Below are 135,499 nucleotides of genomic sequence, written 5' to 3' on the forward strand. Positions count from 1 at the left end.
CATCAGAGTTCATCCTCCTATAACAATTAAAATATTCTCAAGCATGATCAACGGTTAATTACGGCACCGGCCGGAGTACCGGGAGCAGTTTGGAAGAACAAAAAGACGCGGAGACTGTTCTAAATTGTCATCCCAAACTAACTCAAAGTTTATTCTTTGTGCAGCAGTTTTTATAGGCAGAAGGGTTTGTGTGTCAACAAGTTTCAAGTTACAACCATATAAGGAAGTTCCCCCTAGCTCTGAAAGGGGCCTTCTATAATCTCAACATACCTTTGAAAGGTCCGTTAAACACTAGACAGTTAGAATCCTTTAGTGATATAAGTTTGCACATGGTAGAATACTGCATGTAGTTATTTGCATTAGGAAATGTTTAACCATGTATACCCAGAGGCACATAATCAATTGTGTGTGATCCTTAGCAGGCTGCAAGCCTGGTGTGCACTCCAGGAATGCACCCCCACGTCCTGGGAGCATGAGAGCTTGCACCCCGTCCTATTGTTCCACGGCAGGATCAAGCAGCTATGCCTGTTCCAGTTTAAGTGCCTTCTTTACATATAGATGAACTGTTGGATTTTCCAGACCAGCAGGCCAAGGGAAGTCGCCCATGGGGTCACAGCAAGAGGAGATGAGGTTCAAACAAAGGGCATTGCAGAAACAGGGTCCTTTGTATAACATCATCAAAAACAATATCCTGTAAATGCTACCATGGTATCAAAATATCACAACAGAAACATATTTGGTGATGCTTCATCATCTGCTTTGTGTTTGTGTGCGAGCCCCGTCAAAAGCCTGTGCATTATGCTGGCAGCGTCCAAGATGCAGCTTCTGGTTTTTTTTCTGCATTAACATCTCGGGTTGCATTTCATTTTCTTAGTACTTATTTTAATATCTTTAGTTTTTTGTATTTCGGTCTTACTGTAATTTACCTGCTGTGGGCTCAGAGTTATTTTCCCTGATTTTATTTCATATAAACGTGTTTTTCAACCAAACGGTGAGGACTTACCTTCTTCCTTCAACTTCAGAATAGTTGCATGAAGTATACAGGGCAGGAGGTGACGGGCCAGGTCTGCAGGTTTCTGCATCGCCATGTAGTGCAGAACCTAAAGACAAACCCCCAAAAAGTTTAGTCTTCCTGGCTTCTGTTTTCTTTTTGCTCTTTCAGATCAACAGAATATTTTTGCACAGCCAACAGGCTGCCTCTGAAGAAGACTCCAGATAAACGGTGACCTTTCTCTATGATGGTTATTCACAGAGGGACCGGTCATACCCAGATCTTTAAATCTGTCATAAGACTATCAGTGAGCATTATTTTTAACTTTCTCTTTTTGGATAAACAATGTCTTTAAAAGACAGGCAACATTTTCAGTGATGGTGCAAACTGGAGCTCCGAGCTCTGCTTTCATATGTGCAGGAAGAACATGCAAACGCTTGGCAGGGACCTGCCCGGGTCCTAACCCCAGTTACTGTTTGTCCCTTTCCCATAAAGCCGACCGGATCATTAATAGAAGCTGGTTTAAAGTTGTTCTTCATTTAACACCATCACACCACAGAGAGCTGCTGTGTGTCAGTTAAACATCGTGTGTGACAGCATCAGATCCTTTTTCATCAACATGTGAAAATGCTTCAACATGTCTGTGAGCACAGATCTGTGTTAAACTGACTTCTCCAACATACATGAGCCAAAACGGTCCCATGGCAGAAGCTGATCCTGAAAATCAGCAGAAACATTCATGAAAACACTTTGTGATCCACTTAGTAAACACGTTTGGCTTAAAAACACGCATGCGGCAAAACGAACGACCTGCTTCAGACCTTCTCGGCCTCCTTGGTGTCATCAAAAAGTATTTTTTTGCGTCGTGCAGGTGTGACCCTGGCAGTCTCCCAAGCCTCCACCCACATGTTGCCTGGGATCTTCATCCTGGGACTGAGTGTCCCCGTCACCATCGTGTTGCCCTTCTCATCGACCACTTCCTCTTCTACGTAATCCCGAGGTGAATACCAGCGTACAAAATCCTCCAGGACACAGCCGGGGTTGACTGCCTGTGGACAGAGACACAAACTCGTACTTTAAATGAAGTAATGTGTAAATATATTCACTGACACCTCATGCTGGCACTGACGACTGTAACAGGGCCCACTCACGACACCACTGCATTCATGGACCCAAGCACACCAGGTTGTCACTGAACATAAAATGTCATTTAGGCATCAAAACGATTTCCTTCTGTTCAGGACTGGAAGTAAATACGTGTGATCTGGCAACAAAAATGTTTTACTTTTTTGTGTAAGAGTAAATCTGAAAATCTATGAATAACAAATCAATTGTATTTTAGTTTTAAAACCAGTTCAGACTGAATAAAGAGCTCGTCCACACTGGATCAGAAACATAGAGACATGGTGGGAATAACCAACACTGTAGATTCAGGGCAGCTGCAGCATGACTTACACTGTGTGCTGGTCATTATCACTGCATTACTGCCTCAGGTCTGCAGGTCTCTGCAAAGACAAGGTTCAAATAACCTCTGAAGATGATTTATAAAACTGCAATGAGCTGTTTGAAAACTGATGACCACGTGATCGTCTGGTGATCAGAGGTTTCTGCACTCACGTAGCTTCTCCCAGCATGACTGCATCCATCATGCCACACGTGTCAGTGACAGAGTCACAGCTTTCCACAGCGTAGGCTGATCAACAGTCCTCTTATTTCACACTAGTTTACTTGTAATAGCCTACATGACATTTTTTATTAATTCATTAATATCCCATTCATTAACTGCACAGAGAAGACGTCGTTTTCTTTAAGCTAACAGTATTATTAAAGTTCTTCATGACTGGGCCCTGTTACGAGTTCAAAATTGGGGATGGAGACAAGAGAAAAAACCACAATAACAACACTGGTCCGGCCGAGTTAAGTCAAACGATGATTTTAATAGTCACACGCGTGGGAGATGGACACTGTATGCAGACAGCCTCAGATCTCAAAATGGTGGAGCATTGATCAAACTCTTATAGCCTCTGGTGCCCCCACCTTATCATAAAAGCCTAAACATTCACATGCTTTTCTCTCACATGGCGCCTAAGCTACGACCTTGGCTCCCCGTTTATCTGCTCCTGCTGAGATGGGGCAGAAAACTCCAGCATGTTCCGTTCTCTTCTAATCAGACAAATAAGGCGATGACTTTCTGCAAACAGTATTTCTTATAACATCATAAAACAATATCATTCATCCAGAATAAATCAGCAGTCTAATGTAATACAAATCAGTTTAACTAATGCAATAGTTATCAGCTTCTTCTAATTCAGGAGAATAATGCCAACTAAGACTACATAATAATTCACAATCTTTAATTAGGGGTATAACATGGCATAAAATAATATTATAATCTAACACTCCCCCTGATGAGCTCGTTAGAATAATGAGCTCACCAACACCCTGTAATCCAGTGTGTCCGGGTTCATCTCTTCTCACTCCCGAGGTCCTTTGTCCCCCTGATGGGCGAACCATATGTGAGAGGACCTCTGTGTTTGCGCAGTTCAGATGTAAGAAAAACTATTATTCCAACAGTAGCAGGTACAGATGACACTCCCCAGTCCTCCCACAGCTTTATTTGGTGCTACCTTATACCCTTCAGACGTATTCAGACTAGAACCTCTGTCCAAGGAGCTTTTAGCCTTTATTTTATTGCTGCAGCTACCAGTGTCTTCCAGTTGGGTGATCCTCTGCTCTTCTTTCTTCAACCTCAGGGGTTAGACAACCCTTCAGTCGTGGCACAGATCAGGGGATTATTCTGCCCCGATTTCAAACAACGATCTGTGTATCCTCGGGTCCTGTGTCTCCTGTATATCCTCCAGAAAAAGGAACAGGAACGCGTCCCCCTTTTTCCCCAAGAGCCTCTCGAACCTCGTTGGTCTGGTGTTCCTGGATTTCCGCCAACCCCTTCATGGTTATTGCTGTGTTTATGGGATCCATCCTTTTGAGGTGACTAGCTGGAGCCCAAACGCCATGACACTTGGACCCAGTTAGTGTCTCGGCAGTCACTGTGTCTGTCTCTGCTGCGAAGGATCCTCGCATCTCTGTGACCTCGTCTGGTGTCTGTTCCTTTCTCTGTAAGAGACAGAAAACCAAAACACCTCTCTTCCTAACCCTAATAATCTAATGTTGTTATCTACTGACCTTCTAGTGATTCAGATTTGGTTTAGAATATTCAGAATGTCCCAGGGACTTATTCTAATCATATCCTATGTGTGTGTAAGCGTGTTTGCATTTAGCCCTCTGCACTCAAGGCATTTCCTACACTTTATCAGTCCGGACCATCACGCCGAACGAAGCTTATGACCTTCAAAAGGCCGAGTGCCAACTCATTATAAGCACATTTGCAAGGTGTGTCTGAAAATTATTAAAACCACTCATATTGAGAAAAGACATCAAAAAAGAAATTAGCCATTTTTAACTCTCACATTTGCCCCCCAAAAATCATGTGTTTGCTTCCACCTACTGTCCCTTATGGAGACACAATATTGCAGCTACAAGGTCTCCCAGGTTGTTAAGTTGATCTGCGTGTAACGCTCTGACTCAAGTATATAATCTTAAAAGAATGTCGTTTAATTAACTACCACTACTTAAAACTTAACTTAAAGATATAATTGAATAAAAGATCACAAAGAATAACATGATATCAGTGTTATGTAAGCGCGTGCGGCCTTCTATGCTCGAAGTCACTCCACGCCATAGATCAGCCAAACATCGCGTTGACTGTAGCTTTTAACCCTTATTAACTTGAGCACAACTCTATAATGAGCAACAAACTGCAATATGTCTGAAAATGATCATGGTTACACCTGCAATAGAAGATCATATGATTATCCTGACACCTGTGAATATACGATTAAGAATAGAAGATTAACCTGCGGTTATAACAATCACTGGAACACAAATGTTAGTACAATGTCAAAAGCTTCAATAAATGTTTAATGCAATGCTTGTTATATGATTCTGATGCAATAATAATGCTGATGCTAAAATAACAGTAGAACACCCCCTTTATCCCGTTTAACTTGACACATAAACGTTTATAAATGCCTCTTTTAAATTTTATTTCCCCTGTTTTCCCCTCACTGACCACAGCAGGGGAAACTTAGTTTTGAATCAACCATGAATCCAGCTCACCGGATTCATCCCTGAGCCCCACCGTCACTGGGGTCTGACAGGGTGGCGCTGCATACTCTTCCTTTAATGTCACTATTTTCAACCTGTTAATTAGAGTGCTTAACCATGAAGTAAACTACGTCCACAACAAGTCAATACAGCTGTAAAGGTGGCCAATTATCAATCTATTACCAATCAATAACAACAGATAGCTTATGTTTTATGCATGCTTTCAGTCAACCACTCACCCAGAGGATCTCCAATCCCAGAAAATTCCTTCTCCTCATTTAATGAGTCTGTCCTCCTTCCATGCCCTGGTAACTGGTCCACCCAGAGCCATATGATCTCGAAATATACGTACAACAAGCCAAACCACACCTTGGTCACACCAACCCTTTTCCGCCCTGAAGATGTTCAACGCCATCTTAGTCTGGACTGTCAAAGGTAACTTTAACGCTGACTGTTCCGACAATCCATTTTATAACGTTTCCTGGTCAGATTTGCCAATCTCTGCACCAGGGTTTTAATTGTTTTGCAATGTTCATTAGTTTTTATTTTTATTTAGTTTCGACTCCAGATTTTCAATTTTATACCAGTTGTAATTAGTTTTTACCAATTCTTTGCTAGTTTAGTCTAGTTTTTTTTTTCTGAAAATCGTTAGTTTTCAGCTTAGTTCTGATTAGCACCAGTTATAGTTTTAGTAGTGTCTTGCAAAAATTAAGTGTAACCAAATCCCAGTTCCATCATATCAGTCATGCTCTTCTGCTTATCCTTGGGTATTGAGACTATTAACTCTTGCAGCACCGGGTGCGCCTAATTTTGGTTCAAGTGAATTGATAAACTTTTTGAAGGCGATTGACTCACACAGTTATTTAGATGTCCCAGTCCTGTTGTCTTGGGATGCATCACGCTGCCTTACCTGGTGTTAGCTGTTTTCTGGGGATGCGGGTTGAGTGGGGGAGCTCTTCAAGGAGGGGGAGTGTGCTCCCCCTGATGAGCTCTTCAAGATAAGCTAAGTTAACCTTCTTGTGTGAGCTTTTCAAGTGCACTTCAAGGTGCACTTCAACCCCCTGATGACCCAGTACTTCATTTTTGCGCACTGTAGTACACATTTAGTTTTTGCTTGTAGCTCTCATACTCTACTTGCCACTCATCTAAGTCCTGATGTTTCTTAAACAGGACAACAGTACCTTTAAAATTATATCACATGTGTGGGGGTGTGGCCTTGCCAATTGTTTTTCAAAATGGCTGGCATGCCCACAAGCACATTTTCTGGAAGAAAGAAAGGTAAGCTTGATATTTACATTTAAAATGTTTTGTTAAACTCAGATTTTTATTAATTTTCAAAAATAAACATCTAGTAAATAATTTGAGGGGTCTTTAAGAATTAAGCTTATTTAGTTTCACAGAGGAAATGACTAATTTATTACTGTGTACTCTAGTGCACGTCAGGACTTTGTACTTATATTTATTTCACTTTTTCCTAGTAAACAACTCTTTAACAAAGGCGGAGAGAATTCTTAACAGAATAATTGAGCGAGATTCAGACATAGATTCTTCAGAAGATGAGAGTCATGTGAGCCAGATAGGAGAGGGTGAGAACCCAGGAGGAGCCACACAAAGATTATCGAGATGCAGTGGCAGATGTAATAGAGAAAAACACAGGGCCACCTGAAATCTGTCGTCCTATCTGGTCCAAAACCAACATGTAGGAGAATCTGGAATTTTTGATTTTGAGTTAAAAATAAAATATGGGTAAAATGCAGAAATGTTTTCCAGTAAAGTAAAAAATAAGAGTTGCATTTATAGCTGAATCCATGACACCTAATTGTTTCTACAAGATCACGTCGTTGCTAAAAGTTATCAGTGATCTCAATGTGCGAAAATAACTCACAGTATCTTGGCTGAGAAACCTGGGACAAACATGTGAACAAGACCTGAATAATACCAGTAATGAAGAGTTCTCTCCAAAAGTCAAGAAAAGGAAGCCCCAATCAGATGAGAGTGTAGCAAAATATGGTTCACTCCACTTGCCTGAAATGGTTAACAGTCCAAGGCATTTCAGTTGTAGAATGGTTGGGTGCAACAGTAAAACATATGTGAGATGTGGGAAGTGCCAAATGTTCCTTTGTGTCTCCAAATAAAAAATCACAGTACTTCCTCAGATATCATAAATGAATTGACTTTTGTGAAATAGAAAGCCCAGTGCAATAACTTGTTCCTGAACCAATGGCTTACAGCTAGTGAAGTGTCAGTGACTACTAAGTTGATCCCTGATCTACATTTTTATGATATTGTTATATAAATACGTTTTAATATCCTGCTTACAAAAATTTCAGTGGAGCTTTTAATTTTCTTAAATAGCTCTTGAATGTTATTAGTTTCACATTCATGATCAATGAACTCCCCTTGTGCACTGTAGTGCACATGTTGTAAAATTTAAATAAAATTAGTTAAAAACAATTTTGTTTTTGTAATGTGTTTTTTTTACCGTCCCAACACTTGATTTATCTTAAAGAAAAAAGAAAAAGAAAAAATGAAAATACTTTTCCTTTTTTTTTCTTCTTTCCCTGGGCCTCAGGAGGACATTGTGTCTCTTTCCACTACAAGCCACTTGCTATATCTAAAAAACAGTCATATTCAAAGTAATCCCAAATTGGACTCTGGAGCTTTCTCCTGACTTTTCCTGACATGATTCTGCGCGTGGACGGAGCAGCAACACAGACGACTCAACTAACGTACTGCCTTGACTTCTATTGCAGGGCACGCGCACATCAATGAAACTAAACACATTTTGCTATAAATCCAGTCAATTTTAGTTAGTTTTGTGAACATTCATTACAGTTTTAGTTAGTTTTCCTTTTTTGTTTTGATTTTATTTCCGTTAACGCAAATGTTTTTTCACTTGTAGTTTTCGTTATTTCATTTTTTTTCTTTAATAATAATAACCTTGCTCTGCACACTGGAATAAACATAATCAACATGATCCACATTTTACTGCGTGTCAATGCACCATCTTATCGATTCAAGTGCTCCATCCTTATGTGGTGTGTGACATTATGTTTATCTAAACCTCCACTCTGTCTCTAAATGTTTGAAGAATTTTTCAAGTTCGGGGACACATTTTAAGAATTTGACCATAAGTGAAAGTTATGGCGTTATCACCCCCTTTGGGGCTTACCTTTCCCAGTTTTGATGATATTCCTCCCCATTCTCTATTCTTTGCAAGTACTCCTTTTAGGTGGTGAGAAACTGTTGGTGTGGTCAAGTGGGTGCTGTAAAAACAAAAGCTCAGGACAGAACAGTCACCAGTCATGTACTTCATACGAAATTAGCATATATCGAACTTTATATTGATCCCCTGAGTGTAATGGTACATTTGAATTTGAATTTCTCAAAGTTAAACAGAATATTTTTCTTTATCTTGCTCTTGTTCTTGTGCAGCACCACCCCTCAGCACATGCCCCTGTCGGTTCTATCTTACTTTTAAATTGCTGACTATTTCAAGAAAGCACCCAAAAGGCGGGGACCAGTGTTTATCATTACATATCTCCATTTTGAGTGTGGCAAGTCTATCATTCCCCTGTTATTCATAGACCTCAATGGAGGGGTTTTTTTTTTTGTTTTTTTTTACCTCTATAAAAGTTGATTGACTCTTTACAGTGGCCCGCCATGGTTAATAATAACATGCTCAGTCATGAGTGGAATCAAACCTTTTCTTCACTTTAGCAACCAAAGGGTTAAGTCTGCAGTTCACACTCCTGTGAAGCTACAGCATTAGCCCCCTTAGTCTCTGTCAACCCTCTGTCCTTGCAAAAACAAAACAAAGCAAGACAAAACATCCACCCTTCTTTTACAGGCTGGGTGAATTGTCTGTGGACATCTACTAATCCTAAAGTCAGTACCGTTTTTGTCTCAGTACCAAGTCAGTTAAAACTTTTAGTCGTCAGTCCGTCACAGTCCAGTCACATGCATACATCCACACACATTCATACCAGATATTGCTGATAATGGAGTCTCACGCGTAACCTATTCGAGGCTCCATCACCAGCAAGATGACGTCATCATTTTAAAGGAAACAGTTCCTTGTTTGTTTTTTCCTTCTTTGGACTGGATTGACTCGCTGCAATCCTTTTAAGCTCAGGACTTCTCATTCGATCAGTGTCCCATATAAGTGAATTTCTCCCAAGCCCATTATAATCATGGAGAAAAATACTTTGCGACTGTTTTCAGTAAGAATATTTTATAGCGCTTTAAAGTTCAATCTCTCAGGCCTGGATTAAAGAGCTGATTTGTTAAATCAGGAACTCACAAAATACCAAAATATCACCACCGGTGGATCACACCTCTCTGATGTTCTTATCTCAGTGCACTGTAACAAAAGCAAAAACAAACGTAAACAATAAAATACTCATATAGTAACAAATACTGGGGCCCATTGCAAACATGTCCAAGCATAAAACCATCCTTCTCTCTCTTAGAGAAAGAGAACAATCCAAACCTCACTGATAGAATCAACCTAGTGTCAAACAAAACCCAAAGATCAACCAAAACTTCACCAGAAAGTTTTTCTCCCTCCCGGGACAATATTGTGTAAGCATACAGGTACCGTAACTCCTTTTTGCACTGACAAAAACATGTTGGATTGACTTAATTCAATAGTGGACACTGGTTGCACACAAATGCTTTGCTTTGGCAGAAACGTAAACAACTGAGTCAAATCAACACAACCTTTTCATATTCTCTCCAAAATAAAACTCACCCCGTTAATTCATCATTTTCACTCTGTACCACTGCTCCTTATCAGGCTGTGTGAAGCACAGTAAACAATTCAGTGGAGGCCTTAAGCCATAAACAGACATCACGCACAGACATTGTTTTCACAACCCAACTGCTTTAGACCTTGTCCCCTAAATCTACACAAATGCCCTCTGGGTGGCATGAAATGCATTTAACCAATAAACAATCAATGGGTTCTTGTTGTTGTAACCGACTCCGTATTTGGATGTTTGTGTGCAGCTTTTGTTAGGAAAGCATTCTTCAAATTCAAATTCAAATTCAAATTCAAATTTTATTTGTCACGTACACAGTCATACACAGTACGATATGTAGTGAAATGCTTGGACAACTGCTCGTGACCTAAAGAGAACAAAAAAGGAAAAGGCTATGAATAAGATAGGAAATAAATATGAAAAATTAAAAAGGGTAAATTTAACTAGGAAGGAATAAAATATAAATTAAGGTTAAAAATGAAATAACTGTACAACACAAATTAGAATGAAGGGTAAATTTAACTGGGAAGAATAAGATAAAGATAAATATATAAATTAAAGTTGAAAATAAAATAACTGTACAACAAAATACACAATACACAATATAGAACTATATAAGAATGTATGAAGAAATCTAAATATAAATAAATATATACACAATAACAGCAGCTGTACAAGTATTAACCGGAAATGAAGAATATAGTGACCAGTGTTGTGCAAAACCAAAGTCCAGTTCATTGCATCAGCGTGTGTGTGTGTATCACTCTTCATTGCACAAGCTTGTGAATGTGTGTGTCATTTCTCAGTGAATTGAATCAGCATTTCGATTTGTGCACGTGTGTGTGTGTCATTTCTCACTCAATCAACGAGTGCATATGTGTGTTTCACTTCATTCTGAGTCAGTGCATGTGGATGTGTGTGTTTGTGTGGGTGTTTGTGTTCATCACTTTCCTGTTCTGGTGTTCTGGGTAAACCACGGCCTGAAGCGTGCCCTGGGGTCCTGCCCTCCTCCTTTTCAGTCCGTTTGCATCCGTTTGTGCTGCTGCTCAAAGTTCTGTCCATACTGGTTCTGGCCCCAATTGAGGCAGTGCTTTTCTCCAGTGTCCTGCATCTTCTCCTTGTTCCGCTCCTCCTTAACTTGACCCTTTTGCTTCTGTAGCTCCTTCAGGGCTTGCTCCTGCTGTTGGAGCTTTTTCGTCAGGTTTTTGCGACCTCCTGCTCCAGCAAGCTCCGGCCTGATTTCAAGTCCTGTGTCTGGGACTCCAAGCCTGATGGGTTCGATTATCAGCCAGCTCCTTCTGAGCCATGCTCAGTTCCTGCTCTGATGCCTTGAGCTCTTACTGAGGGCAGAAACCTCAGAGTCTTTTCCGTACAAGTCAGATTGAAGTCCATTGATGTTTCCCTTGCTTTGCTCCACGGCCTTCTACAGCTCTGCTGTTCGGCTCTTCTCAGAGGTCAGCTCCTGGCCAAGCCCCGACACCTGTGCCTTCAGCTTATTTTCTCCTGGTGCTTTTGTTCATTCCGAGGTGCCTCCTGACCTCAGTTACTCCTCCTGTCTCTGGCACGCCCTTTTTGCTGCCCGATCATCCGTGTTGGTCCGTCACTGTCCTGCACAGTTTTAATGCAGAGTTGTTAAGGTCAGCATTGTCTTGCTCGGCCTCACTTTTCCTCCGGGCTTAATGGGCGTCTCGTCACAGCTCTGTCAGCTGAAGCTGTCTGGAAATCTCCCCCGTGTAGTGAAACGGGCCTTGGATTTAACGCTCTCCGTCTCCGCTGCATGAGATCGTTTTCCTGCAGCACTGTTGACATTTTCAGGTTGTTGTTGTGGGTCCAGCTGCTGTAGCATTTGGTCAGGGTCACATTAAGGAAGAAGACATTAGAGGTTACTTTGGGCAGTCACAACAAAATGAGATTTCAAAGTAAGAGCCTTGCAATCCCCAACAGATTGAAAACAAAGAAAGAAAGAAACTTACCTGACATGGATCTCCTTGTGACAAATCCAACATGTGGAAGAGGAAGCCGAGTTCACAAGCCAAACAAAACTCCTTGTGGCACAAATGATTCTGAACAAGGCAGCGAACTGGCAGTATAACACCTAAGATGCAAACATAAAAGACCCATGGAACATTTGACAAATTGTCTCATATTAAAAATTAAATGTACACATTGTGAATCTTCAGCTTCTTACCTGGATCATGCAGTTACAGTAGGCGTTGGGAATCTGCGGCTCCAGGCCAGCAAACAACGTCCTGTTGTAATGTTTGAAGTCAAAATCTTCCCGTCCACGTTTAGAGTATTTAATTGTCACCTGAAGCACAACAAACACATCTTCGTCACATGTTTGGGAAATCAAAGCTTGTAGCAACACTCTAGAAATTGTTACATATCATATTTAACTGTATCTCTATGAACACCAGGGTGAAACATAACAAGTCCAACCTTTCTGTACTTTTCGGGAACAGTGTGAAGGAGCGGCTCTTCATCACTCTCTGTTAGAGATTCAGGGATGTGGTTGTAATAACCAGGTGACTCTTCTTTATTTGCAGGGACCTGCAAACAACAAACAGGAAAAAAAAACTTAAAATACACCACGTGGAGATGGGTTTAACTTTTTTTGTAAATTTATTACAATATTGTAAAAATTACAGTTTAAAAGAGCAACAAGTTTTTTTACATACCTGGTTACAGGGGCAGGCGGAAGGATTCTCCACAAAACTGTTGAAGCCAACAGTTTCAATAGTTTGTGGGATTTCTGGGTCCATCCCAGAAGCCCACCTGTTGAAAAGAAACATGTTTTAGATCGGTGGACAAGGAAGAGAAAGACGAGAGAAGTTGGGAAGAGGCTCCACAAAGGAGATGGAAAGAAAATAGATGGAACAGAGAGAAAAGACACTAAAATTAACTGGATCACCTGCCAGGGGAAAAACATGCAAGAAGAGAACAACAAAGCAGGGAAACTACAGCAACAACCAACATAACCGTACATTACAGTGAATGCAAGACCGACAAGTTCAGCTCAGTTTTGATGTTCCATAACTGATCAGAATTATTCCTGATGAGCAGAAACAGAGAGACAGAGAGGGAGCGCAACCTTTCGATCATTATTATTTCGATACCTCTCTCATATTCAAAACATCAATGAAAGAATATCTGATTGGGACCTGATTGAAAAGCTGAGTAAAATGAGAAATGTATAAACAATTTGTTTCATTGTGCATATGGATGAAATATAATGTAGATAAATGGGACAAAGGTTGAACTGAATGTTAACATTCATCAGATCACAGCTCAGGTTGTGTCAAACCAGCAAGTAAAAACATTTTTGAGACACTAGAGGATGTTACCCTTCAGAGGTCCTAAATGTACTAAATGTAATTGATAAATATAAGTTATTAGCCAGTAAATGACTTGGCAATGTTCATGTAATACAAATTTATGTATTATATTTTTCCTGGAGGGCAACAAGTTGGCAGCTGCAGTGTAAGTCAGACTGTGAAATAAAAGATCAAAGAAGACTTAAACAGTATTTAAATATTCAGGCTTTTTCAACATTTAGACAAATTGTGTTTGAAACTCAAACTAATCTGCTGCACACTTTCTCTAACTCTGCTGTCACAAGGACAGATACAGGAAGTCGCTCAAACCACATGAAACTAATCTTTATAGTATTTGTTTTATTTTACTCCAGAAGCAAAAGATGTTTTCCAAAAATGGGACAAACTGTTGTTTAATTTTATGGTTGGTGTGGTCCTGAGAGTCGTTGAGCTTGTCTTTGTTTTTTAGGGTCACAGGTTTCAAGCTGGTATCAAGGTGTGAATCAGAAGGGTTAAATGAGCCCCGCCTGGTCTCCAACAACCCTGCCCCATAAAAGACTTTTTCTTTTGTTTCGGCCCAAATCATGTCTGTGGATCTTTTCTTTGTTAGTAACACTAAACATGTTAAAAGCTGAATTAAGGCTACACAGGGTTTATTTCCTCGCCCGATGAGTTAAATTCTTTACTAAAAAAGTTAAAAAGCTTAAATTTTCATGTTCTATTGCTGTGACACAGGTGAGTGGGTCAAACATGAAACAGGAAGTTGACCCAGAAAAGCACAGGCTGAGGAAAATGACTTAAGTGTCTTTATTGTAAGATCATAAACTTGTTATAACTAGTTTGTTGAATAAACTGATGGAAACAGGAACATGATGAAATCAATAAAAGTGCTCATTTTTGTGTTTTTGAATGTTGGTTGTCATTTATTTTATTCACACAAATGCAGTTTGGATAAGTGCTGATGGTCCTTTGTTAATTAAAACCAAACAATCACCATTCCAAGGTTAATCAATACCACTGAAACAGATAACAGACAATAGCTGAAACTATCTTTAATCAACAGTCAACTATTAGCTTCAATTAAACTGACTCAACCAATGAGAGCATCAAATTTGGATTATATGGTTTCAGCTAGGACTAAACCAAAAGTTGTATTTTTCATTAAGTGGATGAGAAAATAAAGCCTGTAAAGTTTAAAACTTTAATTTCATTTAATCAATGTTGAACTCTGAGATTAATCCAGTCAATTTTTATTTTAATATCTATATGGATCCATTTCCACAACTTTTTGATCACCACTTCAGAACAACAACTACCTGGATACACAGGATCAAGACTGAACTCTGACATTAATCCAGTGAATTTTAACAACAGTCACGCTAAAGGACCATTTAATTGATTAAATCATGGTTAGTTTGTTACAATATGTGTAACATAACTGTTGTCCAACATGCAGCAAATTTGTTGGAGAAGCTCAGAAGAATCAAACTCAACATCTGGTGCATCTCGGACACCAAGGAATTTGGTGCTTTTGACGACCTGTTGACGACGGCTGTTAATCAAGGTGTGGATTAAGCGTGCTAAACGAGGTCCTCCCAGTCTGATCAAACTCATTATCTTGGTGCAATTCAGAAACAATACGCTCAGGCAAAAACTGGGTCGACCCCCCTCTGACACCTTAATGTGGGCTTAATGATGATATGATGCCCACGTCTCCTAAAGAATTCACACCTGTATTCATGTAAACTCAGCCGCACTCACCTTGATTCAGACCCTGAAACCTGTGAGCCTAACGTTTAATGCAGGAACAGTCAACGACTCTTAGGACCGCCTTGAATCCCAGTGGAGGTTAAATACGTGGCTCTATCCATCAGACTTTAGATCTGGACTCCAGTTTTCTGCATTTCAAGAGATTGGGATTAAACCTGCAAGTACTACTATTTACAGAAGTTCCAGTTCCTCTGCAGGCTGATTTAGCTGAAGAAGATTTTTGAAGCTCTCAGCACAAGATTAGGTGAATACTGGGCCAACCATCACAGGACTATGAACTCTCTTCACTGGACTCCTCACTGGTCTCCTCAGTGGACTCCTGGGGGACTGGAGCCCTCCATGAACTCATATCTGAATCCAAACCTCCACCAAGACGTGGGAGTGTACACACAGGAGCTGGCTGTGACCGTTCCTGAGCCTGTGCACGTAAGGAAGGGGATTTTTTCTGAGCTGCACAGTAAAGTTTCAGAAGCTGGCATCCCCGTCACTGCAACACATTTTGACCTGCAGCGGGAAATGCTCTGGATGGGAAACTACACGGTAAGAGCCAAAATGATGCTTCAGCAGAGTTTGTTTCTTCTACATTCACCTTAAACGTTGCACTCTGTAATAATATTTGTGCCCTTCTCTTAGGGTCATGTAAAATCCTTCCTTGGACCTACGATGGCACACTACTCTTCTTTCCAAGTGCACGCAACTGATGCCATCAGACACATACAGAGTTTGGAAACAGGCGTGCTGTTCCTTTCTGAGTGCAACCTCAGATGTTACACTCGTGGAGGCCTCGTCATGTTTGATTATCGGTAAGTGTTACATTGACTGTTGATGAGCTGAAGCTGTGAAATTATTCCTTATGTTATTGAATTAATGGCCATTTTTGGTGCTTTGCAGGATGGAAGAAGGAGCTGATATGCACAGTCTCCTCATGACTGATAACATGCTGCTCATGGGGGGATTACAAAACTATGTGGTTGAAATTGACATGAACACACTTCAAGAAACTCAAAAAGTAAGACACCAGGCTTATGTTTATCAAAATCCACAACTATCTATGCTTACACCACTGGCACATCATACAACTGACTTCACAGCGAGTGTCTGACTGTCTGCTGTCTTGATTGTCCTTTCAGTTCACAGTGGAGGCACCTGGAGTGACAATAATGCGTCAGACCAATCGTTTCTTCGTCTTTGGGCATCCTTCTGGCAAAGTAAGTATCCCCTGATTGGATCAGTTTGATGAGGTTTGGTTTATATCTCTCTAACACTGACCCTCTGCTGATAACAGGTGACCCTTCGAGACTTGCGCACATTTAGGACACAAAAGTTTGACGCATTTCCTGGCGGCCTGTCACACTTTGATGTTCATGGAAACCTTTTGGCTGTGAGTGGGTTCTCCAGCCGAGGGCTGAATGAACGTTTCCTGATGGTGTATGACCTCCGCATGATGCGAGCTGCAACCCCCCTTTGGGTGCATGTGGATCCATTCTTTGTGCGCTTCCTTCCTACCTACACGTCACGGCTCGCAATCATCTCACAGACAGGTATGAAGCTGGCTTCAGGATTCTTTAGTCCAGTTTTCTGTAGCATAGTCTTACTATGTTTGGCCAATAAATGTGACACACAAAATCTTTGTGTGATTTGTGGCTTTGCTATAACTGCCTGCATTCTGTGTCTTTTTCCAGGTGAGTGTCAGTTCTGTGAGCCCACTGGCCTCGCCAACATGGCGGATATTTTCCACGTCAACACAAACGGCCACTTTCTCACAAGTTTTGAGGTCTCATCCAGCAAACAAGCCTTAGCCTTTGGAGATTCGGGGGGGTGTGTGCGTCTCTGGTCCGATACTCGGGACGTTATGTTTAACGTCTACTCCAGAGAGCCCTGCGTTGTGGATGCACAGCCTCAGCTGGCCTGGAATCATAACCTGCAGCCCTGCTCTCCCATCCCCACTGCCCAGGCTACACCCAGCTCAAGGTAACACAATCACTAACGAGACTGAAGAGTTTGCATTAGAGCGTTCATACATATTGTTTTCAGATTCAATAAAAGTTTGTAAGATAATGTCGAGTCTTCCCCAGTTGATATAAATGGTTAGAGTCTCACGTAGTTCCCATTAAAGGTTTCCATCTAAAACATGTTTCTTTTTAACAGGTGGGCTCCTGGGATGGACCCAGAAATCCCACAAACTATTGAAACTGTTGGCTTCAACAGTTATGTGGAAAATCCTTCTGCCTGCCCCTGTAACCAGGTATGTAAAAAAAAACTTGTTTCTCTTTTAAACTGTCATTTTTACAATATTGTAATAAATTTACAAAAAAAAGTTAAACCCATCTCCACGTGGTGTATTTTAAGTTTTTTTTTCCTGTTTGTTGTTTGCAGGTCCCTGCAAATAAAGAAGGGTCACCTGGTTATTACAACCACATCCCTGAATCTCCAACAGAGAGTGATGAAGAGCCGCTCCTTCACATTGTTCCCGAAAAGTACAGAAAGGTTGGACTTGCTACGTTTCACCCTGGTGTTCATAGAGATACAGTTAAATATGACATGTAACAATTTCTAGAGTGTTGCTACAAGCTTTGATTTCCCAAACATGTGACGAAGATGTGTTTGTTGTGCTTCAGGTGACAATTAAATACTCTAAACGTGGACGGGAAGATTTTGACTTCAAACATTACAACAGGACGTTGTTTGCTGGCCTGGAGCCGCAGATTCCCAACGCCTACTGTAACTGCATGATCCAGGTAAGAAGCTGAAGATTCACAATGTGTACATTTAATTTTTAATATGAGACAATTTGTCAAATGTTCCATGGGTCTTTTATGTTTGCATCTTAGGTGTTATACTTCCTGGAGCCAGTTCGCTGCCTTGTTCAGAATCATTTGTGCCACAAGGAGTTTTGTTTGGCTTGTGAACTCGGCTTCCTCTTCCACATGTTGGATTTGTCACAAGGAGATCCATGTCAGGTAAGTTTCTTTCTTTCTTTGTTTTCAATCTGTTGGGGATTGCAAGGCTCTTACTTTGAAATCTCATTTTGTTGTGACTGCCCAAAGTAACCTCTAATGTCTTCTTCCTTAAGGCCAGCAACTTCCTCAGAGCACTTCGAAACGTCCCTGAAGCCAAAGAGATGGGCCTGATCCTCTCAAACTGTGAGGAGACGACAGGAACAGTCGAGCTAGGTCGCTTAATCCAGAGATGGAATCACTTCATCCTCTACCAGCTCTTCCAGGAGACACAGGAGCAGGAGGATCCACGGGCCTACAGGACGACCAGGAGCAGGTAAAACACATCGTTGTTGACCTGCATTCTTACTGGACACTGTCCCAGTCTTATCATTATGTTTGTTTATAAATGCAGAGTTTTCCTTCTGGTTTCTGAAACTGTGATTTGTGTTTGTGTTGCAGTTCTCTGGGCTCCCCTGGCGACTCTGTCATTAGAGAGCTGTTTTGTTCTGAAGTTGAGAACCGCAGCCCGTGTCTCTGTGGCATAGAAACAGTCTACTCCTCCCTCATGTTGCTGTTCAACATGCATTACCCTGACTCTCAAGGTGAGTCTGAGAGCACTGAGAGCATGGATATCTGTGACTGTGAATTACTCTGTCTTTGAAACTTGAACTATTAATGATTACATAATGGTTTGAATTAATTTAGTTTTTGAATGAGCAGAGGGAAATATCTGCTTGATTTGATGTATACACTGATATTCATTGTACTTTGACACTTCAGGAGAAAGAATAAAGGAGCACGACTTTGCTGAGATCCTGAAGAAAAGCATCTGCCTGCAGCAGAGATCTCACACATGGTGTGGAAACTGTGACAAGTATCACAGTGAGTTACAGCTTTCATTCACTCATAATGACAATTCATTTATGGTTGATTGTTACCTGTTGTGCAGGGTAATCATTTCTTTGTGTTACACTGTAGGTGCAGACACGCAACATTCGACGTCTCCCAGATGTTTTGGTGATAAACTGTGAGGTGAACAGCAGCAAAGAGGCTGAATTCTGGAAGGTTCAGGCCGAGGTAAGCCACTGATTCACCGTGTTTAAATACAGTTAAAAGAAACAAAGAAACTGATTTATCTGTTCATTATTTACATGATTGCCCATGTTTCTGTTTTTATAGTACACCTTCAACAAATCCATGCAGAAGACAGATCAGGATCAGCGTCACGTGTGGATCCCCGCCACTCTCAAGATGTCCCTCAGCAAAAGTCAGAGACTGGAGATCAGCAGCTGGCCTGAGGGCGAGGAGGTGAGGACTTTAGATTTTCAGCTGATCTTTGCACTTGAAGAAATAATTGAGTAACTTTTCATCACCAAGTTAAAATTTCACTTCAAGATTAAAACCATATTTCCAGGAGCAATATTTTTAAAACATTATTACACTAATCTGTAGATATTGAACTATAGGTTGGTTTTAGTGTTTTTGTTTCTGTAACACATGAATTTTGTGAAATGAAAAAGTTTATCTTACAATTATTTGCACTTTCTATTACTAGTTAAGTGCTGCTGAACAGGCGGAGGGAGCTTCTCTGTATGACTTGGTGGCCACGGTGCCGCACATCCTGGACGCTGGCGCGGGTGGTAATCTGGTCGCACACATCAAAGTGGGTGAGACCTACCATCAAAGAAAAGAGGTGAGCGACGCTTAGATAAGAAAAGTTTGACATCTGCTGACTACAAAAAGTTTCATTTTTAACATTCAAAATGATTTTATTATTTCAGGGAGTCTCTCGCCAGCAGTGGTACCTCTTCAATGACTTCCTCATTGAGCCGATTGAGCAGGTAAGGATCCTAGATAAGATTCCTGCTTGTTTATTCATGCTAACTTTAATGTGTGCAGTCATTTAAAAATGTTTCTCCTTTTGTTTTCAGACTGAGGCTGCACAGTTTGATGTGAACTGGAAAGTGCCAGCCATCCTGTGTTACGCCAAGAGAAACTACCACACCAAATACGACCTCCGCAGTGAGTGTCAGCACAATCAGTCTGAAGTCAAATCTGACTTATATCGGACTGAGAAGCAGAGCAAGACAGACGCCACTTTCATCCCACTCACAGTCAGTGAGATGCCGCAGGCTGGTGACCTGGTGGGGCTGGACGCTGAGTTTGTAAAGCTCAGTGAGGTAAGTCTGGCTATGATACCATCATTTATTATAATATAGGATCAAAAACAATTTTAAATATTCCTAGTACATATTTTCAGTAGTTCAGCTAATCTGACTCAAGTATTTAAAACAAATTTGACCCCTGAATGTGTGCGTTTGCAGGAGGAAGCAGTGCTGCATAGCGACGGCACCAAATCGACCATCACGCCCAGTCAGATGTCTGTGGCCAGGATCACCTGTGTGAGGGGTCAGGGGCCCAACGAGGGGGTCCCCTTCATCGATGACTACATCTCCACTCAGGAGCAGGTGAGAAGCTGCAGAGAGAAAAGACCACGATGACCTAAAAGAATGAATATATAATGTTTCAAGGATCCACCCGCTAACTTGTCAATTTGTTCTTCCAGGTGGTTGACTATTTGACAAAATACTCTGGAATCGAACCTGGAGACCTGGATGCCACAGTATCCTCTAAGCACGTGACCACGCTGAAGTCGACCTACCTGAAGCTACGCTTCCTCATCGATGCAGGAGTTCGCTTCGTCGGCCACGGCCTGCAGAATGACTTTCGTGTCATTAATTTAGTGGTACGTTATTTCATCAGTTTTAAATTTCAAATTAGTTCATATCGTTTAAAGATGTGATTTTTTTTTATAGATGTGCTTTGATTTTAATGTTTTTTATTTTCTGTTTCTTAAGGTTCCCAAAGATCAAGTTATCGACACCGTGCACCTCTTCCGATTGCCCTACAAGAGGATGATTTCTCTGAAATTCCTTGCTTGGTATTTTCTTGGTAAGTTAGTAGAAACAAAAAAAACAAAATCAAATCCAAATAATCCAAATATGAGTCTGTAATCGAATTAAATCACATTATTACAGCGAGAGGGATTAGGATCCAAATATGTAAACTGGATAATCCGCTCATGTTACCGAAGTCAGTATAGTTCATGATGTTTTAGTTGTCATCAAACTCATCTTGGAATTAAATCTGAACAACAAAGTATTTAGAGGCTTTTTTGAGTTCATGCACTAAAGCGTACGTGTTAATTCCTCATATCCACACTGTAATCTGAAGCTGAACACTTTCATTTTAATCATTCCTGACCTTTTTTTCATGTCCACAGGCCTCAACATCCAGGGAGAAACCCACGACAGCACGGAGGACTCATGCACGGCCCTGAAGCTTTACAGGAAGTACCTGGAGCTGTATCAGGAAGGAGGGAATCATTACGTGACGAAAGTGCTCTACGAAGTCTACGACAAAGGCTTCCAGCTGAACTGGAAAGTCCCGGATTCGGACATGAGATAGTCCGTCTGAGTGGACTGAATGCACTCTCCTTCCATCCACGGGTGCTGCTGTGCTTCCCTCTGTGATGGGACTGTGAGCAACACCATGACCTGAGGATGCTCGGGCTGCTTATTTTGTATCATATTTTATAGTTATTTGCTTTGAGTCAGTGACTCAGTTGTTTTTATCATATCTAAATATAAGCTTTTTATTTCAGAGAGGTTTAGGGGGGGAAAGTGATCATTCAAAATATGAATTTGAAGCATTTTGTTTTTGTTTTAAAGGAAAAAGTCAAACTTGTTGCATGTAAATGAAGTCATCCTGAGCACTGTAAAATGTTTGTTGTTTGATACCAGGAAGTGGAGAATGTGCACGAATCCATGAAAATCTTGATTAAAACAGATTCCAACCACAATGAATTTAGTTTGTTTTTTTTCACCAGATTCTGTGAAATCTGTTGCACTGTTCATTTTCCAGCTAACTTTTTGCAGCTTTCTCAGAATTCAGATCAACGTTCAATTTTTCAAAAGCTGTTATTTCTCTTCTATAAATGACACATTTAGCAAGTTTGAAAAAATTGTCCTCAATATTTCACCTCGACATCTTTAAAATGCTCTAACTGGTAAGGACTGTGCTTCAAGTGCAGCATTTACAGCCACCACCAAAAGTAGTAACTATACTTTAATAGATGTGCTTCATTTAATAAAGCTTTAAGTCACATTTGAATGATTTTTTGATATAATGGTGCCCTCTGCTGGATAATATGCACACTCTTACCGCTCACTCTTACAGTTGTTTTTAAAGGTTTATGTCATTATTTTCATTGTTTTTCGGCTTGTTTTGTTTTGGGAACCATAAAATGAAATTGTTTGAACTCCTTGTCTGGTCTTACCAACAACTCTACAAGTAAAACTAAACATACAGTTAGTAATGATCCAGGAGATATGTTAAAAAACTACACAACACAGTTATTTCAATGTTCCACGAAAGAATGTGTAAATCTACACAGAGTATAGTAATCCTGTTCAGCTGGATATGTGGAGGTCAGGGATGAATGTGTTGTGTAGTCTCAATAATATTAAAGCAATAGTGTGATCACAATACTGATAACTGGGAAGCTTAAAAACGAGCTATTACAGTCTCAGAAATATTGTAATATCGACAATAATACTAAAATAAATCAGTACGAATATTGTTGTCAATATGTGGCGAGTAAGACAGTCAAGGCCTTTGAACCAGTTCAAGGCTCCGAAATCAACAGATTCTGTGAGAGAGAGGAAGCATTTTTTCAGGGGTATAAAAGTCCAAAGAAAGCCGTAACCTTTTCCGTGCCAGAGTATTGTTTAAACTTAAAAGTCAGTCAGAAGTCACCAAACACTCAGGACTCTTCAGAAGATCGTGAAGTAGACTTATAACACTACGAATGGCTGGTGTGAAGCTGATATCCAGGTCCAGATTTAGTAAGTAGAAATTTCCTTGGGGTGATGCACAGTGCGCTAATTCATGTGATTCATATACGAAGATGTAAATATTTAATTTCAACAATTCCCAGCCAAACGCAGCGCAAAGCAGCGGCTTACACATGAGCACATCCGCATCCACAGCAACAACCAACATAACCACAAGTAACAGTAAATAATAAATATTGAATGTTACTGAGCAGCACACAAGTCCGACAACACACACCTGTGTGCGTGTAGATCCATATATTCACAAGGGTTCTCCGTGTAACTGTCTAATAGTAGGTGTGGGGAGCCCTGCCCCCCAGGACATGAAGCAGGAATGGAGGAGATCAAGGCCCCAGACATCTACAAGCCCCCCAGAGCACGAGAGCAGTGTAGCAAAGTAACTGCGCGAATTGCTCGTTATTTTCTGCAGGCTGTGTGAGGCTGTGTCTTACTGGAGTCTGACACCGACAAGGTCACACTAACAGCTGCATTTTGATATTTGAATATCGTGGTTATGTTTTGACTGAGAGAAGAAAAAAAAACGAAGTAGAAGAAAATCGCTCCAATTTCAATTATGGGTCGATCTGTGTGAGGATATTAAAAAAGAAAAGTTCATCTCAGTTTTGCTGTTCCATAAAAGATCAGTATTATTTCTGAAGAGCAGAAATGGAGAGACAGAGAGGGAGCACAACATTTTGATCCCAACCCTCATATTTACCTATTAACAATTAAAGAATGCCTAATTGGGACCTGACTGAAAAGATGATTAAAATGAGAAATGGACCCTTTCATTCAAAGCAGGACACAAATGTGTTCAGTTAGTCACAGCTAAACATAAAAGTACAATAACAAAAATATGAGCAAAGATTGATGCTTGACTTTAATGGCAACTTTGACAATTAATTCTCATGGATTTCTGTCAATTTGCAAATTATATGTACTATGTATAAAATTTGTCTGTTTAATAAAAACAATTTGTTTTATTGTGCATATCTATGAAATATAATGTGGATAAATGGGACAAAGGTTGAACTGAATCTTAACATTTATCAGATCACAGGTGAGGCTGTGTTAAAGCAGCAAGGAAAACATTTTTTGAGACACTAGAGGATGTTGAATTTCAGAGGTCCTAAATATGCATTATTTAAAGGTCTTAAAGGTCTTCTGAGTTTTTGCTTTTTGGTTGTGCAAACAAACTAAATACAGGTATGTCTGTGAAGGTTCTCAGTCATCCAGGTCATCGTAGTCAAAGGAGCTTGCAAAGAAAAGCGTCTGGACTTCTTTAAGTTACTTGAAGACTGTGATGGCTGCACTTACAGCCACACAGTGGTAATACCCACCATGTTAGTGTAGAGGCTTATAAGTAACATTGCATTCACATTTCTTTCTTTAAATATAGGAATTTATTTACAGGACAATAAATAACTGGTTTTGGTTTAGTTAATTAATATATCCACATAACGCTGCATTCTAAAATAAGTGCACACATTTTAGTTTACACTGTTATGTATGATTAATCTTTTGTTTTCTGAGTTACCTTAGTTGCAGCTGTTCCAGTCCCTTGATTAAGGAGCCAAGAGGTGGAAAAGGGGCAGAGCGAGCTTTAAAGGAAGGCTACAAATTGGTTCACGCCATAACTCAGGACCATGGGGGGGGAATTGGAGTTCATTATGTTTGGTTTAGTTAGGTTTTGTGTGTTTTACCCCTTTTCCTGTTTTTGTGGGCTGATCAGCCACTATTTAAGTTTCCCCTTTGTCTCATTAAGTTAGGTCAGTTTGTTTGAGTTATCAGTTGTGTTGTTAACTTTGAGTAGAGTTTTGTTAGTTTGACCTCTTTTTATGGGCCCAAGATTTTGATTCTTTTTGCATGAGTTAACCAATTATGTTTTTTGGGTTAAATAAAAAATCATTTTTTGGACTTTAACCTGTGCCTAAGTTTCCTTCACTGCTCGGTCCATCACAAAGACGTTGTAGCCGGTGTATCAGAAAAACTCAGGAGAGTTTTCTCCAAGCATGACATCCTGGTGCATTTCAGACCCAGCAACACGCTCAGACAAAAACTGGTTCACCCGAAAGACAAAACGCCAAAACATATGAGTGTACAATGTGGTGTATGCTGTACAGTGCAACGAGGAATGCCGAGACCTCTTCATTGGAGAGACCAAACAGCCACTTCACAAGCGCATGGCACAACATAGAAGAGCCACCTCCACAGGACAAGACTCAGCAGTCCATCTGCATCTTAAGGATAAAGGACACTCTTTCGAGGATGCCAATGTTCACAGTTTGGACAGAGAGGACAGATGGTTTGAAAGAGGAGTGAAAGAAGCCATCTATGTCCACTGTGAGCGACCATCTTTGAACAGAGGCGGGGGTTTACGACACCAACTCTCTGCCATCTATAATCCAGTTTTGAGATCCCTTCCCAGATGCGTTAACGCCCACTCACATCCTTTTTTATTTATTTATTTATTTTTTGTCCCGTTTGGATCTATAGCCATCAGAATTGTTGTCTTAAGGCCAAGAAAGATGCCAAGCAGATTTATTTTACCAAGTGGATCATCATGGCCTTGCCATATTGGTCCATTTGATTGACCTTTATTATAATTATGAATTTATTTTATTTTCAGTTGCTACAAAAGGGACAGACATGACTGGGGGATAGGACAGGGAGAAAGAATGAAAGAAAGAGAGGGAGAGAAAGAAAACCAAAGGGGAGAAGAGACGGGGGGAAGAAAGAAAAAAAAAACCAAACAAACAAAAAAAAAAACACCTGGGTCACCTGTATGGAGAAAAAAAACAGAAGAGAAAGCAAACAACAAAGAGCAACATAATAAAAAAAAGCACCATCACAATAAACTAGCTAGCAGTAGATATCAGTACTTACTAAATAATAAATGATAATGTGCAGCACGCAAGATAGAAAGCGCACAATGTGCTTTGAGGCAGCAGCCAAGAAAGCTGTAGTCCACGTCTGTGAATATCCAACACCCACTCACATCCTGGGCCATCTGATCTCAGGAATTCGCATGATAAGGTGGGGCCAGGTAGTTTAGCTCACTGCGATAGTACGCTGGCAAGTAGTGCATCGAGGTGAACGTCGCGAGTTCGAGGCCTCGCCTTCCCACAACAAAGTTTCACAATGAACTCACCCGAAACTCTGGCTGATTGGGACCCACACCCAGTTTCACACCTTGGCTCAGGCATTTAGAGGATCATCAGGGGGTCCTTTTGTCCCTCTGTGGGGGGTTAGTCCCACTAGGTTTATATCTGGGACTCTCCACCATTTGACCTTAGAACTGAAGAAGCTTCTCGGATGAGAGGTGAAACGTCTTCAAGCAACTTAAAGAAGTCCAGACGTTTTTCTTTGCAAGCTCCTTTGACTAAATACAGGTATGTTACTTTTCCTGGAGGGCAGCCATTTTTAAAAACAAGATGGCAGCTGAAGTGTAAGTCAGACTGTGTCAGACCTTCGTCCCGTAATGATTCTCTCCTTCCTGAAACAGTTCCAGGAACTTCCTGTAAAGCTTCAGGGCCGTGCATGAGTCCTCCGTGCTGTCCTGGGTTTCTCCCTGGATGTTGAGGCCTGTGGACATGAAAAAGAATGATCAGAAATTATTCTCCTTTCTTTCTCTCTCAGTCTATCTTCCACAAGCTCTTCTGGAAGCTTTGCTGATTTCAAATAACCCTTATCTTCACCTTACACTCTCTTGTTCGTGAGCATGGAAGAGCCTTTGCCTGCCCTGGATCAATTGTTTGGTCTTTTTCACTTATTTTCCTAACTTAGTAGAGTTGAAATGCCTGCTCAACGAGAGAAAGGTAAGATGACATTTTTCTTGCAGACATGCTTGTGGCTCAAGAAAAAATGAGTATCTGTGTTGCATCATTTAGACATATAATGCTTATGAAACTACACATTGTGAATTCAAGAGGGAAATTTGTGTCACACGCTGAAGAGTATTTCATGGTTCTCATGGAGTGGTCACTTTTATCATGAAAGGCAAATGAAACTATGCGGAGAGCAGCATCTGATGAAGGCAGTAGATTCCATGTTGGTTGGTGGAGAAAGATCCTGAAAGACGTCCACTGTTAAAAATAAGCATAAGTGGAGAGACCTGAGTATGGTTTTCATCTAAAGCTAGTCCACCTTCCAGAGGTCGTCTAACTTCCAGGATTATTAATGGTAAACCAAATCAACAGTCAAGTATCTTTTGTCATTAAGTGTATTTTAAATGAAATTCAGCTTTCTGTTGGCTAAACAGCATATAGTACAATTCAGCACCTGGAAACACAACACTTACCAAAGAATCAGTACAGTGGTAGCTTAAGTCAAAGTGAGCCTGCTCAGCACATCTGTGAAACATCCAGCAAAAATCAGCAGCACAATCACATTCAGCCAAAGAAATATGTCTAGTATCTCGTGAACATGGTGGCAGAGTCTTTTTGGTGGCTGCCACTAATCTTTAGGATAACCTCCCCGATTAACATAACAGGTGTCTGATCATTTTAAGACTCTGTTAGAAATCAGTTTACTCTGACTGGCTTTCAGCTTTAGCTGTTTCAGCTGTTTTATTGAGTGTTATGTTTTTATTGTGTATTTCTGTGCATGTTTGTTGATATAGTGATCATAAATGTACATTTTTTTTATAGCCTGTACAGCAGGTATTTTAAATGAGCTTAAAAAATAACCCTAGTCTTGACTTCTCACTGAGTAACAAAGGCTTCCCCTTAGAGTTGTTTTTCCTGAGCAGTAAAACCTGGGCTGTAAAGAAAACATGGCAGGGAAAAAGAAAAGTGTCTGACTGCTGTCAAATGCTTTGCAAAAAGTTTTATTATGACAAGTTTTATTCAGTTTAATCAGCAGCTGGATTGAAAACGTTATATTTGCTTGTAGGAGCTGCACTGAGATCAGAATAAACGCTGAATTTGTCTGTGTTGATGTGGTTTGGTCTTAGATTTTTCTTTCTAAGTTTTAAGAGGCGCTGATCTTGACTATTAAAATAATGCAAGAAGCTCTTTTTAGATACTGTTTTATTATATAATTTAATTTATGGTTGATTTTCACATTTGCTTCATTTAAAATGTAAGTGATTCTCTTGCTTCAGACGTTATATCGGTAACAATAATAGATCGTATTAAAGATGGATGTGTTTTAGGTTTTTAATAGTGAAGCTGACACAGAAGTGTCTTAAAGCTGCATTCTTTCTTATGCTACCAAGGGGCAATACCTGGCTGAAAGATTTGTTGTCCTGTCTGAAGTTGTTTGTTTGATGTTGTTTGAAGTTTCCAGATCCAGATGCTCCTTCAGTCCCCACAGTCAAAGCAACTGAGGCACCTCTGAGAGTTAAAAACGGTCTTTCAATGTGCAGCTGTTCTCAGAGGTGTTACAATAAGGACTTCACCAAGTTCAGTGGAGTTAGAAGTTCACATGAATTTAGCAAGTTAGTTTCAACCTAAATATGATAAACCATGTTCTAACTAAAATGTACAGCTCTACCCTCATCATACGACAGGGAGAAGACACCAAAAACCAATATCACTCACTCATGAAAGGGAACAGCCATGGAATTTATCCATCAGGGTCAACTTTATTTAGCATCAGTAGGAATTTGAATAATGGAGGAACCTTCATTTGATTTTAATGTTATTGAAACACAAAAACTCCCAGGGCTTATGTGGCTGGTAAATTAGCCAACTAAATTAGCTAACTATAAAATTATAGCTTGCAAAAATGATTGCTAGCTAAACCATATCCTTTTATTCTCTTAACTTGTGTTTTATGCAGTCACCAACACATTGAAAAAACACAAAAGTCTCCTTTCTGCAACGTTACAAGCTGTCAGGAGAGATATGTTGAATTTTAACATCCTCCTGGATGTCCAGCAGTTGGTTGTCCTGTCAACCGCAGCATAAACAATGTGGCCGAGAGAGGAAGCAGGAAAGAAAAAAAAAAAAAAAAAAAAGGAAAGAAAAAACCCCACGTTGCATGTGACAACTTAGTTCAAGCTATGCTGCTTCTTCACAATACGGTTATCTTCAGAGAAGGGGAGATAGGAGAATTCACCTGTGTGAATTCTCATGTGTGTTTTGAATGTTGATGAGGTAGCAAATCTTTTCTCACAGGTGCTACAAGAATACGGCTTTTCACCTGTGTGAATTCTCATGTGTCTTTTGAATGTTGATGAGGAAGCAAATCTTTTCTCACAGGTGCTACAAGAATACGGCTTCTCACCTGTGTGAATTCTCATGTGTCTTTTGAATGTTGATGAGGAAGCAAATCTTTTCTCACAGGTGCTACAAGAATGCGGCTTTTCACCTGTGTGAATTCTCATGTGTGTTTTGAATGTTGATGAGGTAGCAAATCTTTTCTCACAGGTGCTACAAGAATACAGCTTTTCACCTGTGTGAATTCTCATGTGTCTTTTGAATGTTGATGAGGAAGCAAATCTTTTCTCACAGGTGCTACAAGAATACGGCTTCTCACCTGTGTGAATTCTCATGTGTCTTTTGAATGTTGATGAGGAAGCAAATCTTTTCTCACAGGTGCTACAAGAATATGGCTTCTCACCTGTGTGAATTCTCGTGTGTGTTTTGAATGTTGATAAGTCAGCAAAACTTTTCCCACAGGTTGCGATCGTGGCTCAAGAGTTGGGCGTTCGCCTTGTAATCGGAAGGTTGCCGGTTCGAGCCCCGGCTTGGACAGTCTCGGTCGTTGTGTCCTTGGGCAAGACACTTCACCCGTTGCCTACTGGTGGTGGTCAGAGGGCCCGGTGGCGCCAGTGTCCGGCAGCCTCGCCTCTGTCAGTGCGCCCCAGGGTGGCTGTGGCTACAATGTAGCTTGCCATCACCAGTGTGTGAATGTGTGTGTGAATGGGTGGATGACTGGATATGTAAAGCGCTTTGGGGTCCTTAGGGACTAGTAAAGCGCTATATAAATACAGGCCATTTACCATTTACAAGAATACGGTTTCTCACCTGTGTGAATTCTCTTGTGTTTTTTCAATGTTGATAAGTCAGCAAATCTTTTCCCACAGGTGCTACAGGAATACGGCTTCTCACCTGTGTGAATTCTCGTGTGTGTTTTGACCTTTGATAAGGTAGCAAATCTTTTCCCACAGGTACTACAAGGGTACGGCTTCTCACCTGTGTGAACTCTGTGTGTTTTGAATGTTGATAAGGTAGCAAATCTTTTCCCACAGGTACTACAAGGGTACGGCTTGTCACCTGTGTGACTTTTCGTGTGTTTTTTGACTTCTAATGAAGTAGCAAATGTTTTCCCACAGGTGCCACAAGAATACGGCTTCTCACCTTTGTGAATTCTCTTGTGTTTTTTGAATGTTGATAAGTCAGCAAATCTTTTCCCACAGGTGCTACAGGAATACGGCTTTTCACCTGTGTGAACTCTTAGATGTGTAATCATATTGTATTCATCCTGTAAAGTTTTTCCACACACTTCACATTGTACAGACTTGTTCTTTGTGTCCGTTCTACTTTTACTCGATGACACAGGAAGGTTGTCTACTCTTTGACTGTGACGTCTCTCATTCAGCTCTGTATTTCTAGTAGTTCCTGAGACCACATGCTGACTTTTTTCATTATCTCGGGTCTCTGCTTCAGGAGAGCTGTGAGAAAGGAGCTGCTCACTGTTTGGTTCTGGTTTACTGTAGGCACTTTCCTCATAAGCGGGTGTCACCATGAAGGTATCAGCCTCCTGCTTCAGCCCAAGCTGCTCTCCCTTCTGACTGCTGCCAAGTTCCTCCTTTTCCTCTTTAATCTGTGGATTCTCTGGTTTCTCCTGGTTCAGACTGGAGTTCCTCTCCTGGTTACAGACCTGCTGGTCTGTAAGAACCTCCTCTTCCTCAAAAGCATGCTGCTGTAGGGCATCTGAATGCACAAAGGGGAAAAGATGATAGTAAAACAAACATTTGAGAAAATATTTACTGGTCTGAACCATTAGCAGGTCTCTACATAGTGAGCCTGTTGCTCACATATACCACTAAAATTAAAGTCTACAAACGTGACAAATTATTTGGGCACTGATGCAAATGTTTAGTTCTGACACTCTTATTAGCAAATTTCAAAGTTCAGCTTCTTATGTCTTTGATATATAAAATAAATAGATGTTGTTTTTTGTTAAATGAATGTGGATGTCTGAATTGGCCGCAGTTACAAGAAGGCATGCTGGGGAAGAGCTCTCTTACACAGTAGTAAACGTTTTGGCTGTGCTTGAAATGCCATGAAAACACTCTTCTTGTCTAACAAATTTAACTTTAGAAACTCTGAATTCCATATTTTCCAAAACAGAATAGAAATATTTATTCATATTACCCAGACCTGTAAACTGTTCAAATTTACCATTTCCATGCTGCAGAGGAAACATAATTCTTTAACTTAAACTGATAACAGAACAAAATGAAACTTGTGTTGTTGACTTTGTGTCTCTGTGTAGATTTTGTCTGACCAGTGAGTGGAAATTTGAAACCCAGATGTTTCACGTCTTTCATTCTGGTGAATTTTTACGTACTAATTTTCACCGTTTTGCACAGGTTAATGGTGGAAATGTGTTTAAATAAAGAACAGAAAATCAGGCTGAAGAGATTCATTCATGTTGCTTATTACTTTTTGACCTTCAATTCTCTGACAGTTCATCAGTCTGTCGGAGGGTCAACACAGAAACACAGACAACTATTCACACTCATATTCACACCTATGAGCAATTTAAAATCACCAACTAACCTAACCCGGCTGTTCGTATGTCTCTGGATAGTGAACAAGGGGAGAACATGCAAACTCCACACAGAAAGGCTTGGCTACTTGGTAGAGTCAAACTCAGGACCTTGTTGCTGTGAGGCAACAGTGCTAACCACTGGTCCACTGAGCTGTCTGTGAGTTATATTCACTTTTATTAAATCAACATAGTTTTACATACCTATTCTGTGTAACTTTATCACAGGTTTCCAGATGGTCTCCAGCAGTCTGAGCTGCTTTTTATCAGTCCAGACAATAATGCCTTCAGCCTCCCGCTTCAGCCCAAGCTGCTCTCCCTTCTGACTGCTGCCAAGTTTGTCCTTTTCCTCTTTAATCTGCGGAGTCTCTGGGTCCTCTTGGTCCAGACTGGAGTTCCTCTCCTGGTTACAGACCTGCTGCTCATCCAGATCCTCCTCTTCCTTACAGTCATGTTGTTTTGGGAGGTCTTGAGGAATAAAGAAACACAAGAACAATAATCACTATTGTGTGATACAAAAACTATATATTTTTTATATTTAGTGATTGTTACGGCCCTAGCAGGGCCTCCTCCTGAAGGTGCCTGTGTGGGAGTGTCCTTCAATCGCTTCTGCTTGAGGTGCCACCTTTCCCTTTTACACAGCTGACTCTCATCAGTAATTAAAGGTATTTAACCCCAGGGAAAGGTGAGCTCTGGGCCAGAGTGCCATGTGAGTGGTTACAGCTAGTGAGCTGAGAGTTTGTGGTGTTTGCCGCTAGTGAGCTGTGTTATTGTGGTTTGCAGCTAGTGAGCTGCGTGTCTGTGTTTGCAGCTAGTGAGCTGCTCTTTCTTTTTGGCTTATGTTTTACTTTATTGACCAACGCCTGAGTTTTGTTTGTTTTCTTAAATGGTGATAGCGGCTCTTTTAGTTGAGCTACTTTAATAAAACTGTTTAATTTAACCCGTTTGCCTCCTTAACTCTTTTTCCTCACCCGGACACTTTTTGTTACTTCCCCCTCACCACCTAGACCCCTCAGGGGAACATAACAGTGATATAAAAACTAATATTTTTAAAAGCATGAATCAAAAACCAAGAAATGGTGATCAGCCTATCATATGACCCATTACAAGCCCCACGCACACGCACGCTCAGGGAAATAGTTGTGCACACTCACAGCAAGGATCCTCACTGTGAGCAAAGACACAAAGTTCACCAAACTAAAATGCAATGTGACCACCATGAAAACATCAGTGTGTGTAAGGAAGAGGACTCCCTTACTGTATTTATTTATATTGTATTGTCTGTATAGCACTTTAGAGCACACCTTTCACTTTATTAAAAGCACCTTATCAAGCAATTTATGAGCATTGCACTTTAAGCATGGATTTGCACACAAGAAGTTTAAATATTTGTTGACTATTTATTGGGAATTTTAGGGTCAGTTGGTGGCCTTGTTTCAGATCCTGCACAGCTGTTCCTCGTCAAGGAATGTGGTGGTTGTCTGTCAGGTAGTGATGGCCCGCTTGAAGCTGACGCTCCGGAGCGTGTGTCGAAAAAAACAACACACTGGTTCAGAAGCACTGTGTCGAGGCTTGCTTCGTTTGGCAAAAGTCACATGACCAGTGACGTCCGAAGCTTCATTACGCACGTAACTGCTTCGGTACCTGATTCAAACAGATATAAGGAAGTGAATCATCCACGGGATTCGTGGAGTGTGTTGATGGTGACAGATAGCGACGAGGTGATCATTCCACTGACAGATATGGAGCCAGCGAGGAAGAGAGGACGTTCTGGCGTGTGGGAATATTTTGAGTTGATTTTGCTCAATTCATTTTATCTGCCGAAGTGAAAAACTTGAAATGTCCAAAATCATGTTTTCATAATGTAAATATCATTACAGCATATGACTTTAGGAACACTTCCATGTGAATTAAAGCTGATGAAGACTACAAAAATGTATTTGACACTATACGTACATGACATTGCTACAGTTTAGAAAATCATTTTGTTTATTGTTTTTAGGTGATAGTCTGCAGGACCCAGGAATACCTGCATATCTACCAACTTGCAGTGTAGTTCCTGCACTCCACAGCCTCTTCTGTTCCATGCAAGTGGATTTTCTCCAGGGCAGGAGAAACTATTTCTAAGAAAAGAAACAGACTCAGCCAGCGCACAGTAACACTAATCCTCTTGTTAACTGTAAATAACAAAAGGGCTACCTTACATTGATCATGTTTTTACTTTGCAAGTTCTTGATTAGGGGTGGGTTTTGATTATCGCCTTTCTGATTACAATCCATGCTAAATTGAATAAAGTGATATTGATTCATTAAAATCCCGTGTCGATTTGTAAATTAACGTTATTATGCCTGAAACGCCAGCATCTCAGGTTAAACCTCACAACATGTCGTCAAACACCATGCAGCTAAAACAGTAACTGGGAGCAGGTTTACGGATTCTGCATACAAACGTGAACACAGAGCGCGGACCCGACGCGTCAGAGTCAGATTTTGATGTGTCGGCGGGTCCGCGCTGTGTTTGCCTCTTTTTTTTTCGCTGGCTTCTGCAGCTGCAGGTTTCATAACTCTCTGTTTACATCTCTAATTGAGTCTCACATGTGTCAGCTTTCTTTTAATAGATACGAAATTATGGATATATACTGTTAAATGATCAGACTTGTAATATTTCTGACTGAGGCAAAACTTTCCAGATTCCAATCAAATTGAATCGGATCCTGTATCGAATCAAAATGATTCTACAAATCAGTGACGATGCAGCCCTACTCAGCTTCCTAAGCATTTTCCCTTTCCAGTTCACAATCAATCCCACCCCTAGGTCAAAAATATGTATAGGACAATTGGCCTAATCTAATATTTTGTATGAACCTGTCCAGCTGTCCAGTGATTAAACGACAAGTAGATGGAGGCAGGACTTCACAGCAGGGGCATACTCCATAATGTGCTGTGCATTATCATATGTATATTATATATATTGCTCACTTATTGTATTTACCAACATCAAGGAGTTATGAGCAAAGAAAGGCCACCATAGTGCATGTTTAAATAGGGAAAGTTTATTGATCAAAATGTATTACGCAAATACGCATTACATTTTTTTCAGCCCCCCAATCGAGAAAACAAAACCAATTACATGTTCAAAGCAACGGAACGGTGGCCCAATATCAGAGAGAACTCCACTCTTGAGTGAGCAGTGATAATTGAGCAGTCCGTTTTATTTTGCAGATTCAAGCTGCTCTTCAAAATTTTCACCACCAGATGTCACCGGAGAGGACTGTGTTGAAAAGCTTCGAGTAATGAACCGTTTTTCAATACAAGCTTCAGTGCTTCGGAAAGCTTCATTTGGCCATCACTACTGTCAGGAGAGAAGAATGGTGATTGAGATTGTGATTAAGGTTTACCAATAAGGAAAACTAAGGCAAATGTGTGTGTGAAATCTAGGGATAAAAGTGGTGCAAATAAGTGTTTGTAAGTTAATGATTACTCACCTTTCTTGCCTGTGTCCTCTTCAAGGTGTTTGGGCAAATGTTTCCCCTGGGGTCCAGACACCATTTAAAGGTTCCGGGAGAGACCATTGGTAAAGAGAGTGTGGTGAATCTTTTTGTGCTTGGGTTTCTGGGTTTTTATAATATTGGGTTTGGGGTAACATTAAAGTGTGAAATATTTATTAATATGTAAATGTGAAAATGTATTTATGTATTTATTTATTCTTATTGATATATTGTGTACTGTGGTGGAAGGTTGGGATTTAAGAATTGACCTGAGAGTGGAATAATGGTTAAGTCTGTGACAGCTGAACATATTTAAGGCTGCCAGTTGTCATTAGAGGGTGGATTTTTTTTTGTGCTGTGCAGAAGCTCGACAAGTTAATTGTTGTAAGGAGAGCCATATAGCAAATAAATACTTTGTTCCACTACGCTTGCCTTGGTCTGTCTCACTGTGTTTCCAGCCGCTAAGGGCTGCCCTGTTACAGTGTGTAAAATCCTTTTTTAAATGAAACTTCACTTCAACTTCAGAGAAGGCTGTTAACAACTTGTTAAATGTGTATTCCGCTGACATCTAACTATATTTTACTGCACAATCTCAGTGTTTACAGATGATCTAAAACACTAATGCCTGATGTACTCAACATTGGAATCTGTTAGAGAAAAAATTTAAATAAATAAATGAATTAAAATGTATTAAAACCTAACCTATCAGTGACCATCGACCTGCACCAGTTCAACATAGTCCATCACTGAACATTGAACTACAGCACTGATAAATTCAATTTATTTATTTATATAGCGCCAAATCACAACAACAGTCACCTCAAGGCACTTTATATTGTACAGTGGATTCTACAATAACAAATACAGAGAAAAACCCAACAATCATATGACCCCCTTTGAGTGAGCACTTTGGCGACAGTAGGAAGGAAAAACTCCCTTTTAACAGGAAGAAACCGCCGGCAGAACCAGGCTCAGGGAGGGGCCGGGCCATCTGCTGCGACCGATTGGGATGAGCAAAGGATACCCAGTTTAACATATTCTAGTAAAGCTAATCATACTGAAGAATCTCAGCTTCAACAGCACATTGTTAAAAACATGTCCATACCTATGATGTGTGAGTTTCTGTCAGGTTTCCGGTTGATATCCTGTCTGCGTAGACGGTTGATCTCCTCCTCATACTGGATGATGGTTTTTTGAACCTCTGAGAAGATTTCTTCATAAACAGCAGTTAGTCTCTCCTTGATGAACTCTCTCAGATACTGTACTGAACTCATTGCTGCTTCAACTGAGACTGGGCGGATCAATACAAGCATCAATAGAAGTGACACAGATGTTAATATTGGTATCAGATCCACACTAACTTGACGGGATCAATACTTTAGCTTCTGTCTCTTCTCTAGGTTCAGTCCGCTTCTTCAGCAGCAGCTATGTCTGCAAACGCACTGCTCCACTACCACAGTAGTGCTGTCCTCCTCCCTTCTTCTTTGGGGGTTGATGGCGTTTGACATATCAGCTTACAGATGCATTTATCCCACCTTCTGGACTGGAGTGTGAACAGGAGAATAGCAGGGAAGACAATTATATTCTTTCATCAGTCTTATAATTCAATACTACAATTTTCCATTTACGCCTAGATTTCTGGGTTTAATGTTTTCCATAACACGTTGTATGCCTGTATTAAAGAAGACAGCTATCATCATTTCCTTATTTGTTTGAGCTTTCCTGATTTCTGATTCCAAACATAATAAACTATCCATCATCCCTTTCTTTATGAAACCCATTCTGATCCCCAGAGAAGAGACTGTTAGTATCTAAAAATCAGGTTAATCTGTTTTCTTTTAGAAGTTGAGAAAGAAATTAATAGATTACCCACAAACTGAACATGGACAGGATTTACTACAGTAGTTGAAAAATCCACTGGAAAAGGCACACATGAGATTATAGGTTTCACCTCTCGTTCGCTCTTTCCCTCCGTGCTCTGTTTGTGCGCAGGCTCACACTGCACTCACCCTCCCCCGAGCTAAACATCCAATCACTGTTAGTATGCAAATGACCCTGCGTCAGGTTTCTCATTAGGCAGGGCTTTAGGGGTTATTTATTTGAATTAGACTAGCCAATCAAGATAAATTTTATGTTGTTGGTTGTAAAGATCTTGATGGACATTTGATTTTATTTTTTATTCTAGTTTTCAGTTTTATTTTTCAAGCTTTGCTGAATTTCCTTTTTTTTTTTTTTAAACTTGGTGTTAAGGCCCCTGGTCTCGGAGGAAGTGGCCGGCCATCCTGTAAAGAAATCCAAGCGTGCCAGGACTCACAGACGATTGGCTGGCTGGGGACCCGTGCCTGCCCACTTGCATGTAGATTTTAATGTGCCAGTCCTCAAGACCATTGACTGCCTGGGGATTTGTGGTGCTCCAGGGACCAATGAAGCGACTAACTGTGTTCATTGTGGCAACAAAAGCCTGAGGATCCTTCACTCAGGGGAAGACTATGTTTTTGGACTGAGCAGGCAAGTTGTCCCTCTTGCCTCTGTCCTTGACCCCGCTTGCCTAACTCAGGTTAAGCGTGGGAGTTCTGCATGAGTAGCCTTGAGATGTGTTTCTGCCTGAGTGGCTAGTTTTCATTTGTATTTGAATGTGTGAGAGTTCTTTTGTGTTGTTTAATTAGTGATTCGCTGTAAGCTACACTAACAGTTTTCAGTTCTGTGTTTGTAATAAACCCTTTTCTTATATTGACCTCCCTTGTGATGGGCTCGTTTATGTTACCTTCCATGGCCCCAAGCCGGGTCGTAACACTTGGCCTAACCTTGTTAGTTTTGTTAATATTGGCATTGTGTTTGTGACACCGGAGCGGAAAGGCTGATTATGTTTCCAAGATGGTTTGTGTTTTTTAAAAGGAAGGAAACCTTCCTCAAAGCGGGCAGAGCAGTGGAGCCGCCGAGGGAAAAGCACACGATACAAAAACTGTAGAATTAAAAATATAATTTATTATGTTTAAATAGTTAAAAATATAAAATGAATTAAAACAACCTTGGCCAAGGGAAGACACAATAAAAATCAATAACACACAACATTAAAAGTCCAGTGGAATCCACCACGGCCTAAAAGTCACAGAAAACTAAGAGGTCCAGCGTAGTATTAAAAGAGGGAAACCCAGCGGAGTCCTCGCCTTCCTCCCCGCATTCCACGTCCTGGTGCACTGAAGAAAGGGAGGGAGCGGCAGTCACTATTCCTTTGGCAGTTTACTTTATAAAAAGGATAAGTCAAAGACTTACCCGGGTGGGCAGAGCTCTCAACTCCGCCCGCCACTTCCTCAAACTGCAATCGGCACCGCGGTCTCACTGCTTCTGTTCTCCCGCAGTGCACGAGCTGGCTCTTGTCGTTATTGCCACCAGACTGCCGCTACGCGTCCCTAGTCGCTGGTCATCTGCCTTTTTTTCCTCTGATCGTTTCCCCTTTCCAGTCGCTGGTAATCTCTCTTCCCAGTCGCTGGTCGTCTGCTCCATCTGATCATCTCTACTCTCTGATCGTCTCTCGCTCTCCCCTCTGATCGTCTGTGTCTTTCCTCTGTCTGTCTCGCATTCTCCGTGTTACATTTTTGTTGAACACCGGCTCCAAACCTCTTATGTGTCCTTGAGCACTCTGTAAATTACCTTTTCTTTTCTCTCAGGTGTGTCCAATTAGTAAAAACGGGGGAAAAGGCGGAGTCTCTCCAGGACAATTTGCCGGCAACTAAAAACATGCAAACTAAATAAAACACTGCACAAAATACATGCAATATAAAAAATAAATATATACACTTCACATAAAAATACAGCACAGCAAAACAACGTCCGTCTTCCCTGGATGACATCCTAATCTCCCAACATGCTTATTTATTGGTGTTGTTGCTGAATCTGGTTCCACTCACCAAACGACGGCCATTCTGGATTTTATGATCACTTGAAATCCCTCCTCCCGTTATCTTATTTCACCTCTACATCATCTCTCCCGCCATCTACTTCTGCTCTCCTTTCACTTCCGTCACATCACTTTCCCGCCTGCTGTCCAGTCACAGCCTAACCGGCCAACCGCGCCCCTCCCCCTCCACTCCTGCTCTGCTGTGAGTTGTTGTTGTGTGGCCAAGAGACTAAACAGACGCCTTTGTTTGTTTGTTTTTGGTTTACAAAACTTATAGAGACAGTGTAAACAGGTCCGTACAACAAACCTGCGACATTACCCACAAACTGAAAGGTTAAGAAATACACTTTATTAACCTTGTTATTGATACAGTATTTATTACAGGTGCTCCATGCATTCTCCTGCTGTATATCATTAAGCAGGGCTGCCCGTTTGTCACCTATTCTGTTCGTAATTATTTTTATGGACAGAATTTCTGGGCGTAGCCAAGTGGCGGAAGACTTTCACTTGGGTGGTCTCAAAATCTCATCTCTGCTTTTCGTAGTTGATGTGGTTCTTTGGCTTCGTCGAGTGATGGCCTCTGGCTCGCACTGGAACGGTTCGCAGCCGAGTGTGAAGCGGTGGGAATGAGAATCAGCACCAAATCTGAGGCCATGATCCTCAACAGGTGGTGTGCCAAAAAGTGATTGTCTGCCAGAAAGTTGCTTATAAAGCTGCAGCGCCCAGATTACGCACGTTGACAGCTACTTCCGTGCGACTGATTATGAAAAAACAACAACATTTATGCATTTGTTATTAGACACAGGTATGCAGTTATGAAACTTTAACGTTTCTTGTAACCGAATTATGACGCTTGTCAGAAGTTTGCTTTCAGTGTGTAGCGCAGTCACGAATAACTACACGCATGAAATAATTAATGCCTACAGGTTTAGTATATATACTCTCGTTTATTATATTTGTTTTAGTATTTTATATTTCATATGCATTCATTTTGTTTTCTTTGTTCTTTTTAAACATACTGTAAGAAGTTTGTAAGAATAAATCATTCCCATTGCCATACACGGGAGGTAACTCTAAAGGTGGTGGAAATTACGGCGGCTGGCTCGAGTACATAATGTCAGTGGCACAGGAAGGGCGACAGTATTGAGTGACCTCAAAGTGATGCGCCGAAAAGGATGCCAGTTGCCGTTAAGCACCGAAGAAGAAGGGGGGAAAAACACTCGAGTTGGTATGAAGGAGCAAAAATGTCGCGATTAAGAAATATTTTTTCTTATTCTAAATTGAAAGAAAACATGTCCAAAAGAACTCAAAGACAGAGAAAACTTTCCGGAAGCTATATAGAAGGGTAAAATGGCCTGGGTGTAGGACCAAGTTCGTCTAGAGCCTCTAAACAAGAGTAATTCACTTTTTTTTAAATAAAAAAATGGCAACTTTGCTAAAGCTAAGTTTCGTCTTTGTGTTAATTATCTTTTTAATTATATTATAATTTAAAATTATTGTTTTTGATTGTCAAAAAGACTTCTGAATTATCAGTTGGTTTCTTTTTACTCAGTTCAACAAACTTCACTATTATTCATTAAAGTTCTGCATTCTACATTTATAAAATAACTTTTATCCTCAAAGTATGCAAGGTTTTATTGTTATTAATTATTATTTGGGGGGCGGGCGGGGGCTGAAAAACGCAACACTTTTGTACAAACACAAACACTGCAAGAAATCTACAGTGAGGGGAAAAAGTTTGACTGGAAGAACCTAACGCTAGAGTTGTAGAAATATCTTGGACTTCTACTATACATGGCTGTCATACGGCTACAGATATTTTGCTATGTATAACGTTAGTGTTTCTGAAAATCCTAAAAAAATCTATTTATTAACAAAATAAACTAAAAATAGACTTTATTATATTTTATAGTTTTAAAATTGGATAACAACTGACTTGAACATAATATGAAAAAATGTGTTTTCACCATGGGAACACTGGGAACATTGATTGCTTTAATAAAGTTATCTATATTTTTATTTTCGTACTTTCCATTTGTATTTAGATGGGGCGATGCATGGCAGATTCTCTGATGTTTCTCTGTTTCTACCTGTACTGATGCTAGCACGACTAAAACTAGCCAAGCAGCATTAAATATGTGAAGCAAGGCAGAAGGATATACTCATAAAATGAACAGAATCATGAGAATATAACACCACAACACTGCAAATGTAACAAAAATATGTCAGTATCAACTGGTATGTTATTTAAAATCTATATGAACACTCAACAGCTTATGCTCCGCGGCTGTTGAGTGACCCCTCATCTGGGACTCTCCTCAGCTCTTTCTGGGATAGTGGTGCTGCAGCCCCTCTTTTAGTCTTCCTTGGTCTCTTGTGTTCTGAGGGCCTCTGGATGTCTGGAGTTTTGATCTCCTCCATACCTGCTTCATGCCCTGGTGGACGGGGCTGTGGCCCCCCCACACCCTCTAACAGATCATTACATGGAACCTTTTAAATACAAGCGCGCTCATGCTCACAGGTGTACACACGGGTGCTCATACACACAAACTACACCCTTTTTGGCTCCTACCTTAAAGCACACTGTGCGCTGTCGATCTTACGTGCTGCACAGTAATGTTTAACATTTAGTATTTACTGTTATATTCCCATAGATCATCGTGATGTTGTTTATTCTATTGCTCTAGTCTTCTTCTGCTTCTTTTCTTTTTTCTTTCTCAACAGGTGATCCAGGAAAAGAAAAAGAGAAAAAAAAGGACACAAAGACAAAGGTGATGAAGCAGATTTTCATTGTCTTTTCTCTCTATCTCTTTTCTCCTTTTTCTTTCCCTCTCCTTCTGTTAACTTTCTTCTGAACTTTTCTTTTTGTTTTTCTTTCCCGTCCACGAGTCTGGCCTGATTACAATAACTTAGAATAAAAATAAGTAATAAAGATCAAATAAACTATGACAATCAAGTGGACCAGTATAGCAAAAGGCCCACTTGGGAAAGTAAATCTGTTGGGCATTTTTCTTGGCCTTCAGACAATAATTCTGATTGCTACAGTGCCAGACAGGACACACACACACACACACACACACACACACACAAAGACTATGACATTAGAGGTTTTGTGCTTTGAAGTGATTGGTTACATGTCAATGGAACAGCCTTTGAGCTTTAAGTTATCTCATGTGATGCCATCACAAGCTTTTCTTTTGATGTGTGTTGATTGGAAGTATTGCAAAATAGTTGATTATATAATTATATAATTATAAAATAATAATTGTCCAGAAATAGGCTTTTAAAGGCTTTTATTTTTTTTAGTATATGCTGAATTAACAGTATAAGAGCCTCTCTACCAGAGTATCACTAAAATATAAAGCAAAATAAAACGTTTAAAGGAAAACATGAGGTTTAATAAATGCTTAGGGTTCCCCCCCCCAATTGAATGCTTTCTTTTAATGACATCGTTAACATTTCTCAACAAAAACACATGAAAGTATCACTGATAATTCAACAATAAAATCGCTTCATGTTGTGGCCATCACACAGTGTTTTCCAAAGTGATTCACGAGCTGAAAGTGCGCAGATTTAACGTATATAATCCTTTGTTAGGTTTATTATTTTCATTTCACACGTAAAACACATTTATAGATTCATCCACCACTCCACTATGGAACGCCAGGACTGCCATAATGAATTAATTAAATACACCATTAAATAATTAATTAAATGTGTCAATAATTAATTAAAATTGGAATTAATTAATTAAATAAATAGTTATGACACATGTAATTAATTAATTATTGACACATTTAATTAATTATTTATGTATTTCACATTTTAATTAATTATTGACACATTTAATTAATTAATTATTGACACATTTAATTAATTATTTAATGATATATTTATTTATTTCATTTTGGCAGTCCTGGCGCCTGGCTCTCATCATGAAATAATTTTATCTGTCAGCCTCACCCATCAAACTCAGGGGGCGGGGTTAACGCTGATCGAGTCAAAACCATTGCTTTGGCCTGGTGGCCATTGTTTCTAGCACACAACAACCGGCATGTGGAAGCTAACAGAACTGAGCTTTGAAAAACCCTGTTTGTGTGTTACCAAATACCGTTTTAATATTTTTTTAGCCGAGAATGTAGTGGTTTAATCTTCATGTGTCTGGTCGGTTTGTCAAGATACAGCCTCTTTGCAAAAGTGTTTCGATGATTTCGGAGATGTCTGCCCAGTCTCACGGCAAAGCGTGGGATAGACCCGCTCGCCTCACAAGCAATCCCACCGACAAAGCGCAGGCCCCGGTACACAGCTGTAGTAACCCCCGCTGACTTCTTTTACTGAGGTTATATTTATCGATGTTTTATTTCCTGATGTTCTTATGTGTCCTACGTGTTTCAGTCGCCAATTCTGAATTATAACTAACATTAAAAACATGTTTAAGGAGGAGAGAGAGCAAATAAATCTGTTTAACATCTGATCTTTGGGTTTTTGTTCAGTAATCAGCGTGACCTGTGTATAAACACATAAAAGAGATAACGTTGGTGTTTCCGTCATGTAGTAACTGCTGGCTTTAACTGTACAAAGGTTGTTCGACACTATGAAACACATACAGACTTCATGATGTTCGGCTAATATTTTTATTGTGAATATTAATCATGCTGACCTCGCTCTGTACACCACGCAGCGAGGTCAGCATATCCACGATATCCTCAGCTCCATGAGTTAACACAAAGTTTCCCAGCTGACTATCTAACTGCCAACTATTCCAGAGACGTGAAAATATACAGCATAAAGAAAAGTGTAAGAGACTCGGCAGCAGATTAGAATAACAGTTATACATTTAATAAATCACCAAATGAATCCAAGAAACAAGCAAACCTGTTCCGACAATTTGAATTTGTATTCCCTCAGCTGCAGACTCGCTGCTGTTTAAATGTTTGAAAAGGAAGATTAGATATAAAAAACGTCAAACATAGACTCAGTCTGCCTTCACATTTGATATGAGGCCAGCACGTATAGTGGCCTCAGCAGGCTATTACTGAAATACACGTGCTATATCATAAACTATGATATAAATAGGGAGGTCCTATTAACATGTTTAGTTTTAAAGGACACCTTCCTGCCTTTAGTCTCATTCATGAGCAGTATTAGTTTTCTTCTAACATCCAGAAGTCTGCACAATGTGTTTCATAGTTTGTAACAAGCCTTTGACAGGTAAACATAACATGACCGAAAAAGCAAAAAAAAAGAAAAAAAAAAGAGAGAGAGTGTTGACATAAGAAGAGAAAATTCTCTCAATTATGGAGACAGACAAATGGTTCATTTATGTTTGATGTGTGTTTATTCCTCCCTAAATATCGTCGGTGAAGTTCGCCATGCATGTCAGATTTTCCTGCGCATTTTTATCCCTCTGCCAACAGAGAGAGAAAAAAAATCACATTCTAACAGACAGCTGGTGCTTAGAATACAGTTGAATAACTATTAAAAAACAGATGATATTTAGATGATAGTTCAGTCTAACACATGTGCCAGTGAACCATTAAACGTCTGTGAAACTATGCAGTTATGAAACGTAACTTTAACCTCAGCCAAACCGATTTGCTCAGTTGTAAATAAAACAGCGAAGTAAACGTGACCCGACAGACAGAACCTGAGTGAATGAAGTCCAGCGTTTAACCACTGAGAGCTAAAACTCAGCTGAGGTTTGAAAGCTGTGTGCCGGTGATTGGACATCAGCCGCTGATAAAGCTGTTCGCCTATAAAGTGTTCTGTAAGGAAACGAGCTCCAGCAGCTCTGCGCTCGGGGAAAACACTATATTTACTTATCTTGTGCAGAAAAATGCGCTGACATTGCGTTATATCGAGCACCGGCTGCCCAGTTAAACTGTGACTATCACCAGGTAACTAGGCGTGTTTCTTGAATTAGCAGCAGGTGTTAAACAGCTGACAGATGAGGAGGAGGATGCATGCAGGTAAACTGAGGGTCTGTTGAGCTGATCGCTGGTTTCGTGAGAAAAATGTCAGCTCGTTCTTTATGTTACAGAAGCACAGAGACACAAGACCAGGCGGAAAGATACGATCGTTCGGTGAAAATGAGAATCTGCGAATGCAACATGTGGAACACGGAGAGTGGAATATGTAAACAAACCGGTTAACGTAACCCCCTCGGTGCACTCTGCATGCTAACTGTTAGCAGAGCTAGTGAAATCTCTGAAAACATCTGAGCACTTTTGCAAACATGTTCTATGTTGACAACCTGACCAGACATACGTCGCGACATTCGCGGCTAAAACACTGTTAAAAGTGTAGCTGGTGACAGAAAAACGGGGTATTTTAAAACTACACCACCACCATTGCTGCTTGTGATTTGATCTGCATTCTGGGATAACTGGCTGCCCCAAGTCTACACAAGCAATCGATTTTCTAGGATCGACCTGTTTTGACTTACTTTGCACGGCAACCAATCAAATGTTAGAGAAGCTGCATGGGCAGCGTTAACCCCGCCCCCTGAGTTTGATGGGTGAGGCTGACAGATAAAATTATTTCATGACGAGAGCCAGGCGTCAGGACTGCCAAAATGAAATAAATAAATATATCATTAAATAATTAATTAAATGTGTCAATAATTAATTAAAATGTGAAATACATAAATAATTAATTAAATGTGTCAATAATTAATTAATTACATGTGTCAATAATTAATTAAAATGTGAAATACATAAATAATTAATTAAATGTGTCAATAATTAATTAATTACATGTGTCATAACTATTTATTTAATTAATTAATTCCAATTTTAATTAATTATTGCCACATTTAATTAATTATTTAATGGTGTATTTAATTAATTCATTATGGCAGTCCTGGCGTTCCATACTCCACCACTGTTAGTTTTGGATGCGCTCGGCTCCAACCAATCAGACCAATTTATGCAGACGGCGCACTAATCCCGTAACTGCACACTACCCATAATCCTCAAACGCCGTTGCTATGGAAATGAAGATAACAACAGCTTGGTGCTACCCGTTATTCCTTTATTTACTCTAAAATAATAACCAGCGATAATACGAAAATAAACTGGCCCAGTGTTTAATTATGTAATTACAAATTGCAAATTTTATTTTTTTATTTTATTTTTTACAAATTGCAATATTTATCTACAGCGCGCCTTTAGTGACATGTCAACAGATCTTAAGCAAGGCGATTGGATGGTTTTTACTGCAATGCATCTTGGGAGTCGTAGTAAATGTATCTTTCAACTCACGGTCCTGCAGCGAATCTTTCGACTCGACACGAGGCAGATCCTAGCTAAGTAAGTTGTAATAAACTGTGGGTAATTTGCATGTTAAACTGATATTAAACTTGAAATGTTTTCACAGAGCAGTCTGTGTACCAAGAGAACTACTTCTGCAAAAGTTTATTTAATTTTTTTGGTGATGTATTCTCATGTGTAAGACACTTGCTTGGCCACCCAGCTAATGTTAGTGCTGCTCGATTTTAGCAATGTATCTTTTCTGTAATCAATTCAGTTTTTTTTAACCCTATTCACGTAATTAACTCAATATTAACGACTTTAATCTCGTAATTGATTTTTTTTTCTAAATATGGTGTAATACTGCCTCGTAATATAAGTTATTTCTTTGGTCATAAATTATTTTTGTAATCATTTCACCAAAACAGACCTGAAATAATCCCTACATGTTCCATTTTCATTTGCAGAAATGACAAAGCCAAAAACCAAACCATGCCCTTCCTGTCAGGCTCCAAACACCTGCAACAGGAAGACATGCAGTGGATGTCTGGGCAGCCTGAACGTAAAGGAGGGATTGAAAAAAAACAAGAACAGTTTAAAAACAGTAACTGGGCTGCCTCTGTTAAAAACAACAGAAATGCGAGCAGGGTGGTTAATTCAGCCCAGTTGTCAGTAAGTTTAAAAGTTCTGATCTAATAAGTGGTTGGTCTGCTAGACAATTCTTTATTAATCACAGTTGTCAATGTTTTCTTGTATATCATGAAGTAAGAAACTAACAAGGCATGTATATACGCATAAAATATTAATTTATAAAAGAGCATAAATAAAAAAGTTATTCACATCAGAATAACATCATCACACTAAAGACATCAAACTAGAAAAAACTTGTTAAAAACTATGAGGAGACGACAGGAACAGTCAAGCTAGGTCGCTTAATCCAGAGATGGAATCACTTCATCCTCTACCAGCTCTTCCAGGAGACACAGGAGCAGGAGGATCCACGGGCCTACAGGACGACCAGGAGTAGGTAAAACACATCGTTGTTGACCTGCATTCTTACTGGACACTGTCCCAGTCTTATCATTATGTTTGTTTATAAATGCAGAGTTTTCCTTCTGGTTTCTGAAACTGATTTGTGTTTGTGTTGCAGTTCTCTGGGCTCCCCTGGCGACTCTGTCATTAGAGAGCTGTTTTGTTCTGAAGTTGAGAACCGCAGCCCGTGTCTCTGTGGCATAGAAACAGTCTACTCCTCCCTCGTGTTGCTGTTCAACATGCATTACCCTGACTCTCAAGGTGAGTCTGAGAGCACTGAGAGCATGGATATCTGTGACTGTGAATTACTCTGTCTTTGAAACTTGAACTATTAATGATTACATAATGGTTTGAATTAATTTAGTTTTTGAATGAGCAGAGGGAAATATCTGCTTGATTTGATGTATACACTGATATTCATTGTACTTTGACACTTCAGGAGAAAGAATAAAGGAGCACGACTTTGCTGAGATCCTGAAGAAAAGCATCTGCCTGCAGCAGAGATCTCACACATGGTGTGGAAACTGTGACAAGTATCAGCCCACAGTGAGTTACAGCTTTCATTCACTCATAATGACAATTCATTTATGGTTGATTGTTACCTGTTGTGCAGGGTAATCATTTCTTTGTGTTACACTGTAGGTGCAGACACGCAACATTCGACGTCTCCCAGATGTTTTGGTGATAAACTGTGAGGTGAACAGCAGCAAAGAGGCCGAATTCTGGAAGGTTCAGGCCGAGGTAAGCCACTGATTCACTGTGTTTAAATACAGTTAAAAGAAAGTAATGATTTATCTGTTCATTATTTACATGATTGCCCATGTTTCTGTTTTTATAGTACACCTTCAACAAATCCATGCAGAAGACAGATCAGGATCAGCGTCACGTGTGGATCCCCGCCACTCTCAAGATGTCCCTCAGCAAAAGTCAGAGACTGGAGATCAGCAGCTGGCCTGAGGGCGAGGAGGTGAGGACTTTAGATTTTCAGCTGATCTTTGCACTTGAAGAAATAACTGAGTAACTTTTCATTACTGAGTTAAAATTTCACTTCAAAATTAAATCCATATTTCCAGGAGCAATATTTTTAAAACATTATTACACTAATCTGTAGATATTGAACTATAGGTTGGTTTTAGTGTTTTTGTTTCTGTAACACATGAATTTCTCAACTTTTGTGAAATGAAAAAGTTTATCTTACAATTATTTGCACTTTCTGTTACTAGTTAAGTGCTGCTGAACAGGCGGAGGGAGCTTCTCTGTATGACTTGGTGGCCACGGTGCCGCACATCCTGGACGCTGGCGCGGGTGGTAATCTGGTCGCACACATCAAAGTGGGTGAGACCTACCATCAAAGAAAAGAGGTGAGCGACGCTTAGATAAGAAAAGTTTGACATCTGCTGACTACAAAAAGTTTCATTTTTAACATTCAAAATGATTTTATTATTTCAGGGAGTCTCTCGCCAGCAGTGGTACCTCTTCAATGACTTCCTCATTGAGCCGATTGAGCAGGTAAGGATCCTAGATAAGATTCCTGCTTGTTTATTCATGCTAACTTTAATGTGTGCAGTCATTTAAAAATGTTTTTCCTTTTGTTTTCAGACTGAGGCTGCACAGTTTGATGTGAGCTGGAAAGTGCCAGCCATCCTGTGTTACGCCAAGAGAAACTACCACACCAAATACGACCTCCGCAGTGAGTGTCAGCACAATCAGTCTGAAGTCAAATCCGACTTATATCGGACTCAGAAGCAGAGCAAGACAGACGCCACTTTCATCCCACTCACAGTCAGTGAGATGCCGCAGGCTGGTGACCTGGTGGGGCTGGACGCTGAGTTTGTAAAGCTCAGTGAGGTAAGTCTGGCTATGATACCATCATTAATTATAATATAGGATCAAAAACAATTTTAAATATTCCTAATACATATTTTCAGTAGTTCAGCTAATCTGACTCAAGTATTTAAAACAAATTTGACCCCTGAATGTGTGCGTTTGCAGGAGGAAGCAGTGCTGCATAGCGACGGCACCAAATCGACCATCACGCCCAGTCAGATGTCTGTGGCCAGGATCACCTGTGTAAGGGGTCAGGGACCCAACGAGGGGGTCCCCTTCATCGATGACTACATCTCCACTCAGGAGCAGGTGAGAAGCTGCAGAGAGAAAAGACCACGATGACCTAAAAGAATGAATATATAATGTTTCAAGGATCCACCCGCTAACTTGTCAATTTGTTCTTCCAGGTGGTCGACTATTTGACAAAATACTCTGGAATCGAACCTGGAGACCTGGATGCCACAGTATCCTCTAAGCACGTGACCACGCTGAAGTCGACCTACCTGAAGCTACGCTTCCTCATCAATGCAGGAGTTCGCTTCGTCGGCCACGGCCTGCAGAATGACTTTCGTGTCATTAATTTAGTGGTACGTTATTTCATCTGTTATATATTTCAAATTAGTTCATATAGTTTAGAGATGTTTTTTTATAGATGTGCTTTGATTTTAATGTTTTTTATTTTCTGTTTCTTAAGGTTCCCAAAGATCAAGTTATCGACACGAAATTCCTTGCTTGGTATTTTCTTGGTAAGTTAGTAGAAATAAAAAAAACAAAAATCTAATCCAAATATGAGTCTGTAATCGAATTAAATCACATTATTACAGTGAGAGGGATTAGGATTTAAATATGTAAACTGGATAATCCGCTCATATTACTGTCAGTATTAAGTTAAGTATTCAGTATTAAGTCAGTATAGTTCATGATGTTTTAGTTGTCATCAAACTCATCTTGGAATTAAATCTGAACAACAAAGTATTTATAGGCTTTTTTGAGTTCATGCACTAAAGCGTACGTGTTAATTCCTCATATCCACACTGTAATCTGAAGCTGAACACTTTCATTTTAATCATTCCTGACCTTTTTTTTCATGTCCACAGGCCTCAACATCCAGGGAGAAACCCACGACAGCATGGAGGACTCATGCACGGCCCTGAAGCTTTACAGGAAGTACCTGGAGCTGTATCAGGAAGGAGGGAATCATTACGTGACGAAGGTGCTCTATGAAGTCTACGACAAAGGCTTCCAGTTGAACTGGAAAGTCCCTGATTCGGACATGAGATAGTCCGTCTGAGTGGACTGAATGCACTCTCCTTCCATCCACGGGTGCTGCTGTGCTTCCCTCTGTGATGGGACTGTGAGCAACACCATGACCTGAAGATGCTCGGGCTGCTTATTTTGTATCATATTTTATAGTTATTTGCTTTGAGTCAGTGACTCAGTTGTTTTTTTCCATATCTAAATGCTTTTTATATCAGAGAGGTTTACAGGGGGGAAAGTGATCATTCAGAATATGAATTTGAACCTTTTTTTTTTTCTTTAAAAGAAAAAAACAAAATTGTTGCATGTAAATGAAGTCATCCTGAGCACTGTGTTACAATCCAATGTTGTCAGTGTTTTGTTTAGGCGTGACTGTTATGTGTTTCCTGCTTTACTTTGAAGGTCTGTCTTATCTCAGTGTGTTCAGTTTACGCTTCCTTGTCTCGTCAGTTCTGATTTGCCCCAGCTGTGTTTCCCTCCTGTTGTCCATTCCCTGATAGCTCCCTCTATGTATTTAAGCCCTATATTTCAGTTTGTCATTGTTGCTGTTGTGGTTAGCACGGTGGCACGGTGGTTAGCACTGTTGCCGCACAGCAAGAAGGTCCTGAGTTCAATTCCACCATCAGGCCGGGTCTTTCTGTGTGGAGTTTGCATGTTTTCCCTGTGTCTGCGTGGGTTCCCTCCGGGTACTCCGGTTTCCTCCCACCGTCCAAAGACTTGCAGTTTGTGGGGATAGGTTAATCGGATAATCCAAATTGCCACTAGGTGTGAATGTGAGTATGAATGGTTGTCTGTCCTTGTGTGTTAGCCCTGCGACAGACTGGCGACCTGTCCAGGGTGTACCCTGCCTCTCGCCCTATGACAGCTGGGATTGGCTCCAGCACCCCCCGCGACCCTGAAAAGGATAAGCGGTAGCGAATGGATGGATGGATTGTTGCGATCTCCCCCTGTGTTGTAAATAGTTTGTTGTATATAGATGTAAATAGTTGTCGATACTTTGTCTTACTTGGTAGCTGTAGGGGTGAGAAGCCATTTTTCTTTGGGAACCTTTTCTCCTGTTTTTGGTTAGGGAGGCAGGTAAGACACCTGTAATTTTCGTTTGGGGTTTTCTGTGAAGGTAAGCCAGCTGCATTTCATTTCTAGAGTTTTTGTTTGTTGTTTTGGCCATGCTCACCCTGACGCCTGCTACCTTTTGGGACTTGATAAATTGACAGGCTGTTGTGAAATCCGTGGTAGCTGTTTTTTGTTGGTTCGTCTTCCTTGAGAGCAGGGAGTGTGGGGGCATTTCTCCTTATTTTTATTTTTCTTCTGTTGCACGCCAGTTTTCCCTGGGCTGGGGTGTAACAACTGTAAAATGTTTGTTGTTTGATACCAGGAAGTGGAGAATGTGCATGAATCCATGCAAATCTTGATTAAAACAGATTCCAACCACAATGAATTTAGTTTGTTTGTTTCACCAGCTTCTGTGAAATCTGTTGCACTGTTCATTTTACAGCTGGATTTTTATTTTTATTTTTTTAGGTTTCTCAGAATTCAGATCGATTTTTAATTTTTCAAAAGCTGTTATTTCTCTTCTATAAATGACACATGTAACATTTTTTGGGGAAAAAAATGTCCTCAATATTTCACCTCGAGCTCTTTAAAAAGCCCTAACTGGTAAGGACTGTGCTTCAAGTGCAGCATTTACAGCCACCACCTTTGAAAAGTAGTAACTATACTTTAATAGATGTGTTTAATTTAACCCTGTCAAGGCAGGCGTTGCAGATTTGCAACAAGTAAAAGCTAAACAACCTGATTACCCCACATACATATTTTATGAGTTTTTTTTTTTCCCCTCAGAAGTACCACTGGAGGTATTCTTTTGTACATTAGCAACAAAAACTTAATTTGAGCCTGAGAGGGTTAATAAATCTTTAAGTCACATTTGAACGATTTTTTGATATAATGGTGCCCTCTGCTGGATGATCTGCATACTCTTACCGTTTCCACACAGTTGTTTTTAAAGGTTTATGTCATTATTTTCATTGTTTTTTTTGTTTTTGGCTTGTTTTGTTTTGGGAACCATAAAATTTTTCGAGCTCCTTGTCTGGTCTTACAACAACTCTACAAGTAAAACCAAACATACAGTTAGTAATGATCCAGGAGATATGTTAAAAATCTACACAACACAATGGATTTCGATGTTCCACGAAAGAATTTGTAAATCTACACAGTATAGTAATCCTGTTCAGCTGGATATGAGGAGGTCAGGGATGAATGTGTTGTGTAGTCTCAATAATGTTAAAGCAATAGTGTGATCACAAAACTGATAACTGGGAGGCTTAAAAACGAGCTCTCAGAAATATTGTAACATCGAGTAAGTAAATGCATGTATTTGGAAACATATACTTCTAAAAATACTTTTATTGCACCATGTTCATTCACTCATGAGCTGCTGTAACATGAATCAAATGGCTGAATTTCCAACTCAGCATGCAGTCAAGTTCTATAGTATTGCTAATGACCTACTAGGTGTGTTACGCGTCGGGAGTGAGAACGGGTTGTGCAACAGGGACACATGGAAAAGTTGCAGGACGGCGGCCCTCGAGGACTGGAGTTTGAGACCCCTGCCGTATGGTGTTCATGCAGTTATCTACCCCACAGTGACAGCATGTCTGACTGCCTGTTCAGCATATGTAAAAATATATGATGAGTTTAAGCATGTGATGACAAACATGGTGTTTGTCATCACATGTCACATACATCTGGATGATCATTTGGAATAAACAAGAAACTAAAAACTTGTTGCTTCATCTTTTACCGTTATTATCATTATTATTATTATTATTGATCTTATTTTACATTTTTCATTGTTAGGCATTAGGTTTTTTTTTTTTTCCTTCCAACTTCTTTTCCTCTTCCATGTTACTGTGTCAGCTTGTCAGCATCTATTTGGGGTTGGGAGCGGAACAGAAAGTAAGGAAATCCAAAGTGCCATTTAAACCAGGAGAGGTTCTTTTTCAGAAGAAGGGATTAATTCAAAAGAAATGAATTTACACAGGTGTTGTCGAGTTTGGCGGGCCACTCAAGCGGCCCTACTACGCACAAAAGAGAACAACAAACGCATCGCAGATCGGCACCGGACCCGTTCCCTGTGCAACTGTGACTGAGCAAGAAGAGTGGTGGAGAAAAGAGGAGCTGTTTGTGTGTGGAAACCCCCTCCCCTGGACTCCGGTCCCTTTCACTCCTGGACCCTGGAACCCTGGCCCTTTCCCCCAAACACCTTTGTATATATATTGCACTGTGGCAGATCACTGTAAATAAATTCACTCTTGTTCGAAAGGAGTTTGTGGTCTGCGCTTGAGTCTGTCCCTCTACTCCTCTTCAGTTCGCCTCAACATAAGCTCATCATATTCTATGATTTACTCTCAGGTGTTTGACGAGGTTAATGGTGCTGTCACAACACCTCACTGTCTTGCCACATGTATCGCAAACCGCGTCTTAGCTGTTTGTGGAGGTAAAATACATCCACACATGACTCCGTTTATGCTCAGCCATTGCTGTGAGTGTGCATGCCAGAGGCTGCTACACATTTATCCAGCCGTATTTCACAAATGACAAAGGCGTAAGAGGAAGTAGTTCCTTCCAATTTAGACGATCCGAATGATATAGTTTATTTCCACTGTTCCTGTTAATGAAACACTACAAATTTACCCCAAAGTACTAAAATATCGATATTTTAATATGAAAATTGATTCTAGAACATAAATTACTGGTATCGGAAGAATCGATATTTCAATATCGATCCGCACACCACTATTAGGAACTTCGTCTGTGTGTCATTCCAATTCAGGTTTTTATTATTTTATTTTATTTTATTTATTTATTTATTTATTTATTTATTTGTTTTAGGAATTTGGATTTTAGGATACTTCAAACAAATCTGCCAGATTAACAGGGTGTGTGAAGCTGGAGTTTGACACAAGATTGGTATTTTTAAAAGATTTAAATCACCAAATTCTGAATAAAAGTTTAACAAATTCAGGACATAATTAGTAATAGAAAGTAATAGAAAGCTAGTTGTATACATTATTAATCAGGATCAAAATTAAGGCATGTCAAAGCTATCCAAAAACATACCACATTAAATGCACAAAAGGCGCACAGAAAGCATACTTAGTTAATCTTTGAGTAGCCAGTAAAGATTATGAAGGTGCTAATTAGAATAACAGTTATCTGTTCTGCAAATAAAAAAATAAATATGGGTAAAATTAACATGAGTATGAGAAATTTCAGCATTAAGATCTACCTAATGTGCAACAGTTCCCTGACATCTGTTTCATCTTTACAACACATGGCTACTTCACAAAATGCACAAAATAAAAGATTACCAGAAATTATTGAATTACAAATGAATGAAATTGTTACAGCTCAATTAACAGTTTTCATGTGGATCTTTGTGGGACTGTGTGCCATGATACATACTGACACAGAATGAAACGGCAAGATTTTGAGTAGATGTCCCCAACACAAAAACGTTTTTTTAAACAAAGGTAGTTTGTATTTCTGTGTATATTGCAAGTACAATGTTTTACTTATGTTTACATCAGACATCAAATCTATTCACTCTTTAGAATATAAGAACACTCAACTCTTTTCTTTAAAAACATCTATAGATTGATAAAAATCTATTAGTATAACTACAAATCTATGCTCTGTGCTGTGTTGATAATCATGCATGCAAATCAAAATCAAAGATGAAAACGATGACATAAATTTTTTTAAAGTTTGATTACAATTCCAAAATTTATTATGCCATTCAAAAATATTTTGGTGATCACACATATTTTTCTTTATTTGTTTTCCTTAAAAACCAAGCCAAATTCTTCTGGGATTAAATATTATATAAGCTATTAATAAAAACACAACAGATTAACTCACTGATACTATGGAAAAAAGGAACAAAGAAAAGCCTGACTTCTTGTTGGTTATCTGAATAACCACAGATTTCTGCATTCATTATGTGTTGCTAGCTGAATGTAAATCACTGGATGCACTGGATGTCATGTTGTAGCCATCTAAAAAAAACAGAGCAGTATAGTTAATCTGTGGCAAAAAATAATACACAGTAGACACTGAAGTAAGAAGTAAAATAATTGTATGAATAAATAAAATTAAAAAAATTAATTTGTGTTAATGTGCAACCCATCCAATTGTTTTCTGTGTTGGACTGCCTGATTAAGGTACAAGCACACCTAACAACACACAGCTTTTCCTGCATCTTTATGTTAATTTTTTAATTGTTATTTACCTCTTCCACGTCTCCAGTTCCTTAAAAATCGAAGTCCACTTGACGATGAGTTTCCAGCACTTGTGCTCTAAAATACAATACAAAAAACAAATCATGCAATATTTGAAAAAACAAAACAAAACAAAAAACAAGTTGGCTGAGATCCAAAAATAAGGAAAGAAAAAAGGAACACGAAAACTGTTCTTACCCCTGTCCCACTTCTGGACGGTCGTGCATATGATGATATTGCTGACCGCACCTGGTAAGTGAAATCTCAAATGTTACACTACAATGGAAGTTGCACAAGTTAGCTGTAAAAGTAAATTAATTCATGATGCCCAGCCAAACACTAAAAGGAATCTTTTTGTAAGTCTATGGTGATGTTTATCTTGCTTTTTTGTGTGCTTGTGTGGGATACGAACACATACATATAACTGTTATTTATTGAAGTGTGGGCCCACCTGCTGTTTGCTACTTTCACCATCAAGTCTGAATTAGTCATTTATATGGATTTACAGAGAAACCATGAAATGGCACTAAAAGGCAGAAGTTTGACTTGACAAGAGGATTTTAGTGTAGTATTATTACAATTCATATTCCTTTGTCAGTAAAGGTTTGTAGACATTAAGCACTTTGTTGGTTAAACCAAATTATATCATTTAACATTAATTTAAAGTAATTCAACAATAAGCACTTATTCATTAACTTGACTTAAAATTGAGCTGTACATACCTTACCATCCAGCAGTGTTCCAAACATCAAAATAAAGAAGCCCTTTTTTAAAAGACAGAGTAATGTCCGTTATCAAGGATTCAGTGATTAAAGATTCTGCTATTATGGTATAAAAAGGTAAAAAGTTTATTTGTACCGGTAGCGAATTGAAGAGTGCGAATGCAATATTGATTCCTATGTCTCTTGGATGCACCAGAAGTCCAGCTCCCAAACCCCAAGTTATTCCAAAAAATGGTGTAAGCACAGCCAAGCTCTTGACAATAACCAGTAAAACGCTCTTTTCACCTGCTTGTGCAGCAGTTGTTCCAACCCTTCTCCTTATAATTTTGTACAAAACCACAACCAGGATAATGAGATTTATCAGCACTATTGAAAGTGCAGGAATCACAAACGCCAGTAGAGCTTTGGACTCATCCCAGTTGAGCCAGCAGATTACATTTTCTCTGATATATTTGTTGTCTGGTGCAGTTGCAGCTATAGTTACTGTTGCTATGATTAGAGGAGCTCCGTAGCCTAGAGAAAATCCAATGGCCAGCATAGATGCTTTAGACAAACCCCCACCAAAGACATTAGTTGTACGGTAGAGCAGCAACAAAGCTGAGGCAAACATCCAGAAGAACAGAGCTAGGTAGAACAAATGGATAAAAAAGGTAGTTGCAGTGCATGCTGAGTGGTTTTTATGATTTGCATCTGAAATGGCTGCTCCAATTATAAACCAAATATCTGCAATCAGGAGGGACACAGCAATGTTAACTATGGAAACATGACGCAGGTAAGAGGTTTCATTCGTTCTTATTTTTCTCCATATGAGGCCTTCAATGATGAGACATATGACCAAGGAACCCATGGAAATGCCAACTCCGATGTAGGTTATATAGTCCAAAATTGGGCTAATTGGACTGTTTGGTGACATCAGGATAGAGAATGAGGTCAGGTGGTTGCAGTTGCAGGTGACAGTTCCAGTTTCATTTGTATTTACCACTTCACAGCCCTCATCGTCCCATCCTCCGAGACCATTAAGGAGACTGAAGTTCCAGAAGACACATTTTGGATCTCTCAGTGTATCATTTAAAATATCAAATGTCAAAGAGATATTATTGATTTGGCCACTGGACTGAACAAGTACAACCCTGCCACCGATGACCTTAATCGATGAATTGTCTATTTCTCTTGCAGGGAGTACATTATTCAGCGAGGCAAATGTTATCACTGTGATTGACTTATTTTTACCCTCATTCTGTGGTATTTCTATCACCACTGAAGAATTAAAATCACCAATGATAGGGTTTGTGTATATAGTTCTGTTCAAGATGATAAAAGGCGTGTCAATACCAGAATTATTGAAACTGGCAAGGTGTTTTGTTATTATTTCAAGAGACTGCAATAATGATGAACTAACACCGTCAGGGTTAGAGATGCTATACGAGATACTTTCATTGTTTTTGTTCAGAAAGTTCCATGAGTCCCTTGCCTGATCTGTGGTGAGAACACCTGCAGTTATCAGGATATCCTACAGTAAAAAAAAAGTATTAGATTGAATAAACAAATACAAAATTTAAAAAAAGCATGTATTATTTAGAATACTCAAACTTCAGTAAACTAGCATGTACCTTCATTGAGTTTTCATTGATTGAGATACTGAATAATTCTGTTCTGTTGGCTACATTTCTGAGGATTTGAACAACAGCATCAATATTTTTAGGTGAGTTAACCACTTGCTCAGAATTCCCATTAGTAACATTGCTGAGCTGTTGCAAAAATGCTGGCAGTGTAGTGGCAGTCAAGACCTGCAAGAGTTGAAGAGAAAAAGTATTTAGTTTCACAATTTAACTCAATGTTTAAGTTAGAATGACAAACTTGGGCTTCCTATTTACTAATTCCTATCTCAAAGGTTTTTGTTTGTAGAAATCCTCACAGAATCTGGCTTACGTTTACTACAGTCTTTTAACCTTAATCTGCCTGCAGTTATAAACCGAACAGTGAATACCGTGTAGTGATGCGCGAATCATGAACAAATCGTTCAATACTCGAGAATCACTTTACTGACTCATGAATCATGATTCACAAGCCCAACTGACTCACTGACTCATCCCTGTTGCTGTTAGCAGCAATGTATCTAGCTTATAATTAAAATTGTGGAGAAAAACACAACATCCAGTATCGTAACAAAAAAACTTCTGCTCTGAACTGGAAGAAAAAACCCTGAGTAGAAGCTCACATCAAGAAAATAGCTCCTCGGTTCACAGTAGCATCGCTCTGCCTAAGCGAATCACTTAGGACTCGCTCACCCCCTCCCTCCTGGCTCACAGCTTCTTCTTCTTCTTGGTTGGCAACCAATGTTAAGGCGCATTACCGCCCCCTGGCTCACAGCTCAGTGGACATTTAGATGAGAAAATATATATTTAACACATTTAAGGAAAATACTAATAAAATAAAATAAAATAAAATAAATGTTTATTAAGCAACTTTGATAGGAAATTGCTTAATTTTAGAAATGTTTTTGCTCTTTTTTGCTCTATAAAATTGTTGTTTTCTTTTAGAATCATTCATCTTAGCAGTAGGATTTACATGAAAAGGGAAACAAATTAAGTTTGATTGAAAATGTACATTGTTTGCACTCTCTGGTCAACTGACACAGTGAATCAAATGACTAAAAAACCGATTCACTTTGGTAAGTGACTCATTAAAACTCGATTCAGTAAAAAGAATCGAATTTACCATCGCTAATACCGTGTTTCATTTGTGCTTTCCATGTCTTCTGATCACAAATTGTAAATAGTGCTGTAGTGGCAAAACAAAGAAACACTACTTACTTACTTTGTGGTTATTTATTGAAAAAGTGTTTTTTTGTGCATACTTTATAAACTTAAACTACCTGCTTACTTTGTGGTTATTTATTTGACAAGTTTTATTTTTATTAAATGGGTGACAAGTTTATTTTGTATTAACAGTTTGTCTGTCATCACAAATTGTATTAACAGTTTGTCTGTCATCACAAATGGTATAAAACTGTAAAACATGTATTGCACAAAGTTAAAGGGCTTGATAAGCATTGACTCATTGCAGCTTACTTTAATTTCTGTTGTGCGGGGTTTTTTGGTGTACTGGTTATCCTTTTTTATCTTTTTTTTTCTTTTTAACTTTCTGAGGTTTGTACTATGAAGCAGAACTTTGTCTTATCCGGGTAACTTTGGGGTGAACCAGGGTTTTCTGTAGTGATGGGATTTCCGGCTCCTTTTAGAGAACCGGCTCTTTCAGCTCCCAAAACTCGAAAAGCACATACAAACTCCAAAGCACGTACAATTTAGGGGCATCTATTTGTACTTGTGGACAATATAAATTGGTTACTTTAAATTAGGGAATATTACATTTCCTACATTTTGTATTTGTATTTTACTTATTCTCAGACTATTAAACAACATCAAGGTTCCAGCTGAAAGAATAATAACTAAAACTGCGTTATGCAAATTTAAACATTTATTTAACTCTTTTTTTTCACCATTGGCACAGCACCTGCCCCAGCTCTGATGCTTTAGGAAGGAAGAGAAGACAAGCTTTATGGTGATATTTTAAGTATCATGTTAGCACAACGCATTCAGAAGGTACTGTTGTCTGAACACAGACAGAAAAATCAGCTTCTTCTAGATACTAGTTAACATGTGCAGTTCACATCACTGTAATGCTTTAACCATTTTGGGCTAGAGAGAGAATTCAAATGTTCCTTGAAAGAGGAGAATTATATCTCTAATTTTATAGCTGAAACTTAGTTAACTTAGTAGTTGTGATGTTTGACGTTAGGGCAATTGAATCCAAATAATGGAAAGAATCCCTGTATATATTTAACTTACTTTGTAGTACATAGAGCCCTGGAACTTGAAACTAACACTAGAAAACTAAAGTCAACTAAAACTCAAGTATGTTCACCAAGAAATAAAAACACCACTTAATCCTAAGACCATGATCGTTTTGCTGTCTAACAGGATACCATCCATTTGGAAACTGGTTGAAGGAGCTGTAATAATTTGAGAGGTGGATTCATCTTCCATTATAGCCCAGAATAGAATCAACAGGATTGTGTTGAGAACCATTTATATTTTACATTACATTACATGGTCATTTCCATCATCAGCAAAATTGAAATGTAGAGTAGAAAAAATTAGTCATTTAAGAGCCTATCTTACCATTTGATATAATCTAGTTTTGAAATTTATAGTCACAGTTGTCAAGTAAAACACATAGCAAATTAACTTTAATTAAAAGAGTAACTTAAAGAGAGGTTTGTGTAATATTTTTGTGGCTTCACTTAGGTGAACTTTCTAAACTCTTTAAAATATGTAATATTGTGATTTATCTCTAAGGTACATTTTCCACAATACAAAGAACTAAAAAGAACATGGCAGTTTATATAAGTCACCTCAGATTGGTCAAGCAGCTCCTTAATGGGTTGCAGTATGCAGGTGTCTCGTATTTCAGTATATGTTGTGATGTTGCACAATGCACTCTTTTCTCCTTCCTCATTGTTTGCACAGGGTATTCTGGCTCTGGAGTCACTAACTGCCTTTCCAAATTCTTTATCATCACACATTTGAGGATCTAATAAAACAAAAACAAAAAAAAGACCTTATTAAATGTAGATAATTTTTAACCTGAATTTAATAAATTGCTTTATAATGTGTTAATACTCACTTCCTTTGTAAAACCTGAGTGTTATTGTTTCTTTGAATTCAGGATAGGTAGTTGATTGACAGGTAATTGTATCCTGCTCTTTGTCTGTACAGCTATCAGTTTTATATTGATAGGAAATGCTTTTTTTACCTTTGGATAAATCGCAGAAACAACAAAGTCAATATGAATAGCAATACAAGCTAAACATTCAGATCTGATGTAATATTAATCAGACTAGTTTTTAAAAAGTTTTGTCTCATATTAGTAAATAACGTAAGTATTGCAAGATGAGCAGAGAAATTATTTCCCAATAGCTGATTTGCATTTTGTTGATTCTTTGTTTCAGATTTACCGCTAATATTCACGTTTGTGAAATTAATATTGTAGTCATTGTTGACAGTGCAGCTTAGTGGCACATTTTGACCACTACAATTCAAAAATTTTTGAATTGGGTCCACTCTGATCAAGGGTTTCTCTTTGAGTGTGAAGGCTCCATTGGATCGTTGGCGATAAAATGATTCATCCTTTTCCCGTATGCCTGCATTCATAATTTCCTGGAATGAAAGTAAATTATTATATACATAAATAAAATAGTGTTGCCAAACAAAAATAATAATATATTGGTTGACAGTGTCACTTATTTCTGTATTATACAGTTGTAATATGGCTGGTTCTCCTATGCAGATTCAGTGTTTCCTACAAAAAAGCAATAATGTAGCTGATAACGAGTTTTTGCTCCATTTTGTTTCAAGAATACCATTCTCTGTCTAGCAACATTTTATTTTACTGTTATATTATTAAGAGCTCAGCAACCACTTATTTCCAAATTTAAATAGGATTTCTAATATGAATTAGTTGACATCTGTGTTCACACAAGTACACATTTACACTGGCACTTGTAATTTGGTATTTCTTTCTCTTGAGAAAGGCTTGTGCAACAGCAATGGTTTAACTATTTAAATCAAATGATTTCAGTCCTTCTGCACTAATATTGATTGCTCCATTGCAGTAACAACGTTTTCCTTAACCCTCTGGGGTTGCAGCGACCCAGCGACTCCATGTCAACTTGGGTCAGAAGTGCGGACTTCAAACTATATACCAGATTTTAAATTGTGTCGATAGGCCACGTAAAAGAGTTATGATAAAAGATACATGTGATGCTTTTTTCTGAACCAAACAAGTTTTACCCTTAAGCCAATCAGAATGTTGTAATTGCACTTGCTGAATCACTAAAAAATGCTGAGACTGCACTCGCATTTTAAATGTATATGATTTGTGAATTTCCCCATGGAATGCAGTTGTTTGCTTCTTACCACTGTCAGCACGAATGAACTGTGACACAGATAAGACTGAGTGACTGTTGTTTTTTGAAATGGTATGTACTCCATCTGCAACTATGACATTGCCATCACGTCTCCACTCTGCTCTCCAGTCAGTACCAAAGAGATCCAATGGTGGATGGCCACATGTTACATTGACTTTATCCTCCCAAAATCCACTACCTTCAATTTTAAAATCCAGAAAACGTGGCTCTATAAAAATGAACATAAATATAAAAAAATGATTAAACAATCATCTGATCTCATGTGTTTTTTGATATGACATTAAACATATATGTAAAATTGAATAAAATCACAAATGTAGACAAGTGCTTACCATCTGATATCATAGAGTAGATTTTTGCTAGCTGGTCAAAAATTCCATTGTTTAGTGTTTGGATGACTGTAGTAGCAGCAGTGACATTATATTCAGCGATGGTGCTTCCACTCCTATAATATGGAAAAGGATTGGAAACGCTAACATTTCTGGCATGTAATGTACATTTTCACTCTCACACCTACAGATAAGTCAATGATAGTTGAGTCATAGTTTTATATTTTCAGTCTACTAGCACTTGGAATCCAATCCCCTAAATAGCTTTGCACTATACTTAACTTAAAAAGAATTCTCCAAAAACCTCACATTTTTCTTCAATTTACGAGTTAGTAGTTTACCATTTGGTAAAATCAAGTTATTATTATTATTATTATTATTATTATTATTATTATTATTATTATGACCACAACATATTACTCAAATGACTGGAGAACTGGGCAGGTCTTTCAGGAACTGTACTAAACTGGTTCAAAACATACTTAGAAAACAGGAAATACTTTGTATCAATAGGTAACTTCACATCTGAGCAGACAAGTATCACATGTGGAGTTCCCCAAGGTTCCATCTTGGGACCCCTTCTGTTTAACATTTACATGCTCCCACTGGCACAGATTATAAAGAACAACAAAATAAACTACCACAGCTATGCAGATGACACATAAATATATATCACAATGTCGCCAGGAGACCGAGGCCCTGTACAGGCTCTTGGTAAATGCATTGAGGAAATTAATGACTGGTTGTGCCACAATTTTCTCCAGCTAAACAAAAACAAAACTGAGGTAATAGTCTTTGGCGCCAAAGAAAAACGATTACAGGTCACCAGAGAACTTCAATCTATACACCTAAAAACCACAAACCAGGCGAGAAATTTGGGTGTAGTTATGGATGCAGACCTAAACTTAGAAAAACACATTAAGACAATAACAAAATCAGCTTACTATCACCTCAAGAATATATCAAGGATAAAAGATCTGATGTCTCAACAGGACCTGGAAAAACTAGTCCATGCATTCATCTTTAGTAGGCTTGATTACTGTAACAGCATCTTTACAGGTCTACCTAAAAAATCCGTCAGACAGCTCATTCAGAACTCTGCTGCTCGAGTCCTCACTAAGACCAAAAAAGTGGACCACATCAGTCCAGCTCTGAGGTCTTTACACTGGCTGCCTGTCCGTCAGAGGATAGACTTTAAAGTTCTGATGCTAGTCTATAAAGCTCTGAATGGTTTAGGACCAAAATATATCAGTGACCTCCTGACCCAGTATGAACCTTCCAGATCCCTCAGGTCATCTGGATCTGGTCTTTTATCAGTTCCCAGAGTCAGAACCAGACACGGAGAAGCTGCATTCAGCTTTTATTCTCCTTATATCTGGAACAAACTCCCAGAAAGCCTCAGATCAGCTGAAACACTCAGTTTATTTAAATCCAGGTTGAAGACTCACCTATTCTCAGCTACATTTTAATAAAGCACCAAATCCACACTTTGATTGATTGATTGATTGATTGATTGAATCTTTATTTTGAACATGTTGAAAAAGTATAAAAAAAATAGAATTAAAAGAGACAAATGAACAAAGCAAACAAAAGGAAAACGAGCAACCACAACTCCGAATAACGTCCATGTTCAAAAAGGAGCAGGAAGAAGCATAAGCTTATTTAATCCCACCCCTTTTCCACTATCTAGTATCAATAGACTACAGAAATACCTCCTTGCAATTACATTATATGTTATGTGTAATTTTTTTTTTTTTAAATATATACACATATATGTTTCTATCTATCCATACATACGTATTAGGGGTGCAACGATATTCGTATCGATATTGAACCGTTCGATACAGTGCTTTCGGTTCGGTACGCATATGTATCGAACAATACAATTTTTTTCAATTTTTTTTTTTTTTTTGTGTCCCGTTTGGATCTATAGCCATCAGAATTGTTGTCTTGAGGCCAAGAAAGATGCCAAGAGGATTTATTTTAAGTGGATCATCATATTGGTCCATTTGATTGACCTTTATTATAATTATGAATTTATTTTATTTTCAGTTGCAAACGGGACAGACATGACTGTGGGATAGGACAGGGGGAAAGAATGAAAGAAAGAGGGGGAGAGAAAGAAAGAAAACCAAAGGGGAGAAAAAAAAAGAACAATACAAAATTTGTAATTTATTTTATCAACTTTCCTTCTGACGATGCTGTCTGTGTTGAGCGCTCAGTGAATCTGCATTTGACTACTCCGCCTAGGCTCGAGAGTGCAGCCTAGGCGGAGTAGTCGAACGCAGATTCACTGAGCACTCAACACAGACAGCATCGTCAGAAGGAAGAGCGCAGGGCAAGCTAGCGAGACAGAAGTGGACCTCCCCACCCTCATTCAGATCTGGCGTTTGGAATTATTTTGGTTTTCATGTGACGTATGACCCTGAAGGTAAGCGAGTCATGGACTAAAGTAAAACAGTATGTTGGATGTGCCATGCAATGCTCAATTACATGGGTGGGAGCTAGTGTGTTAGCGCAGTTAGCTCGTTAACGTGTTGGCCGTCTAGCCCCTCTGTATAGGGTAGCTCGTTAACGGAGATTTGCCGTGTTGTGGCGTTAAGGTTATTTCAACGAGATTAACCTGAAAGCACTAGTGGGAACACAACGAATATGACTGCACATTTACACCGACATCATCCTAGTGCAAAGACAAAAACAACAAGCATGCATGCTACAAACTTTAGCCGAGTCATTTAGACAGCTGTTAGCACAGGATTCTCCTTATGGAGACCTGATATGTTTAATATGCTGCTGAGAATATAGCCCAGAAGAAGCGGATAGTATAGCTTTTATTTTGGAAAGAGACATTTCTCTGTAATAAACTCTCTTTTCCAAAGATGAGTGATTCCTCAATCAGATACAGGGCTCGCAATATCGCTAGCCCGATGTCCCGGGGCTATCTCTCCCCTGCCTGTCGGGCTATTGTAGGAAGGAAAAATATATGTCAGTGCTTTTGCATTCTTTCAGAAATGTAGCTGGGTAATTATGTCATTGGGTGAGCCACTGTCAATATGTGACATATTGAAATCGTGTTTGAATTTGCGCTTGTTTTTTTGCTTTCACTTTGCAATCGCGCGAACTGTGTATAGAGAGCGACAGCACTGATCTGTGAGTGATGATAATTTGTGCACCAATTCCTCTGACATCGTCTTATTAATTGTTAGCTTACTATGCAAACATGACAAGTGAAATCTCCCGCAGCTTAAACATGTGAGAGGTTGATCGCGCAGAGAATCGCTGAGCTTATGTGAGTGCGGCAGGATATATATTTCACTACGATGACCTGGATGATTGAGAACCTTCACAGACAGATATATATTTTAGTTCTGCTGAGCCAAATAAGACAGGTCAGGGTGAAGAAGTGACAGCCAAAGAAAAGCTTACCACAAAACGGAGAAGTTATGACAAATCAGACTATAAGGCAAAAAGAAAGTGCAGCTTTATGGTTTCATGGACAAAAGAATTTCTGTGGCTGCAATATGACGAGCTAAAAAACAACACGCACAAGGGTTAGGGTTAAATTTAAAAACTGTACTTTTGTGTTAAAATATATATTTATAATTTTAATAAATGACAAATTAAAAAGGCATGAGCATTTTTTTTTGTATCGAAAAAATATCGAACCGTGACACCAAAGTATCGAACCGAACCGAACCGTGAATTTTGTGTATCGTTGCACCCCTAATACGTATATACACACATATACACATTTTCAATAACCCCATTAACACCTCAAGGATACACAGCCTACAATTATATTATATATATATATATATATATATATATATATATACCCATACCAACAAACCCGTGCATGCGCACACACATGAAAATATTAGACAAGAACACCCTATCAAATCTCTACCTTTTCCCTGTACCCTGTAAAAACCGTATCCTTAAACCGCTTTTTAAACTGCGCCATGCTTGGACATTGCTTCATATCTTTACTTAGTCTGTTCCACAGCTTCACTCCACACACAGAGATGCAAAAATTTTTTAATGTTGTACGGATACGAGGATGTTTTAAATTTAATTCCCCCCTCAAATTGTATCCCCGTTCCCTTTTAGAAAACATTTTTAGAATATTGTCAGGAAGCAGGTTATTTATTGCTTTATATATAATTTGTGCTGTGAGAAAATGAACCAGATCTGTGAATTTTAGAATTTTTGATTTTAAGAATAGTGGATTTGTATGATCTCTGTAACCAGTTTTATGGATTATCCTTATGGCCCTTTTTTGTAATATAAAGATTGATGATAGCGAACATTTGTAAGTATTGCCCCAAACCTCTGCACAGTAATTCAAATACGGTGCAATCAGGGAACAATAGAGAATGTGGAGTGATTTGTGGTCCAGAATGTGTTTTACTTCACTCAAGATTGAGACACTTCTTGAAATTTTGTTATGTATATGATTTATATGAGACTTCCAGTTTAATTTATCATCTATAATCACACCAAGAAACTTATGTTCAAGTACTCTTTCAATTTCCACACCATCTACATGAATCTGCACTTGTGCATTTCTAAGGGAATTCCCAAATAAGATAATTTTAGTTTTACTTAGATTTAGCGATAGTTTGTTCCTGTTAAACCATTTTTTAATCTTGCACATTTCTGAAGTAATTGTATCCAGCAGCTCCTTTAGATTCCCCCCAGAACAAAAAATAGTTGTGTCATCTGCAAATAATACAAATTTTAATATATCAGATGCCTTACAAATATCATTTATATAAATAATAAATAATTTTGGACCCAGTACAGAGCCTTGTGGAACACCACAAGCAATGTCCAAGCATGATGAGGAATGGACACCCAGCTTCACAAATTGTTTCCGGTCACTTAAATAATTTTTCACCCATTGCAGTACAACCCCCCTAATCCCATACCGTTCCAGTTTATTAATTAATATGTCATGATTGATTGTGTCGAATGCTTTCTTGAGATCCAGAAATACTCCAGCTGCATACTGTTTCTGATCTATAGCATTCGTAATCTCCTCAATTGATTCGATTAATGCCAGAGATGTTGATCTTTTTGATCTGAATCCATATTGACTGTCAGAGAGTAATTTATATTTATCTAAGAATTTGTCTAATCGTTTATTAAACAGGTTTTCTAGGATTTTGGAGAATTGTGGTAGTAAAGAAACAGGCCTGTAATTTGTGAAGTGGCGTCTATCCCCGGTTTTATACAGCGGCACAACTTTAGCTATTTTCATTTTGTTTGGCACTTTTCCCGTCTGAAATGATAAGTTGCAAATATATGTTAGAGGTCCTACAATTCCTTCAATGACCTTCTTGACGATTTTCATGTCAATATCATTACAATCAGTAGATGTTTTATATTTACACATGTGTACAATGTCAATTATTTCTTTTTCCTCCACTGATGTGAGGAACATTGAGTTAGGGTTCCTATCAATCAGGTTTTCACTACATTCTACTGATGGCAGTGACTCAGGAATTTGTTCTGCCAGTTTTGGTCCAATATTTACAAAATAATGATTAAAGCTGTTGACCTTATCAGCAGTGTTTTCCATAATATTGCCATTATCGATAAAGTATTGTGGATAACTTTGTTGTCCAGAATTATTTTTAATGATACCGTTTAAAACATCCCATATTCCTTTCATATTATGTTTATTGTTGTTCAATATTTTACTATAATACTCCTTTCTACATACACGTATAATATTGGTCAACTTATTTTTGTATTTTTTATATTTATTTTCAGCATCTTTTGTTCTTTGTTTTAGGTATTCCCTATAGAGTGTATTTTTCTTTTTACATGCATTTTGTAAACCCTTAGTGAGCCATGGTCTATCGGAATATTTGTGCTTTCTGTTGTATTTTATTGTTGGACAGTTTTTATCGTACAACTCCATGAATATTCTTAAAAATATGCCATATGCAATATCAATATCAGCTTCTTTGTACACATTGTCCCAGTCCTGATTTAATAGATCGTTCTTAAATGCAGTCATAGTGTCATGGTCCGCGGCCCGGCGTCTGAGGTGCTGATGGGATGCCCACTCCCGTGGGCGTGGCCGCTGACTCCACACCTGCATCCCATCCCAGGCGATCACCAGGTGGACCATTTAATCCTGCCCAGCCTGCTGCTCCACGCCAGTCCGTAATCGTCCTTCAGCGATCACTGCTCGGCGTGTTTTGAGTCACCAGCCTGTCCACCTGCCTGTCCAGAATTTGGATCACGATCAACCCCAGCCGCCTCGCCCTTTCTGGAGCTTCTCCCCACGGACCCTCACCCCTCCCTCCGGTTCCCTTGGCCCCGCTATCATCGTAAGACGCGTACACTACCTCCCCTCGTATGCTGCCGGTTTACCCGCACCCCAATAATCCTTTTTTCTTTTTCTGTTTCAGCCTCCCACGGTCCCGCTCTCGGCGTTGCCTGCGCGATTCTTCTCCCGGTCCCTCGGTTTCTCTGGTTCCGTGCGTTTTCTCCCTTCTACTCTCCCGGGACACTCTCAGTTATAATAAAGTTTATTTTTTCTCTCGTACCGCTGTGTGTGTGTTCTGCTCCTGGGTCCAGCTTGTGTGTTGAACTTCGGTTCTTGACACATAGTTTCTTCTGTCCTTACACGTCTGTATCTCAGTTGTTCTTCATGCTGATTTTTCTTATAATTAGTGTCATAAACTGCATAAACTGGTAGGTGATCACTGATGTCATTAATTAATAATCCGCTCACAATGTTGTTTTCCATATTGTTAGTGAAAATATTGTCAAGTAAGGTGGCACAATGTGGTGTAATTCTGCTAGGCCTGGTTATTTTAGGATGTAAACTCAAACTGTACATAGTGTTTAGGAATTCGTCGGTCATTTTATGCTTTTTTGGATTCAACAGGTCAATATTAAAATCACCACAGATAAACATAACTTTTTGATTTGTTTTAGAGAATATTTCCTCTATGAAGTCATTAAATACTTGAATACTAGAGCCAGGTGTTCTATATATACAGCTAATTATTACATTTTTTTCTTTTTCCTTATAAATTTCAATTGTTATACATTCTAGTAAATTATCAATTACAGTTGTCATACTTTCTACCACCTTGTAGTTTAGGTTTTTATCCACATACACAGCTACTCCCCCTCCACTCTTGTTCCTTCTATTTACAAAATTCACTTCATATCCCTCCAGTCCAAAGTCCATTCCTTTCTCCGCATTGATCCATGTTTCAGAAATGGCAATAATTCCAAATGGATTTGCCAACTCATTTAGATATTCCTTTATATTGTTGAAGTTGGCATACAGACTTCTGCTATTAAAATGGATTATTGATAATTTATTTTCCGTGTTGATGGTGTGCTTAAACTGTTCATCAGTGAAGTAGCAGCAGTTACAGCTGATGTTGTAGAAGAAAACTTTTAAGCTTAAATTTCAAAACTTACATTTAACTACTGATTTTATCTATTGTTCTGATTTTATCTGTTTTGATTTTATATACTGTTTTGTTTGTTTGTTAATTAGTTTGTTTGTTTGCTTGTTTTAATCAATTTTAAATCATGCTTTTTATTTGTTTTTGTTTCTAATGTCTCTGTAAAGCACTTTGAATCACATTGTTGTTGAATTGTGCTATACAGATAAACTTGCCTTGCCTTGCCTTATTATTAATAATAACAATAACAATAATAATAATAATAATAATAATAATAATAATAATAATAATAATAATAATAATAATAATACATTTTATTTATAGGTGCCTTTAAGACCCCCAAGGTCACCTTACAATAATACAACAATACAATATAATAAAGTATAGCAAAACAAAATTTAAACATAAGGTAAAAAAAAACCAAGCATGAAAGTATATAAACAAGTATAAAAGGGTATGGAGTTCTGAATAGATGGGTTTTGAGACGTGTTTTAAAAGTACAGAGAGAGTTTGTAGTTTGAAGAGCTGGTGGAAGTGCATCTAAAGTCTTGGGGCAGAGCAACTAAAAGTCCTGTTAGAGAATTGTGCATCAATATGGTTGTCATTGTGCAAGATGATTAGATCTTTAGCAAGGTGATTAGATCTTTAGCAAGAATGCTCAGCTCTGTTTTCTAAACACTGGTTCGTTAAAATGTTACGCCATATATGGGGTGACTGAGGATATTGGTGACATCACATGCTCACACATCGCAGACACACACGTCCCATGTTCACAGGTGGGTGTCTTATCTGTCGCATGATTAATGAGATGTTTGTGTAAATACTGATGTTAATAAAAGGACTGTGAGAGGGGTCCCAGAGTTTGGAGTTGGCTGAGATCAGATGAAGAGCTCAGGCTCCCCTTGCAGCAAGTAAAAGACAAAAAGCACTGTGGTCGTACACAAATGATTGGTCTCTGAGCCAGCGGCGTTTAAGTGTTAGACCCAACAGGTCTGTAGTCAGGCATACATATGGAGAAGATCAGATAAATATGGAGGAGCGAGGTTATGAAGCTCTTTGAAAGTAAGAAGCAGGATCTTGAAATTGACACAGAGGTGAATTGGAAGGAAATGGAGCTGTTTAAGGAAGGAAAGGAAATTGGATCGATACTTTGCTTTTATCGTTCAAGTTGAATATGTAGACCTTTTTTCCTTTGGAAAAAATAAACCTCAACCATGCACAATGAAAAATGTCTGAACCTTTTTGTGTGCTCTACAGACAGAAACACTGACATATACCAGGTCGCCAAAAACCCAGTTTCAAAACACATGTAGATCACAGTGATCACAATCACAGTGATATAGTGGTGATTAAAATGTGTTCAGAGATTTCATCTCATAAGTCACGGCACACTACCCTTTCCCCAGTTAGCTGCCTGATTGCCTTTGTAGTGTGGCAGAGCACTTCTGTGAATGAGTGAAAGTGTGAATGTTGAATGTTTTTGTTGAAATATCCAGGCAAGTATATACATGTAAAATGAAAAGATATACGTGTTCAAATAGCGTCAATTAACACACAACTTCAGGTTTTTTAATTTCTATGTGATTATTCTTATAACTAAACAATGAGAACAAGTAGTCTGATGTCCTGTAATCATTATGAAGCTATAATTTGAAATACAATAACACATTAAGTTTTTGAACAAAGTATTGGTATTGGTTGAAAAGGAGACTCTGGGTTGCTGCATCTTGTTGCTGTTTCATCTTAAATTGGTCATGCGATTTTGACGTGCCGGCGTGTCCGTCGACCCCAGTGGGTTAAATAATTTTTTGAATAATAATTTTGAAAAATATTTCTTCATGTCATTATGCAGGCCGCAAGTAGGGGTGACATGGGCTGCAAGATTGAGACCCAGGCATTAGATCCTCTTAATGCATTTTTGTTTGGGTTTCCACTGGCGTGGAATTACCAAAAATAGAGAGGGCATTGCCTAACATATGAAACAGGAAAAGACCGCTGTGTAATTCCTTTATTTGTAACTGTATTCTGAATATCATCATTTTAAATGGTAACTGTAATGGAATACAGTTACTCATATTCTGTATTTCAAATACGTAACGCTGGTACATGTATTCCGTTACTCCCCAGCACTGCTTAGTTGCAACAAGTGGTTATTTGAGTTGCTGTTTCCCTCCTATCTGCTCAAAGCAGTTAGGGCACTTTCCTCTGAGCTTTGATATTAGCAATGCATTTTTAAAATTCATTTATTTATTTATTTATTTATTTATTTATTTATTACAGAGAACTGTCGCTCACTAGATACACAATATTGCCAAAGGTTTTCACTCCCCCACTTAAATCTTGGGCGCAAGCATTTCCCTACATGTTGAACTGTGTATGTGACAAATAAAATCTGAATTTGAACTCTAGCATTTGTGAAAAAATGGGTCATTCTCAGTGAATTCTAGAATGGTACAGCTGTGAACCTTTCTTAGTACTGAATATTCTAGAGACAATTATTAGTGGCAAACAATCAGTGGGGATTTTATGTGATGGGTAATATAAAATAGTGCTCAGATGTTGCCAAGTTTCAGCAGAGTCAATTGTTACAGCCAATGACTTGTCAGATACTTAGACAAATCTGTCTAATCTTCATGTGGCCTCCAGGTTAGCTCAAGAATAATGTGTAGAGAGCTTCATGGAATGGGTTTCCATGGCCAAGCCTTACATCATCAATTGCAATGCAAAGTGTAGGATGTGGTGGTGTAAAGCATGCTGCCAGTAGACTCAAGAGCACTGGAGTGATTAATAACGCTTCTCTGTATACGATCTTGCTCTGGTGGTTGCCAGAAAAACTGTATACGACTGACTGTTGAAGAGACTGAAATCCTCAAAGCCTCATCCGCCTGAGTCGGTCTAAATAAGGTGCTGAATCTTTAGCCGTATAATTATTGGTAAAGTATGGAGTTCTGGAATATATAAAATTTGTTTGCGCTATGGTTATTTTCTTAAAATTCAGGATTATAAATGTAACAAAATAAGTGGAAGTAATCATTCTGTAATGATTCTGAATGAATGAAGTGCAATAGTATCATGAATAGGAGGTGTTTTTGTACAAAGGTCACGATGAACAGTAAAAAAAGGATTTAAGCATGGTGCAACTGGTGTCATTTGGGTCAAAAGTGATTTCAACAGGACTAGGGAAAGGGGAGAGTAAAGTTTGTGAAAGCGTATAAAGTGATGTTTATCTTAATAAAGAACTGCTCTCCGGATTTTGTCACAAGCAGATGAACCATTTAGAGAGCAAACTCTTCCTCAAAATGTTCCATCTGCTTTGTTTTTAAAGTGAGGAGCACTGAAGGATTAAGCATGGCAAAGCAAATGCCAATCTCCATTTAAAGTCTAATATTGTGGACAATCCTTTTTTTTCTTTTAACTCTTTGTGAAGCATCAAAAGTAAAACTAGGGTATGAATATCACATCTCATAATGCTTCTTACAGGTTGTTCTAGCTCTTAAAATTAACAGATCTCTGGGACCTATTTTCCTGGGCACTAAAGTTTAACCTTGCTATTCACCAAGTCCATAGATGACTCAGGAAAACTGATTTTATAGATGTGGCAGTTGAATGTGCCTACCTTTACGATTGCTCCTGGGTTGCCTCATCTGGATTTACGTGAATTTCCTCACCACCAGCTTAGGCTACGTCTACACTAATCTGGATAAATTTGAAAACGGTGTTTATGTCTAGAAACACTCCGCGTCCACACTATCATTTTCAGTTGTTTTCATCCACACTGAAAAAGCTACGTTCCTGTACTGCGTATGCATGAAACGTCTGCCGTTTATTTACTTTACGGCTCTTTGAAATGTTGCGGCAAAATGTCGAGGAAAAGTGCTGAGTTTTATCTGAAGGTTTCTGGAGCATGTAGAAACTTATATTATTCTTTACAGTTTTTTCTGAATGCTTAAACCCTAACTGTGATTCCTGTAGCACAATCTCTAAAACTATTCAGACTTACAGCAAAACCACTCACTGAGTTTGCAAAACTAAAAGCACAAAAACTGCTTTGCACTCAGTTTGCAATTTTGTAACACACACTTTGCAAAACTGTAGGCACAATTAACTACACAACACTCAATTACCAAATTTCCAACACACTCCTAGCAAAAGTATACACATGTATGGCTATCATTAACACTAATTTGCCAACTGTCTGGCACACTTTCACATGTGAAAACTTTTTTAGATAATTAGTTCACTTTGCAATCAGCCTAAGCACTATAATACAGGTAAGCTGTGTGTGCGGAGTACAATGGAGGGAGCAGAAAGAGTGAGAAGTAAAGGAGGCCGAGGAAGAGGACGTGGAGGTGAAGAAGTAGGATGAAGAGGACGACAAGGACAAGGAGGAGCAAGAGGAAGACGAGGAGGGGGGAGAGGAAGGGTAGGAAGAGTAAGAAATAGAATTGCTGATGACATCAGAGCTACAATAGTGGACCATGTAATCAACCGTGGAATGACCCTGAGGGTAGCTGGCCAACGGGTCCAGCCTAACTCGAGCCGCTACACTGTAGCAAGTACCATAAGGACATCTTGAAATGAGAATCGGTTAGTACAGTCACTTCGCACAAAGATTTGTAGCACTGCCATATGCCAATGAGAAACACACCAATACCATTGACGTAAAAATACTGAAATTGTTACTTTACAGTATCAGAATCAGAATCAGAATACTTTATTGATCCCTGGGGGAAATTATTTTTTTGCTAGATGACCAGATTGCTAGATGACCAGATGCTGGGGGCAGAGGAAGCATGTTCACTGCAGACCAAGTAACCCATATAGTCATTATGGCGATTGCAAATAATCCTATACTTGGAAATAAACACTTGTGTTTGTTTTGATGTGTTTGAATAAACACCAGTACTTGAAGTTTGGATCCCTCTATGCTTATGGATCTATGACAGAAGTATGAGCTCAAACTGACATAGCCTACCTTGTGCACAGAGGAAGCAAAAGCCAGATGTGTTTTGTATTCATACCATCAGTGTGCAGTTGGCGCATTGTGTGCTTAGTAGATGATGGCTTGTGTGTACTGTTTGATACGGAAACACCATTTTTACGAAGGTGTGAAGAGTTAATCTAGCTGTGTTTGCTTTTGCAAGAGAATTACAATGTTTTGATTATTGGGTGACAGGTTTTCTTATTTGTGTGAAGAGTTTTGCAAAATTAGCCAATAGGTACAAAAAATGTGCTTAAGCAATCAGAAAAAACTGTAATAGGGCTGTCAAAATTGAGAGCAAACAAACAACTGCTGTACAATGCCGTCCACCATCTTAGTTGAATCGGTCACATGACTGCATCATATGACTAAAATGCGTCATCGTTTTCAAAAGCCTCCGTTTTCGCAGCCCACACTGCGACGCATAAACGGCGTTTTTAAATGTATCCACCTTGGAGAGCGTTTTCAAAAAGCTCAGTTTACCTTGACCAAAAACACCGTCTCAGTGTGGACGGAAGGCCAAAACGGAGAGAAAAATATGCATTTTTAAATGAAAAGTGTGGACTTGGCCTTAGATCAGTTTCTGATAACCTATTAGCATAATATCCCTAGGATCAGTAACACACAGATCCGGTCGAGACTTCCTGTACAGGGGTAACTGGTACCTAACTGAATATATTGTGCCAGGTGTAGATAGGATTTTGGTGTGGGGTAGTTTTATTTAGAAGGAAGGCTTAGACCCTTAGTTCTAGTAAAAGGAACTCTTAATGCTTCAGCATACCAAGACATTTTATGCAATTTCATGATCCCAACTTAGTAGAAATAGTTTCAGGATGACCCCTTACTTTTCCAACATGTTGTACGCCAGTGCAAAAAGCAAGGTCTATAAAGACATGGATGAACAAGTCTAGTGTGGAAATATTTGACAGGCTTGCATCGAGTCCTGACTTCAACCTGATAGAACACCTTTGGGATGAATTAGAGCGGAGACTTTGAGCCAAACCTCCTTTTCCAGTTTCAGTGTCTGATCTCAAAAATGTGCTGCAGAAAGAATGGTCCAAAATGACCATAAACAAACTCCTAAGCATTGTGGAAAGTATTCCCAGAAGATCTGAAGCTATTATAGCTGTAAAGAGTTGGTCGATATTATTTAAGAGGGAAATATCACTCAAGTTCATATGTGTGTGAAGGCAGAATACTTTTGGCAATATAGTGAATATATATATATTTTTTTCAAACCATTATCTGTAAACCCTGGAGCTAGTTGTGCAGGAAGATGTGAGTAGATCAGCATTTTCTTAATTCTTAGACAAATCTGTCTTGCCCCAATAACCATGCCACGTTCAAAGTTACATAAATTACTTTTCTTTCCCATTCTGATGCTAGGTTCTTATAGACTAGAGAATGACAGACTAAGTGGACTGGGTTTACAGTTTTTTACAGACACTAGGACACATTTCTCAATACTTAGGTCACTTTTGCTCACATAGTGAGCACAACAGAAGTCTATGTGGGCTAAACTGAGGATCAGTTATCATTGTTTTGGCACAAAATGCATTCAATGACTACATCTCTCAAATTTCATGAATTATTTTCTCACTCAGACACAACAACTGCCAAAAATCTTTGTACGTACAGGACATTTTGCATGTACTTACATACTGTTTTCAAAACTGTTAAACTTATGGCCAAAACAATAACATAATGCAAAACTGAATAAGACAGCAAAATTCAACAGCAATATTTTATTGAAACATATTTTACAGTTTTTTCTGAATGCTTAAACCCTAACTGTGATTCCTGTAGCACAATCTCTAAAACTATTCAGACTTATAGCAAAACCACTCACTGAGTTTGCAAAACTAAAAGCACAAAAACTGCTTTGCACTCAGTTTGCAATTTTGTAACACACACTTTGCAAAACTGTAGGCACAATTCACTGCACAACACTCAATTACCAAATTTCCAACACACTCCTAGCAAAAGTATACACATGTATGGCTATCATTAACACTAATTTGCCAACTGTCTGGCACACTTTCACATGTGAAAACTTTTTTAGATAATTAGTTCACTTTGCAATCAGCCTAAGCACTATAATACAGGTAAGCTGTGTGTGCGGAGTACAATGGAGGGAGCAGAAAGAGTGAGAAGTAGAGGAAGCCGAGGAAGAGGACGTGGAGGTGAAGAAGTAGGATGAAGAGGATGACAAGGACAAGGAGGAGCAAGAGGAAGACGAGGAGGGGGGAGAGGAAGATGAGGAGGGGGGAGAGGAAGGGTAGGAAGAGTAAGAAATAGAATTGCTGATGACATCAGAGCTACAATAGTGGACCATGTAATCAACCGTGGAATGACCCTGAGGGTAGCTGGCCAACGGGTCCAGCCTAACTCGAGCCGCTACACTGTAGCAAGCACCATAAGGACATCTTGAAATGAGAATCGGTTAGTACAGTCACTTCGCACAAAGATTTGTAGCACTGCCGTATGCCAATGAGAAACACACCAATACCATTGATGTAAAAATACTGAAATTGTTACTTTACAGAATTGCTAGATGACCAGATGCTGGGGCAGAGGAAGCATGTTCACTGCAGACCAAGTAACCCATATAGTCATTATGGCGATTGCAAATAATCCTATACTTGGAAATAAACACTTGTGTTTGTTTTGATGTGTTTGAATAAACACCAGTACTTGAAGTTTGGATCCCTCTATGCTTATGGATCTATGACAGAAGTATGAGCTCAAACTGACATAGCCTACCTTGTGCACAGAGAAAGCAAAAGCCAGATGTGTTTTGTATTCATACCATCAGTGTGCAGTTGGCGCATTGTGTGCTTAGTAGATGATGGCTTGTGTGTACTGTTTGATACGGAAACACCATTTTTACGAAGGTGTGAAGAGTTAATCTAGCTGTGTTTGCTTTTGCAAGAGAACTACAATGTTTTGATTATTGGGTGACAGGTTTTCTTATTTGTGTGAAGAGTTTTGCAAAATTAGCCAATAGTTACAAAAAATGTGCTTAAGCAATCAGAAAAAACTGTAATAGGGCTGTCAAAATTGAGAGCAAACAAACAACTGCTGTACAATGCCGTCCACCATCTTAGTTGAATCGGTCACATGACTGCATCATATGACTAAAATGCGTCATCGTTTTCAAAAGCCTCCGTTTTCGCAGCCCACACTGCGACGCATAAACGGCGTTTTTAAATGTATCCACCTTGGAGAGCGTTTTCAAAAAGCTCAGTTTACCTTGACCAAAAACACCGTCTCAGTGTGGACGGAAGGCCAAAACGGAGAGAAAAATATGCATTTTTAAATGAAAAGTGTGGACTTGGCCTTAGATCAGTTTCTGATAACCTATTAGCATAATATCCCTAGGATCAGTAACACACAGATCCGGTCGAGACTTCCTGTACAGGGGTAACTGGTACCTAACTGAATATATTGTGCCAGGTGTAGATAGGATTTTGGTGTGGGGTAGTTTTATTTAGAAGGAAGGCTTAGACCCTTAGTTCTAGTAAAAGGAACTCTTAATGCTTCAGCATACCAAGACATTTTATGCAATTTCATGATCCCAACTTAGTAGAAATAGTTTCAGGATGACCCCTTACTTTTCCAACATGTTGTACGCCAGTGCAAAAAGCAAGGTCTATAAAGACATGGATGAACAAGTCTAGTGTGGAAATATTTGACAGGCTTGCATCGAGTCCTGACTTCAACCTGATAGAACACCTTTGGGATGAATTAGAGCGGAGACTTTGAGCCAAACCTCCTTTTCCAGTTTCAGTGTCTGATCTCAAAAATGTGCTGCAGAAAGAATGGTCCAAAATGACCATAAACAAACTCCTAAGCATTGTGGAAAGTATTCCCAGAAGATCTGAAGCTATTATAGCTGTAAAGAGTTGGTCGATATTATTTAAGAGGGAAATATCACTCAAGTTCATATGTGTGTGAAGGCAGAATACTTTTGGCAATATAGTGAATATATATATATTTTTTTCAAACCATTATCTGTAAACCCTGGAGCTAGTTGTGCAGGAAGATGTGAGTAGATCAGCATTTTCTTAATTCTTAGACAAATCTGTCTTGCCCCAATAACCATGCCACGTTCAAAGTTACATAAATTACTTTTCTTTCCCATTCTGATGCTAGGTTCTTATAGACTAGAGAATGACAGACTAAGTGGACTGGGTTTACAGTTTTTTACAGACACTAGGACACATTTCTCAATACTTAGGTCACTTTTGCTCACATAGTGAGCACAACAGAAGTCTATGTGGGCTAAACTGAGGATCAGTTATCATTGTTTTGGCACAAAATGCATTCAATGACTACATCTCTCAAATTTCATGAATTATTTTCTCACTCAGACACAACAACTGCCAAAAATCTTTGTACGTACAGGACATTTTGCATGTACTTACATACTGTTTTCAAAACTGTTAAACTTATGGCCAAAACAATAACATAATGCAAAACTGAATAAGACAGCAAAATTCAACAGCAATATTTTATTGAAACATATTTTACAGTTTTTTCTGAATGCTTAAACCCTAACTGTGATTCCTGTAGCACAATCTCTAAAACTATTCAGACTTATAGCAAAACCACTCACTGAGTTTGCAAAACTAAAAGCACAAAAACTGCTTTGCACTCAGTTTGCAATTTTGTAACACACACTTTGCAAAACTGTAGGCACAATTCACTGCACAACACTCAATTACCAAATTTCCAACACACTCCTAGCAAAAGTATACACATGTATGGCTATCATTAACACTAATTTGCCAACTGTCTGGCACACTTTCACATGTGAAAACTTTTTTAGATAATTAGTTCACTTTGCAATCAGCCTAAGCACTATAATACAGGTAAGCTGTGTGTGCGGAGTACAATGGAGGGAGCAGAAAGAGTGAGAAGTAGAGGAAGCCGAGGAAGAGGACGTGGAGGTGAAGAAGTAGGATGAAGAGGATGACAAGGACAAGGAGGAGCAAGAGGAAGACGAGGAGGGGGGAGAGGAAGATGAGGAGGGGGGAGAGGAAGGGTAGGAAGAGTAAGAAATAGAATTGCTGATGACATCAGAGCTACAATAGTGGACCATGTAATCAACCGTGGAATGACCCTGAGGGTAGCTGGCCAACGGGTCCAGCCTAACTCGAGCCGCTACACTGTAGCAAGCACCATAAGGACATCTTGAAATGAGAATCGGTTAGTACAGTCACTTCGCACAAAGATTTGTAGCACTGCCGTATGCCAATGAGAAACACACCAATACCATTGATGTAAAAATACTGAAATTGTTACTTTACAGAATTGCTAGATGACCAGATGCTGGGGCAGAGGAAGCATGTTCACTGCAGACCAAGTAACCCATATAGTCATTATGGCGATTGCAAATAATCCTATACTTGGAAATAAACACTTGTGTTTGTTTTGATGTGTTTGAATAAACACCAGTACTTGAAGTTTGGATCCCTCTATGCTTATGGATCTATGACAGAAGTATGAGCTCAAACTGACATAGCCTACCTTGTGCACAGAGAAAGCAAAAGCCAGATGTGTTTTGTATTCATACCATCAGTGTGCAGTTGGCGCATTGTGTGCTTAGTAGATGATGGCTTGTGTGTACTGTTTGATACGGAAACACCATTTTTACGAAGGTGTGAAGAGTTAATCTAGCTGTGTTTGCTTTTGCAAGAGAACTACAATGTTTTGATTATTGGGTGACAGGTTTTCTTATTTGTGTGAAGAGTTTTGCAAAATTAGCCAATAGTTACAAAAAATGTGCTTAAGCAATCAGAAAAAACTGTAATAGGGCTGTCAAAATTGAGAGCAAACAAACAACTGCTGTACAATGCCGTCCACCATCTTAGTTGAATCGGTCACATGACTGCATCATATGACTAAAATGCGTCATCGTTTTCAAAAGCCTCCGTTTTCGCAGCCCACACTGCGACGCATAAACGGCGTTTTTAAATGTATCCACCTTGGAGAGCGTTTTCAAAAAGCTCAGTTTACCTTGACCAAAAACACCGTCTCAGTGTGGACGGAAGGCCAAAACGGAGAGAAAAATATGCATTTTTAAATGAAAAGTGTGGACTTGGCCTTAGATCAGTTTCTGATAACCTATTAGCATAATATCCCTAGGATCAGTAACACACAGATCCGGTCGAGACTTCCTGTACAGGGGTAACTGGTACCTAACTGAATATATTGTGCCAGGTGTAGATAGGATTTTGGTGTGGGGTAGTTTTATTTAGAAGGAAGGCTTAGACCCTTAGTTCTAGTAAAAGGAACTCTTAATGCTTCAGCATACCAAGACATTTTATGCAATTTCATGATCCCAACTTAGTAGAAATAGTTTCAGGATGACCCCTTACTTTTCCAACATGTTGTACGCCAGTGCAAAAAGCAAGGTCTATAAAGACATGGATGAACAAGTCTAGTGTGGAAATATTTGACAGGCTTGCATCGAGTCCTGACTTCAACCTGATAGAACACCTTTGGGATGAATTAGAGCGGAGACTTTGAGCCAAACCTCCTTTTCCAGTTTCAGTGTCTGATCTCAAAAATGTGCTGCAGAAAGAATGGTCCAAAATGACCATAAACAAACTCCTAAGCATTGTGGAAAGTATTCCCAGAAGATCTGAAGCTATTATAGCTGTAAAGAGTTGGTCGATATTATTTAAGAGGGAAATATCACTCAAGTTCATATGTGTGTGAAGGCAGAATACTTTTGGCAATATAGTGAATATATATATATTTTTTTCAAACCATTATCTGTAAACCCTGGAGCTAGTTGTGCAGGAAGATGTGAGTAGATCAGCATTTTCTTAATTCTTAGACAAATCTGTCTTGCCCCAATAACCATGCCACGTTCAAAGTTACATAAATTACTTTTCTTTCCCATTCTGATGCTAGGTTCTTATAGACTAGAGAATGACAGACTAAGTGGACTGGGTTTACAGTTTTTTACAGACACTAGGACACATTTCTCAATACTTAGGTCACTTTTGCTCACATAGTGAGCACAACAGAAGTCTATGTGGGCTAAACTGAGGATCAGTTATCATTGTTTTGGCACAAAATGCATTCAATGACTACATCTCTCAAATTTCATGAATTATTTTCTCACTCAGACACAACAACTGCCAAAAATCTTTGTACGTACAGGACATTTTGCATGTACTTACATACTGTTTTCAAAACTGTTAAACTTATGGCCAAAACAATAACATAATGCAAAACTGAATAAGACAGCAAAATTCAACAGCAATATTTTATTGAAACATATTTTACAGTTTTTTCTGAATGCTTAAACCCTAACTGTGATTCCTGTAGCACAATCTCTAAAACTATTCAGACTTATAGCAAAACCACTCACTGAGTTTGCAAAACTAAAAGCACAAAAACTGCTTTGCACTCAGTTTGCAATTTTGTAACACACACTTTGCAAAACTGTAGGCACAATTCACTGCACAACACTCAATTACCAAATTTCCAACACACTCCTAGCAAAAGTATACACATGTATGGCTATCATTAACACTAATTTGCCAACTGTCTGGCACACTTTCACATGTGAAAACTTTTTTAGATAATTAGTTCACTTTGCAATCAGCCTAAGCACTATAATACAGGTAAGCTGTGTGTGCGGAGTACAATGGAGGGAGCAGAAAGAGTGAGAAGTAGAGGAAGCCGAGGAAGAGGACGTGGAGGTGAAGAAGTAGGATGAAGAGGATGACAAGGACAAGGAGGAGCAAGAGGAAGACGAGGAGGGGGGAGAGGAAGATGAGGAGGGGGGAGAGGAAGGGTAGGAAGAGTAAGAAATAGAATTGCTGATGACATCAGAGCTACAATAGTGGACCATGTAATCAACCGTGGAATGACCCTGAGGGTAGCTGGCCAACGGGTCCAGCCTAACTCGAGCCGCTACACTGTAGCAAGCACCATAAGGACATCTTGAAATGAGAATCGGTTAGTACAGTCACTTCGCACAAAGATTTGTAGCACTGCCGTATGCCAATGAGAAACACACCAATACCATTGATGTAAAAATACTGAAATTGTTACTTTACAGAATTGCTAGATGACCAGATGCTGGGGCAGAGGAAGCATGTTCACTGCAGACCAAGTAACCCATATAGTCATTATGGCGATTGCAAATAATCCTATACTTGGAAATAAACACTTGTGTTTGTTTTGATGTGTTTGAATAAACACCAGGGGCCTGTTCTTCGTACCGCGCTAAGTGAGTTAGCTGGATGAGATTGTTGACGATTTCGCGTGATCCTGGATCGTTCGGTTCCCCGAAGCCCATCCGGGACTTGCTGTCATAGCAACAGAGCCGTAAGCGTAAACCTGCTGGGGAGCAGGTTTACTTTATGTAAACAGGATTAGATCGCGGCCACGCAGGTATGTCCGCGTCATTCATACGAAAGCAACAGCGATATTCCACCACTGTTTCACCATAAATAAATAACATCAATGTAACTAAAGATAATGCAGCACTTGATCCTTTTATTGATTTCACACAGATACATACAGGTCATTCCCTAAAAAAGGGAAATGTACTATTAACATTCTATTACATGTATGTGATTATTACAGATGTAATTCATATTTCAGAGTAGTAATTGTAAATTACTTCGTGTAATCAAGATGAGAGACCACGGCTATAAAAGCGAAGGTGGATTTGGGAAGTCTGTCGCAGTCATATCCTGTCCGTTTACGCGAGCAACCCATTGCGGAAGGTGCAAGATTGATAAGGAGAGTCCTCAGAATTCAGCGTATATTGCGGGACAGACAGGATCCTTTAGCTCAGCGCGACAGTGTGCTCATAGAGAGATATCGATTTTCCCGTGAGGGTATTATTCACTTAACCAACTTGTTGACGAGGGGGTGCAGGACCACCACCTGTCTTTTTTTTTGCTCTGCCCTTTTCTTGGTTGCTGTTATGAACAAACAAACAGAGTATTCCAGGGTCTCTTTCCAAGAGACGACAAGCAATATAAGTGATAAATATTACCATTCTGTAGAATATTCTTATATTTCACTTTTACTTGTTCCCATGTTCTAGTGGGTCCTGTTGTGGCTCTCATGTGAAAGGGGATATAATATAACATATTATAATATAATATAATGTAATATAATATTGGATAATATGGTGTGATATGATAAATCTACCCTACCGCCTACTGGTGTTGGCCAGAGGGGCCGATGGCGCAATATGGCAGCCTGGCTTCTGTCAGTCTGCCCCAGGGCAGCTGTGGCTACAACCGTAGCTGCCTCCACCAGTGTGTGAATGTGAGAGTGAATGAATAGTGGCATTGTAAAGCGCTTTGGGTACCTTGAAAAGCGCTATATAAATCCACTCCATTATTATTGTTATTATTGAATTGCTTACGAGTTTGATTTGTCAGCAACTTTCTGCCAGCCCTCTCTCCTTGCTTTTGCAGCCTTTGCAGTGTTCCCTTGCGTTTTAATTAAACTCTGAAACTCCTGAAATCCCTCACTCAAGAGTTCTTGCTCTGCTGCCGAAAAATACCGAGCGCGCTCCTTCGACATTTTCGCCGACCAATCAAAGGGTTGCCGATCAATGTTTCTACTATCGATGCGCAGCCCCTGTTGGGCCACCCAGTGATCTCACATTACTTCATCCAGCTATACTAATCGTCAACAACAGGTGTGTTCGGGGAACCGGAATAGCGAGCTCAGAGTTAGCGCGATGATTTGGTCTTGGATGTTTCATTTGATCTTGGATGTAGTAAGCGACGTACGAAGCACAGGGCCCAGTACTTGAAGTTTGGATCCCTCCATGCTTATGGATCTATGACAGAAGTATGAGCTCAAACTGACATAGCCTACCTTGTGCACAGAGAAAGCAAAAGCCAGATGTGTTTTGTATTCATACCATCAATGTGCAGTTGGCGCATTGTGTGCTTAGTAGATGATGGCTTGTGTGTACTGTTTGATACGGAAACACCATTTTTACGAAGGTGTGAAGAGTTAATCTAGCTGTGTTTGCTTTTGCAAGAGAACTACAATGTTTTGATTATTGGGTGACAGGTTTTCTTATTTGTGTGAAGAGTTTTGCAAAATTAGCCAATAGTTACAAAAAATGTGCTTAAGCAATCAGAAAAAACTGTAAATCTAAAAATGCAGTTTAACCAGCCACAGCTGATTCTCATTGTAGATGAACATCTACACAGGTGTTACTCCTTCAATTTTTCAACTCCTTCAATTCTGGCATGCCAGAAGATTCTTTCCTAGGTGTATTGCCCTAGATGACATAAGATGTGATGTGGATGGGAACCTGTGGCCAAATGGAGAAGACCGAGTAGATTAGCATTACTATTGTATGTGTATCAGTGGATGGTGTGTATACAAATTCTTGTATTTTGGGATTACTTAGTGCAAAAAACTAAAAATACATAAACAAATATTGACGAATTCTGCATGATGTCTAATTCTTTCCAGTAACATATATTGAAATTATAAACAGAGATGTGTCCTTGTTTTACACAAGAAAACACTGTATAGTGCTACATGTTGCTAGTGTTTTTTAGGTCATTGTTTTGTGGGTGACAAAGTGTGTTTGTCGGCTGTCAACCTTTGCTAGTGTTCTGGAAGAATGAATTTATTTGAGACCTGAATAAAGTGTTTTGGTAGTTGTAGTGCATTTTGAATGTGAAATGAACTGCTTTGCCAAGCTGAAGGTCAGTTAGGAGAATTGTGTGAAGAGTTTTGCAAAAGTGACCTAAGTATTGAGAAATGTGTCCTAGCGGCTGTAAAAAACTGTAAGTCAAGTTCTTGGCCTGTATTAGAGTCTCAGTCTGCCTCTGTATAAGGTGATGATTATACAGATGTTATACTAGATGTTTTTGCCAGTATGGTGTGTGTGTAAGTGATTCATGGGTAGTGGAACTTTAGGTTGTAGTTATCCCTTTTTTGTAGGGCATTTATGTTAAGAAGCTTCAAGGTAGCCACATAATGATTTTTTCTTTTGACTTGCAGTGTTGACACAGAGGAGAAACTTTTCAAAGACTGTAACAACTGTAAAAAAACAAACAAACAAAAAAACCTAAACAAAGAAACAATTGTTAGGATTGGTATATTAAAAAAGATAATGTGACTTACCGGAATTTAATTAATTGTGCTGTGATTTTGTTCTTCTGTGCTTCTGCTTGAATCTGTTTGAGATAGTGACATTGCCAAACATGAATTAAACCACCTGAATTGAGTAGTTTGAGATTATGTGAAAATTGAATGACACAAAGATGGGGCTAATTGAGACTTACAGCAGTGCTAACATTTCTGAAAAAAACACTGTTTGGATTATTGTATGTGTCACTAAATTCCACATTTATGGTCAATTGATCTGTTGTAACAGAAGCAGTAGTTGGTGTTATTGTAGTAGTTGTGTTTGCTGTTGTTGTTGTAGTTGACATCGCTGTGGTTGTAGTAGTTGGCACTCTTGTAGTACTCGAAACCCGTGTTGTTGTTGTGTCTGTCATTGGTGTGGTTGTATTTGGCATCAGAATTGTTGTATTGGTTAGAATTGGCGTTGGTGCAGTTGTTGGTAATGGTTTTGTTGTAGTAGGATCTGGTGTAGTTGTGTTTGGAATCAGTGTTGTTGTGTTTAGCATTGGTGTTGTTGTAGTAGGATCTGGTGTTGTTGTGTTTAGCATTGGTGTTGTTATAGTAGGGTCTGGTGTTGTTGTGTTTAGCATTGGTGTTGTAGTAGTAGGATCTGGTGTTGTTGTGTTTGGCATTGGTGTTGTAGTTGTAGGATCTGGTGTTGTTGTGTTTGGCATTGGTGTTGTAGTTGTAGGATCTGGTGTTGTTGTGTTTAGCATTGGTGTTGTAGTAGTAGGATCTGGTGTTGTTGTGTTTGGCATTGGTGTTGTAGTTGTAGGATCTGGTGTTGTTGTTGTAGGATCTGGTGTTGTTGTGTTTGGCATTGGTGGACAGGGAATGATATCTGTGGAGAAACATTCAAGAATTCCTTATATTGTTTTAGTGACACGGAGAACACTCATGACGCAAACTTGATGAATTTAAAGTGAATAAAAAAAATACATCTTGTTATAAAAACGACAAGGTCCTTACTTGTGACTGGTTCACAGAATTCTCCATCAGGAGGAAATCCCTTTATGCAATCACAGGTTTGTGAGGTAACATTACTGCATGCGCCGTACTCATCACACTTGCCACATGACCAAGCAAACTGGTCTTCACACTGACACTGGAGTCCTCCAGTGGAGTTTGGATAGCACCCTTTTCAAGACATTTAAAAGAATAACAAAACACAGTTCACAAGTCATACAGCACCATATGAACAGCATTAAATGTGTTGGAGTGCAAAAGTCAAATAAGATCAGGTCCTTACATGTGGTGAAGTTCAAGTCTTTCAGTGTTAAAGACCCAGTGATGATTTTGGGGAAGGAGAAATTTCTCAGAATATTTCTGAGCACAACACTGAAATTCTGGGGCACACTAGATGCTGGGATGTGCAGTTCAAGGTCTATATCAAAGTCCACTGGTGCTGTGAAGGAGAAAAGGGGAAATCCATCACATACAACTGTTGCAATGATGGGAAACTATATTTACGTGAAAATGTAAAACTGACCCAAGTTCGACTCATGCATGTTACAGATTTTCAAATACCTTTATCATTTAAGAATGCATTACTTATTAAAGTATGTTACTTGTCCAGGTTTATCCATTACCAACACGTGGGTTTAGGTCAATGCCTAAAAAGCTACTTGGTAAGTTTTAGAAAATTAGCAGCGGCTGAGCTAAAGCACAACAGTAGCCATATCTTTTGAAAGTGTTTTCTTTGTTGCCAAATTGATGGCCTCCATGTTTTTCTCTCTAAATAAAATATTGTATACACTTTCCATTGTAAAAATAATTTCTTACATATTGATAATTAATAACACACCCAAAATACAAATGAAACATAACAAGATCATTTGTGTCTTTGAACACAAACAATCAGATAATTCTGTAGTGATGACTTCACAAACTGCCATGAGACTGGGATGCTCAGTTCGTCTGGTGTTTCTTCAAATACAATTTTTTATGTTTTAAGAGTTTACACTATATCTCAGGCATACAAAGAAACAATAGAGGTGATGTTTAGAACATCCTGTACAGTATTCTTTTAAAGAATAAGAATGTATAAATGTGTGTCACATTTAAAGAATTTGCAAATAATGAACGCAGTGTTAGATCTGTCAATGTTTCTTTAATACAGTGTGTATAGAATGAATTGAACTGTGCTTCCACAAATGAATAACAAAGATGTTTGTCATACCAGGAGGTGGTGTTGGGCAAGGAGCGACGCCTGTGGAAAAACATTATATGTTTAATTATTTCAATTTCAAGCCAGAAACTAAACACCATGACTTTGGTTATGTCATAGAAATGTCAGCAAGGATAATGAATGCAGTGTTAGATGTGTTAATGTTTCTTTAATACAGTGAGTATAGAATTAATTGCAGTGTGTTTCCACAGAGCAATTCATATCTAATGTCTAATCACTCTCATAACACAATGTTAGGTAATCAGACAGTTGAAAAGTTCATTCATTTATTTGATAAAGGCAGTAGTCTGTTCATCCAACAGCTAGATGATATCAGTTCTTACTTGTGATTGGTTGACAGAACTCCCCACTCAGAGGAAATCCCTTTATGCAATTACAGGTTTGTGAGGTGACATTACTGCATGTGCTGTACTCATCACACTTGCCACATGACCAAGCAAACTGGTCTTCACACTGACACTGGAGTCCTCCAGTGGAGTTTGGATAGCACCCTTTTCAAGACATTTAAAAGAATAACAAAACACAGTTCACAAGTCATACAGCACCATATGAACAGCATTAAATGTGTTGGAGTGTTGGAAGTCAAATAAGATCAGGTCCTTACATGTGGTGAAGTTCAAGTCTTTCAGTGTTAAAGACCCAGTGATGATTTTGGGGAAGGAGAAATTTCTCAGAATATTTCTGAGCACAACACTGAAATTCTGGGGCACACTAGATGCTGGGATGTGCAGTTCAAGGTCTATATCAAAGTCCACTGGTGCTGTGAAGGAGAAAAGGGGAAATCCATCACATACAACTGTTGCAATGATGGGAAACTATATTTACGTGAAAATGTAAAACTGACCCAAGTTCGACTCATGCATGTTACAGATTTTCAAATACCTTTATCATTTAAGAATGCATTACTTATTAAAGTATGTTACTTGTCCAGGTTTATCCATTACCAACACATGGGTTTAGGTCAATGCCTAAAAAGCTACTTGGTAAGTTTTAGAAAATTAGCAGCGGCTGAGCTAAAGCACAACAGTAGCCATATCTTTTGAAAGTGTTTTCTTTGTTGCCAAATTGATGGCCTCCACGTTTTTCTCTCTAAATAACATATTGTATACACTTTCCATTGTAAAAATAATTTCTTACATATTGATATTTGATAACACACCCAAAATACAAATTAAACATAACAAGATCATTTGTGTCTTTGAACACAAACAATCAGATAATTTAATACAGTGTGTATAGAATGAATTGAACTGTGCTTCCACAAATGAATAACAAAGATGTTTGTCATACCAGGAGGTGGTGTTGGGCAAGGAGCGACACCTGTGGAAAAACATTACATGTTTAATTATTTAAATTTCAAGCCAGAAACTAAACGCCATGACTTTGGTTATGTCATAGAAATGTCAGCAAGGATAATGAATGCAGTGTTAGGTGTGTTAATGTTTCTTTAATACAGTGAGTATAGAATTAATTGCAGTGTGTTTCCACAGAGCAATTCATATCTAATGTCTAATCATCTAATCACTCTCATAACACAATGTTAGGTAATCAGACAGTTGAAAAGTTCATTCATCTATTTGATAAAGGAAGTAGTCTGTTCATCCAACAGCTAGACAATTGCAGTTCTTACTTGTGATTGGTTGACAGAACTCCCCACTCAGAGGAAGTCCATAACTTTTGGTTATGTCATAGCAATGTCAGTAAGGATTTTGAACGCAATGTTAGATCTGTTAATGTTTCTTTAATATGCTTCTAAAATGCTTCTATTTCTTCAGCTGCAAGTTTCTTACTTGCGTTTGGTTCACAGAACTCTCCATCAGGAGGAACCCCTTTGATGCATCCACAGGCTTGTGAGGTGACATTACTGCATGCACCGTATAGGCCACACTTTTCACATGACCAACCAAAGTGGTCCTCACACTGACACTGCATTCCTCCGGTGGAGTTTGGATAGCACCCTGTTAAAGTCATTCAAAACAATGACAAAACACACCTCATAAACCATGCACCAGAGTATGAACACATTTAAATCTGTCCGAGTACAAAATTCTTACATGTGGTGAAGTTCAAGTCTTCAATTATTAAAGACTGAGTGATGGTTTTGGGGAATGACAAATTTCCCACATAGTTTCTGAACAGATCAATGAAATTTGGGGGCAGGCTGGATACTGGCAAGAGCAAGTTAAAGTCTATATCATACTCCACTGGCACTGTAGAGGAGACAAAAAACAAGCACCCCATTTATTTAAGATGTTTCTACTTCTGTTGCAACTTTATATATATAATATACATGTGAAATACATATATCACATGTATATTAAATTACATGTGATATATCATTTAGTGATATAGCTGTTGGTGTAGCTAGTGTTGACACTGAGAAAACATTTCTCAAACATTTCATAAATTTTAAATATCTCTCGTAAACAAGAAAATTGCGACTACAGCAACTGAACCTTTGAAACAAATTTCATACAAATGGTCAGAGGGCCCGGTGGCGCCAGTGTCCGGCAGCCTCGCCTCTGTCAGTGCGCCCCAGGGTGGCTGTGGCTACAATGTAGCTTGCCATCACCAGTGTGTGAATGTGTGTGTGTGAATGGGTGGATGACTGGATATGTAAAGCGCTTTGGGGTCCTTAGGGACTAGTAAAGCGCTATATAAATATAGGCCATTTACCATTTTTATACAAAGTTATGGCTTTAGGATAGAATTCAAATCAACATCCTTTACACTTTAAAAAAAATTACATTATTAAATCCTTTCACAGAACACAGACGTAGAAACCTCAGTCTAACTACATATGCTGGATAAATGTACTTACATTTACATTACATACTTACTTACCTATCACATGTGATACATGTTTGCCTAGTCCTACCTGGGTTGCTGGTTTTTAACTGGCAATATTGCCCATCTGCTGGAAGTCCATTAATGCATCCACACGTATCACCAACGATGGCATCACAGGCCTCATAGTCAATGCATTTGTTATATGACCAAGCAAAGCTCTCCTCACATGTGCACTGGTATCCAGTTATGTTTGCAGTTATGTTTGGTGAACACACTGAGAAGAACACAACACAATGGTTCAATGTGACACTTTGAGTGAATAAGATTGGCAAGCAATGGAGATGCAACATAAATGGATGTTTTACCTGTTGTTGTATTAATGCTTGTAATCTCACCAGTGGCGTTGATCAATAAAGGAAAACAGAGTGTTCAGTATCGACTGGAATTGTTCCAGATTTGAGACGCTTATAACAGCTTGGAACTCATACTCAGTGGAATTTGATGAAGCTAAAGGTAAAAAAAAAGAAAAAAAAAGAAAAACCCAAACAAACCATAAAGCAATGATAACACTGATAATCTGGACTTGGTCAGATACTGTTATTGCTATTCAGTTCTGCTTGTTCATTGAATATCCTCCCTCGTCTAGTTTTTCAAAGCACTTTGCAAAGCATGTTTTTTTTTAATAAATACAATTATTATATAATTATATTATTAGTCAACAAACATGTGTTACGTTGTAGTAACACTGCTAAAATTTTACTCACTTTCTCTTTTTTGTCTTAGATGAATGCTGGATTCTTCTGCACTCATTAACTCCTGGAAGAAAATCCAGGAGGAAAATGATTTGTTTCACTGTATTTTTTCATCATTATACATTCATTCATTTTTATTCTTACCTCAAAGAAGCCGTTTAGAAACTCTCTGTGTCTCTCATACTTAAGACAGTTCCATATGACTAGGAGAATAACGATGCATAACGAGACCTTTCGTAATGTCATCCTAACTAAAGAGAAAAGAACACAAGTCCTTTTAATAAAATCAGTCATTATTCACGGTGTCATGCTGCTGGCATTCCTTCTGTAAATGGGAGCCAACAGGAAGGCAAAAGGTTTTCTGCCTTCCAGATAATGTGCTACTCAACTTGTTTAAATGTATTTGGATCATACCAGCCTGTCAATGTTTATTTGTTAGCATGCAAACAGAGTTTTAAAAATGTTTAACTTCAAACATTGTCAAAGTCAACAGCTTGTAATACTAAGCAAAAAAACAAAAAAACAAAAAACTGATGGTCTATATACAGTATGAGAATTTTCGAGTGCCAATAATCTTTCCTGTTCTTAGATAAGAAAATAGTTTTAATTTTCTTATCACAGTTGTGTCACGGTATTGGGTCGTGTGACCCAGCGTTCTGAGTTTTCCTTGTATTTTGATATTCATTGTTTCTTTCTTTGGTATTAGCTTCTAGGTTTTTTTAGTCCTTGTTTAGTACGGGCGATCGTGGCTTAAGAGTTGGGAGTTCGCCTTGTAATCGGAAGGTTGCCGGTTCCAGCCCCGGCTTGGACAGTCTCGGTCGTTGTGTCCTTGGGCAAGACACTTCACCCGTTGCCTACTGGTGGTGGTCAGAGGGCCCGGTGGCGCCAGTGTCCGGCAGCCTCACCTCTGTCAGTGCGCCCCAGGGTGGCTGTGGCTACAATGTAGCTTGCCATCACCAGTGTGTGAATGTGTGTGTGAATGGGTGGATGACTGGATATGTAAAGCGCTTTGGGGTCCTTAGGGACTAGTAAAGCGCTATATAAATACAGGCCATTTTAGTAGATCCATTTATGTAGTCATCCCTGTGTTAAGTATTCCCTGTTGGCTCGTGTCCCCATGGCTCCTATTTTACTTTGAAAGGTCTTGTGTTTCTTTGTACTACGTGTTTAGTCTTACTCTCCCCTTTAATGTCATTATGTTTCATTCTAGTCAGCTGTGTCCTCATGTGTCTCCACTTCCCCTGATCACCTCATGTATGTATTTTTGAGTGCCTACTTGGTAAATCCTTTTGTAAATAGCTTTTCTGTTTCCATGAATACTCATGGTCTTCAAAGAGTTCAATGTAGGAGGTCAAACAACTTGAACAGCACAACCTCCAAAACAACTCCAGTACTATCGCAAATCTGATTTTGTTTGTAAAAATGCACTAATTTTTTATTTTATTTTATTTCTTTCAGGACCAATGGATTGGTGAATGAGTGAGAAGCTGTGGTTTGCTGCATTTGTTTTTCCTATAAACTGTAGGGGAAAAAAAGATAAACTGGCTTTGTTGTACAGGTGATTTAAATTATAGCTTACTTTCATTATCCATCTGGACAAACACACTTGGGGCCACCATGGAAACTGAAGACAAAAATAGCTGTGTCCCAGGTTGGTAACCCAAGTGGGCCCCAAGTATCAGACCTGCTTCTATCCATCTGGGCCCCATACTCATTTGTTGTCTGGGGCTGATTTGGGACCCATCATTAACCCATCTGGGAAAACACATTTGGGGACATCATGGAAACTGAGGACAAAAGTAGCTGGGTGCCAGGTGGGTAGCCCAAGTGGGCCCCAACCATCAGACCCGCTTCTACCCATCTGGGCCCCATACTCATTTGTTGGCTGGGCCTGATTTGGGGCTTATCTCGGACCCAGCATAAACCCATCTAGGAAAACACATTTGGGGCCACCATGGAAACTGAGGACAAAATTAGCTGGACCCTAGTTGGGTTTCCCAAGTGGGCCCCAAATATTAGCCCTGCTGCTCCCTATTTAGGCCCCACATATGTGTGTTGACTGGGAGGCAACCGCCTGTGTTGCCCGTATCAAAAACCGCTACTGCATCTGATGATTAACAGGTGTGCCAGGTTCAGTGACTCACTGCCCCGCCTACCTATACAAAAAGGGAGGCACCAAAAAACACATACAGACAAAAACACCACATAACCAGAACCCAACTCCTAACAGTGCAAGCCTTTTACCTCAAACTTAGTCACTGCTTGGTGACATTCGTCTATCCTGGCCTGAAAGGAGACACTACCCGTAGACTGCAGCGAGAACTGCCAGCATCTGAGCCAGCCAGACTCTGACCATGATGAGAGAGGCTCTCTCTCATCATGGTCACCTAAATGCAACACACAGTAATGGCAGGTTTTGTAATAAGGCAGATCGCGCTAACATAATATGCACTGTTAGTTGATTATTTACCTGCTGCTTTAACGGGAGAGGACGTGCAACGTCACCGCTGCTGCTGGGTTGTGATTCACGAGTCCGGGGCGGAATTAACCGTCTCGAGGCAGGCGTTGCCGATTTGCAACAGTTAAAAACTAACAATCTGATTACCCCACATACATATTTTATGAGTTTGTTTTACTCAGAAGTACCACTGCAGGACTTGGTTGTGCATTAGCAACAAAAAACTTAATTTGAGCCTGAAAGGGTTAAAAACATGACATTCATTTAAGGTCATCGCGAGCAAATGCTTTTGCATATTCATAGTGTTTCCTCCCTTAAATGAAATATCTACTTTGCAAGTATTGCAAGTTGCCCTGTTCTCATAAAGTATAACAAAACATTTGAGCGTTTGAGCTGCTTAGGCGCCGTGTTTCCTGACAGGTAAATGACGCTCCGCAACGTGGTGACATCATTCGCGGTAACTGGAATCGATAAGGGAATCATTTGCAAAAATGGCAAACAATTTCAAGGAATTGAAACAGTGGGAACCGGTTCTCAACAAGAACCGGGTTTCGATACCCATCCCTAATTATGTCAGACTTTGAAACAAAGACACTGTGTTGTGCAATACATACTAAGTGCATTAAAATAAAGTTTATATGTACAGCAGTGGTAAAGAATTTAAACACTCACTTTTGACTTTAGCAGCACAGTGTGAGTAGAATTTCGTTAAGTTAGAGAAATGACACAGACATAAAAACGTAACAATGAGATTAGTCTAAGTTTAGGTGAAGATGGCGTTTGGTTTGCTGAAATGTGCCCATGTTTATTAGTTGTTCTGGATCATGAACTCGATAAATGTTTCACAGTTCTTAGCAGCATTATACCCCAAGAGTTCAACCTTACTAATAAGATTTTTGTCTTATAATTTATTTTAAAAGGAAACTAATAAGTTAATGCGCATGTGTACCTCTGAGACTGTCTCAGATCTGTTATTGATGTTATTGATGTTTGTTCCTGAATTGAAAAGTGTATTATCTCCAGTCATCCATCCATTAATCCATCCGTCTTCCTCAACATACCCTATTCGGGGTAGCAGGAGTTGTAAGCTTGTCTCAGCTGTCATACGATAACAGATAGCAAACATTCAAAATATTTAATTTATTGCTGTTTGCTTGCAAAGTTAATTATTTGTTTGTTTTTAGCAGTATTGAATAGCATACTGCTATTCAATACTGCTTATTGAATAGCAGTAAATGCAAAATAGCTAGATATTAGATATGTCGGTAAACATTCTAGGATACTTTTTTAAAATTGGTCTGAAGATATGAGGAATAATAATACAATATAAAAGACACTTAGTAATGGAAATTCTACATTAAGTTGATTACCTTTTGCCGTTGTTGCCGTCTGTAAAGCCTCTTGTCAGGAGAGCATAATCATTTTGCAGCACACCTTCACATACAGACTACAGCATCAAATGAGAAACCAACTTCCTTGATTGCTTTTTCTGAGTCACAAACCTGTCTGTCTGGTTTCTTTGAGAGAAATGTAGATCATACACTTGATAAACTTCAATGTGTTGATGATTGTCCTTGTTGAGGCAGACAGTGCTTCATGGTCTTCGTTCAGTACCTCAAATTGGCTGACTGGTGTTTACAAACAGAAAACCAAACAGGGGTGCCAAATCTGAAAATTTCTCCCATAATATGCATGAATTTAGCTCCTGGATCCAGAAACATATCTGCTTTATTTTATTAGTTTGTGATATTTTCTTAGGATGTCATGCAGGTTTTTTTTTTTAATCATTATTTGTCATTCAATTTGTTTGATGAAAAATTTCACATTTTATTGTTCATTGGTAAAAAGCAAATAAATGGGCTTTCCAGTTGTATAAAATTTATTGCCAAGAACCATTGTTGCAGAAAAGAAACAATGAGCCAAACATGGTTTATGTTTTGTGGTAAGTTTATGTGAATTATTATGTATTATGTATTATTATACATATTACCAGTGCTATAAAAGTTCCAAAGTTGTGGTACTCATCTGACAGTTATTTGTTTAGATATCTGTGTAACTAACATCATAAAGTGGATGAAGTGAACTTCTGATGTGTTCCTGTAAATACACAGAATGTATTCCCTTGTCTGTTTTCCTTTTTTCATGTTAATTGGACTCTGTGGGTATAATCTCACTTTATTCAGATCATTAAATGGCCATTAATTGGTTTGTTTTTTTAGTTTTCTTATTGCTGGAAAAGAGTGAGGCCCCATGTTGAACACCTCAGATGATCTGGGGAAGGAGAATATATTTGTGTTTTGTTGTTTGGTAACATATTAACTCAGGGCCCAGCAACACTCACACTATATAATCACACCTTTAATTGAAGGCTTTTGAGACATAATTAACACATGAGTTTGCATTTGCGATATCACATATTAAACTATTTATTTTAAATCATGTTGTATATTACTAGAGCTATTATTTATAATAATTTTAGGAAAAAATAGAAATGAAGCAAAAATGTAATATTACAAGAAAATAATAAAAAAAAGAAAATCTCAAAACTGTAGGTTGTGATTATTACATGTTTTGATTCATTCAGTTCATTAGTGAAGTCAGCTACATGTTACAGTACCATACTATACTAAGTTGCAGTAAAACTAAGGTCCCCGAACCCAAAAACTGTACGAACCTGATTAAAACCTGTTTGCAAAATTACAAAATGAAATCAAATCTGGTGACTTTTTCTGGTGTTATTGGAGACTTATTTATGACAACTTTTGACGTGAAAGTATGTATTGCTCTTCTCAACAAGCAGTGGGTGCTGCCGTGGGCACCTCGCCCGTGCCAAAGCGCTCACGGGCAGAGGATAGTCCTCCCCCAGCTGCTATCAGGGCAGGAAATGTTCCCACCTATGCGTCCAAACTGCAAATGATCGTGCATGAGTGAAACCTCTGCTCCCGCAATGACTGTAACGCAATCAATTCTTCTTTTACTGTTATGTTGTTTTGTGGCTCACAAGGTTTAAAACTACTTAAACACACACACGCACTCTCTCGGGATAACTTTGTCGGAGATGAAATGCCGGGTTGCTAGCGAAGCTCCAAATGCTATCCAGACCACCGACAGGTCCCGCATGCCACAGCCGCTCTATCACGTGATGCATACTGCTCCGACGTGCTAACGTTCTGAGGTGAGTTATGGTGTGTTGCAAGTTTTGTGAGGTGCTTTCGTGATATTTAATGGATCGGATTACATTTTTTATTTTTCTCCGATATCCGATCCAGTAATTTAGGTCAGTATCGGACCGATACCGATACGTAATATCGGATCGGTCCATCTCTAATACACACACACACACACACACACACACACACACGCACAAAGTAACTCCACCAGAGTGCCTATTTCGGGTCACTTTTGCCGGTCCAAGCCCAGATAAAGGAGCAGGCTTAGAATTGGGACATTAAAAAAAAACAATAATCGCTGAAAGAAATTTAATTTGTAGTTCTAAATAAATTCTAAATGCATTTAGGACGTTTTTTTACTCACTTTATGTCTCTTCTTTTTTTCTCTCCTACAACGTGGGTTACAATTGCATTAGCATGACCAATTATGCAAATTAGGCGATTATGCTATAGCGACTTCTAGAGATTTTTAGGATAGCCAATAGTGATTTTCCTTACTGAGGAGTTGGCAACACTGGCCAGGGGCTGCGACACATTTATACAGCCATATTTTGCATATGACTATGAAAGGCCCCTGGCCAGGAAGTAGTTCCTTCCAATTTAGACGATCCGAATGATACAGTTTCTTTCCACTGTGTTCCTGTTAATAAAAAACTACAAATTTTTCCCAAAGTACTAAAATATCAATATTTTAATATGAGAATCGATTCTAGAACATAAATTACTGGTATCGGAAGAATTGATATTTCAACATCGATCCGCACACCACTAATAGCGACACTGCTCAGTGGCTAGTAGATCTAAGAGCAGACTAGAGCAAACTCTCTGAATAGTATCCAATAACCATCGCAGTGGCAGACATCCAAGACAGAGTCGCCAATATTGTATGAAGAGTTGGACAGAACCATTCCCTGACATGATTCGCACTTACAAGCTAAAGAGGCACCAGTGTCTGGTGGCACAAATGAACCTGCTGGTAAGGGAGAAGACACATCCAGAGTGGCTAACCAAATGCCGGACAGTCCTGGTCCCCAAGGATCGCCAGAAGGCATTGGTCCCATCCAACTACCAGCCATCTACTGGCCAATAACCTGCCTTAGTATGGAAGCCCTTGTCAAGCAACATAGTGACTATGATTAACAGGCACATGGCTCAATACATGAAACGGGCACAGAAAGGAATTGACAGAAACATCAGAGGGGCAGAACACCTGCTACTAGTAGATAGATCAAACTGACAAACTGTAGTCTGGATTCACTACAAGAAAACCTATGACTCAGTACCTCAAACATGGATCAAGAAATCCCTGGAACAATACAAGAGCACACCTTCACATACAGACTACAGCACCACATGAGAAAATAAACTTCCTTCATTGCTTTGTGTGAGTCACACACCTGTCTGTCTGGTTTCACTGAGACGAATGTAGGTTGATACATTTGTTGAATGTGTAAAAAACTATGTTGATTGTCCTTGTTAAGGCAGACAGTGCCTCATGGTCCTTGTTCAGTATCTCAAACTGGCTGACAGGTGTTTACTGTGTGGCCAGTCTGTTTGTCTATTCACAAAGTGCTTTGTGCACCTCTGTTACAGAATATCAAAATCAAAAACACGCCTGCAGTGTCATACTAATGGTTGGTGTCAGTAAGATTAATTTAGAAACTCTTGCCAGTGGTGCTAAAATAAATAAAGATCTGCAAGGCTAACTTTACAGGGAGTGCAGAATTATTAGGCAAATGAGTATTTTGTCCACATCATCCTCTTCATGCATGTTGTCTTACTCCAAGCTGTATAGGCTCGGAAGCCTACTACCAAGGTTTTATGGACTGATGAAATGAGAGTGAGTCTTGATGGGCCAGATGGATGGGCCCATGGCTGGATTGGTAAAGGGCAGAGAGCTCCAGTCCGACTCAGACGCCAGCAAGGTGGAGGTGGAGTACTGGTTTGGGCTGGTATCATCAAAGATGAGCTTGTGGGGCCTTTTTGGGTTGAGGATGGAGTCAAGCTCAACTCCCAGTCCTACTGCCAGTTTCTGGAAGACACCTTCTTCAAGCAGTGGTACAGGAAGAAGTCTGCATCCTTCAAGAAAAACGTGATTTTCATGCAGGACAATGCTCCATCACACGTCCAAGTACTCCACAGCGTGGCTGGCAAGAAAGGGTATAAAAGAAGAAAAACTAATGACATGGCCACCTTGTTCACCTGATCTGAACCCCATTGAGAACCTGTGGTCCATCATCAAATGTGAGATTTACAAGGAGGGAAAACAGTACACCTCTCTGAACAGTGTCTGGGAGGCTGTGGTTGCTGCTGCACGCAATGTTGATGGTGAACAGATCAAAACACAGACAGGATCCATGGATGGCAGGCTTTTGAGTGTCCTTGCAAAGAAAGGTGGCTATATTGGTCGCTGATTTGTTTTTGTTTTGTTTTTGAATGTCAGAGATGTATATTTGTGAATGTGGAGATGTTATATTGGTTTCACTGTTAAAAATAAATAATTGAAATGGGTATATATTTGTTTTTTGTTAAGTTGCCTAATAATTATGCACAGTAATAGTCACCTGCACACACAGATATCCCCCTAAAATAGCTAAAACTAAAAACAAACTAAAAACTACTTCCAAAAACATTCAGCTTTGATATTAATGAGTTTTTTGGGTTCATTGAGAACATGGTTGTTGTTCAATAATAGAATTATTCCTCAAAAATACAACTTGCCTAATAATTCTGCACTCCCTGTATAGTGCTTTTATCTGAGCTCAATCTGTGCTCTCACCTTAGCTAATACTGTAACACGATCTAATCTGTTATTTACAAATTGGCTGATAACATATGTTTAGAAAGTACACTATTCTTTTAGACAGCTCATGAAATGAGGCATCCAAAAACAAACAGAAAACCAAACAGGGCTGTCAGGAACTAAATTCATAATATGCATGCATTTAGCTCCTGGATCCAGAAACATATTTGCTTCATTTTTTAAAATTTGTGATATTTGCTTCAGATGTCATGCAGTTTTGTTTTGTTTTTTAATCATTATTTGTCATTCAATTTGTTTGATGAAAATTTTCATTCTAGAAGCTAACCTCATGACATTAAGGAGTGAATGTGATATCAAACAAGTGATACACAACCACGAGCACTTATAGCAATGATATCGGAGTGTAATTGTATGGTATCAATGAGAGAGAAAGTAGTCACAACAAAGGGCATTGTGCTATTGGAAGGCAAATCCAATCACAAAGGCAAATCATGAAAAGGCTGCTAGGAAAGCTGCAACATACCTGCAGAGGGTCCGGCAAGTCCTGAGGAGTCAGCTGAATGGAAAGAATACAATTAACACCTACGTCCTGCCGGTTATCAGATACCCTGCTTAGATAATAAGATGACCAAAGAAAGAGGTAGAAGCCACTATCATCAAAATAAGAAAGCTTTTTACCGTGCACGGAAGTTTTTACCCCAAATCCAGTACCCTGAGATTGTATGCTAAGGAAGGTGACTGAGAACTAGTGAGTGTCAGAACCACTATCCAGGATGAAACAACGTGGTGGAGGGTGAAGGCAACAGTGGGGCAACAGTGATCCCTGGTAGTCAGAGCACTTGGGACAGTGACCCATGGCTGGGCGAGTTGCTCCAAAAGATCGCAGGAACAACATCCAAGATCTCTGTCCCAAAGAGCGCAGTCCTAGGAACAGCAAAGATCCTGTGCAGGACCCTCAAGCTCCCAAGCCTTTGGTAGAAGATCCAGGCTTAAAGGATAAAGACCACCTGCATGGCGAGTGGCGAGAACTTTTTAAAATATATATAGAGAGAGATTTACAAACCTTTGTCACTCACTAGTGGGTAATTTTCCTCAAGAAATAAATGAAAAAGTAAATTTCCTTATTTGTTAATGAATTTTACTTTGATCTAATTTTAGACTTTTTTTTTTTTTTTACTTTTGGGGTTTGAGCCATCATAGGTGACAATTGTAACCCTAACTCTACCCTAATTCTATAGTTCGAACGGCACAATCGACTCTTTAAAAGTGTGATTGTTTTTGATATGTAACTGTTAAATTTATTATTTTCTTTGTTGCCTGATTACCAACAATTTAATAAAAATATTATTATTTTTAAACAGGAGACTTAGTGAAAGATAGGGGCGACTGGGTTTTCTGTTCGACAAAGAGGGTTACCTAGATCTCTGAGACAGTCACCTGAGTAGTGAAGCTGCATGCTGGCAAGTTATCTTCAACAAACTCTGAGTTTCTCTCTGACTCCTCCTGTCCTGCTACAGCTGTTCCAGCTGACTGACTTGGTTTCATTTCCTCATTCACACAGCCTTTGATAAAGTATTACTCTGCAGAAATTCCCATCTTTGCAAACATAATAATCTGGTTAGATGTTAGTTTCTTGTTATATTTAACATGACAACTTTTATTATTGGTCACTGGATAGCACTGATTTATTATCAACTCAACCCCACCCATCCCATATATGTCTTAACTTTAGCAATTACAGTTTAAAAAAATCTTTAGGATATGGGGCTCTGATTATTATGTTTTCAACACACCCTTTTTCCACAGGAAATTTTACAAACATTTACATCTGAATTCAAGTGTTATGACTGAATGTTAAATTGAAATATTTACTAATATAAAATTGATATTATATCTAAATATTTTTTAAATCTAAATACACTGGCACTGATTAGTGATCAGTTATTTAGATATTTCTTTAAGCAACACTGAATTGTGCCCTAACCCTAACCCTAGTTGATGGTTGGTCTGTTTTCATTCAGCACTTCCTGTACCAAAATAGTACGTAAGGAAGGTGACAAATCAAACTTAAAACCTTTGAGTCCTTAAAGTGAAGGAATTATCCATCAATTATCTACCCTACTACCTTATCCACCAATTTCAGATCAATTGGTGGATAAGGTAGTAGAGTAAGTTCACTTCCCTGGCAAAGAAGAGTCATTACAAAACCAGCATGATGCTCTGGATCTTCCTATATCCAGTGATAAACAGTTTCTATGCAGATGGCCCTGTTTCCATTTACAAAGCTTGAATCTATTGGTGAGTTCTGTGATGAAAATGAAAATAATGTGAATCCTGTGTTATGGCTTTAATATTTAGAAAATATGCCAAAACACCACAATTACCAGGAAATTGCATGAGAGAATGGCTTTTGAATAAATTATGATTCATCCTTCCAGTACGTTGTTTACACGTTACCTTGTTTTTCATTCATATATTTTTTGTCACCTTTTCTGACAAGAGACTCCTGATTGAGTCCTTCGGGTATTCTGGATGCTCCCAGTTTTGTTTGTTATCCTTTGAGCTTGTGTAATTGACCAAATCTCAATGCTGTTTCTCTCTTTGACAACCTCTTTTAACTCAGTCTGGACTCTCGCTCTTCTTAGCAATCAGTAGTTGACCTGCACTGAAGGACAATCTACATCAAGTCAAGTCCCAGGTTAGTGCAGCAGAAAAAATCATATTGTTGGTTTAAGCTGCTTAATTATGAAACAAAAGGTCAGTATGAACATGACCAACATTGTAAATGATCTACATCCCTGTTATGTAATACAAGACTCCAAATACATGCTGACAAACAGCCCTTCCATTATGTGTGTATTCTTGTATGCATTCCTTGCATTATTGTCTGTTATAACAATATGTGGAAATCTCCTTGTAATAATTTCTGTGATTTACTTCAAACAGCTCCATACTCCTACTAATTCTCTCATCCTCTCTCTTGCTGTGGCTGACCTGCTCGTTGGGATTATAGCATTTCCTCTCAGCATGGCATTCTCTCTCAGCTCATGTCTTTATCATGAGGGTTTGTTTTGCAAAGTGCGAGGGACCTTTGATATTTCACTGAGCACATGTTCCATCCTGAACCTCTGCTGTATTTCTATTGACAGATACCATGCTGTTTGCCAGCCTCTGACATATCAAACTAAAATCAGCCATCGTGTTGTTGTGTTCATGATCCTGATGAGCTGGGGGGTTTCTGGGATAATTGGAATTAGTGTCACCATTGCTGGATTTAATAATGAAAAATGTGAGGAATCATGTTTGATTGACGTTCTAATGGAAAGCACTGTTGGACCCATGTTATCATTTTACCTGCCAGTGACCATAATGCTTTGTATCTACCTAAAGATTTTCTTTGTTGCTTTGAGGCAAGCAAGAAGCATCCAGAACACAAAGTGTGGACAAACTGCCAGTATCAAGGAGAGAAAGGCGACCAAAACTCTGGCTATTGTTTTGGGAGTTTTTATATTTTGCTGGAGTCCTTTTTTTCTTTGCATCACATTCCCACCATTTACCAGTGATTCTGTACCAGTTCCTGTAATTGAAACTCTTAACTGGCTTGCATTGGCAAATTCAATGCTAAATCCATTTATTTATGCTTTCTTTTATAGCTGGTTCAGGTCAGCCATCAGAATGATTATTTGCGGGAAAATATTCCAAGGGGATTTTACCAACACAAATATGACTTGATAAAATATACACATTTCACAAATCTTACAGTAAAAACAAACATAAAACAGCCACTGAACCCTACCTGAAGCATCACACACATAATGTCTCAATAGCGACTGAAAGAAATAATCTGAATAGCAAATACATTTTGTACAAATGTACAAACACATTGTTTGATTGTTCAAATAGTTTTGCAAATATTGTCATCGCTTATCGTTATGGAGGGCCAGGAGTGACAAAATGAATGACTTAATAAATATTTTATTAATTAATTTAAATTTAAATTAATTATATTAAATAAATATTTCAATAATTATTGAAATAGCGCTCAAGCTGTTATACCGCCAGCAAAGTGCAGGTCCCGGTACACAACTGTCATAGCCCCCGCTGACTGTCACCTCTCACAGGTTGAACACAGACATTTACTGAGAATATATCTATTGGGTCTTTATTTCCTGATGTTCGTATGTGACATACTTTGTTTCAGTTGCCAATTCTGAATTTAAACTAACAATAAGAATATGTTTAAGGGGGAGGAAATAAATAGTCAATAATCAGTGTGCCCTGTGTATTCACGCATAATCTTTATAAAAACAGATAACATTGTTGTTTCCATCATGTAGTAACTGTTAGGTTTAACTATACAAAGCTTGTTAGAAACACATACAGACTTCACGATGTTTGACTAATATTTTCATTGTGAATATTAAGCATGAGTGTAATGTACAGTCGAGCTGCTGTCTCAGAGCCCTGCATACTACAGAGTGAGGTCAGCATATCCAGGATATCTTTCCGTTATCTGGAATCACTGACCCTAACACTGGGAACTGGATAAACAGTCACACAAAGCTGGTTCTCAGCTCTCTAAGTTAACCCAGTGTTTCCCAGCATGGTTAAATAAAAGCGTTGGCAGCATCAAACTAATCTAACATCATCTACGAGTCTGATTAATTGGTCATATAAATAATCTTTTACAGAAAATAATCCTTATTAGTGCCAACTATTCCAGAGAAGTGAAAATCTCTGGAATAAAGAAAATAAAGACATACCAGCCAAACACAACACTGTTGTAAAAGAAATGAACGCTTCAGTGGAATGAACATGATTGGTTGAACAGGTGTTCCTGCATGTTCTGTGTTATCTGCATTTCCATCAGCATAAGAGACTCAGCAGCAGATTAGAATATAAGTGTTATAAGTATAATGTTATAAGTATAATATCATTTATACATTTAATAAATCACCAAATTAATTAACGCATGTTCCTGTGACAGGACGAAGGGGATGACCTGCCAATCTCTGGGGGCGAGATCACTGAGGCAGTTAAACAACTCCTTGGTGGCAGAGCCCCTGGGGTGGATGAGGTCTGCCCCGAGTTCCTGAAGGCTCTGGATGTTGTAGGGCTGTCTTGGTTGACATGTCTCTGCAATGTTGTGTGGCGATCAGGTTCAGTACCCCTGGACTGGCAGTCCGGGGTGGTGGTCCCCATCTTTAAGAAAGGGACCAGAGGGTGTGTTCCAACTACAGGGGAATCACACTCCTCAGCCTCCCTGGGAAAGTCTATGCCAGGGTGCTGGAGAGGAGAGTCTGTCCGTTAGTTGAACCTCGGATGCAGGAGGAACAATGCGGTTTTCGTCCTGGTCGTGGAACATTGGATCAGCTCTTTATCCTCTCAACGATACTTGAGGGTGCATGAGAGTTTGCCCAACCAGTCTACATGTGTTTTGTGGACTTGGAGAAGGCATTTGACTGTGTCCCTCGGTGGGTCCTGTGGGGGGTGCTCTGGGAGTATGGGGTTTCTGGCCCGTTGCTACGGGTCATTCAGTCCTTATACAACCGTTGCAAGAGCTTGGTCAGCATAGCTGGCAATAAGTCGGAGTCGTTTCTGGTGGGTGATGGGCTCCACCAGGGCTGCCCTTTGTCACCGATCCTGTTCATAATTTTTATGGACAGAATTTCTAGGCATAGCCAAGTGGCAGAAGGCTTTCACTTTGGTGGTCTCAGGATCTCATCTCTGCTTTTTGCAGATGATGTGGTTCTGTTAGCTTCTCCGGGTGATGGCCTCCAGCTCGCCTTGGAATGGTTCACAGCCGAGTGTGAAGCAGTGAGAATGAGAATCAGCACCTCCATGATCCTCAGCTAGAAAAGGGTGGAGTGCCCACTCCGGACGAGTTCCTGCCCCAAGTGGAGGAGGTCTCGGGGTTTTGTTCACGAGTGACGGGAGAAGGGAGTGGGAGATCGACAGACCGATTGGTGCAGCGGCTGCAGCGATGCGGATGTTGTACCGGTCTGTTGTGGTGAAGAGAGAGCTGGGTGTAAAAGTGAAGCTCTCAATTTACCGGTCGATCTACGTCCCTACCCTCACCTATGGTCACGAGCTGTGGGTAGCAGTGTTGGTCAAGTTACTTGAAAAAAGTAATCAGTAACTAATTACTGATTACTACTCCAAAAAAGTAATCCTGTTACTTTACTGATTACTTATTTTCAAAAGTAATTAATTACTTAGTTACTTTTTAAAAACACGATTTGCAACCTGAAGAGGTGATAAAGCGATAGATCTTTCAGCAAAAAATTTAAGCAAAAATGTAATCATATGCAACATTCTCTGACTTGAATAAATTAGTTTAACATTTAAACCTATTTTCTACACATTCCAGCACATAAAATTAAATATTTTTCGTGTTTACACTCACTCTTTCAAATAGATGCAAGTAAAACACAGCAGAAAATAAATAAAGTCAAAGACTAGCGGTCCTGTTGCTCTATTTTCACCTGTAAAGCAGGACTGCGGTAGGTTGAGGCTTACCCTGGTGCAGGTGTGCCGCGGTCAGTTGAAGAATCCGCAAGTTTCTCTGTGAATTTCCCCATTACGTCGTTGCGCACTCGGTGCTTGATTGGAAGTTTAGGGTTTTTTTCGCTGTAAAAAGAAGTTTTCTTCCCAAGCACGATGGACGCTAATGTTTTTGTCACTTTTTATGGAATCAAACTCAAAGGTCAGTACTTCCACGCTTTAAACGCTGCACGCTCATACTGTCTCCCACAATCGATATATGATCCATTGTTGATCTGCAGACAGCTGTTGTCACTAACGGCGCACTCGCTTACGTCACTGTCGTGAGACATTCTCGCAAAAAATCACGGTTTTAGTAACGCAGTAATGCAGCGTTACTACGGGAAAGTAACGGTAATCTAATTACCGTTTTTGCAATAGTAATCCCTTACTTTACTCGTTACTTGAAAAAAGTAATCAGATTACAGTAATGCGTTACAAGTAACGCGTTACTGCCCATCTCTGGTGGGTAGTGACCTAAAGAATGAGATCGCGGATACAAACGGTGGAAATGGGTTTCCTGCGAACCGTGGCTGTCCTCTCCCTTAGAGATCTGCAAGGCTAACTTTATAGTGCTTTTATCTGAGCTCAATCTGTGCTCTCACCTTAGCTAATACTGTAACACGATCTAATCTGTTATTTACAAATTAGCTGATAACATATGTTTAGAAAGTACACTATTCTTTTAGACAGCTCATGAAATGAGGCATCCAAAAATAAACAGAAAACCAAACAGGGCTGTCAGGAACTAAATTCATAATATGCATGCATTTTGCTCCTGGATCCAGAAACATATTTGCTTCATTTTTTAAAATTTGTGATATTTGCTTCAGATGTCATGCAGTTTTGTTTTGTTTTTTTAATCATTATATGTCATTCAATTTGTTTGATGAAAATTTTCTTTCATGAACCGAAGTTCCACGCACAAGCTGGACCCAGGAGCAGAACACACACACAGTGGTACGAGAGAACAAAAAATAAACTTTATTATAACTGACGGTGTCCCGGGAGGGTAGAAGGGAAAAAACGCACGGAACCAGAGAAACCGAGGGACCGGGAGGCGAGTCGCGCTGGAACACCGAGAGCGGGACTGTGGGAGGGATGATAGCGGGGCCGAGGGAACCGGAGGGAGGGGTGAGGGTCCGTGGGGAGAAGCTCCAGAAAGGTCGAGGCAGCTGGGGCTGACGTGATCCAAATTTCCGGACAGGCAGGTGGACAGGCTGGTGGCTCAAACACGCCGAGCTGTGATCTGAGTACACAGGGCAGAGTTAGTGTTAGTTCACACGGATAGGTTTGCATAAGGGCTTTCCCGCAGGTGTACGTTACCGCTGAAGGACGACTACGGACTGGCGTGTAGCAGCAGGCTGGGCAGGATTAAATAGTCCACCTGGTGATCGCCTGGGATGGGATGCAGGTGTGGAGTTAGCAGCCACGCCCACGAGAGTGGGCATCCCATCAGCACCTTGGACGCCGGGCCGCGGACCATGACATTTTCATTCTAGAAGCTAACCTCATGACATTAAGGAGTGAATGTGATATCAAACAAATGATACACAACCACGAGCACTTATCGCAATGATATCGGAGTGTAATTGTATGGTATCAATGAGATACCATACCCGCTCCACCACAACCACCCACACATGCAGGACCTTGGAGTAGGGGTATGTCACCAGGGTGCAGAGGAGGCCACCCCCCCTGTCCCCTTCTGGCTGCCTCTGCCTCAATTTTATCCCACAACTTAGACATTCACATTACTCACACTCTCATTACACATACATATAGGATCTTGGGGGTGGGCTCGATACACGGAATCCAAAGTACCATCAGGGTGTACACCCCACCCCTGGCGTCGTTGCCCACCTCTCAATGTTAAATACACGTAGACATTGAGGGCTAGCAGGAGGGACCATGCGCTTACCTGCTGCTCTCTGGCAGGTAGCTCCATGCCCTCCTGGGTTTTAAATGCACCTTAGAACACACATGCATCAACACTACAATGAGCGGGTGGAGGGAGGTTTGGAGTCTTCTCTCACCCCCATTCTCTGCGACCTGCTGGAGCGGGGGGGCTAGGAGGAGGAGTTGGCCGTCCGACTGCGGTCTGGAGTGTGGAGCCTCCCTGCTGCTGCGGAGTCGGGGTGGTCTGCCTCCCCCCACCGCAGGGAAAAGGGTAACACCACCTGGGTCTGGGTGCAGTTCCCCCCTCTAGGGGCAAGGGTACCTAGACCCTGTTTGTAGAGTAGAGTACGCTTGGGGAGTGTGATCGTGTGTACAGCGTCTCTTTATGTCTGTCTCCACGTTGGTTGAGTGTGGAGTAAGTGCATATGAGAGCATGAGGGTGGGAATGGATGTTTGTATATGTGTGTGCCTGTATTTCTGTGTCTATATGTCAGGTTGGGTGTCAGGCGCCACCTCTCTGGGGACATCTTAGGCCCTCCAAGGTATGGAGACCTATCTCCCCCTACCACCACTTCCCCTGCCAGTGGCGGACTCCCTCAGACATCGGTGCGTTGGTGGTTCTTTGTGTCCGGGGATGGACGTCCAGGTACACACCGGCTCACTCCTTGGCGGCCGCTTATCGGGGCCTGGAGCCTCTCGGCCGGGGGGCCTCTCGGCCTGCCGGCGGAGCTCACGGGCGCGTCACTGCAACTCCCCCTGGCTTCTGCTCCGCGGCTGCTGAGTGAGCCCTCATCTGGGACTCTCCTCAGCTCTTTCTGGGACAGTGGCGTGGCTGCCCCTCTGTTGGTCTTCCTTGGTCTCTTGTGTTCTGGGGGCCTCTGGATGTCTGGAGTTTTGATCTCCTCCATACCTGCTTCATGCCCTGGAGGACGGGGCTGTGGCCCCCCCACACCCTCTAGCAGATCATTACATGAAGGAACCTTTTAAAAAAAAAAAACAAGTGTGTCCATGCTCACAGGTGTACACACGGGTGATCACACCCACAAACTACACCCTTTTTGGCTCCTACCTCAAAGCACACTGTGTTCTGTTGATCTTATGTGCTGCACAATAATGTTTAATATTTAGTATTTACTGTCATATTCCCATATATCATTGTGATGTTGTTTATTCTATTACTCTTGTTCTCTTCTGCTTGTTTTCTTTTTTCTTTCTCAGCAGGTGACCCAGGTGATTGATATATGCATTTTTTTTCTTTTTTTTTCTGCTCATTCTGTTGGTTTTTGTCATTTGACCTTCTCCCCTGTCCCTCTTCTCAGCTGTTTCTATTTCCCTCTTTCTTTCTCCCCTTCTTTCCCCCATGGTCAATTTGGTAAAGTAAATCCGTTGGGCATCTTTCTTTGCCTTTAGACAACAATTCTGATGGCAAAAGAGCCAAACGGGACAGGCAAAAAAAAAAAAAAAAAAAATGAGAGGGAAAGTAGTCACAACAAAGGGCATTGTGCTATTGGAAGGCAAATCCAATCACAAAGGCAAATCATGAAAAGGCTGCTAGGAAAGCTGCAACATACCTGCAGAGGGTCCGGCAAGTCCTGAGGAGTCAGCTGAATGGAAAGAACACAATTAACACCTACGTCCTGCCGGTTATCAGATACCCTGCTTAGATAATAAGATGACCAAAGAAAGAGGTAGAAGCCACTATCATCAAAATAAGAAAGCTTTTTACCGTGCACGGAAGTTTTTACCCCAAATCCAGTACCCTGAGATTGTATGCTAAGGAAGGTGACTGAGAACTAGTGAGTGTCAGAACCACTATCCAGGATGAAACAACGTGGTGGAGGGTGAAGGCAACAGTGGGGCAACAGTGATCCCTGGTAGTCAGAGCACTTGGGACAGTGACCCCTGGCTGGGCGAGTTGCTCCAAAAGATCGCAGGAACAACATCCAAGATCTCTGTCCCAAAGAGCGCAGTCCTAGGAACAGCAAAGATCCTGTGCAGGACCCTCAAGCTCCCAAGCCTTTGGTAGAAGATCCAGGCTTAAAGGATAAAGACCACCTGCATGGCGAGTGGCGAGAACGTTTTAAAATATATATAGAGAGAGATTTACAAACCTTTGTCAGTCACTAGTGGGTAATTTTCCTCAACAAATAAATGAAAAAGTAAATTTCCTTATTTGTTAATGAATTTTACTTTGATCTAATTTTAGACTTTTTTTTTTTAACTTTTGGGGTTTGAGCCATCATAGGTGACAATTGTAACCCTAACTCTACCCTAATTCTATATTTCGAACGGCACAATCGACTCTTTAAAAGTGTGATTGTTTTTGATATGTAACTGTTAAATTTATCATTTTCTTTGTTACCTGATTACCAACAATTTAATAAAAATATTATTTTTTTTAAACAAGATACCAGCTACTGTGTGTGCAAACCTGGTAAAGACCAGTGTTGGGACTAACGCGTTATTAAGTAACGCGTTACAGTAACTACGTTATTATTGTGGTAACGAGCACGGTAACTAGTTATTATGCCAAAATCAGGAACGCGTTAGTCGTTACTGGGATTTAGATAGGGTCGTTACTCGTTACTTCGTGTGGTGGCTATCGCGGAGCTTCCACAGATTCAATAACATTAGCAAGTGGTGGAAGCCAGCAGGTGGATGAAGGAAAGGGGACGCAGAAGGAAAAGAGACCCGAGGCGGCCGCCGGTCCAAGTGTGAACTGAACTTCAGGTAAGAAGTTATGACCTGCAGTCTCTCTGGGTCAGATATAAACCAAGTTTAGGTGGAGTTTATTTTCGTTATTCTGACTTTTTCCGTACTGCGTGCTAGCTAGCATGACGGAGTTTCTATACAAGCTGGGTGGGTGCTATGATGTTAATGATGTTGAACTTTATTTTGTTCATAAGTTATTAGAGTTGCCAACCGTCCCGTCTGGTATTCAGAGAAAATATTACGCGTTTCTTATTGAGGTGAAAAGGGACAGTTTGTCCCGTAATTCAGCTACAATGAAAAAGGCACAAAGCTGGAGTTATTCTGTCTTTGCTGCACAGCTGCCTCTTCTTCTCTCATCCTCTCCCCTCCGTCTCCAGTTTCTGCTTCAATCATGAAAACTGATCAATGATCAGCTGATCGGCTCTCTTGTTTGTTTATCGCTCACTTTGCGCCGAAAGAGGAAACCAGCGGATGTCGCGCTAAACAACAGCAGCACGTTTAAGCTTGATCAGCTGTTGTTAGAATTTATTTAATATTAATTTCTAGTATCAGCTGATGTTTGCTGGAGCCACAGCTGCAAAAAAGCTGCTGGTCATGATATGGTTTGGTTATCTAGTGAGAGGGAAACATGAAGATGAAACCAGGAGATGTCCTTACTGAATCATCAGAGCTGAACAGGTGATGGAGAAACAGGTTTACCTTTTAGGTGACATGAATGAGTTGAAGGGAAGTTATGAACTGTTTCTGAGAGACAAATAACCCCAGGATCCTTTTTTAGGTAGCTGACAGTTGGTAAATGTGCAGGTGCGGGTCTAGCAAAGTGTTGCCAGGGGGGCATGTAGGGCATTAACAGGGAAAGGGGGGCACAAAGAAATACTTTTCTTTCTTATTCTCATTTAAAATGTCTAGCTTTTAAAAAAATAATTATCTGAATCTTACAACAAACGATTGATAGATTGATGCATATATACCATCAGAACAGTGTACATCACTGTCACAACAGTGTTTATTTTCATTCAAAGGCTTTATGATTTTTCCTATAATGGTGGGCCAGTCTCTAGTCAAAATGCCCGGGACAATTTTCTGTCCCAGTCCAGCCCTGTATGCAGCTTATCTGCAGTCTGGTGTTGCCTACATCTTCCTATTCAGAAGGCAGAATTTCCGAGTTCTGAGTACAATCGAAAGCACCACGACTGCAGTTTTTGTGTTGGATGTAAAAGGCGCACATGACGCTGTGACGTAGGCTAGAATCATGGCAGCAGTCAATGACGGTCCAGGCGTGGGATTTCTCTCGTGGAAATATGCACATTATCTTTTCCTTTCTATTGGTAGGTGGCACAGTGCACTGTGGCAAGTAAGCAAGCTAGAAGACTGGCAAAGTTATGGAAGAAACACATTAACAAGAGAATTCTGAGTAAAACCAAAGTTACTTTCCCTAGTAACTAGTTACTTTGAAAGTAATGAGTAACTTGAAGTAACTGAGTTACTTTTGAGAGAAGTAACTAGTAATGTAACTAAGTTACTATTTTAAAGTAACTTACCCAACACTGGTAAAGACCTATAGTAAACGTTTGACCTCTGTTATTGCCAACAAAGTTTATGTTACAAAGTATTGAGTCGTATTTTTGTTATTGACCAAATACTTATTTTCCATCCTGATTTACGAATAAATTCTTTACAAATCCTACCATGTGAATTCATGGATTTTTTTTTCACATTCTGTCTCTCACAGTTGAAGTGTACCTCTGGTGCAAATTACTGACCTCTGTCATCATTTTAAGTGGGGGAACTTGCACAATCGGTGGCTGACTAAATACTTTTTTGCCCCACTGTACCTAGATCTCTGAGACAGTCACCTGAGTAGTGAAGCTGCATGCTGGCAAGTTATCTTCAACAAACTCTGAGTTTCTCTCTGACTCCTCCTGTCCTGCTACAGCTGATCCAGCTGACTGACTTGGTTTCATTTCCTCATTCACACAGCCTTTGATAAAGTATTACTCTGCAGAAATTCCCATCTTTGCAAACATAATAATCTGGTTAGATGTTAGTTTCTTGTTATATTTAACATGACAACTTTTATTATTGGTCACTGGATAGCACTGATTTATTATCAACTCAACCCCACCCATCCCATATATGTCTTAACTTTAGCAATTACAGTTTAAAAAAATCTTTAGGATATGGGGCTCTGATTATTATGTTTTCAACACACCCTTTTTTCACAGGAAATTTTACAAACATTTACATCTGAATTCAAGTGTTATGACTGAATGTTAAATTGAAATATTTACTAATATAAAATTGATATTAAATCTAAATATTTTTTAAATCTAAATACACTGGCACTGATTAGTGATCAGTTATTTAGATATTTCTTTAAGCAACACTGAATTGTGCCCTAACCCTAACCCTAGTTGATGGTTGGTCTGTTTTCATTCAGCACTTCCTGTACCAAAAGAGTACGTAAGGAAGGTGACAAATCAAACTTAAAACCTTTGAGTCCTTAAAGTGAAGGAATTATCCATCAATTATCTACCCTACTACCTTATCCACCAATTTCAGATCAATTGGTGGATAAGGTAGTAGAGTAAGTTCACTTCCCTGGCAAAGAAGAGTCATTACAAAACCAGCATGATGCGCTGGATCTTCCTATATCCAGTGATAAACAGTTTCTATGCAGATGGCCCTGTTTCCATTTACAAAGCTTGAATCTATTGGTGAGTTCTGTGATGAAAATGAAAATAATGTGAATCCTGTGTTATGGCTTTAATATTTAGAAAATATGCCAAAACACCACAATTACCAGGAAATTGCATGAGAGAATGGCTTTTGAATAAATTATGATTCATCCTTCCAGTACGTTGTTTACACGTTACCTTGTTTTTCATTCATATATTTTTTGTCACCTTTTCTGACAAGAGACTCCTGATTGAGTCCTTCGGGTATTCTGGATGCTCCCAGTTTTGTTTGTTATCCTTTGAGCTTGTGTAATTGACCAAATCTCAATGCTGTTTCTCTCTTTGACAACCTCTTTTAACTCAGTCTGGACTCTCGCTCTTCTTAGCAATCAGTAGTTGACCTGCACTGAAGGACAATCTACATCAAGTCAAGTCCCAGGTTAGTGCAGCAGAAAAAATCATATTGTTGGTTTAAGCTGCTTAATTATGAAACAAAAGGTCAGTATGAACATGACCAACATTGTAAATGATCTACATCCCTGTTATGTAATACAAGACTCCAAATACATGCTGACAAACAGCCCTTCCATTATGTGTGTATTCTTGTATGCATTCCTTGCATTATTGTCTGTTATAACAATATGTGGAAATCTCCTTGTAATAATTTCTGTGATTTACTTCAAACAGCTCCATACTCCTACTAATTCTCTCATCCTCTCTCTTGCTGTGGCTGACCTGCTCGTTGGGATTATAGCATTTCCTCTCAGCATGGCATTCTCTCTCAGCTCATGTCTTTATCATGAGGGTTTGTTTTGCAAAGTGCGAGGGACCTTTGATATTTCACTGAGCACATGTTCCATCCTGAACCTCTGCTGTATTTCTATTGACAGATACCATGCTGTTTGCCAGCCTCTGACATATCAAACTAAAATCAGCCATCGTGTTGTTGTGTTCATGATCATGATGAGCTGGGGGGTTTCTGGGATAATTGGAATTAGTGTCACCATTGCTGGATTTAATAATGAAAAATGTGAGGAATCATGTTTGATTGACATTCTAATGGAAAGCACTGTTGGACCCATGTTATCATTTTACCTGCCAGTGACCATAATGCTTTGTATCTACCTAAAGATTTTCTTTGTTGCTTTGAGGCAAGCAAGAAGCATCCAGAACACAAAGTGTGGACAAACTGCCAGTATCAAGGAGAGAAAGGCGACCAAAACTCTGGCTATTGTTTTGGGAGTTTTTATATTTTGCTGGAGTCCTTTTTTTCTTTGCATCACATTCCCACCATTTACCAGTGATTCTGTACCAGTTCCTGTAATTGAAACTCTTAACTGGCTTACATTGGCAAATTCAATGCTAAATCCATTTATTTATGCTTTCTTTTATAGCTGGTTCAGGTCAGCCATCAGAATGATTATTTGCGGGAAAATATTCCAAGGGGATTTTACCAACACAAATATGACTTGATAAAATATACACATTTCACAAATCTTACAGTAAAAACAAACAAAACAGCCACTGAACCCTACCTGAAGCATCACATACATAATGTCTCAATAGCGACTGAAAGAAATAATCTGAGTAGCAAATACGTTTTGTACAAATGTACAAACACATTATTTGATTGTTCAAATAGTTTTGCAAATATTGTCATCGCTTATCGTTATGGAGGGCCAGGAGTGACAAAATGAATGAATTGATAAATATTTTATTAATTAATTTAAATTTAAATTAATTATATTAAATAAATATTTCAATAATTATTGAAATAGCGCTCAAGCTGTTATACCGCCAGCAAAGTGCAGGTCCCGGTACACAACTGTCATAGCCCCCGCTGACTGTCACCTCTCACAGGTTGAACACCGACTTCATTTACTGAGAATATATCTATTGGGTCTTTATTTCCTGATGTTCGTATGTGACATACTTTGTTTCAGTTGCCAATTCTGAATTTAAACTAACAATAAGAATATGTTTAAGGGGGAGGAAATAAATAATCAATAATCAGTGTGCCCTGTGTATTCACGCATAATCTTTATAAAAACAGATAACATTGTTGTTTCCATCATGTAGTAACTGTTAGGTTTAACTATACAAAGCTTGTTAGAAACACATACAGACTTCACGATGTTCGACTAATATTTTCATTGTGAATATTAAGCATGAGGGTAATGTAGAGTCGAGCTGCTGTCTCAGAGCCCTGCATACTACAGAGTGAGGTCAGCATATCCAGGATATCTTTCCGTTATCTGGAATCACTGACCCTAACACTGGGAACTGGATAAACAGTCACACAAAGCTGGTTCTCAGCTCTCTAAGTTAACCCAGTGTTTCCCAGCATGGTTAAATAAAAGCATTGGCAGCATCAAACTAATCTAACATCATCTAAGAGTCTGATTAATTGGTCATATAAATACTCTTTTACAGAAAATCATCCTTATTAGTGCCAACTATTCCAGAGAAGTGAAAATCTCTGGAATAAAGAAAATAAAGACATACCAGCCAAACACAACACTGTTGTAAAAGAAATGAACGCTTCAGGAATGCATAGTGGAATGAACATGATTGGTTGAACAGGTGTTCCTGCATGTTCTGTGTTATCTGCATTTCCATCAGCATAAGAGACTCAGCAGCAGATTAGAATATAAGTGTTATAAGTATAATGTTATAAGTATAATATCATTTATACATTTAATAAATCACCAAATTAATTAACGCATGTTCCCGTGACACGACGAAGGGGATGACCTGCCAATCTCTGGGGGCGAGATCATTGAGGCAGTTAAACAACTCCTTGGTGGCAGAGCCCCTGGGGTGGATGAGGTCCGTCCTGAGTTCCTGAAGGCTCTGGATGTTGTAGGGCTGTCTTGGTTGACATGTCTCTACAATGAGGGTGCATGAGAGTTTGCCCAACCAGTCTACATGTGTTTTGTGGACTTGGAGAAGGCATTTGACTGTGTCCCTCGGTGGGTCCTGTGGGGGGTGCTCTGGGAGTATGGGGTTTCTGGCCCGTTGCTACGGGTCATTCAGTCCTTATACAACCGTTGCAAGAGCTTGGTCAGCATAGCTGGCAATAAGTCGGACTCGTTTCTGGTGGGTGATGGGCTCCACCAGGGCTGCCCTTTGTCACCGATCCTGTTCATAATTGTTATGGACAGAATTTCTAGGCATAGCCAAGTGGCGGAAGGCTTTCACTTTGGTGGTCTCAGGATCTCATCTCTGCTTTTTGCAGATGATGTGGTTCTGTTAGCTTCTCCGGGTGATGGCCTCCAGCTCGCCTTGGAACGGTTCACAGCCGAGTGTGAAGCAGTGGGAATGAGAATCAGCACCTCCATGATCCTCAGCTAGAAAAGGGTGGAGTGCCCACTCCGGACGAGTTCCTGCCCCAAGTGGAGGAGGTCTCGGGGTTTTGTTCACGAGTGACGGGAGAAGGGAGTGGGAGATCGACAGACCGATTGGTGCAGCGGCTGCAGCGATGCGGATGTTGTACCGGTCTGTTGTGGTGAAGAGAGAGCTGGGTGTAAAAGGGAAGCTCTCAATTTACCGGTCGATCTACGTCCCTACCCTCACCTATGGTCACAAGCTGTGGGTAGTAACCTAAAGAATGAGATCGCGGATACAAATGGTGGAAATGGGTTTCCTCCGAACCGTGGCTGTCCTCTCCCTTAGAGATAGGGTGAAATGTTCAGCCATTCGGCCTAAGAGTAGAACCGCTGCTCCTCCACATCGAAAGCAGCCAGTTGAGGTGGTTCGGGCATCTGATAAGGATGCCTCCTGCGTGCCTCTTGGGTGAGGTTTACCAGGCATGTGCCACCGGGAGGAGGCCCCAGGGCAGACTCAAGACATACTGGAAAGATTATATCTCTCGGCTGGCCTGGGAACACCTTGGTGTAGCTGGAGGAGGTGGCTGGGGAGTGGGATCTCTGGGCTTCTCTGCTTGGGCTGCTGCCCCTTCGACCCAGCACCGGATAAGCGGAAGAAAATGGATGGATGAATGGATGTTCCCGTGACAATACCGGGCTTCGTTTCCGCAGTGATTTTAGCACAGTTGTCACGGTTCTGGGTCATTTTGCTATACTGATGTTTTTAAAAGTTATGTTTGACTTTGACTGTATTGTTTCTGTGATGCTTAGAACTCAAATTGCACTGCTGGAAATAGTTTATTTTGATGCACATGCTGTTTTTCTTTTGTTTTGTTTTTTTGCATATTTGCATTATTCGTTTTTTCCTCCTGTATATAAAAATTGGTGTATCTCAAAAATAAAACTATGAAGACACAAATTTCCCATTGTTGGAAACTATTTTGTGTAACTTTTTTGTATTTACAGTTTTGAGGGATAAGCCTTTTAAATTTCTCTAACTAGAAATATATGTTTAAAAAAACAAAAACAATTTTCAATTTTTTTGTAGTTTATTGCACTTTTTTGCAATTTATATAGTTTCTATGGACTTAATGCATACATAGTATTAAAATTTGGGCTATAACGGTTGAATTGATATAATGTATAGTAACTTGAAATGCTCCCACAAATGGCGCTACAGCATGCAAAAATATAATAATAATAAAAATAATAATGTATTGCATTTACATAGCGCTTTTCGGGGCCCTCAAAGCGCTGTAAAATTCCACTATTCATTCACTCTCACATTCACACACTGGTGGAGGCAAGCTACAGTTGTAGCCACAACTGCCCTGGGGTAGGTACATATCGCGCCATCGGCCCCTCTGGCCATCACCAGTAGGCGGTAGGTGAAGTGTCTTGTCAACAACCGAGACTGTCCGATGTAAGCTTTTTATATCAGAGAGGTTTGCAGGAGGGAAAGTGATCATTCAAAATATGAATTTGACGGATTTTTGTTTAAAAAAAAAAAAAAAAAAAAAAAAAAAAAAGTCAAAATTGTTGCATGTAAATGAAGTCATCCTGAGCACTGTAAAATGTTTGTTGTTTGATACCAGGAAGTGGAGAATGTGCACGAATCCATGAAAATCTTGATTAAAACAAATTGAAACCATAATCCATGGATGTTCAGAGAATCATTTAAATTTAACAATTAATTTAGTTTGTTCTTTTCACCATCCACCTTTGAATCTGTTGCAATGCGTATACCATTTCTGGCATTATGCTATCGTTGCTACTGCATGTCTCATTCACTACTACAATATTTTTATTTCACTTACATTTGTTAGGCGGGGCTGTGTGCAGGCAGGAATAGGACCCAAGGTGCAGACTCCGGAGACAGACGTGAACTCAAAAAAGGCTTTAATTCTGAACGCAACATGACATAACTTGAAAAAACTCAAAATAAACTTACACCAGTGGACAGACAAAACACACAGCAAAATAAACGGTAGATCGCGACACGGACACAGAGAAACACAGGGCTTAAATACACAGAGGGAGCAATCAGGGAATGAGTAACAGGAGGGAAACACAGCTGGGACAAATCAGAACTGACGAGACCAAAGAAGCGTAAACTGAACACACTGAGAAAAGACAGAGACCTTCAAAGTAAAACAGGAAACACATAACACAGACTGAACAAAGACACAGCCTCACATGTAGGCACTACAGAGGGAACAGAGACGTGGGACCAGGGCAGACACAAACACTGAGTGGACACGGGGATATAGGAACTAAGGATACACATAGACGCGAACTAGACAAGGGGATGCAGGTGATAGGGGAGACAGAGCAACTAAAGAAGACAGAGACATAAACCATGAGACAGAACTCAAAGAAACCAAAAAACTAGAAAATATGAATAATATCATACACTCAAAAACCCTGGGTCAACGATCCAGGCATCCTAACAGTACCCCCCCCCCCCCCCCTTAAGGGCTGGCTTCCAGACAGCCCAAACCAAAACCTCAAAATAAAAAAAAACAAAAACAACCCAACCAGGGTGGGCGGCGGGGGAAACAGGATGGAGGGCTCGAAACAAATGAAACACATTGAGCCAGAAACAAAAAAAAAAAAAAAAAAAGGTGCAAACACTGGAGCCCGGAAAGCAACAGAACAAAAAACAGGCTCATGACAGGCACAGGCAGCCAGGAAAAACAGTTCACAAAAAGTTCAGGGGGCCGGCCCGGAGGCTGACGGCCCAAGAGCCCAGAAAACAGTTCAGGAGGCCGGCCAGGCGGGAGGCACCGACGGCGACCGAGCAGATCAGGAGGCCGGCCGGGCGGGAGGCACCGACGGCGACCGAGCAGATCAGGAGGCCGGCCGGGCGGGAGGCACCAACGGCGACGTAGTTCAGGGGGCCGTCCATGACAGCAATGATGTCCAGTCATCGGCCGGAGAGGACGTGCAGGACGAGCAGGCCGGACGGGACGAGCAGGACGTGCAGGCCGAGCGGGACGAGCAGGCCGGACAGGACGAGCAGGAACAGACAGCATGGAGACCTCTGGAGCAGACGAAGCTGAACACTCGGAGGCTGGACCAGGCGGAGCTGCAGAGGCCGAAACCGGACCAGGCTGAGGCGAAGCAGGAACAGAGGCTGCTGCAGAGGCTGAGGCCGGACCAGGCGTTGCAGAGGCAGAAGGCTGAACGGGCTCCTCGGGCCCTCCAGCTGACGTGGCAGAAGGCTGAACGGGCTCCTCGGGCCCTCCAGCTGACGTGGCAGAAGGCTGAACGGGCTCCTCGGGCCCTCCAGCGGAGACAGGTGGCTGAACGGGCTCCTCGGGCCCTCCAGCGGAGACAGGTGGCTGAACGGGCTCCTCGGGCCCTCCAGCGGAGACAGGTGGCTGAACGGGCCCCCCCTCGGACCCTCCAGCGGAGACAGGAGGCCGAACGGGCCCCCCCTCGGACCCTCCAGCGGAGACAGGAGGCTGAACGGGCCCCCCCTCGGACCCTCCAGCGGAGACAGGAGGCCGAACGGGCCCCCCCTCGGACCCTCCAGCGGAGACAGGAGGCCGAACGGGCCCCTCGGAGCCTCCAGCGGAAACAGGTGGCCGAACGGGCCCCTCGGAGCCTCCAGCGGAAACAGGTGGCCGAACGGGCCCCCCCTCGGGCCCTCCAGCGGAGACAGGAGGCCGAACGGGCTCCTCGGGCCCTCCAGCGGAGACAGGAGGCTGAACGGGCTCCTCGGGCCCTCCAGCGGAGACAGGAGGCTGAACGGGCTCCTCGGGCCCTCCAGCGGAGACAGGAGGCTGAACGGGCTCCTCGGGCCCTCCAGCGGAGACAGGAGGCTGAACGGGCTCCTCGGGCCCTCCAGCGGAGACAGGTGGCTGAACGGGCTCCTCGGGCCCTCCAGCTGACGTGGCAGAAGGCTGAACGGATGACAGAGGAGAGGAGTGACGATGGCGTCGCTTCCTTCTAGATGAGGGAAGTGAAACTGGTGGAGATACGGAGACCTCCTCCTCATCCGACCACATGGCCGCCAGGAAAAAGGCAGGCGAACAAGGTCCTGGCTGGTGTGAGGAGGGAGAGGCAGTCTGAGGTAGCGACGAGGCAGGTGGTGAGTGTGTGCTATGGAGCTGCCCAGCACTGTGTCCATAGAAAACTGAGTAAGCCGAGGGTTGCTCCGAATGATGGCATCCACAGCACTTAGCCCAACTGCCATGGTCCTCAAATCATTGGCCTGAGCAATGCGGTCAAGCAGGCGCACCAGCCGCTCCATCTCGCCGTTGAACTCAAAGGAAAAAGAGTCTGCAGGATCCATGTTCTGGTCGCGATCTTCTGTTAGGTGGGGCTGTGTGCAGGCAGGAATAGGACCCAAGGTGCAGACTCCGGAGACAGACGTGAACTCAAAAAAGGCTTTAATTCTGAACGCAACATGACATAACTTGAAAAAACTCAAAATAAACTTACACCAGTGGACAGACAAAACACACAGCAAAATAAACGGTAGATCACGACACGGACACAGAGAAACACAGGGCTTAAATACACAGAGGGAGCAATCAGGGAATGAGTAACAGGAGGGAAACACAGCTGGGACAAATCAGAACTGACGAGACCAAAGAAGCGTAAACTGAACACACTGAGAAAAGACAGAGACCTTCAAAGTAAAACAGGAAACACATAACACAGACTGAACAAAGACACAGCCTCACATGTAGGCACTACAGAGGGAACAGAGACGTGGGACCAGGGCAGACACAAACACTGAGTGGACACGGGGATATAGGAACTAAGGATACACATAGACACGAACTAGACAAGGGGATGCAGGTGATAGGGGAGACAGAGCAACTAAAGAAGACAGAGACATAAACCATGAGACAGAACTCAAAGAAACCAAAAAACTAGAAAATATGAATAATATCATACACTCAAAAACCCTGGGTCAACGACCCAGGCATCCTAACAACATTTGCGTGGAAACCTTTGACTTGTTTAAAAAAAATAATCTTTAGTATATTACACAGGAAATCTGAATAATTTGGAACCAGCCATGTGGTCTCGCAACACAATCTTCATACCTTTAACCCCAATTTTTGTAGATAAGGAAATACCTTTACTGCAGACAAAGTGTTGATGAAATTGAAGGAGAAAAACCTGCACTGCTAAGGCAAGAGGAGAAAGTGAATAACATTGTCTGAAGGAAGCCAGGAGACGTGCAGCTTTTTAAAACTCTCTCTTTAAGTTACCCTCTCACTAATTCGGCATAAGTGCCCTTCAGATATCAGCTCAGGATACTCAGTTCACGGCTCTCAGTTATCACACAATGACTCTCAAACCTTCCCAAATCATGTCTATTTATTCTGAATGTAATGGTTCCCTCTACCTGATGTTTCTGGTACTGCATGGAGATGTCATTTATCTGTTTGCCATCCGTTCTGTCCATATTTACCAACAAAGGAGTAGGGAACATTATTCTTCAACTTTTGTCACTCTTGTAGATTTAATGGTACATATTTAAGGGATTAACAGCTTGTAGCATGTGAAGGGTGTTAGATGTACACCATGATATCCTTGGGTATGGTTTTTTCTTTTTCTTATGAAGTCATGAAATCTAAGCCACAAGGTCCTGGTCTGGTTAGACAGAGTAATGGAAAACTCTATAATGCAACTCTATAAATTAAAAAAAACAAAACAAAAAAAAAAACAAAGCATACACACTCAGTATTGCAAACTGTTTATTTGTAGTAAATGGAAAGTGTGCCATTCAGTGAGAGAGGGAGAAAGAGGGCTGGGTAGTTGGGGACGGTTGATGTCTTTGGTCCATACTCTGGTGGAGGGGACTTTGATAAATCAGTGGGAAAAGAGAAAAAGGCACTTGAGTTTACAGTTGTCTCAGAAAGGTTTTTGAGAAGATGGACAAAGGGTTTACTGGAAGAAATTAATGAACTTTATGTTTTAATCTCCATTAGGCCTAATATGAATATCACATACAAAATGCCCTATGTGAGCACAAATTATATACCTACATATATGTATATACAGTAAGGAAACAAATAAAGGATTGAAAAAAAAAAAAAAAGAATGTGAATTGTTTGATTTATCCCAGTGGGAATTCTTTACAGGCAGAGGAAAAGAAGGGAAAAAAAACAGGCAGAAAAGTTGCACAGGACGATAGTTTCTTTGGCGATAACTTAATATCCCTACAGTTAGGAATGTAAAACAAAGGGTGGTTGAAGGAAGGCAGACAACTTTGCAGATGAGATAATTAATGAATTGTTTAGCATTTGTCCTGCAGCTTTAAATCACTTCATACCGCAGCCCGTCGATGATGAGCTGGCTCAGATTTTGGTACAACTTCAGTCTATACAGATCTTTGTGATGATATAACCCCCCTACCAGCTGTGCATGCACTTAAAAGGAAACATTTTGGGAAATGCGCTCGCCGTCTTATGGAGTGTCCAGCAAGTTTGGATGAGAAGAGCAATTGCCTATCTGAACAGGGTTAGCTTTGCATAGCATAGGCCAGTCTGGCTTTATCCAGCTGTAACACAATGCACCTAATCAGCACATCCGACGCCCATAAATCACATTAAATGTTTTGAAGATTTTTTTTTTTAAATTTACATGTGACTATTTTGCAGGGTCAGGCTGCGTGCCAGAGAACCATATTCAAAAGGGGTGAATTTGTTCCCGAATTAAAGATTTACAACATTTGTAAAAAACAATAACTTTAGATTCATAACTTTACTGCATTTAACGATTCTAGTTTGTTACTTTACACAGCTGCAATAGGATAGCTCACAAGCAGTGTGACAGATGCATCCAGTGACTCTGTTATTGCAGCTCTATGCAGCTGTGACTTCTGTTATTGAGGTGCTTAGCAGACAATTTAGTTACACTGGAAATGAATTTGTATCATATTTTACAGTTATTTGCTTTGAGTCAGTGACTCAGTTGTTTTTATCATATCTAAATGTAAGCTTTTTATATCAGAGAGGTTTGGGGGGGGGGGGGGAGTGATCATTCAAAATATGAATTTGAAGCTTTTTTTTTTTTTAAAGAAAAAGACAAAATTGTTGCATGTAAATGAAGTCATCCTGAGCACTGTAAAATGTTTGTTGTTTGATACCAGGAAGTGGTGAATGTGCATGAATCCATGCAAATCTTGATTAAAACAGATTCCAACCACAATGAATTTAGTTTGTTTTTTTTCCGCCAGATTCTGTGAAATCTGTTGCACTGTTCATTTTCCAGCTGGATTTTTGTAGCTTTCTCAGAATTCAGATCAACGTAAAGTTTTTCAAAAGCTGTTATTTCTCTTCTATAAATGACACATTTAGCAAGTTTGAAAAAATTGTCCTCAATATTTCACCTCGACATCTTTAAAATGCTCTAACTGGTAAGGACTGTGCTTCAAGTGCAGCATTTACAGCCACCACCAAAAGTAGTAACTATACTTTAATAGACATGCTTCATTTAATAAAGCTTTAAGTCACATTTGAACGATTTTTTGATATAATGGTGCCCTCTGCTGGATGATCTGCACACTCTTACCGTTTCCACACAGTTGTTTCTAAACGTTTTTGACATTATTTTCATTGTTTTTCGGCTTGTTTTGTTTTGGGAACCATAAAATGAAATTGTTCGAGCTCCTTGTCTGGTCTTACCAACAACTCTACAAGTAAAACTAAACATACAGTTAGTAATGATCCAGTAGATATGTTAAAAAACTACACAACACAGTTATTTCAATGTTCCACGAAAGAATGTGTAAATCTACACAGAGTATAGTAATCCTGTTCAGCTGGATATGTGGAGGTCAGGGATGAATGTGTTGTGTAGTCTCAATAATATTAAAGCAATAGTGTGATCACAATACTGATAACTGGGAGGCTTAAAAACGAGCTATTACAGTCTCAGAAATATTGTAATATCGATAATAATACTAAAATAAATCAGTACGAATATTTTTGTCAATATGTGGCGAGTAAGACAGTCAAGGCCTTTGAACCAGTTCAAGGCTCCGAAATCAACAGATTCTGTGAGAGAGAGGAAGCATTTTTTCAGGGGTATAAAAGTCCAAAGAAAGCCGTAACCTTTTCCGTGCCAGAGTATTGTTTAAACTTAAAAGTCAGTCAGAAGTCACCAAACACTCAGGACTCTTCAGAAGATCGTGAAGTAGACTTATAACACTACGAATGGCTGGTGTGAAGCTGATATCCAGGTCCAGATTTAGTATCAGTCCGCGCAACGCAAAAACCTCTTTTGGCTCACAAAGCTGCTTTCGTGGTTACCCGAAGAGGTGCAATGTTAGTTTTATGATGAATTTACCCGTGTGAGTGGAAATTTCTTTGGGTGATGTACAGTGCGCTAATTCATGTGATTCATATACAAAGATGTAAACATTTAATTTCAGCAATTCCCAGCCAAACGCAGCGCAAAGCAGCGGCGTACACACACAAGAGTGTAAGAAGTTTTATAAAAGATTCTCTCTGAAAACAGTGTGACAGTTCAGATAAATCAGAGGATGCTGCAGGAGAATCAACACGGTTTTCTATAAGGATGAGCTCGTCTGTTAGAAATGGTTGGGACTGACGCCAAATCACCAACTTAAGTTGCGCGTGTAGCAATGTACCTGCGCGAATGGATCTTGTTTTTATTATTATTATTATTATTATTATTATTATTATTATTGTTATAGTTTTTTCGATCTTTATTATTTATTTTATTTTATTTTAAATTACTACAATCTAAACAGACAGGACCGGTGGACAAGGAAGAGAAAGACGAGAGAAGTTGGGAAGAGGCTCCACAAAGGAGATGGAAAGAAAATAGATGGAACAGAGAGAAAAGACACTAAAATTAACTGGATCACCTGCCAGGGGAAAAACATGCAAGAAGAGAACAACAAAGCAGGGAAACTACAGCAACAACCAACATAACCGTACATTACAGTGAATGCAAGACCGACAAGTTCAGCTCAGTTTTGCTGTTCCATAACTGATCAGAATTATTCCTGAAGAGCAGAAACAGAGAGACAGAGCGGGAGCGCAACCTTTCGATCATTATTATTTCGATACCTCTCTCATATTCAAAACATCAATGAAAGAATATCTGATTGGGACCTGATTGAAAAGCTGAGTAAAATGAGAAATGTATAAACAATTTGTTTCATTGTGCATATGGATGAAATATAATGTAGATAAATGGGATAAAGGTTGAACTGAATGTTAACATTCATCAGATCACAGCTCAGGTTGTGTCAAACCAGCAAGTAAAAACATTTTTGAGACACTAGAGGATGTTACCCTTCAGAGGTCCTAAATGTACTAAATGTAATTGATAAATATAAGTTATTAGCCAGTAAATTACTTGGCAATGTTCATGTAATACAAATATATGTATTATATTTTTCCTGGAGGGCAGTCATTTTTAAAAACAAGATGGCAGCTGCAGTGTAAGTCAGATAAAAGATCAGAGAAGACTTAAACAGTATTTAAATATTCAGGATTTTTCAACATTTAGAAAAATTGTGTTTGAAATTCAAACTAATCTGCTGCACACTTTCTCTAACTCTGCTGCCACAAGGACAGATACAGGAAGTCGCTCAAACCACATGAAACTAATCTTTATAGTATTTGTTTTATTTTACTCCAGGAGCAAAAGATGTTTTCCAAAAATGGGACAAACTGTTGTTTAATTTTATGGTTGGTGTGGTCCTGAGAGTCGTTGAGCTTGTCTTTGTTTTTTAGGGTCACAGGTTTCAAGCTGGTATCAAGGTGTGAATCATAAATGAGCCCCGCCTGGTCTCCAACGAGCCTGCCCCATAAAAGACTTTTTCTTTTGTTTCGGCCCAAATCATGTCTGTGGATCTTTTCTTTGTTAGTAACACTAAACATGTTAAAAGCTGAATTAAGGCTACACAGGGTTTATTTCCTCGCCCGATGAGTTAAATTCTTTGCTAAAAAAGTTAAAAAGCTTAAATTTTCATGTTCTATTGCTGTGACACAGGTGAGTGGGTCAAACATGAAACAGGAAGTTGACCCAGAAAAGCACAGGCTGAGGAAAATGACTTAAGTGTCTTTATTGTAAGATCATAAACTTGTTATAACTAGTTTGTTGAATAAACCACTGATGGAAACAGGAACATGATGAAATCAATAAAAATGCTAATTTTTGTGTTTTTGAATGTTGGTTGTCATTTATTTTATTCACACAAATGCAGTTTGGAAGAGTGCTGATGGTCCTTTGTTAATTAAAACCAAACAATCACCATTCCAAGATTAATCAATACCACGGAAACAGATAACAGACAATAGCTGAAACTATCTTTAATCAACAGTCAACTATCAGCTTCAATTGAACTGACTCAACCAATGAGGGCATCAAATTTGGATTATATGGTTTCAGCTAGGACTAAACCAAAAGTTGTATTTTTCATTAATTGGATGAGAAAATAAAACCTGTAAAGTTTAAAACTTTAATTTTATTTAATCAATGTTGAACTCTGAGATTAATCCAGTAAATTTTTATTTTAATTGTTACTGAAATGTTGAATTCACCACTGATGATAATCTTTTTCATCTATATGGATCCATTTCCACAACTTTTTGATCACCACTTCAGAACAACTACCTGGATACACAGGATCAAGACTGAACTCTGACATTAATCCAGTGAATTTTAACAACAGTCATGCTAAAGTACCACTTAATTGATTAAATCATGGTTAGTTTGTTACAATATGTGTAACATAACTGTCGTCCGACATGCAGCAGATTTGTTGGAGAAGCTCAGAAGAATCAAACTCAACATCTGGTGCATCTCGGACACCAAGGAATTTGGTGCTTTTGACGACATGTTGACGACGGCTGTTAATCAAGGTGTGGATTAAGCGTGCTAAACGAGGTCCTCCCAGTCTGATCAAACTCATTATCTTGGTGCAATTCAGAAACAATACGCTCAGGCAAAAACTGGGTCAACCCCCCTCTGACACCTTAATGTGGGCTTAATGATGATATGATGCCCACGTCTCCCAAAGAATTCACACCTGTATTCATGTAAACTCAGCCACACCCACCTTGATTCAGACCCTAAAACCTGTGAGCCTAACGTTGAATACAGGGACAGTCAACGACTCTTAGGACCGCCTTGAATCCCAGTGGAGGTTAAATACCCGGCTCTCTCCACTACTATTTACAGAAGTTCCAGTTCCTCTGCAGGCTGATTTAGCTGAACTCAAGAAGATTTTTGAAGCTCTCAGCACAAGATTAGGTGAATACTGGGCCAACCATCACAGGACTATGAACTCTCCTCACTGGACTCCTCACTGCTCTCCTCGGTGGACTCCTGGGGGACTGGAACCCTCCATGAACTCATATCTGAATCCAAACCTCCACCAAGACATGGGCGTGTACACACAGGAGCTGGCTGTGACCGTTCCTAAACCTGTGCACGTAAGGAAGGGGATTTTTTCTGAGCTGCACAGTAAAGTTTCAGAAGCTGGCATCCCTGTCACTGCAACACATTTTGACCAGCAGCAGGAAATGCTCTGGATGGGAAACTACACGGTAAGAGCCAAAATGATGCTTCAGCAGAGTTTGTTTCTTCTACATTCACCTTAAATGTTGCACTCTGTAATAATATTTGTGCTCTTCTCTTAGGGTCATGTAAAATCCTTCCTTGGACCTACGATGGCACACTACTCTTCTTTCCAAGTGCACGCAACTGATGCCATCAGACACATACAGAGTTTGGAAACAGGCGTGCTGTTCCTTTCTGAGTGCAACCTCAGATGTTACACTCGTGGAGGCCTCGTCATGTTTGATTATCGGTAAGTGTTACATTGACTGTTGATGATCTGAAGCTGTGAAATTATTCCTTATGTTATTGAATTAATGGCCATTTTTGGTGCTTTGCAGGATGGAGAAAGGAGCTGATATGCACAGTCTCCTCATGACTGATAACATGCTGCTCATGGGGGGATTACAAAACTATGTGGTTGAAATTGACATGAACACACTTCAAGAAACTCAAAAAGTAAGACACCAGGCTTATGTTTATCAAAATCCACAACTATCTATGCTTACACCACTGGCACATCATACAACTGACTTCACAGCGAGTGTCTGACTGTCTGCTGTCTTGATTGTCCTTCCAGTTCACAGTGGAGGCACCTGGAGTGACACTAATGCGTCAGACCAATCATTTCTTCGTCTTTGGGCACCCTTCTGGCAAAGTAAGTATCCCCTGATTGGATCAGTTTGATGAGGTTTGGTTTATATCTCTCTAACACTGACCCTCTGCTGATAACAGGTGACCCTTCGAGACTTGCGCACATTTAGGACACAAAAGTTTGACGCATTTCCTGGCGGCCTGTCAGACTTTGATGTTCACGGAAACCTTTTGGCTGTGAGTGGGTTCTCCAGCCGAGGGCTGAATGAACGTTTCCTGATGGTGTATGACCTCCGCATGATGCGAGCTGCAACCCCCCTTTGGGTGCATGTGGATCCATTCTTTGTGCGCTTCCTTCCTACCTACACGTCACGGCTCGCAATCATCTCACAGACAGGTATGAAGCTGGCTTCAGGATTCTTTAGTCCAGTTTTCTGTAGCATAGTCTTACTATGTTTGGCCAATAAATGTGACACACAATTTCTTTGTGTGATTTGTGGCTTTGCTATAACTGCCTGCATTCTGTGTCTTTTTCCAGGTGAGTGTCAGTTCTGTGAGCCCACTGGCCTCGCCAACATGGCGGATATTTTCCACGTCAACACAAACGGCCACTGTCTCACAAGTTTTGAGGTCTCATCCAGCAAACAAGCCTTAGCCTTTGGAGATTCGGGGGGATGTGTGCGTCTCTGGTCCGATACTCAGGACGTTATGTTTAACGTCTACTCCAGAGAGCCCTGCGTTGTGGATGCACAGCCTCAGCTGGCCTGGAATCATAACCTGCAGCCCTGCTCTCCCATCCCCACTGCCCAGGCTACACCCAGCTCAAGGTAACACAATCACTAACGAGACTGAAGAGTTTGCATTAGAGCGTTCATACATATTGTTTTCAGATTCAATAAAAGTTTGTAAGATAATGTCGAGTCTTCCCCAGTTGATATAAATGGTTAGAGTCTCACGTAGTTCCCATTAAAGGTTTCCATCTAAAACATGTTTCTTTTCAACAGGTGGGTTCCTGGGATGGACCCAGAAATCCCACAAACTATTGAAACTGTTGGCTTCAACAGTTATGTGGAAAATCCTTCTGCCTGCCCCTGTAACCAGGTATGTAAAAAAAAACTTGTTTCTCTTTTAAACTGTCATTTTTACAATATTGTAATAAATTTACAAAAAAAGTTAAACCCATCTCCACGTGGTGTATTTTAAGTTTTTTTTCCTGTTTGTTGTTTGCAGGTCCCTGCAAATAAAGAAGGGTCACCTGGTTATTACAACCACATCCCTGAATCTCCAACAGAGAGTGATGAAGAGCCGCTCCTTCACATTGTTCCCGAAAAGTACAGAAAGGTTGGACTTGCTACGTTTCACCCTGGTGTTCATAGAGATACAGTTAATTTTAAGATGTAACAATTTCTAGAGTGTTGCTACAAGCTTTGATTTCCAAAGCATGTGACGAAGATGTGTTTGTTGTGCTTCAGGTGACAATTAAATACTCTAAACGTGGACGGGAAGATTTTGACTTCAAACATTACAACAGGACGTTGTTTGCTGGCCTGGAGCCGCAGATTCCCAACGCCTACTGTAACTGCATGATCCAGGTAAGAAGCTGAAGATTCACAATGTGTACATTTAATTTTTAATATGAGACAATTTGTCAAATGTTCCATGGGTCTTTTATGTTTGCATCTTAGGTGTTATACTTCCTGGAGCCAGTTCGCTGCCTTGTTCAGAATCATTTGTGCCACAAGGAGTTTTGTTTGGCTTGTGAACTCGGCTTCCTCTTCCACATGTTGGATTTGTCACAAGGAGATCCATGTCAGGTAAGTTTCTTTCTTTCTTTCTTTTTTTTCAATCTGTTGGGGATTACAAGGCTCTTACTTTGAAATCTCATTTTGTTGTGACTGCCCAAAGTAACCTCTAATGTCTTCTTCCTTAAGGCCAGCAACTTCCTCAGAGCACTTCGAAACGTCCCTGAAGCCAAAGAGATGGGCCTGATCCTCTCAAACTATGAGGAGACGACAGGAACAGTCAAGCTAGGTCGCTTAATCCAGAGATGGAATCACTTCATCCTCTACCAGCTCTTCCAGGAGACACAGGAGCAGGAGGATCCACGGGCCTACAGGACGACCAGGAGCAGGTAAAACACATCGTTGTTGACCTGCATTCTTACTGGACACTGTCCCAGTCTTATCATTATGTTTGTTTATAAATGCAGAGTTTTCCTTCTGGTTTCTGAAACTGATTTGTGTTTGTGTTGCAGTTCTCTGGGCTCCCCTGGCGACTCTGTCATTAGAGAGCTGTTTTGTTCTGAAGTTGAGAACCGCAGCCCGTGTCTCTGTGGCATAGAAACAGTCTACTCCTCCCTCATGTTGCTGTTCAACATGCATTACCCTGACTCTCAAGGTGAGTCTGAGAGCACTGAGAGCATGGATATCTGTGACTGTGAATTACTCTGTCTTTGAAACTTGAACTATTAATGATTATATAATGGTTTGAATGAATTTAGTTTTTGAATGAGCAGAGGGAAATATCTGCTTGATTTGATGTATACACTGATATTCATTGTACTTTGACACTTCAGGAGAAAGAATAAAGGAGCACGACTTTGCTGAGATCCTGAAGAAAAGCATCTGCCTGCAGCAGAGATCTCACACATGGTGTGGAAACTGTGACAAGTATCAGCCCACAGTGAGTTACAGCTTTCATTCACTCATAATGACAATTCATTTATGGTTGATTGTTACCTGTTGTGCAGGGTAATCATTTCTTTGTGTTACACTGTAGGTGCAGACACGCAACATTCGATGTCTCCCAGATGTTTTGGTGATAAACTGTGAGGTGAACAGCAGCAAAGAGGCTGAATTCTGGAAGGTTCAGGCCGAGGTAAGCCACTGATTCACCGTGTTTAAATACAGTTAAAAGAAAGTAATGATTTATCTGTTCATTATTTACATGATTGCCCATGTTTCTGTTTTTATAGTACACCTTCAACAAATCCATGCAGAAGACAGATCAGGATCAGCGTCACGTGTGGATCCCCGCCACTCTCAAGATGTCCCTCAGCAAAAGTCAGAGACTGGAGATCAGCAGCTGGCCTGAGGGCGAGGAGGTGAGGACTTTAGATTTTCAGCTGATCTTTGCACTTGAAGAAATAATTGAGTAACTTTTCATCACCAAGTTAAAATTTCACTTCAAGATTAAAACCATATTTCCAGGAGCAATATTTTTAAAACATTATTACACTAATCTGTAGATATTGAACTATAGGTTGGTTTTAGTGTTTTTGTTTCTGTAACACATGAATTTTGTGAAATGAAAAAGTTTATCTTACAATTATTTGCACTTTCTGTTACTAGTTAAGTGCTGCTGAACAGGCGGAGGGAGCTTCTCTGTATGACTTGGTGGCCACGGTGCCGCACATCCTGGACGCTGGCGCGGGTGGTAATCTGGTCGCACACATCAAAGTGGGTGAGACCTACCATCAAAGAAAAGAGGTGAGCGACGCTTAGATAAGAAAATTTGACATCTGCTGACTACAAAAAGTTTCATTTTTAACATTCAAAATGATTTTATTATTTCAGGGAGTCTCTCGCCAGCAGTGGTACCTCTTCAATGACTTCCTCATTGAGCCGATTGAGCAGGTAAGGATCCTAGATAAGATTCCTGCTTGTTTATTCATGCTAACTTTAATGTGTGCAGTCATTTAAAAATGTTTCTCCTTTTGTTTTCAGACTGAGGCTGCACAGTTTGATGTGAGCTGGAAAGTGCCAGCCATCCTGTGTTACGCCAAGAGAAACTACCACACCAAATACGACCTCCGCAGTGAGTTTCAGCACAATCAGTCTGAAGTCAAATCCGACTTATATCGGACTCAGAAGCAGAGCAAGACAGACGCCACTTTCATCCCACTCACAGTCAGTGAGATGCCGCAGGCTGGTGACCTGGTGGGGCTGGACGCTGAGTTTGTAAAGCTCAGTGAGGTAAGTCTGGCTATGATACCATCATTAATTATAATATAGGATCAAAAACAATTTTAAATATTCCTAATACATATTTTCAGTAGTTCAGCTAATCTGACTCAAGTATTTAAAACAAAATTGACCCCTGAATGTGTGCGTTTGCAGGAGGAAGCAGTGCTGCATAGCGACGGCACCAAATCGACCATCACGCCCAGTCAGATGTCTGTGGCCAGGATCACCTGTGTAAGGGGTCAGGGACCCAACGAGGGGGTCCCCTTCATCGATGACTACATCTCCACTCAGGAGCAGGTGAGAAGCTGCAGAGAGAAAAGACCACGATGACCTAAAAGAATGAATATATAATGTTTCAAGGATCCACCCGCTAACTTGTCAATTTGTTCTTCCAGGTGGTCGACTATTTGACAAAATACTCTGGAATCGAACCTGGAGACCTGGATGCCACAGTATCCTCTAAGCACGTGACCACGCTGAAGTCGACCTACCTGAAGCTACGCTTCCTCATCAATGCAGGAGTTCGCTTCGTCGGCCACGGCCTGCAGAATGACTTTCGTGTCATTAATTTAGTGGTACGTTATTTCATCTGTTATATATTTCAAATTAGTTCATATAGTTTAGAGATGTTTTTTTATAGATGTGCTTTGATTTTAATGTTTTTTATTTTCTGTTTCTTAAGGTTCCCAAAGATCAAGTTATCGACACCGTCGACCTCTTCCGATTGCCCTACAAGAGGATGATTTCTCTGAAATTCCTTGCTTGGTATTTTCTTGGTAAGTTAGTAGAAACAAAAAAAACAAAATCAAATCCAAATAATCCAAATATGAGTCTGTAATCGAATTAAATCACATTATTACAGTGAGAGGGATTAGGATCCAAATATGTAAACTGAATAATCCGCTCATGTTACCGAAGTCAGTATAGTTCATGATGTTTTAGTTGTCATCAAACCCATCTTGGAATTAAATCTGAACAACAAAGTATTTAGAGGCTTTTTTGAGTTCATGCACTAAAGAGTACGTGTCAATTTCTCATATCCACACTGTAATCTGAAGCTGAACACTTTCATTTTAATCATTCCTGACCTTTTTTTCATGTCCACAGGCCTCAACATCCAGGGAGAAACCCACGACAGCACGGAGGACTCATGCACGGCCCTGAAGCTTTACAGGAAGTACCTGGAGCTGTATCAGGAAGGAGGGAATCATTACGTGACGAAAGTGCTCTACGAAGTCTACGACAAAGGCTTCCAGTTGAACTGGAAAGTCCCAGATTCGGACATGAGATAGTCCGTCTGAGTGGACTGAATGCACTCTCCTTCCATCCACGGGTGCTGCTGTGCTTCCCTCTGTGATGGGACTGTGAGCAACACCATGACCTGAAGATGCTCGGGCTGCTTATTTTGTATCATATTTTATAGTTATTTGCTTTGAGTCAGTGACTCAGTTGTTTTTATCATATCTAAATGTAAGCTTTTTATATCAGAGAGGTTTACAGGGGGGAAAGTGATCATTCAAAATATGAATTTGAAGCATTTTTGTTTAAAAAAAAAAAAAAAGTCAAAATTGTTGCATGTAGATGAAGTCATCCTGAGCACTGTAAAATGTTTGTTGTTTGATACCAGGAAGTGGAGAATGTGCACGAATCCATGAAAATCTTGATTAAAATAGATTGAAACTATAATCCATGGATGTTCAGAGAATCATTTAAATTTAACAATTAATTTAGTTTGTTCTTTTCACCATCCACCTTTGAATCTGTTGCAATGCGTATACCATTTCTGGCATTATGCTATCGTTGCTACTGCATGTCTCATTCACTACTACAATATTTTTATTTCACTTACATTTGC

At 39.9% G+C, this 135,499-nt stretch overlaps 6 protein-coding genes, 2 long non-coding RNA genes and 1 pseudogene across 11 annotated transcripts; 6 read left to right on the forward strand and 3 right to left on the reverse strand.

Annotated features, from left to right (window-relative positions):
- Positions 1-15,275: 15,275 nt before the first annotated feature.
- On the forward strand, positions 15,276-51,986 carry LOC309697709 (PAN2-PAN3 deadenylation complex catalytic subunit PAN2-like; annotated as a pseudogene). The gene is made up of 23 exons (XR_014280796.1): positions 15,276-15,542; positions 15,636-15,805; positions 15,894-16,011; positions 16,133-16,210; positions 16,288-16,543; positions 16,685-16,973; positions 17,151-17,247; positions 17,379-17,489; positions 17,621-17,740; positions 17,834-17,962; positions 18,076-18,275; positions 18,401-18,543; positions 18,722-18,823; positions 18,920-19,018; positions 19,121-19,249; positions 19,497-19,634; positions 19,723-19,782; positions 19,873-20,121; positions 20,266-20,409; positions 20,508-20,687; positions 20,800-20,893; positions 21,225-21,609; positions 50,534-51,986. The product of XR_014280796.1 is annotated as a PAN2-PAN3 deadenylation complex catalytic subunit PAN2-like (transcript).
- LOC309697762 lies at positions 26,407-29,116 on the reverse strand. Of its 2 annotated transcripts, none has more exons than XR_014273905.1 (3): positions 28,064-29,116; positions 26,540-27,188; positions 26,407-26,421 (listed from the first exon to the last, which is right to left on the reverse strand). It is a non-coding gene; the product is annotated as an uncharacterized lncRNA (long non-coding RNA). The 2 variants fall into 2 exon arrangements; XR_014273906.1 differs by lacking the exon at positions 26,407-26,421 and having other exon boundaries at positions 26,465-26,921; positions 27,137-27,188.
- Positions 29,835-37,209, reverse strand: LOC309697710 (uncharacterized protein; the record flags this gene model as incomplete). Its single annotated transcript, XM_082519827.1, has 4 exons — positions 36,153-37,209; positions 31,765-32,028; positions 29,979-30,719; positions 29,835-29,872 (listed from the first exon to the last, which is right to left on the reverse strand). Exons 1-4 carry the CDS (start codon positions 36,358-36,360, stop codon positions 29,835-29,837), a joined length of 1,251 nt encoding a protein of 416 aa, XP_082375953.1. The 5' UTR covers positions 36,361-37,209.
- On the forward strand, positions 40,609-50,543 carry LOC309697711 (PAN2-PAN3 deadenylation complex catalytic subunit PAN2-like). Its single transcript, XM_082519828.1, has 13 exons — positions 40,609-41,716; positions 46,663-47,218; positions 47,346-47,488; positions 47,667-47,773; positions 47,870-47,968; positions 48,066-48,194; positions 48,451-48,588; positions 48,677-48,736; positions 48,827-49,075; positions 49,220-49,363; positions 49,462-49,641; positions 49,749-49,800; positions 50,152-50,543. The coding sequence occupies exons 2-13, from the start codon at positions 47,139-47,141 to the stop codon at positions 50,334-50,336; spliced, it is 1,566 nt and encodes a 521-aa protein (XP_082375954.1). The 5' UTR covers positions 40,609-41,716; positions 46,663-47,138; the 3' UTR covers positions 50,337-50,543.
- A 9,510-nt stretch (positions 51,987-61,496) lies between the features above and the next one.
- On the reverse strand, positions 61,497-95,898 carry LOC309697712 (uncharacterized protein; the record flags this gene model as incomplete). Its single annotated transcript, XM_082519829.1, has 18 exons — positions 95,757-95,898; positions 92,073-92,179; positions 91,941-91,992; positions 91,542-91,683; positions 91,265-91,450; positions 90,441-90,596; positions 90,177-90,344; positions 89,677-89,706; positions 88,991-89,146; positions 88,710-88,877; positions 88,378-88,407; positions 87,448-87,603; positions 87,168-87,335; positions 86,357-87,039; positions 86,196-86,248; positions 62,634-62,746; positions 62,291-62,509; positions 61,497-61,531 (listed from the first exon to the last, which is right to left on the reverse strand). Exons 7-18 carry the CDS (start codon positions 90,316-90,318, stop codon positions 61,497-61,499), a joined length of 1,953 nt encoding a protein of 650 aa, XP_082375955.1. The 5' UTR covers positions 90,319-90,344; positions 90,441-90,596; positions 91,265-91,450; positions 91,542-91,683; positions 91,941-91,992; positions 92,073-92,179; positions 95,757-95,898.
- LOC309697481 lies at positions 64,392-69,564 on the forward strand. 2 transcript variants are annotated; one of them, XR_014273838.1, is made up of 3 exons: positions 64,416-65,061; positions 68,655-68,974; positions 69,056-69,564. It is a non-coding gene; the product is annotated as an uncharacterized lncRNA (long non-coding RNA). The 2 variants fall into 2 exon arrangements; XR_014273837.1 differs by having other exon boundaries at positions 64,392-65,061; positions 68,655-69,564.
- Positions 95,899-102,944: 7,046 nt separating the features above from the next.
- Positions 102,945-104,052, forward strand: LOC309697713 (trace amine-associated receptor 1-like; the record flags this gene model as incomplete). The annotated part of the gene is made up of 1 exon (XM_082519830.1): positions 102,945-104,052. The coding sequence occupies exon 1, from the start codon at positions 103,066-103,068 to the stop codon at positions 104,050-104,052; it is 987 nt and encodes a 328-aa protein (XP_082375956.1). The 5' UTR covers positions 102,945-103,065.
- A 10,465-nt stretch (positions 104,053-114,517) lies between these two features.
- Positions 114,518-115,625, forward strand: LOC309697714 (trace amine-associated receptor 1-like; the record flags this gene model as incomplete). Its single annotated transcript, XM_082519831.1, has 1 exon — positions 114,518-115,625. The coding sequence occupies exon 1, from the start codon at positions 114,639-114,641 to the stop codon at positions 115,623-115,625; it is 987 nt and encodes a 328-aa protein (XP_082375957.1). The 5' UTR covers positions 114,518-114,638.
- Positions 115,626-128,249: 12,624 nt separating this feature from the next.
- LOC309697715 (PAN2-PAN3 deadenylation complex catalytic subunit PAN2-like) lies at positions 128,250-135,184 on the forward strand (the record flags this gene model as incomplete). The annotated part of the gene is made up of 23 exons (XM_082519832.1): positions 128,250-128,388; positions 128,708-129,075; positions 129,169-129,338; positions 129,427-129,544; positions 129,666-129,743; positions 129,821-130,076; positions 130,218-130,506; positions 130,684-130,780; positions 130,910-131,020; positions 131,152-131,271; positions 131,365-131,493; positions 131,611-131,810; positions 131,934-132,076; positions 132,255-132,361; positions 132,458-132,556; positions 132,654-132,782; positions 133,030-133,167; positions 133,255-133,314; positions 133,405-133,653; positions 133,798-133,941; positions 134,040-134,219; positions 134,327-134,420; positions 134,752-135,184. 23 exons carry the CDS (start codon positions 128,250-128,252, stop codon positions 134,934-134,936), a joined length of 3,603 nt encoding a protein of 1,200 aa, XP_082375958.1. The 3' UTR covers positions 134,937-135,184.
- Positions 135,185-135,499: the final 315 nt, after the last annotated feature.

This window comes from Aulonocara stuartgranti (assembly GCF_965226115.1).
Source record: "Aulonocara stuartgranti genome assembly, chromosome: 20".
Taxonomy (NCBI): domain Eukaryota; kingdom Metazoa; phylum Chordata; class Actinopteri; order Cichliformes; family Cichlidae; genus Aulonocara; species Aulonocara stuartgranti.

Excerpts from the sequence above, each read along its gene's own strand:
- LOC309697711 (XM_082519828.1), top strand. The coding sequence starts at position 47,139 with ATGGAATCACTTCATCCTCTACCAGCTCTTCCAGGAGACACAGGAGCA. Across the intron at positions 48,737-48,826 it reads TCATTGAGCCGATTGAGCAG|ACTGAGGCTGCACAGTTTGA; the intron begins GTAAGGATCCTA and ends TTTTGTTTTCAG. Across the intron at positions 49,364-49,461 it reads ACATCTCCACTCAGGAGCAG|GTGGTCGACTATTTGACAAA; the intron begins GTGAGAAGCTGC and ends TTGTTCTTCCAG.